This window comes from Trichosurus vulpecula, chromosome 1 (genome assembly GCF_011100635.1).
Source record: "Trichosurus vulpecula isolate mTriVul1 chromosome 1, mTriVul1.pri, whole genome shotgun sequence".
Lineage (NCBI taxonomy): Eukaryota > Metazoa > Chordata > Mammalia > Diprotodontia > Phalangeridae > Trichosurus > Trichosurus vulpecula.
Window position 1 is genome coordinate 310,759,781 of NC_050573.1, and position 144,179 is coordinate 310,903,959.

Genomic DNA, 144,179 nt, shown 5'->3' on the forward strand with positions numbered 1-144,179 from the left:
CTTCTTAGCATATACTGAATATAATTTGAACTTTTCTTGATGACTTAGTGTCATCATTTTGAATAATAAAATGCTTCCATACTCTTATTCTTCTACTTGTAATGCAATTTTGATGGAGTAGTTTCAACCTTACCTTTTATGCCTTGTTGGTCATACCCTGTGTGATTCCCACCATCCATCTTTTCCTATCCTATTCTATGAATGCTGTATTGTGTTAGAAAAAGCTGGAAAATATTGCCAACAGGGACATTTTTACTGTTAAATCTACTGACTTATCTACATTGTTAATCCTTCTTGAATTTTCTTCAGCCTTTGACACTGCTGACCGCAGTCTCTTCTCGAATACTTTTACCTTCCTTGGCTTCTGTGGTATTGCTTTTGTCAGGTTCAGTCTACTTATTCCACTGATTCTTTTCATTCTCCTTTGCTGGTTCATCACCCATATCTCCCAAGTGTGTGAATCCTCCAAGTCTTTATCCTTAGCACTCTAGCCTCCTCTCTTTATAGCTTCTTCCTTGGTATTCTCATCTATTTCTTTTATTCCAATTGTCATCTTTATGCAGATGACTCCCAAATCTCCCTATAAAATTTTACTCTCTTCTCTGAATTCTGGTCCCACATCTCTGTGTTTTGAACATCTCCATGCATATGTGTGTGGTGAGAGACCTTCAAAATCAGCAGTTCCCCAAATGAACTCATTGCCTATTCCCTACTAAGTTGTCCCTATTCTGAACTTCCCCTTCTCTTTGGAGGAACCATTATTCTTCTAATCACCTAGAATCGTCTTTGACGCTTCTCAAATATGATTGATTTTATATAATCATATGTAATGGGAAATGTATGTGTGGTTATAAGTAGTATTAATTACCAACGTCTACTGATACTACCTCCATGACATCTCTCACATTTGTCTTCTCCTTTCAGCCACTAACGTTATTTACACCATCTACAGGGATAAATATAATAGCCTTTTCACTAGTCTCTCTGCTTTCCAATTCTCTCCCTTTTCCAACCCATTCTTCCCAAAGCTGCCAAATAACCTTCCTAAGCCAGAAGGTCTGACCACATCCTCTTGCTAAGAAACTTTTCAATGGTTGTCTGTCAATAACCACAAAATACAAACTCTTTACCTGGCATTTAGTGGCTTCCACAACTGTTACCAACCTACTCTTCTAGTCTTAAAAAAAAATTAATCCACTTCATGAACTCTGTGTCCCAGTCAACTGAACAATGAACTATTCTCCTAACTCAACATACTATCATCTAACTCTATACATTCACATATACTGTTACCAATGCATGGTATGTACTTGCTCCTCACCCTCACTTTTAAGATTCCCTCTCTTTTTGCAAGGCTCATCTCAGGTGTCACAAGCTACTCATGAAGTCTTCCTTTGTCTCAGAAGGGGTTAGTTTACTTTTCCTCTCACATTTTTCTAGAGTATTTTGACTTATGTCTTTTTTTGCCCTTATTCTGCTTTTTGAGAACTCGTGTCTGCTTTTTTCAATCATGAAAGTTCATAATCTTGATATCATCCTCTGATCTTGTCTCTTCCCTTCATCTCCTGCCCCCAGATATCTAGTTGGTTGCCACATCTTGTCATTTCCACTTTCACAGCCATCCCTTACTCTCTGTTCACAAGACCATCATCCCATGTCACTTTTCATTTATGCCAGGGATGGGGAACCTGTAGCTTTGAGGTCATGTGTGGCCTTCTAGGTCCTTGGTTGAAGCCTTTTGACTGAGTCCAAGTTTTATAGGACAAATCCTTTTATTAGGGAGACTTGTTCTGTGAAGTTTAGATTCAGTCAAAGGGCCACACTTGAGAACCTAGAGGGCCACATGTGGCCTTAAGGATGCAGGTTTCCCCACCCCTGGTCTAGACTATTGCAATGGCCTCCTAAATAGTTCTCCCTGCCAAAAGTCTCTTCCTTCTCTAATATACCATCTGTACTCCTGACAAAATGGGTTTTTCCAAGTATGGATCTGACCATGTCCTCCCTTAGTTGGTTCTCTGCCTCATTCAGAATCAAATATAAACTATTTGCTATTTGAACCTTTCCAGTCTTATTGCACAATATTCCATTCCAATGACACTTGTTGTTGGTCATTTGTTTTTGAAGAGATATGATGTTGGGGTTTGAGTGATGTCTTGACTTGTGTGTGAATTGGATTTAAATGAGGCAGAATTGCAACAGGTTGTCATCCTCACTGTCTCTTCCAGTCACCAAAATTGAGTGGCAAGACAAAAGTCAAGATGATTGACAATGGCCCAGGATGCATCAGATGACCTTGGTATCTTTGATGTCTGACCAAGCTCTAAGCTTGGTCAGCTGCCTTCATGGCTGTTTGAACAAATTGTTTTTCATCCACCCATTCCACCAGGAGAAGTCTTCACATGCTTTGGGTTAGACATACCCCTAACTCATTGATAGGTTAGGGCCTATTGGCTACCCTCAACCTGGTTTAGCCTGTCAGGATTAGGGCATGGTTCCTGCACAGGCTAAAGCTTTCTGGAGCCCCAAGTGAAACATGTATACTATGGTCCTGTCCAACTAGCCTTCTTATAGTACTGCATACATGGCACTCCATTTCACAGCTCGATATTTTCGTACTGGCTATTCTCCATGACTGAAATGCAACCACTCCCCTTTTCATCCTCAGCATCCTTAGCTTTCTTCAAGTCTCAACTCTAGGACCATTTCTTATAGAAGACCTTTATGATCCCTCTTTGTTAGTGCTTTCCCTGCTCATCCCCTTGTATCTATATTGTGTATATTTTGTATATCTATATATTTCCATGTTTTTTCCTCCAAGAATACTCCTTGAAGACATAGGGACTATTTTACTTTTTGTCTCGGTGCTCTCAGTATTGGACATGGTACCTGGCACATAGCAAGGATGTAGTAAAATGTTAGCTGACTGACAGACTATTGATTGATTCAACTACCATCCTCTCAATTTTCAGTGTCTAGTCTGTTTGGGGTCAGAAAACTAGATAATGAAGCTCTTAGAATTATGTTAAAAGGAAACATAAATAAGTTCTGAACTCAGGGGCTATCCTTTTAATAAAATACATGAGCTGGAAAGCATAGCATTTGTGATATTAATTTGGCTGTTCAGCGGCACATTTTGTTTAATTATTGGGCTCTCAGGGGAATTTCAAATAATTAAGATTGCCAGGTAGATATTCATTGGAAAAGTGAAGTGTTGATATTACCTTCTATCTCAATATTATCTTGTATGTTCCTATTTATTTACATGTCTCCCTAAGTAGAATGTAAGCTTACGTACAGCAAATGTTTTTGTCTTTCTTTGTAACCCCTGAACTTAGCATGAGGCTAGGCATATAGTAGGCACTTGATAAATGCTTATTGACCAACTAAGTTACTAAATATTTCTCCAGAAACTTTTCAATTTCAAACATCTTGTTCATTGTTGATCAGATTACAACAATGAATTGTGAGAAAGATTTGAGGATTACCATAGCAGAAAAAGAAAATAGAACTTGGGAAAGTATTTTGCACATTGCAAGGAAGATACGAGATAAAAGATACTTCATTCAGAGTATGCTTTAATTGATTGGCTACAATTTGAAGATAGATTAAAATGTTCAATATGTTTTTGTCATGTTTTTCATTGAGGTCCAACCACCACAATTCTTCCTTTTTTTCTTTTTTCTTTTCCTGGAGTGACTTTTCCATGTCACTTCCTCCAGCTCAAAAAATTCTATTCATCTTTCAAGGTCAAGCTCAGATGCCACTTCTATCAAATTTTCCCAGTACAAAAACTGTTTCCTCCCTTAGACTTTGCAGAACATTTTGCTTATACTTTCCTATATACCCATAATGTTTTATTTTGTATAATAGTTATCTATGCTCATGTTCCATCACTCTGCTAGGTTGTAAGCTTGGTGAAGCTGGAAACAGTGTTATATTTAATTTTTATATCTCAGCCCAACATCTAACACAATTTTCTACATAGTCTCCTGATAAATGCTTGTTGAATTGCTTTTAATATCTAATCTGTAGATATCTATAACTGAGAAGTTAGTTAGTATGTAAGCAGCTATTCAAGTCTTATGAAGCATTATGACATCCAATGAGTCCACAGAGGAAAATCTTAGGTAGATATTCTCTGTCATCATTGGGAACTGTGGGCAGTGAAGGATATGTCCTTGGGGAAATTCACGGCAGTAATTCTAGGCAAGTAGAATGTAATATGATTGGGAGGGTTACTTCCCACCTATTTGTTTTTTCTTCTTTAGATCCTTGTATGCCAAGGTTGTTTCATTTACTGTAGACAGTAATAACCAGAATGATGAAATGGCTCACTATCTTGCTGTAGAAGGAGGTGAAGAGGGAATACGTAATGTTCAAAAGCCTGATCATGGCTGTCTCCATATGCTGGAGAAGCACAATATTGCCCTCGGGTCCTAGGATATCCTAGGATTGTAGAAAGATGAAAGACAGCAGTTCCCCATAGTCCTACTGCTCTTTAAGACTCCGGGGATACCTTCTACGTAAACATAACACACGTGGTGAATGACTTTACAAGGATCCGTGCCACCTTTTCCCACATAGCCTGTAGTGTAATAGCCACTATTATAAAAGCAATGAAACATAGACACCCTGTAACTGTATGTTTCACAACCTCTCATTATAGTTACAAATACCTTTCTTTGTTCCTTTAAGATGATTGGCAAATTATCAGGTTCCCCTCCCCCACTTTCCTAAAAGAGCAATTTCTGTCTTAAACAAGCAAGGAAGTAGCCAGAAGACACTTTAAACCTGCTTCACTTAAATTAAACAATGGCACTGTCCACAGAGTTGTCAGACATGTTCTGAGATGAATAATAATTACATTAATAATTTTAAAGGCTAATTAGCATTTTATAGTAAACACATTGTTCATCATACCAAGGGGTGGGATGGCCAGATCTTTTTTGTATAATAATTGCTTTTCAAAATCAGAACTCATTTATCTTACTTTTAGTAAATATGCACCATTATGTGACCAGGCACTACTTCTCTTGTACAGATTATTTCTGAGTTGGAGACCTGTTAAGTATGAAAACAAAGAATCTTGAAACTTGGTTGGCACTATGAAAGTATTTTAGCTTCTATTTGCATAAGTGGAACAGAAAAAAAGGACCTTGACACAATTTTTTTTTTTATAAAATGGGCTTTTGCAAAAGTTTTATAATTTATTTGGTCTTATTACAGTGTCTATTTTCTTTTTCCTACTTTCTTTTCTTTTCTTGTTTTTCTTAAGAAATAGAAAAAATTTCCCAGATTTTGCTGCCTCAGCTAGAACAGAGTAGATTGCCATGGTTACCTCTTTGGTGCATCAGGACCTGGAAACATATCTTGACTTTACTTTGTTTTTTCCCTGCAAGCTCAAAGCTAAATTCCAGATAAATCTAAGAAGACTTTTCATCAGGATATTGACCCTTTTCCCCAAAAACCATCCTCTAGGGATTTTCCTGTGCCTCTAGCTTTCTTCCATACTTTCCTTAACCAACAGTTGCAGCAAACTCCAAATCAACCTCCTTGTCAGAATGAATGATCTAAAATTAATGTGCACTTGTCGGCATGTATTACTTTTCCTGACGAAGATTCTTTGCCTGAACAGACTACAAACGGACAGTCGTTCAGAAGCAGTTTGCTCGTTGCCAAGGTCCAATGGTTGATAGAAAACATAGATAAAGCTTGGAGTTGGATTTAAAGCGATAAGTACAATGGCTCTTGGCATAGAAGACTAAGAGAAATCATCCACGACCAGGCTGTTTGCTTCTACCCTCCACCAATTTTTAGTGTTCTCTCTGGTGATGCTTATCTTCTTAACAAAATACCCTCAGAGAAAGTGTCCAGCTCACTTAAAAACATACATCTGACTTCCAATGCTCTCCATTTTTGGGGCAAAGTCAAAACATTCATTCATTTAGCCATTCATTCTTTCAAATCTTTACTAAGGAAGGACACACTGAGTAACCCACTGTTCTAGGCTCTAAGGGAGAAAAAAAGACAAATGATCTCTGCTCAAGGAGAAGTATAGTATAGTAGAGAAGATATTTATACAAATAATCATAAATGCCTGAAGAGAGTACAAACTTAATTCCATGAATTTAGATGAGGAACTGATCGCTCAGCTGGGAAAATCAGGGATGGCTTCATCGTAATGGTAGCAATTGATCTGTGCGTCAGATGAACAAGCCAAATAGAAGTCCTCTATGCATAACTCCTTTGTTTGGCAGTTATGTCTTTTGTCTTTGTATTCCTAGTGCCTAGCTCAGGGTCTAGCATGTAGTAGGCACTTAATAAATATTTGTTGATTAATTGATATGGCGTACACACCCTGGAAATGCATAGCAATGCAATAGCCATTATAGCAATAGTCATACACAGCTATATCTTTGCTGTAGTTCTGCTGCACAGCATTAAAAAACAAACCTTATATAAAAATGTATTTTGTCCTTTTGAGAAAGCTGCATGCGTTTTCCAGTTTGTCTTTACTTATATTAAATAGCATACTGTGAACTTAGGAGAATGGGAATGAGAAAAGGTGCTGAGTATATAATTACTTTGTGTATACCATATCTAAAAGCCCAGAAAAGCAGCGGCACACCAGGAGCACAGCAGTATCTCCATAAAAGTATAATGACTAATACTAATACTACTAATACTAATATTAAAAAACCTTTCTCATTTTAAAGTGTCTATTCACAGGATACAACCATTAAAAGTTTTATGATGCATATTTACAGATGACCTAACCAAGAATTGTTAAGGATAAACTGGTACTTAGAAGCAACTAATGCTTCATGTATGCAGCCCTAGCTAAAGTTGAGATTGTGTATTATATGATTTTTCTAATCAAAGTAAACAGCCCCTTTTGATAAAGATAGATCAAATATTAATCCTCTCAAATCACCTCCTACTTACTTTGTGCATATTTTATATATTTATGCATATATATTTATACATGTGTGTGTAAACATGTAGTCCTTCCTGATAGAATATGCCCTTGTTGAGGGCAGCAACTGTTCCATTTTTGTCCTTGTATATCTTGTTGCATGCAGTGTCTGATACACAGTGGATTTTTAATAAATGCTTATTGATTAACTGATTGACTTTAGGGTCTAGGTTGTCTGGATTGGTTGCCTATGTTGTTTAGATTAATTGAGTCATGGATTTAACTACAGTTCATTTAGGGCTGCATGGATAGGCTTTAAATGACACACTAATTTGCAAGGTTTTGTCTTTAAATTAAATTAAAATTCAGCCATGATAGAGCATTTCAAAAATTAAACTTTCACATTTAATAACGTTATCAGTAGAATTTATGCCTAGGTAGGTACTTTAGGAATTCCTTAATGTAAAATAAAAATAGAGGGAGTTTTGGGGGATTCTTCAGCTCCTACCATACTTGGTAAATATTTTGGTAGACAGATTTCAGCTTTTGGCATGAGAGTAAGGTCAGTTGAATGATCTGTCTATCACAATTACTTTCCATCCAGTGGAGATGGTTATGGAGTCATAGAATTTCAGAGTTAGAGAGGTAGGAAATAAGCATTTATTAAGCACCTACTACATGTCAGGATTTGTGCTAAGCACTTTACATATACTATCTCATTTGATTCTCACAAGAAGTCTAGGAGGTAAGGTAATACTATTATCCCCATTTTACAGTTGAGGAAACTGAGACAGATATAGGTTAAGTGTCTTGCTCAGAGTCACACAACTTGTAAGTGTCTGAGGCTGGTCTGATACTGAGTCAGGTCTCTCTGACTCCTGGTAAAATGATTGATTGACTGTGTCACCACTTCTATATCTAGTCTAATTTATCCTGTAAAAAAGAATCTATTTTATAGTTTACCCAATGACAGATCATCTAGTCTTTCTTTGCTGACTTTTCATGGGTAGAGGTAGATAGAAGGCTCTTATTTGCAAGTAGAAGGGAGATTAGAACTCTCTTTCTGTCTCTCTCTCTGTCTCTCTGTCTCTCTCTCTGTCTCTCTCTCTGTCTCTCTCTCTCCCCTCCCTTTCTCTCTCTCTCTCTCTCTATCTCTCTCTCTCCCCCATCTTTGTCTCTCTCTGTCTCTGTCTGTCTGTCTCTCTGTGTCTCTCTGTCTCTCTGTCTCTCTCTCTCTCTCTCTCTCTCTGTCTCTCTCTCTCTCTCCTTTCTCACCTCTCTCCTCCTCCCCTCTCCCTCTCTGACCCTTTCGATCACCTCCTAAGAGTGGCAAGTCCATATGGCTTTATATATAGGCATCACTATTACCCAAAGTTGGCACAGTACACTTTGAAATTATTTCACTTTCATGTTCTTCCTTCTCACATCATTTGCAGTACATATTCTATTTCTGGTAAGTAGCCCTGAATTACTAATATATTAATTCAGGGAGGAATATAGTTTCCTCTATAAAATACATACCAAATCACAGCTAAACTAAATGATATGGCAAAGACTAATCAGGTTTTAGCAATACGCATACCTTCCACCCCCATCTGTTTTCTTGATCAACATATTTTTAACATTTAATTCAGAAAATTTTGTAGAAAATTATTTCAGAGAAAGTAAAAAATACAACCCATTAACTAAGAAATACTCACTTGGATTTGAAAGTTACAGCATTCCATAATCTTTCTATCTTAGGTCATGGATGCTGATATGGGTAAGAATGAATCAATGTGACTTATTAACATAGGAAATTCTCTTTTAAGACTTCTTTCTCCCCAACTGATTGTTAGAAGTCTATTTCACAGGGTACAAAAAGATAACTCTTCTACTCAGCATGTGATAAAGTAGTCTGAGAAAATACCAAACTTTGATTAAAGAAAATGAATAAGTGAGCTATAATATTTGTAAGCAAATATAAACAGCCCCTTTATATCAGGTATTGTGCAAATCCTAAAAAATATAAGAAATCTAATTCTTTTTCAATGGAATAAGATGCGTAATTTCAATTTAATAAATATTTACCAGATATTTATTGAATGTAAGGCTCTATGATAGATAGTATGAGAAATATAAAGATGCAAAAGAGCCTACCCTCATGACACTTACTATCTTGTAGAAAGATAAGATGAATACATGGAAATACTTAAAGGTAGGATGTGATAAATACTGAAAAGCAGAGGTATAAAAAAGGTACTCTGGTGGTTGGAAGAGTAGGGAAGGGAGACAACCTCTTATCAGGGGATTCAGAAAAGTTTCATAGAAGACAATAATGATCCTAAGATTTTAAATTTGGGTGAGATTTTGGTGTGGGGTGGGGGAGATTAGGTTTTCTGTTGAGGGAAGAGTGTGGTTGACCATGCAGTGCCATGGAAAGAGTATGAGACTGGAAGTCAAATGACCCATTGGAGACTAAAAAAGACCTTGGGGAAAATTAAATGTCACTTAGAGTAGCAAATTTCAGAAAACAAAAAGCTAAAAATTGAAGTGTTTATTCATTCTTCCAAGGCAACAATATGTTTTATAGGTGGGAGAACATAAGGTTTAAGATACTGATAAATTATCACAGAATCATGGATTCTTAGATTTGAAAGAGACCTCTGAAATTATCTATTCTAACTTCCTCTGAAAGCATAAATTTCCTCTATAATAACCACCAGGGGCCCCATTCTTTGGCCTCAGGTAGTTTCTGCTCCTGAAGGGATTGAAGAAGAAACATGGAGATAGGGAGACCAGTTCAGAATTATTATAATGGTCCATAGGAGAGAAGTTGAATTAAGGTGGTAGCCTTGTGACTGTAGATGAGGGGACAGATGTAAGTAAGGACAGATGTGAAAGAACTATGCATTGCTGAGAAACCTGATTTCTAGGTATTTGGCGTCTAGGAGGGAATGGGAAATGAGAGATCCTCAAAATGCTTAAAGCGGTATGTAATTCTATATGTAATTATAATGGCTGGCTGAGCAACAACAAAAAAGGAAAAAATGTATTCATACACAAAGCTCTACGTATATCTATAGTTTTGCAAACGTTCTCAAAATAAAATGTTTAAATTTGCTTTCATTTATTTTGATAGACATAACTCACCTAAACAAATAAACTGGGTAGATAGCAAAACACATATTAACATGAATGTGAATTCAGGTTAAGGACATGTCAACTTGGAATGGAATGAAAAGAAAACCTAAGAATTTCTAAGGTAGGTGACTTGGGTGATTCTGAGCAGGATAGGATGGCTGAAAGGACTTTAAGATTTGGATGAGAATGAAGGAATAAAACAATATCAGAAAGACCAGAACAGTTCATTCTGGAAAAAATAGTGGATTTCTGAGACCTCAAACGAGTAAGACAGACTTAGGTAGAAGTTTGGACACCATATCTGCAGGTGGTAGGAGAGAGGTTGAGGAGACAAGGTGGGAAGTGATTATAAGGCTTAGAATGGATATAATTGAACAGTGAAAAAAACTAGAGGAAAGGGCAGCTTATAACTTATTCTAAATTCCTGAATTCAACTAGCCCCATGTAGTCAATGTTCCTATAATAGGATAATACCCCAAAGAAAATTGAGGTGATTCACTACACAGCACTTATTACCAGAACCAATTCAACACATTCACCATTTCATTATTTCTGGTTAATTATTTTTTTTTCCAATAGGAAACAAAAAACAAAAACATGTCAACCAGAACTAATGAAGAAATATTGTGCTGCTGCTTCTCATGTTGGTTGTAATGAAAAGTGTTCTGATTAATCAGAAGTGCATAAACACAGTAGGTTAATTGCAGGTTAGTGATTTCTATTTTTTTTCAAACCTGGAAACACTACTGAAAGAAGATGATCTCTCTTTCCCACACGCTGTGTATTCTGTGTTCTTAGAATTCATTCTTAATTCAGAAGATGAAGACAGATATCATTGCCCTGTCGGTGAATGGATATAAAAAGGGCCTGTTTGACTTTTTTTGGATTAATCTGAGGCCCTCAGTTGTCCAGTTAACAACTAAACATCTGCCTATCCAAATATATCTTGCCCACATGAGAAAATTCTACTTATCATTCAAAAAGTTGCCTATTCAATGGAGAATTGCATTTCCTCATTATTTTTCCCAAACTGGAAAAGATTTCATTACTGAAGAGCCATAGTTTCAATTCTTGGTCCTTGACTACTGGTTATTCTAGGACCATCATCCAAAGTATTTTTCAAATAGAGAACTTTAAGTCAATAGACTTAATTGACTTAGTTGTACCCTAAAGAAGCAGTAGAGTCCACTATTAAGAAATCCAAGTTTACTAAACTTATGAATCTGGGAATTCAGTCTTTGAACAAAGCATGATAACCAAGTCATTAAAAGGATGTGCCAGGAAGTAATTACCAGTGACCTCCAAAGGCGGTCACATGGAAGAAGTCTATTCTACCCTGCCCCCTACTTATCATAAACAGATACCAAAGAATACAAATGAAGCATTCAGCAGAGCAAACATCCTTTAAAACAAAAACACCAATAGTCGGATCAGAAGTCCTTAGCTATGTGAACTCACAAATTAGAGGGAATTGTTGAGGAAGAAAGATAAAATGTAAGCTATGGCTTTTAAAGCAGAACAAACTTAAAGCTAAGTATAAAGGATATAATAACTTGGGAGACAAACTATCCCCAGTTAATATATCCTTTGAAAATCCTCACTTTAAACAATCACTGGGCGTATGATTGGACTCTTTTCACACATATATCCTATAACTTTAAGGCCCTCCTGAAACCTCAGTATTTTCACTTCTTGCTACTGTTCCCCATACAAACACTAGCTTAAACTGTCAAGCATTTCAGGCAGCATATAGACTTAGACTTCCCCACAAGCCCGTGGATGTCAAAAGGGGAACAGAAAGATGCCACAGGGTGAATTAAATTTATCTGAAGCCTGAAGATTAATTTCTCCTGTGATCCTGTATGATTTGTTTCTCCTGTTTTCATCTCCTTGGGGCTCAAAGCTGGTAGACAAAGACTCATTTTTACATGTATTCTCTAGAGTACATGGAAGACATTAATTTTGAGGAACGTTTTTTCAATATAGTTTCAAAAATATCTAAGACTTGAAGTTCTTTTCTTCTCTAAGAAGCAATGTTTCACAAGTGCATACCATTGTCCCTTTACACACATACTGCTTTCCCCTCACCTTTCCTGCCCAGCACCACTCTCCTCCTCACTCTCTCAGAAATCACTTTAAAGTCCCAGAAGAAACACTGAAGTCATATCAAAGACAGTCATTAGCATCCACATATGAAGTGCTTTGCAAACCTTAAAGCAATACATAAATGCAAGCTATTATCAATTAGGCATTGATTTTGCCCCCACCTGTTCAATTGTTATAATATGGTATTCCCAGGAGTCTCATTGCAGTTATTTCAAGTCATGTTTAGCATTACATAAAATGAAAGTTAATACATTTATTTTAGACAAAATATAACTATGCCAAGGGATTTAATTTTTACTTTGTTTCATGTAAAACAAGAAAGATGGATTATTAAAGTTAAGCTCAAAGTGGGAGAAAATACATGTCATAAGTCCTCGAATATTGTGCAAAATTTACTAGAAAGAAATATATGATAAATGTTTATTTTTTCACTATTTCATAATTAACAAAATGTTTATAATCTAAGACACTGTTGTTTCACTCAGGGTTAAGTCTATCCCTTTCCTATGATATAACACTGAAGGCTAGTTAATTTTGCCCCATTAGATATTTAACATTTTTGCCTTTTTCTCCATTCGTATATACCACCATTCAGTCATCTGTCCTTATTACCTCTTGCCTGGACTATGGCAATGCTTTCCTATTGGCTTGTGCCTTTTCTGGTTACCTTCTCCAATTCATCCTTCACACAGCTAATAAAACAATTTACTTTAGCACAGGTCTAACCATGTCACTTCTTTGCTCAAGAATCTTTGGTGGTACCCTGTTGCCTACAGGATAAATTATAAATTCCTCCACTTGATATTTAAGGTCCTTTGTAATCAGACTATACCCTGCTTTTCCAACTTATAGAACATTATTCCCCTACATTAACAGTAATTTTGAGCCAAAATGGCTTGTTTGCTGTTTCCTGACTCAGTACCCTCTTTCCCATCTTCCTCAGCAAGACAAGCTAGATGGCTCAGTGAATATAGTGCTGGGCCTGAAGTCAGGAGTTCAAATCTTGCCTCAGACATTCACTAGCTGTGAATCACCCTGGGCAAGTCACTTAACCGCTATTTGTCAAATGCACCGGGAAAGGAAATAGCCAGTCGCTCCCGTATCTTTGCCAAGAAAACTCCATGTGGAATCATAAAGAGTCAGATACAAGTGAACAACAATGAAGAACTGGAAAGAAGGCAGATGTCTATTTATAAATTATGGCTCATAAATGTAATGTAATATCACTGTGTTATAAGGAGTGGTGAATACAGAATAGCATGGGAAGACAGATGAACAGATACAAAGTGAAGTAAACGGAATCTGGGAAATAATATAAACAAGAACTACAACAATGTACATGGAAAGAATAAAATAACAAAGCAATTGAAACCAAATGCTATGAAATTATAGTGAAAACGTATGACAATGTACCTCTCTTTCTTCTTTGCAGAGGTGAGGGAATATGGATGTGGAACAGTGTATAAAACGCCAGAATTAGGTCATGTATTGTTTTGGCTGAAATATTTTTTTTCTCTTTTAAATTCTTTATTATAAGAGATGGCTATCTGGAACAGGAAGTGGAGAGGGATTTATGGGAAATGTAGATGATGATGATGATGGTGATGATGATAATAACAGATAACACTTACATAATACTGCCACAGATGACATGAAAACAAAAGATAATAAGGTAACTGGTTTTTTTAAGTCAGAGTATTTTAATTAAGATATAGACCCTACAAAATCACATATTCTACCATAGCTTTATGAAATGGATTTATAATTTCAATTCAACAAACACTGACTAAATGTATATTATATCCAGCTCTTTATTACTACAAAAAGCGATCCTACAAGTGTTTTGGTATATACAAAGTCTTACTTTTTGTCATTGCCCTTCTTAGGGTGTGTATATGTCTGGCAGTGGATTCTCTGGGGCAATGGACATAGACATTTTAGTCACTTTATTTGCAAAATTCCAAATTACTTTCTGGGATGGTTTGATCAATTCACAGCTCCACCAACATCTACTGGGACTTTTGGAGGTGATATGGATGCTCTTTTAAAGGTAGCATATGATAGTAGGAATAATTCTGGACTTAGAGTGATGGAAAGCTTTGGTTATAATCTCACATCCACTGTGTGATCCTATGCAGGTGATAACTTCTCTTAGTCTCAGTTTCCTCATCTGTAAAATGGAGATACTAATTATAATGCTTACCTCATAGTGTTATTATGAGAATAAATAAAATATGTAAATTACTTTCCAATCTTTAAAACTTTAAGTGTGTACATAATGTTAGCAATAATAATAATGATGATATATGAGTATATATAATATATGAAATATACCCTAAATAGATCTGGTTTCTAAAAAGATCTGGTTTCTAAAAATATAATCTATCATTTAATATATATTTTAAAAGGAATAGTCTAATTTTTATTTCAAACATTATTTCAAACTTAGTATAATACATGGCTTTTATTAAATGCTACCTTTAAAGAGATTTAAAATGGTCAAAGACCAGCTGGCCAGTTTATAGAACTTACTGAAATTTGAGAGCTCTGATCTATATACAACTTGCTCATTAAATCCTCACAATCATTCTCAATAGCCTAGGCATATGATGTGCTGTGCTTACCATGAAGATCAAATTAGACTCCAAATATTAAAGTACTTTGAAAAGTATAAATACTATATAAATGTAAAATGGTAGCCATAGTATTGTATTAATAAAAATCTAACAAGAAAATGTATGTATTTCTCTATAGGAATTTTATTTGATGATTGTGGTACAATTTATAGACAATCCTTAACTCATAATCCTCTAATAATCTGCAATAGCAATGAGAAGTTAAGATCTATTTAACATTGAGTGAATCCAAGTTACAGATAGATTTTAGTCATTAAACATCAATGTTTAAGTTAAATGTGATCATTGCTTTTTCTGTTATTTCTAAGCTTGCTAATAGCTTCTCTCCCCAGAGTGTGACAAATATTTCATTTTCTTTTTAAAGATCACATTTCCAAGAATGTTAATGTTGGTTCTGTAAGTATGGGGATATATATTCAGGTCTGGGTGCCACATCTTTGGAAAGTCATTGATAGCCGGAATATGTCCATAGGAGGGGCTAATGACCATGCCAGGCAAATACTGGTTGAAGAAACTAGGAATTCTTAGTGTGCAGAAAGAAGATTCAGAAGCCATCTAACAACTTTTTTTTTGAATAGGTGTCATATGGAAGAGGGATTAGACTTGTGGGGCTTGGCTCCAGAGGGGAGAACTGGGAGCAATATGTGGAAGCTTCAAAGAGCCATATTTCAGCTTGATGTAAGGGAAAACTTACCACAGTTGTGGGGAGAAGGGAAAAGCACTAGCAGCTTTGGGTGGGTGGGTGAAGATCAGGAACCACTTCACTTAGAAGATGACAGGAGCTAGACCTTAAGGAGACAGAAGGGAAGAGGGATCACATCCAGGAATCCTGGATCACATCCAGGAATGAGAGACCATAGACTGTAATGGCATGGTGATAGGATATTGAATATCATATGAAGAATGAGAAGGTCAATCAGACTAGATTATGGAATGCATGAAGGAACATAATATATAAAGAAGCTGGAAAAGTAGGTTGGCGTCAAGTGGTGAAGGATTTTAAATGCCAATCAGAGGAGTATGAATTTGATCCTTAGAGGTACCAATGTGGTTTACAGACCTGGGGAATATCATGGTCAGACCAATGTTCTAGGGTAACCATTTTGGCGGCTGTGTGGAAGACAGACAAGAGATGAGAGAGATCTGAGTTAGTGAGACCGACAAAGAGTCCATTGAGATAGTTCAGGTGAAAGGTGGTGAGGGCCTGAGTTAAGGTCATACCTTCATGAGTAGAGAGAAGGGGCTGGATGCTGGAAACATTGCAGAGGTAAAATCAAAAAGTCTTTACAGCTGATTAGCTATGTGAGCTGGGGGAGACTGAGGCACTGAGGATGACTCCAAGGATGTGAACCTATGTGATTGGAAAGACCTTGCCAAAAATAAGAAAATTAGGAAGAGGGATGTGTATGGAAGGGAAGGTAAGGGAGAGAGTAGAAGAGTTTCATTTTGAGCATGTTGAATTGGAGATGCCCATAGGACTTCAATTTGAAATGCCCTATAAACAGCTGCTAACATGTAGACTAGAGTCTAGGTGGGAGAATAATAAGGGGGAGGTGATAAGATCATATAGATAAAGACTATTGTGAGAAAAAAAAGAAGACTCAGGACAAGCCTTGGGTATACACTCACAATTTGAGGGAAGGTTTTGCATGATAATCCAGGAATGGAGAATAAAGAGTGATTAAAAAGTTAGGAGGAGAGCTAAGCACAGAATGCAAGAGTGGTCCTTGGAGTCAAATACTGTAGAGCAATTGTGTTATTAATGTGATTAAAGATCTTCCCAGCCCATTAATCCCCTTAATAGGCCTCAGGTGAACTAGCTCAGAGAAGCTTGATTAGGGGAGGCTTGTTTGTAGGAAGGCCGATACCCTTTTGCTAATTAGGTTGGGAGAGGTGTGCAGCTCTTGGGCCCTAAAAAGGGTGTGTGTATATATATACTCTGAGGGTAGCCATTAAGCTCTCAGAACTTCAAGGGCTCTCAGAACTGCAGGAAGAGAGGATACAGGCAAGTAGACAACTATGATTTGTGAGTGAGTGTTTACAAGAAGGTACTAAAAAAGGGGAAGGTTATGGGATGACTTGGCTCCCTGCTATGATGTTGTGTGTTAAGTTCTTTGCTGTTATAATGAAGTGGACTAACTGATTTTGGGATATAATTACTGCTATATTGAATTGGAGTTATTGGTTTTGGGATTTGATCTTCTGGTGTCTGAATAAACATTTTACTTCTTCTACCTTCTATATGGAGAGTCTCTTATGTTCTGCGATACAGAACTATACAGGCATATTCATGGTCACCATGGTTATTGTGACACTTGCCTTACTGATACAGTAGTCCATATGGATGAGGGTTGAAAAAATGCCAACAGATTTGGGAGGTTAAAAAATCACCAATAATATTAGAAAGAGAATAAGGATAATCGTAGGGGCAACCAACCTGAGAAGAAAAGAGAGGATGGTACACATAGAGAGGTTGGCCATATTAAGGAAGACTACCTCTTCACTAGAGACTGAAGGGAAGGAAGAAAGAACTGAGGGATGATGAAAAGGGATTTTGAGATGTAGAAAGGGGGAAAAGATGGAGCTCAGAATAAAACTCAATTTTCTTAGTAAATTTTGAGACAAGGTTTTTACCTGAGAGAGTAGGAGGAGGAGCATATATAGAAGGTTTGAAAGAAAGTTTGGAACAGCTGTTAGGGGAATAAGAGAATCAATTAGAAGAAGAAAAGGATTACTGCACTGAAAACCTAGTTGGGATCAGATAATACAAATTTGTAGGAGATCTAGTCAGCAAACTGTATGACTTCCTCTAGCAGGATGTGTATAAAAGAGGAGGAGGCCAGTGGCAGGAGTAATCTAAGGTTGTGGTGACTATAAGATAAGAAGCTAAGGGATTTAAGCATAGAGAGCAATGTAATGGTCAAGCAGTTGATTATAGCATAGAAATTGAGGAGGGACTAAGAGTATTTCAGGTGTACTAAGTAAGAGTACTAGAACATGGAGCAATCAGAGGTAATGGTGAGTAAGAAGAAATGGAATGATGGAGGGTTATGGTAGGATAGAGGAATTTCTGAACTATTTATCTTGGAAGTAGAACTCTTGTGGTGATGGTGTGATCAAGGGTATAACTGGTCCTGTGTGTGCTTGTGGTAGAGTGAACATGTGGGTCATGGGAGTTAAGGAGCCTGAGGAACAAGAAGAGAACATGGGTAGGTACCCTGATGTCCCCTAGAATAAGGGCAGGAGATGAGGTAGGAAGACTGTGAGCAAGATTCTGAATTCCTTGAGAAAAAAAAAAAAGGGAAAATGACCTGGACACCAGTAGCTGACAAACTCAAAATTAACTGGCACTAAACCTGCTGTCTATATATTGATTTAGAAAACCACATTTTAACATTATTTATATTCTATTGTATTTTAATTTTTTTGTTAAATATTTTCTGAATGCATTTTATTCTGCTTTGGGTGGCACTGGGTAGTGTTTCTGGCTACATGAGGCCCACTGGCCACAAGTCTGACACCTCTGGCTTAAACTCAAAGACAGAAAGGTTGGGGAAGGATGGCAGTACAGGAAGAGTTTGGCAGGGAACATGGCTATTCTAATTTCTGCAACAAGTCCAAATTTTTTAGGGGGAGAGATAGGTAATGACAGGAGGCATGATTAGCATTGGAAATGAATGGCAAAAAGTGAGTTGTCTTTTGTGGAGAGTGAGAAGAATGAATATAAGCAGAAGTTCAGAATAAAGAGAAATTTGTTAATGATAAAATAGGGATTATAACTGGTATCATGGAAAGAGTGAGACTGGGACTTGGAAAAGATAGGGTAGATAGAAAGAAAGAACATTGATTAAGCACTCTGTTTCAGTGTGCTAAGTGCTGGGAATGCACATTGAGAGCAAACAAGACAGGCCTTGCCCTCAAGGAACTTACACTCTAATGGAGGAAGACAAAGCTCATTATATAATATTATGAATTATAGTTATCTATGTATATGTCTTATCTCCCTGCTAGACTTAGATTCCTCCAGGGCAGGGATAGGGATAGTTTTTGTATAAACTTTGTATCTCTCTCAGCAGCTAGCAACAGTCATTTAAAGACATTTGGTGCTTAATAAATGTCTTGGACTCAGCAAACCAGAAACCTAACCAATCCGGAATACAATCTTGTGCAAACAAACAAAATTTTCCAAGCAGCCAGAATAGATGGCACAGTCAGCATAGGAGAGCTCATGCAGTTCAGTCTCTCACACTATTTAATCTTATTTGGCACACAATTCCAACAAGCAGGAACAGGAATGCTGGCATCTGACAGCCTATAGCAGGGATGGGGAACCTGTAGCCTTGAGGCTACATGTGGCCTTCTAGGTCCTTGGGTGTGGCCTTTTGACTGAATTTAAGTCTTACAGAACAAATCCTTTTATTAAGGGGATTTGTTCTGTGAAGTTTGGATTCAGTCAAAGGGCCAGAGGGCCACATATGGCTTCTAGGTTCCCCACCCATAGCTGGAGAGTAAGGAGAAAGATTAACTACTAGGAGCAGATATAGCAACTTAAAAAGCACAACAGTCTGGAGCTATTTAGCATAAGGGTAAACAGTCTTGGAAATGTTAACAGGCCCTGATGGCACCACTGCATTGCCACCAAGTGCAAATACCAATGTTTGTACCTTGGCACTGGATCTTACTTATGCTCTCTTATCTGCTGTTTACAGAATCAGAATCAAAGATGAATGATATCTCAGAGGTGAAATTGACCTCAGAGATCATTTGACCCAATTATACCTGAACAAAAATCCTCTCTATAATATACCCTGAAAGTATTCATCCAGCCTTTGTTTGAAGACATGCAGGGAGAAAGAACCCACTATTTTCCAAGGCAGATCATTGCAGTTTAGAATATCTCTGATCATTAGGAAATTTTTTTCCTTATTGAAAGGGGAATGAATTTAACTAAACTTGTATAACTTATGTCTTTGTAGCTTCCATCCATAGCTTTAAGAAGGACAGGGTGTGTGATTTCCTCCCTAAATGGTAAAAGAGAAAAGAAAGTAAAATTTGAGGGTTTTAAACAAGTAAGCCCTTAACTATCCAGAAAACTCACCTGTATACAATGACTTCACCCCTGAGGGTTCCAGATAGCCAAGGTTTTACTGTATCTAATTTAAAGTAATTGTAGAAATGGCCGTTTTTGAATTCTTTCATGACTTGGGGGAAAGGTACAATTTTAAACAATTCCAACCCAGTGTCACGTTAGTAGACAGTATCAATTGCTCTGCATTATAATAGATTAGCTGCACTGATACTTTTCTGTGTGTAATGTGTAGTATCACTCAAGAGGGACCATCCATCTCATTTCATTTAGGTCATGAAGTTAGACACTGTGGAAGGCCAATTCTTTACTCTGTAAGCTACCAACAACTTTTGTGTAATAAAAGGCTTTTACTACCATCCGGTGGGATGAATTCCCTGACTCTTGTTTTAAGTAAGATAGAATAAAATTTTATAGACCTTTCTCATAAATCCACAATAAGCCATTATTCTATCTGTGACATTCAGCACCAGTTCAGGAAAGAATCACAATTTCAAGTCATGTGAAGGCTCAAGTTATATATTTTTCCTTTGTCCAAAATAATAACATCACTACAACTTACATCATTTTTTTTCTATTTTCTTATTTTTGAAACCCATTTTAACTTATTCATATCTGTATTGGGGGGCAGATTGGGCTGTGTTCTGCTTGCCTTATTGCAAGTCTTAGTTCCTGTGGAGAGATAAAGATTTGTCCTTCAAGGTCACCTGGGCCAGACTATATGGAAAGTATTAATACACTAGCATTTTACTGTAACATTATTTGATGTGATGGGGTTGAAGGTGGTGGTGGCTGAAGGTTGGCCTACATCTCTTTTCTTATGTTTTCTCTTCTAGATCTTGCCCTGGACTTCCATGTTGGAGCCCAGGCTGTAACCATATGCACTCTCTCTCTTTCCCTTCAGAAGTATCTGCCAGGAAATCAATTCAGCAATTGAATTGATTTCCAACTGAAGCTTCCACTTTCTTTTATTTCTTTCTACCTTCTACCTATCTCTTCTACTTCTCTCTTCTTCCCTTTCCCCTAAGATTTATTATTCCTAAGATAGAGGTCTTTGTTTCTTCCCCCCAGATAGGTGGTACAGTGGATGGTCTCAGATATTAGCACCATGACCCTGGGCAAGCCACTTGGTGCTTGTCTCCCTCAATTTCCTCAGCTATAAAGTAGGGATAAATAGGGATTAAATAGGGATCAAGAGGACTGATGTGAAGATCAAATGAGACAATATTTGCCAAGAGTTTAGTACAATTCCTGGCACATAGTAGGTACTTAATAGATCTTTGTTTTCTTCTTCTTTCCTTCTCTTTGTTCCTTCCTTCTTTCCTTCTCCTCTCTTTGCTTCTTTCCTTAAAAAAAATCCCCTCTTATTTCCTTTTCATTTTACAGATGAATAAAGTGAAAACTAGGAAAGGAAAGTCTCTTTCTCAGGGTTATGTAGGTCTTCTGACAAAAGAGCTAGTTCTCCTAAACCACTTTGTGCTTATCTACTTTGTATATATATTTGTATCTCTCCACTTTATGTTTATGCTGAATGCATGTCTATATATGTCCATATTTATATATGTTGATACACACATATACTTCTTGTCACACATACATATATGCATACATATTTCTTGTCTACATACATGCATCTTTATACACACATATATAGACATACATACATATACATACATACGAATATGTATATTTTTTGTCTCCCCCATTGGAATGAATGTAGAACTCCTTCCAAGTGGGGATTGCTTCATTCACTGTACTTGCAACCTCGATATTTAGCACAAAGAAGGTGCTTAATGGACAGTGACTGACTGATTGAATACTGTGTTACTTGTTTGGCTGGAAATTTTTATACTTTTGTAAAACATTGAAGGGAAAAAATCTGGATGGTTCACCAGTTCATTAGAGTGTTCCAAAGCCCAGCAGCCAGAAGTGACACAAATATGCACAATGTGACTTTGCCATTTTTGTTTCAGAGTCTGTGTCCTCATCCTAAAGGTTAGTTGAGTTTCACATTCAAACACACACACACACACACACACACACACACACACACACACACATACACAGGCATATACAAACATAATCTAACCAATACTCTACTGGATTATTGATGTCGTTTATATGTACCTTCCCTCCAAGGATGCAGATCACAAACCATCCATGCTGGCCCATTTGTGTGACTTCTGGAAGTTAGGCTCAAGGAGTCCACACCTAACATGATGGCAGCCTTCCTAACTTCCTTTTGAAAGCACATTGACATTGATAGAACAGAGAGTTATATCTATTGGTTGCCCATCACAGCACATAGCTGACGCATATTCTTTTTCATACATACATTTATAAACATAGTTCTGGAACTGTAAGTGACGCAGGCCCTTGGATTTCAGAGCTAGGGCTCTTTCCAGTGTATCACTTACTTTAGTGATAGTCTTTATTCCCCCTCTCAGGTTCCTTGTTATAATATGTTGCAGCCTATTCTCACCAATCAGATACTTCTCCATTGTCCTGTGAATGTTACCCACTTTAATTTCTTTGGAGACTAGCTCTCCATATCTTAGAGTTGTGCAATGTGTGTATACATGCTATGCATACACACAATGTACATATATACATATGTTTTCAATCAAATTCAGCAAAGTACCTCCTAAGTGCCTTGTACACACACAGTACAAAGATATACATTTAAATACTTAGATACTTCAGTGGGGCTATGATCTCCTTGGCATAAGTAATCACTCATGCATATCATAACACGCTCACTCTTTTTTCTTGTACAGGTCTTTCTGCAAATTCCCCATGGAGGATGTCTACAACATAATAGGTCCTCCTCTGAATTTTGTAGATATTAATGTATTAGATAAATATAGATGTGTATATAGATATAGATACAATACATATAGTTACCAATACAAGGTAATAGAATAAAATAGGCCATAATGAATAATGTTTAGTCAATTATAATTAACATTTTAAAAGCACTCTGCAAAAATTACTTAATACAAATGTTGCTTTTATGACAAAGGTTAACTTTATAAATTACTATAATGCCATAAGCATATTAACAATTTTGCCAAAGACAGAATAATTTGAAGGAACCGATATTTAATTGGGAAGAATGCATTATAGATATAAGAACTTCCTGAAGCAAGACAGAGGGAAACAACAACAATATTAGTCTCCCCTATAAAGGGTAGGGAACTTTTTCTTGCCAGGCCAAAAAAAGTGGTTCTCTAGAACTGACCTCTTCTTTCCTTAAGACTTCCCTGAACTTGACCTTTAACCTCACTGACTTAAGGTAGCTGCCAGATCCCAATCTATATAGCCAAATATTGCTTTTATCTTCCCATCCTTGGCCTTTGTTGGTCAAGTGTCATCCATTTCCTGACATTCCAAAAGTCCCAATGATCACAACTTGGAGCTGATCCCTACCCATTTTCTTACTTAGACACACAATTCAGAGATCTAAAAGGTAGCAGCATGACTTATGTAATGAATGTTGGACAACAAATCAGAAGACCTGAGATCAAGTCCTGTACCTGCCACTACCTAGTCATGTAACTTTGGAAAAGTCACCTAATTATTCTGTACCTCAGTTTCCTCAGGTATAAAATTGAATGGGATTTGATTTGATTATCTTTCTGGCTTTTTTCTTTCTAAAGGAATTTCCCCTTTTTTGTATGTAGAAGTACATTTTTAAACACTACAAAATTACAGTTGTAGAATTGCAGATTTGAAAGAGATTTCAGAGGTCATTGAGTCCTATCCATTCCTGAATAAGTATCTCTTTTATAATAAATGCGACAAAGGGTCATCTGGTTTTTGTTGGAAGATCTCTAGTGAAAAGGAATTCATTGCTTCCTGATGTGGCCCATCCCACTTTTGGATACAGGAAATTGACTTGACCATAATCAGCCATAACTAAAAAGAGTAATAAACTACTTTCCTTCGTGACCTGGAAAATATAGGGTAAATAAACGAACTCATTACTCATTGATTACTTAGACTGAAGAATAGTAGGGAAATATCTGGGCTGGGAGTAAGAAGATCTGGATTCTACTCCACGCTCTCTTAACTCTATTTGCTGTGTGGCCTTGACCATGACAATTCCCCGGAGTCTCAGTTTCCTCATCAGTCAAACAGAAATGCCTGTTTTATCTTTCTCATAGTACTGCTTGTGAGGGGTAAATAGGACAGGAAGTGAAATATCCATCTACTCATTCATTAATTTTCAAAACTGTCATGGATTATCATGATGCTAACTGGTATCCAAGGATCATGTGTGTGAAAAATCTTTGAAAAGTGTAAACACTACAAAAACCATAAAATAGATTGCTATTATTATTATTATTAATTAATTATTACAGCTCTGTAGGGAACCAGGGGACTAGCCTGTATGACCTCAAGAGGTACCTTCAGGCCCTAGAATTCTATAATAAATAAATGGTAGAGCAAATGGGAAATATAGGAATTTCCTGTTATCTGCTCTCTGGCTTCCAATAGCTACATTTTCTCTTGTAAGGACTTTTCAAGAGGCTGAATGATGCAGCGAGTTGGGCAAAGGAGCATTATTGAACATTTAATAATGGAATGACAAAGGCCAGCAAAAATTATAGAAAAACAACGTCCTTTGAAGTAAAAACTTTCATTCAAGGGTACTTTGTCTGCCAAAGCTAAATACGGACGCAGAGGATATCTTCAAATACATGCATTTACCACCTTCCCCTCCCCTTCCCTCGCCCTGACATATGCATTCCGCCCCCCATCCACCACCCCACCCCTCCTTTGCTGCCCCCCCCAATTATGTTAGCTTTGCAACATTCTGTGCTATAATGCTTCCTGTGGAGAAGAAAGGTAATCAGGATACAATGGAAAAAATGTACCACAGTTTGCTTGTACCACCTAATTGAAATATTTGTAGCCACACAATACAGGATATGTTTCAGGCAGTCAGAAAACAGTCTGACTGAGTGATAATCAAATTAATTATCCACCTTAATGATACAGCAGAGAGAGCCCAGGTTGAAATTTAATAATGCATGCTTGCTTGAAGATGCTAAGAGATAAATCACAGTAGCTTGCCACTTTGAAAGCATCATTTGCTTTAACCACTGCATTATTTCTACAAACCGTATTTGAAAAAGACAGCAAGAATGTTTCTGGTATTTTCAGATATCTATTGTTTCATCAACAATAGCTAATTCAGCTGACTTTGTTAGTAATATGCTCCCAGAAATTTGATAGTATTGGCTTTGTGTCATATACATGAGCCCTCTATTTTGCTGTCTTTGCCCTGGTTTGTGCTTTCTCCCCTCCTTTCATTCTTTATTCACCCCCAATTTCCCCACATAAAGGATAGCTCTTCCTTCAGATGCTGCTAATGATGCTCTCTAACCAGCTGGAGGAGTTGCCATTGATCAAGGAATGGATACCCTGTGTCTCCTGTCATTCAGTTCGCTCAGTGCAGAGAGATGGAGCCCAGGGCTAGATGCCAAACTGAGGTCATCTACATGGGAGGACAGCAGTTACCACTGAGTCAGCCTTGCCAGTGAAAAAAGCTATAATGATAGATTGTCCATAATTAGAACTGACTGGAGAGGATTCCAAGGACCAGAAAGGTTAATTGTGCTACCACCTGTAAGAAACACCTTTTGTTTTTCTCAGATGTTTAACTTCTGCTTTTCCAATATGTTCCCATATGTTCTCTTCTCCTTAGCGTGAAACTGCAGGGAAGGGATGATTAGACTTTGCCTTCTTACATTCATTCTCTGTTTCTTTTCGTTTTTAATATATTCTACCTCCCACAGAAGTTTCCACGCTTCTTAGAGAAAACATGTCCTAGTTTAGCATTCTGTATACTTCAACTTTCTCCAGATAGCCTTCCTGCCCAGCCTCATGCAGCAATTTTTGAGGAGAATTTATAGTGATAAGAAAAATGAATTCTTTGAAGACCTGTCATGAAAATGTTCTCATTTATGCCTATGAGGGAGAAAAAAAAAAGATAGATATCCAAGCTTAATGCCCTTTGCAGCTCTTTTGGTTTTGTGTGTATGCTGCAGGACAAATGTGCACAAAACGACACCAGGAGAAATCTTTAGAGAATTTGAACATAATACATGGAAATCTTTGGGGGGTGAGAAAAATTGAGTACCCACGTGATGCTTTACAAAATGCATTCAGAGTGATGCAAATAATAGATGAAATGAAGGAAAGTCACGAGAAGGTCATTCTTTGTTCCTATTAATTTTGATCAAGAGTAATAAATCAAGCAGGAGAAACGTTTGTACTCAAGGGTTCACAGATATCTCTGTTGACAGAAGAATGTGGAAATCTGTTGTGATCATTATAGGGGAATTGTTGCGTTTTGGTTTTGCTGAAGATTTCTGGAAATGCTCTTGATAAACAGTAAGATGTTCATTCTTTGAAAAAGAAAGCATCTGCTTTGAACAACAGCCATTTGCCCTTAGAAACAATTGTTCAGAAAAATCACATTAATTGTTCCCAGGCACAAATGATGACGATGGTGTGGAGCATACATTGGTCAATGACAGGGAATCTTTCATAAAACCCATATTCCACGCAATTGGAGCCAGGTCACGATAGAAATTTTCTGACCAAGCCAACCCAGAAAACCAAGCAAAGCATACAGAATTTCAAAAGAAAACACAAAGAGATGAAATGCAATTAACAATACACATGGAATTACTGGGGGGAGGTGAGTTAATATAGTGACACATTTCTGAATTTAAAAATGGGTGAGAATGTAGGAAAGAATGGACTTTGAAAAATGGCTATTGCCAACAAATTATTTTAAAGATGGACTTGGTTTAATTCTGTATAGGCCAGATTTCTACTATTATGTACATCTGATTCATTCTATTTTTCCTTAATCACAATTTGAGGACCAATTTTGTAATTGTAAATTAGATTGATTGTTGGAAAGTATCTGTAAAACTGGAATAATGCTAATTATTGGTAGTAGATATCAGTCTGCCGTCTAAAATGATTTGCTCTTTGTTACAAGAGTCCAAGGGTCTGATACTTTTCTATCCCCTTTCAGTCTTGAGTTTTATTTTTTAATGAGTACAAGAGTTAATTAGTGATTGTGTACTCTGTCTGCTTGTTCTAGCTTAGCCTTACCATTGTAAATTTCTCTACACCTCCCTCCTCCTTCCTTCCTTAGGATCATTAAAACATCAGCTAGAGCTGTCAACAAAACTAATTGAAGGCCGCTTGCCTTAAGGATCATCCTAATGAAATACAGGGGACTTAAGAAACAAAACTCAATCAATTTTCTAACTTCCTGTGAATTACTCTTAGCTTAGGTAGAATAAAAATAAAGACCAAAGGCAGTTCACATAACACATTATCCAAGCAAATTATGTATTAAAACGGTTTTATCCTACCTATATTTCAATATTCTAAAGAAGAATGTGTCTCCCTTTAAAACTTAAAGTAACCCATACTTTTTAAAGCAAAATGACAGCATAGTAACAGTATTAAGTTTGTGAGAAAAATGTGATTAAAAATTCCAAAAGGCAAAGGTCTGAAGAAAAAAGGCACACGTAAAAAAACACAAGAAGTTAACAAGGAATACAATGCATCACATTGTGAACAGTGCTGTTTGCAACACTCCTAAAACTATAAGATGTGTATCGTGTGCTCAGCTATAAAAATGAAGAATCTAAGAAATAAAAGACTTCTCCAAGTGAGTATACAAACTCTCAAACACATGAAGACAGTGAAAGATTTATTCCTTCTAAGCCTTCAGTGACAACATTACCAGGTCCTTCAACTGATATTTGTACAGCATCAATCTGAGATCCCTCACCATCTTGGACATCATTCTCTAGATGTGCTTGTCAATGTCATTCCTAAAACGTGATAATTAGGATGGAACAGAAATGATATCACCAAGATAGATTTCAATGGGACTAAATTATAGCAACAGCAACAATTACAATCACACATAGCATTTATATGGTACCTACTGTGTACCAGGCGCTGCGCTAAGTGCTTGATCCTCACAACAGCCCTGGAAGGCAGGTGTTATTACGATCCACATTTTCCTCTTGAGAAAACTGAGGCAAGCAGAGGTTAAATTACTTGCCCAGGGTGACATAGCTAATAAGGGTCTGAGGACAGATTTAAACTCAGGTCTTTCTGACTCCTGATCCAGTGCTCTAATCACTGCGCCACCTAGTGGCCTGGTATTTAGACATTCTGCTTCTCTTAGTGTAGTCTAAGATGACATTAGATTTAAATGTTTATTTGTTTATTTGTTTTTGGCAAACCCATTGCTTTGTTGACATGTAAGCTTTGTCAAGGCTTTTTTTTTCACATGAACCATTAGATGTATTTTCCCCAAAGCGAACCTCAGTTCCCTCATTTTTAAAATTTGGAAGTAGAACTGGGTGATGTTGGCAGTCTCTCCAGCTCTAACATGTTAGAGTACTATGACTTTGTACAGTACATTTTTTGACCTCCAGTTTAAGACTTCAAATTTCTCCCTTTTAAATTTCACCATATTAGTTTGATTCCCTTGTTACTTTCTATCAGAACCTTTGTGGATTTGGAGTCATCATTTGGGTGTTAAATATCCCTCCCATCTTTATATTAGCAACAAGTAGGATAAGCATGACAGCCATACTTTCTTTGGGTCAAGTATAAACACAAATCAAAAGGAAAACGGATAAGAACGGGTCCCTGGAGCACTCCACCAGAGACTTTTCCTCCAGGCTGACTAGGTTGTTTTCATTATTATTTAATGATCCCATTGAACTCTATACTGATCACATCCCATTTGTTCCATCCTAACCATCACGTTTTAGGGATGATATTGACAAACACTTCCAGAGAACGATGAACAGGATGGTGAGGGAACTCAAACAAACATTTGGACCAGTTATTCAAACAATTCTAAAACCATGTAATTATATGTTATGGTAATTAGGTAGGACTTTTTTGCTGTCTTCTCTTTTGGGATGGTAAGGCTATCAAGTGACTTTAATGAATCCTACCTTTGTTGGAATGGGGCAGGTAAAGCGGGACCCTTTTGTCACTTGTTTTGGAGTGCTGCTCAGCACTCAGGTAATCAAGTACCTTTGATGAGACTTGCCTTCCAAATGTAATAGCAAGCAACCAACTTTGTTGTCTTTGTTTTGGAATGCTTCTCAGCATTAAGGAATCTTTGATTGAATTGGGAGTCTTTGATGACCTGCTTACCTCAAGGGAAGTCCTAGTTCTCATGGGTTTGAGTTGCATGGTTGTGACACCCTTTGACCCTGAAGAAGTGCGTATTAGCGTTTCAACTTTCAGGGCATACTCATTGTAGGAGTGTTGGTGATTTGGCCAGGTGAGATTCTGGGTAGCCGTTGGAGCCCTCCCCGGCTTTGAAAAACCCAGATATTGTTGCTCCTCTCTCTGGTAACTAAGTATGTAGTGCCATGGATAGAATGTATTGTTTGCTCTGTTTATATAATGTATGCTTGTAATTTCTGTTTGTATACTCTCCGAAGTTCAGGGTGCTGGCTTTTCCTCCTGAACTAAGTGAATGATATATGTGCGTTTAATTAAAGAGAGATTGTTAACCCCTTTAAGTTGTTTTCCTTAGAAAAGCAGATCAAGGAACCCATGCTAGTAGCCCTCCTGTGTGCTGGTGTTATTGGCCTTGCGTAGCCATAGTAGCTGCAAGCAGCATTGTTGTTACATTATACAACCAACCAACTCATGTCATTGTATCTTGTTGAAAAGGCAGCTAGGTAGTACAGTAGGTAGAGTGCTAATCAGGTCAAGAAGACCTGAATTCAAATCCTGCTTCTGAGATTTATTGACTATGTGACCCCAGGCAAGTCACTTAACCTCTCCTGACCTCAATTTCTTCATCTGTAAAATAGGATTTATAATAGCACCTATCTCCTAGGGTTGTTGTGAGGATCAAATGAGAAAATATACATAAAGTGCTACATAAATGCTAGTTACTATTAAGGATATCATTTGTCAAATGTCCTGCTGAACTACAAGTATATTCTTATGGATTTCCTCTGATCTGCTATTCTAGTAATCCTGTTTAAAAAAATTAATCTAAGCATGACATATTGATGGACCCATGCTGATTTTTAGTGATCACCACTTCTCTTTCTAAGTACTGACAAATTATCCTTTGAATAACGACTTCTAAAATTTTGCTGGGATTAAAGTGAGGCTATGGTTTGGTGATTCTAATAATTTCCTTTTATTAAAAAATTGGGTAACATGCTCATCTCTTGTTCTTTGAAAATTTTCCCATTCATCAAAATTTTTCAAAGATCACTCAATAGTCATATACATTCAGTACTGTGGTTTTGGGAACTGAGATTTATTAAGGGTAGATCTTGTACTTATCCTGAGTGTCCCTTCTCTGTTAGTCATTGTATTTTATATTTCCTCATCTGAATATCATTCTCTTAGGTAGAGAAAAATAGAAGCCAATTGAGAATCAAATGTTTCTATCCTTTATCATTTTTTTTCACCCACTCACCTTAGAAAATAGTCCTACCCCTTATTGGAGCCTTTTTCTGTTGTTCATAAGCTTCAGTTTATTCTTTGCTTTAGGATTCCTGACAACCTCAGAATCTATCTGCATCTAGGCAAATACCTTTGGAATAATGAATATTTTCGAGTTTCTCAGAATGGACAGAACACTGTCAATGACTAAAGAGGTCATAATCAGGAAATTTCTGAGTAGACATGAAACAGAATAATCAAGCTCACATGCCAAAATGCATAGCCAGGGATGCAGAATGTCCTCACAGGAGCATAGCTTATTAACATTCAAGGTTACCTTATTGTCTTTTCTCCTTTTATTTGTGTTTTAATTTTTTTCATATCTTTTGTTTTTATATCACTTTCATTTTCCTAGATATTCATTCTCCTTCCCTCATCTTCTTGGATCCTTTTGAACAAGGCATAGTTTTCCACTCATTGAAAAATTGTAGACCTGAATCCCATTTCACTGTATCTTAGCCAATGAAGCTGAACCTGTCTCATCGCATTAAGACTTCTAGTTCATTTTGGTTGTTTCTTGGATCTATGCTACCCACATCATTGTATAGAGCATTATTGCTGCTCTACTTCTTGTATGTTGGGTCCTGTGAATTTCTGGGCTTTTCCATTAATAGGCTTCTTCCATCATTGTGCTTGCTATTTGGTACATAAGAAATTGTCTTTGTCTTCCTCAATTTTCAATTAAAATCTTTTTTGATTTGATTTGCAAGTTTTCAGTCAAATATTTTTTTCTCATTCTTTCCTTTCTAAACTTCTTTTAAAATTTTATTTAATTCATTTTACTTAACAAAAATCTATTTTCTTTCCTCATCACTCCCTCCCATTGGGGAAAAAAACACAAAACTTCTAACAAATATGAGTGATAAAGCAAAAAAAAAAAAAACTTCTGGATTTACCATGTCAAGAAAATATACGTCTCAACCTACACTGTCAATTTGTCACCGTTATGTCAGGTAGCATGTTTATCATGGGACCTCTAAAAATGTGGTCGGTCACTGCATTGTTAAGAGTTCTGAAATCTTTCAAAGTTCTTTATCTTTATAACATTGTTACTGTATAAATTGTTTACCTAGTTCTGCTCACGGTGCTCTGCATTATTTCACACATTTTTTCCAGTTTTCTTTTCAACTGGGTTTTTCCTCACTTCTTATGATACAAAAATATTTCATTACATCCATATAGTATAACTTGTTCAACCATTTTCCCATTTATGGGCACCCTGTTATTTTCAAGTTCATTTCTATGACAAAAAGTTGCTAGAAATATTTTTTGCCCATATGGTTAATTTTCTTCTTTCTTTAACCTTTTTGGGGTAAAGGCTTAGTAGTGGCTCTGTTCTATCAAAGGGTATACACACTTTAGTACCTTTTGGGACTCTTTTCATTCTTTCTTAGATGGAGGTATATCTTGGGCCAAAATCCTGTTATTCTTGTGTATGAAGCCCTGCACAGAAATCCAAATTCAATTTTCTGACAGTATCTTCTAAGACAGCTCTTCACTTTCCATATTCATTTTTATCTTTTGAATCCCTTACCTTCAAAAGGCATCAGTGATGAAAAAAAGTCTTCTAAAACTTCGTATTCTCTAACAATGCAATATAGATTTCTTATGATGCCACCCTTTTCCCCCCATATGAACGAACAGAAATAGATAATTGTTGTCAGGTTTGCTAAGTTCCAGTGGTATCTCTGTCATGAACTGGATACATGTTCCAGGAAGTTGGCATGCAACCCAGTTTTTCATGCCTGATTGACAAACAGACACCTTGGCTTCCATCATCAGGAAGTAAAAAACCGGGACTCTATTCCTCCTTCAGCCACTTGATGTCTTCTGGTCTGATCTTCAGCATCATTAGCATCCTATAAATACCAGACAGTACTATGTTTGCAATCCCTTATTCTCTGTACATGGCCCATCCACCTGTTTGTCCAGTCATATGTTTCCTGAATAATATCTTTCGTGTAACTTCTTGAGTAGATGTCATCTCTTGATAAGTAATAGAGGAATAGCTGATAACTTATTGAACATCTGTACCTAAATTGCTGATTAATGATTTCATGGTAACCTGGATTAAAGTCTCTAGTCATATGATGATGAGTTCTGTATTTGACCTTCTTCTACTTGACATTTTAATCAATGACTTGGATGTAGTTATGAGTCATGTCAGCTTGAAAGGATTACTCACACGGAGTATTCTGGGGATCTCACCTTAGTGCTGGGATGTTTAACATTTTCATCAATGAGGCATCCTAGTGTAGGAAAGCATCCTAGTGTAGGAAAGACAGAGGTCTCCTAGACTCAGGGAGGCCTGGCTTCAAGTCTCCCTTCTGCCATGCACTGGCTTTGTGATGCAGAACAAGTCATGCAACCTCTCAGGGCTCCTGGAAACTCTCTGGGACTATGCATTGCAAAAGAGTTAGTGATCTGCATTTGTCCATATTTTCCAATTTTTCCCAAACCAATGCAATCCTTCTTCTACACCAAAAAAATAAAAATAAACATGAATAATTTCTGTAGACTCATAGATGGTGTGTTTATGAACTTTGTAGATGATGGAAACTTCATCTGAAATTGTTCTACCTTTTATTTTTTTAAATCTATATACAAACACATATGCATACATGTACACATACATTCATTTCTAGGATCATAGATTTATAGCTGGAAAGGGACTCAGAGGTTATATAGTCCAACCCATCATTATATCAGTGAGGAAAAAGACCCATATTGAAAAAATTATTTGCTCCTGGTCAATGGGTAAGAAAATATCTGAACTCGAATTCAAACCCGGTTGCTCCAGACCCCAAATTAGTGCCCTTTCAATTATGCCTGTCCAGATCACAAAAGATCTCAGCCATAGAGGCAGCAAACTCAAATACAAAGGAATCTCTGTATGCCTTGTTGACTTATAAAACCGCAAATAACATAATTTATGTCATATTGTATTATATTTATTTTGCTAAATATTTCCCAATTACATTTTAATCTGGTTCTGGCTGCTTGCAGTAGGTAGGCTTCAAGTCTGACATCTCTGAGAATACTGGACCAAATCTCACAAGACAGAATTTAATAGGGATAAATATGAAGTTTTACACTTGAGTATACTTAAAAAAAGTCTTACAAATACAAGAAGGTGAAGGTCTTTCTAAAAAGAAGTTTATCTAAAAAAGATCTCATGACATTAGTGAAGTGCAAGATCAGTATGCATCTGTAGCATTGTATGGCAGCCAAAAAATCTGATGCTAGCCTAGTTATGGAACTATGTTAAGAGAGGCCCAGTAGCCAGTCAGAGAGAAGCGATAGTTCTACTGTACTCTGTTCTTGTACATGGCATCCAGAGTATTTCGTTCAGTTTTAGTTGCCAAATTTTAAGAATGACATTAATAAGCTGTAGAGTGATCAAGATAGTAAAGGGCCTAGAGAACATAACACAGTGACTGGCTGAGTAGTCTAGAGGTATTTAGTATGGAGAAGAGATGATATGGCAGAGATAGGATTTGGAGAGATATCACATACAATAGGGATTAGATGACTTATGATTGGCCACAGAGGCCAGAAACAATGGGCAGAAGTTATGGAGACTTATTTAGGCTCAGTATAATGCCAGAACTTCTGAACAATTAGAACTATTCAAAGGTGGAATGGGGCTGCTAGGGGAGGTAGTGGGTCCCCCCTCACTAGAGGTTTTGAAGCACAGGTTGGTTGATTACCTGTTGATAATCTTGCAAAGGGATTCTTATTTAAGTATGATAGCTAGCATTTATGTAGTACTTTGGGCTTTACAAAATTCTTGCATACATTATCTCATCCAGTCCTCACAATAGTCTCTTGAGGTGCTATCATTAACCCCTTATTACAGATGAGCAAACAGCCTGATAGAGTACCCAGAGTCACAAAGCTAGTAAGTGTTTGAGGTAGGATTTGAATTTTGGTTTACTTGAGGCCAAGGGACACTCTATCTTCTAAATGAATAAGATAACTTCTGAGGTCCCTTCTAGCTCTGAGATCTTGTTTGAACAAGGGCTGGATGACCGTCTGTCAAATTATTGTATCATGAAAAGTGCACTGGGCATAGAGTCAAGAGATCCAACTTTGAATCCTAGGTTTGTCACTTTCTGTGTGATCTTGAGTCAGTCACCTACCTCTCTGAGCTTCAGTTTCTTCGTCTCTAAAATGGGGATAATGCCATGGTTTAAGAGTTCCTTAAGTGCAGAACTTTCATTTTTTGATATCTCAGTACCACCTTGCAACTTAATAATTTCAAAGTCCTTTTAAACCTGAAATCATTTCTTAAATGTGAGTTATAATCATGATGTTCAGAGAAATATATGTATGAGTGAGGTCAAATTAGATGGGCTTTAATGCCTCTTCTACTTATTCCATTATTCTATAAATTACCATTTGACTTGGGAACAAGGGAAAAGAATATACTCTCCAATTCTTCCCTAAAATCAGAGTATTTGCATATAATGGAATGAAGTAAAAAATATGTATTTATCCTACCTTGATAAAAGATATCAGGCAACTAGATCAAATTCAAAGTAAGACTTCCTAGTCAAACCAGGTGTAGGAAGTCAGTGAGCTCTATGCTGTAAGAATATCAAAGATGCTTTATTTTCACTCTGCCTGTGACTGCCTGTGTGGCCCAGCATCAACATAATTGTAACTCCTTCAGCTAAGGAGGGGAAAATCTTCATTAAGACAGTCTTGACTTAATCATTCAGCAATTTTGACAGGGTAGTTAGATAAACCAGATTGTAGCCCATGTATAGAATGACATAATAATTAGCATAACAAGCTGAATTTTTTTAAAGGTTCTAGTTATAGTAAAAAGAAAGAAAAAATATCAGTCACGAATAATTATCATAGTGTATAAAACTTTCTATTCCTTTATTATCATAAATTGTGAAGTTTTATTGATGCATATTTTATCACAGTACTCTAGCCATATGTGATCTGAAGATTCAGAGCTTTTCCCCAGGGACCATAGTACTGATATAGATAATCAAAAATTCCTTTTATGCTCCTTTCAACCCAGCCACAGCTCAGATTGAAATTAACATCTTTTACAATGAAATACTAGTTGATGGCTATGACTAGATTTGACAGTTGGAGAGGCAGAGGATTGTTTGTAGTCATTTCTTTAGGTCTAGATTTATTATAGCTCGTTAAGTTAGGTACTGTAACTACTATGAGATGGCCAGTTATAGAATGTAAGAGAAGTTGCCTGAGTACATATTGCCTACTATTTTAACAGAGAAACCAGGAATTTGATCTTTCTATAAAATTTTTGAGGTCAAAGATCAAAAGTGTCTCCTACTCAGGAGCATCAAGACAGACCTCAGACACTTTGAACGTCTATACTCTCAAGTTATTCTTTTACCAGATAATGTTTTCATTTTCTTTCTAAAGTCTGAAACATAGCTTTCCTGATTTTTTTAGCTCACTATGAAAATAACTCAACTTTTAAAAGAGTGTGTATTTTTCCTAAGATTAATGAGCTTCTACTATTAAAAAAAACAACAAACTGGTGAAGAAAATGAATAGTGATAGAAATTAATCATTCAATACACTTTATAGGGCAGTGCGGCATAATGGAGAAAAGAGTGAATTGGAGTCCAATAACCTGAGCTCTAGTCCTTCCCTCCCAGATTGATTCTTTTGACAGGGCAAACTAGGTCACTTTTTGCCTCAATTCTTACCTAGCTTTTATTCACTGAATGAGTGTTCTCTCAGACAAACTGAGACTTGGGAAAAACCTTAGTTTAAAAAGGCCAAGGTCCCAGACTGCATCTCAGGCCATCTCCAGTCATCCTGACCTACATCTTTCCACTGGACTCTGATTACTCTAGAAGAGAGAGTGAAGCTGGTGACTGCCCAGCCCTGCCTCATTAAATCCAATTCACTTGCTAGTCAAGACATCACCTTTCTGATGTTATTGGTCCTCTTTGAGAATGAAGGATGAGCAACAACAAACAATCCCAATTCTATGTGTAGATATCAGTGTGACTGTAATCAAGTCATGTCACCTCTCCAGACCTGTTTATTCATCTATAAAATGAGGAGGTTGGCCTCAATGATACTCAAGGTAATTTGTAGCTCAAAAATTTTAGTACTCAAGCTTTGAAAATGAAACTGTATAGGCAAACAATTATTTCAAATATGTAATATTATTAGTTGATATGCCATTTTATCCAATTTCAATAAATTGCTCTTATGGCAGGTTACATCCTGGGGAGATCAAAACTTTGAATTTAGATGCCATTTCCCATCTTTGATTAGTTTTTTTTTCCCCTCTGGTAGGTATTTGAGACAGGGGATGTGTGTACCTACACTGTACTTATAGCTATTTCAGGATGTTGTTGTCACTAATTTCTAAGGCTGTTTAAAGCAATATGATTTGAATAAGGATGCTCCCAATTCTGAGGGGAGAACACCTACCTAGATGCTGGATCTTTAACTATCAAGAGAAAAATAATTGTTACTATACTTGTAGGAACTGATCTTTTAAAAACACAAGCTAAGAACAACAAAAGGAGCATACCCCTTTATGCTGCAGAGACAGAATGGAGTCATTACAAAAGCTGTGGGAAACTTTCATTAAAAACTCAGAACCCTTCAAAATTAGCCTGTTTCCAGGATCTCTCACAGAAACACATCTCAGCTCAGGGGGATTCATTCTAAGAATGGCTTGGCATCAAGAGCAAATTGTAAATGAATGTTTTAAATGAGAAACTTTTAACAAAATCCTTCCACATTCCCTATAGTAGTGAGAATCTCCAGGATCCCAATACCACTGTGCACTTTGGATGTCAGTTGGATCTGTCATGAAGCTTAGGGGATGAAAGTCAAACAACTTTTTAGTTAGTAGGTATAAGCACTATATTAGGTAGAATATGATGTCTCCTAATGCTGGATAGAGGTAGCTACGTGGCATTGTGGATAGAGTGCTAGATCTGGAGTCAGGAAGACCTGAGTTCAAATCTAGCTTTTTATGCCTGGAACAGAGTAGGTGCTATATAAATGCTAATTGCCTTCCTTTCCTTTCCCCAGAGCACCCATGACGAAAATTGCTACCCACCTCCTAAGAAGTGATGAACTGAGCATGTGGAATATGTGTGTGTGTGTGTGTGTGTGTGTGTGTGTGTGTGTGTGTATACACACATACGCATGTACACACACAAATATATACATACATACATATATATTTGTGTGTGTATACACATACAGAGAGAGAGAGAGAGAGAGAGAGAGAGAGAGGGATATGCATGTTCATTACAAAGATTTTGTTTCTATCTTTTTCTCAATGCTGATGGTGGCAAGTGGGAGGGAGAGAAAACAGATTTTTCTTAATTGGAAAAAATAAAATTAAACTAAAGAAAAAAAGGTAAATTATCTTACTCCAAAGCCAGTGTTTTTTTTTCCTCTGTAGCCCTTTGCAAGTCACTGCAGGTGCTCAATAAATGCTGATCAAATTGCATCTTTACTTATTTTAATACTTACTCCAAAGATCAATTATTTTATTGTTGTGGGTTATGCTGGCACACTCTTGATTCCTCTGCAACTTAGTTGACAATTTAATGAGTTTCTGTAGTCCCCCAAATTTTTCACCTGGTTGGTTAGCCCTTGGTGATGAATCTCTTTAGACTTAAAAAATAAAATATAAATTTTGTGCGTGCCTAAACTACGTAGAATTATATCACCCGTGTGGAAGACTCTTGGGATCTGCTCCTTGGGAGACAGGAGAACTGGTGCATGCCTGAGAAAAAACATTTTCACCTACCATGTGGTTGGAAAAAGCATTTTTTCCTTTGACTGCATAGCCAAAAGTGTGTCTCTACATGTATCTGACTAAGCACAGTCACACTCTTTCCAGAATTCCCGTCTAATGGTAAAGGACTCATTCATTAGCAAATGAAACAATACAGTAAAGGGAGGAGGACCTGAGCATCACATTCCTTCTCTTAAGCAATGTGGCCCAGAGAAGTATACTTTGTGTTTTGGTCTGTTTCATTTGTCCATTTCCATTCTAGGTGCATGTGTGGAATCCTTAACCTAAGAGCTCAAGCCATGAGGACTTTGGAGACCAGGAATCTAGCCTGGATGCAGCCAGTCCTGCAGAGAGCCTTGAGGAACAATGGTCCTGGATACCGGGGAGGGGGCCTCAGGGGAGGGCACTTTGTAATTTAACTTGGTGAGACTAATGCTATCTTCGGAATTTAGCTGAGTTAGACTGAGAGCTTAAAATCCACTCCCCTTCTGAAGTGGTATAGGAAGGAATTATGCCCCTAGGTGCTGGGGAAATGCTTGTATACTTGCTCTTGTTAGTAAGTTTTGAAATAAATATTACTTTATCAAGGCTAATCTGATGCGAAGTGGTTAAAAAAAATACTGGGGGTGGGTGGGTGGATGAAGTGAGTGGATGAGTCACTGAAATCCCTAAAAGGTAGGAGGGGCATAGTTAATGGAGCCTTGAGCCAATGGAAGAGAATAGAAACCTCTAACCCCCTTCAAGGTACTAGAGAACTGAAAGGGGAGTGGTAACATAATTGGCCCTCATAAGCTTCTAGAGGAAAGTGACTTTTTTTCCTTAGTGTCTCTAGTGCTTCTCACAAAGTAGTAGCTTAAGCCATGTTTATTGAATTGGCATAAATTAACTAGATATCTAAAATGCAGACATAGAGTTCAACCTTGAACCCATAATCAAAGTCTTTATACTGTGTTAGGATCTGCCAAAGCTTGTGTTCTGCTGGCATGGACTTCAAGGATCCAAGGTGACCCTCCATACCACAATAAGAAAGATTTAAATGGAGGAGTCCTTTTATAGTTTGCATAAAACATGTGTATGAATAGAACTTAGGCAGTAGGAACAAGTGTCCCATTCGCAACACAGTAACACCACCATCAGAACATAGTAGGTCCATGAGGCCACAATAAGACTAAAAAGCAGAATCTATCACTGTTATTTCCCTCTCCTTTCCTAGGAAAGGGATAGGTGAGAAAGTTTTCAAGCAAAAATGAATGGAATAAAGCCACAGCTAAGAAAGAGAGATGGGAAGACAAGATTGTAGAGCAAATGCAGCAGAACTCAGCAGAAGCATGTTTTCATTTCAAAGGAAATGTGGGGAAACAAAATTTTCTTTTCTTTATCAGTTCAACAAACACTTAAAAAGTGCCATCTATTTTACAAAGCACTACATACATGCTAAATAACATTGCAAGGAGGTAGCTTTCTTTTACTTTTAAAATATACATACTTTTTTTTTTTTCAAATTACAAAAACCCATTTTCTCTTCCTCACAATTCTCTGTCTCCATTAGAAAAAATGGAAGGAAAAACAAAACCCTTGTAATGAATATACATAGTCAAACAAAAAAATAGCTATCCTGTACACCTCCCACCCCCCCCAAGATTTAGCTTCTTCAGGCTAACCATTCTTAGGTTCTTCAACCTATCCTTAAGTTACATGAACTCAAGGCCCTTTTTATCATCTTGATTGCCCTCCTACAGAAGTTACAACTTACCAATGTCCTTTTTAAACTGTGAATACCAGAAATGAACACAATATTCCAGACGGAGTTTGACCAGGGCAGAATACAAAGGGATTATCAGCTCCTTATTTCTAGAAGCCCATTGCCACCAAATCCATTGACTAAGAATGAGTTTACAATTCACTAAATATAGAGGAAGCTGGTTTGGCTAGATTGCAGAGTGTGGCAGGAGGAGTAATATTTAATGGGGCTTGAAAGATAGTTTGGGGTCACAGTTTGTAGGGCTTTACAAGCTAACAACTTAGTGTACTCTTGATTTTAGAGGCAATGGGGAGCCACTGGAATTGGTCAGATCTTGATTTCAGGAAAATTACTTTGGGAGCAATCTGTTCATGTGTGTGTGTGTGTGTGTGTGTGTGTGTGTACTTTGTGTTTTACATCTCTCCATCTTTTCCACTTTGCTAAAATCTATACTTACCACCTTTCTTGATCTACCAGTTTAGTTGTCCCAACCAAAAAAAGAAAAAGAAATAAATTTGTTTGCATATGATGTACTCTTGCTAAAGACATACTGGATCTTTGTAACTTTCTCTTTTTTATTAGATATTCATTCATTAACCATACCTCTAAAGGGCCAGTCTAAAAATTTCCTAGCAATTCAAGTCAAGCTCATTGGCATGTAGTTTGAAAAATCTTCCCATGCCCCCCTCCTTTTTTTGAAAATCAGGATGACATTTGCCCTTCCCCAGTCCCACAGTAAATCTCCCATTTTCTGTCTTTTGAGCATTAATGACAAGATTTAGCAATTATGTCCACCATTACTTTGGGTACCCAAATTCCTCAGGTTCCAATGACTTTAATCAGCAAAGATAGCTAGGTGATCTTTTACTATATGCTTACTTATCTTGGTATCGGCTTCCTATTAGTTATTATTGTTCTGTCATTTCCAAGTAAAAAGCCATTTTCCTTGGCAGTAAAAGAGGCAAAATAACAAATGAGCAGTTCTTCCTTTTGCCTGTCATTTGTTATCATCATGCCAATGATTGCAAATAACAATCCCAAACCTTCCTACATTGTCCTCTTTCTCTTTAGGTAACTGAAACCCTCTCTGAATTTTGTCAGTCTTGGTTTTCCTCCACTGCCTTCTGAGCTCCAGTACTTTTAGTACTGATAGCATTAGCACATAACAATCCCATGCAGTATGGAGTACAAGCATTTTTATCTTCATTTGACATATGGGAAATTGAGGATCAGTGAGGTTGAAGTCATTCTGGTTGTTCTGCCAGAAAGTATCAGAGCTGGGACTTTAACCCAGATATTCTACTATTCGAAGATTTAAAAAAAATCCTGCTCTCTATAAAAGTAAACATCTTGTGTGTGTTTGTATACTCTATAATGGTTATGTTTCCTTTTGTATATACTTACGTATATAATGTATGTGTATATCAATAGACAATAAACATTTATTAAGCACATACTTTGTTCTAGCACTGTGCTAAGCACTGGGGAAACAAAGAAAAGCAAAAACAAAGGGCAGTCCTTGTCCTCAAAGAGCTCACAATCTAATGGAAGAAGACAACACATAAAAAGAAGCTCAAAGAGAGGGGGTGCCTGGCCTGAGAACATGCTGAACAGTAGCTGCTGGGTGCAAAAGATGAGTTGGCTTCACTGGGTCTCTTCCTTAAATGGAAGGCATAGGAAAAGCATTCTGGTGTCCACCCTCTACCCTCTCCAATCAGAGGGAGAGAGGAGCCTGGGGGACAGGGGATACTGAGGTGGGTGTGTGTTTCAGAGATAATGCAATCCTACAGGAAGGTAAGTTCCTAGAGACAATGATGAAGGCCAGCCACTGAAAGGGAAATGGTAAAGTGGCTCAATGGAGAATCTGGGAGGACACTATACATACATACATATATATATATGTATGTATGTATGTATGTATATGTATACATACATATATATATGTATGTATGTATATGTATACATACATATACATATATGTATGTATGTATGTATATGTATACATACATATATATGTGTGTGTATATATGTATATGTATATATATGTATGTATATATATGTATGTATGTATATTTTATTTATTTATCTCGAACCTGCTTATAAACACATGCATACATGCAGACATATATACATACATGTATATGTATATATTCGTGGATATACACATATGTATACATGTTTATATATAGATATAGATATAGATATATATGCTTCATGCAAAAGGGAGAGCTTGAACTGCATCTTGAAATAAGGAAAGTTTTCTAGGGGTGAGGGGCTATGTGTGTGCTAGGCATAGGGGTAGGGGTGAGGAATGGCCAGTACAGAGCCAGAGAGGAAATATGGAGTGTTTGTGTGTGCGGAAGAGAGGGACATCTAGTTTGCCTAGAAAGTATGGTGCAGGAAGTTTAGTATGTTTAATTAGGCTAGAAAGACAGCCTGGGGCTAGGTTGGGAATATCGTGGTCCTCAGTTCACTTTCCTAAGTCTGCTCTTCAGGTTCCCATGTAAGTTGTGACCATCAGGCTTCTCCACATATGTGAAGAATAAAAAGAGCACTTTGACATTTCTTAGGAAATGTCTACTGTTAGCATTCTTAAGGAATCACTGGGAGGACCCTAGATGGCAGGAGGGAAAATTTAAAGATGAGGAATCCAAAGCCTGGAAAAGTTAAGTGACTTGTCCAACATGACAGAGCAGTAAAAAGCAGCATTTGTAATCTCACCCATGTTTTCTGATTCCAAACCCAATACTTTTAAAATTATGACACACTACTTCTCAAGTACCCCTCTCCCTTTGGATCCCTTTGCTGAACTGTCAAATAGAGATTATAATAATTACAAGAATTATTGTGGGCAAAAAAACATACTACCTACCAAAATGCCTTGAAAAGTCAGTGTCCTGCATCTATAATTATTTAATCAAACTCTGACAAGATTTTGCAGCTGTTTAGGATTTTAGCGAGTCCTAGTGATTTGGGTAAGAAAAAAAGACAACGAATCACCATGGACAGAGGCATTTTGCAAAATTTCCAGGGTAGGAGTATTTTTTTTTCAAAAATTCTCAAGATTAAGAATAAAATCCTTTTAGTTAACTCTTCCTTATCCTTGGGGTGAATTAGCTTGAGGCATAGGAGTAGTTGATGGAAGCTAAAGAAATACGAAATCACTTAATGACTTATCTGAGGCAGATCTTGAATTGAGGTTTATTGACAGGCCTAATCTGCTTAATTATAGATTTGAAGACATCTGGGCTAGTTTCTTTGCATGCACAGACTGTCTTAGAAACCATACACATTCTGGTTTTCAGTAAATTAGGAAAATTGACCAACAAGTTGATCCCTAAAGTAGTCTGTCTATTAACAACTGGGAGAGCCATTTAGCTTTAATGTCCTAAACGTAGTTACACTTATACCTACAGTACTCTGGGGTGACTATTAACCTGGGCCCTTCCCCTCAGGAAAAAGGTTCTTAAGCGGTCTTTGTTCCTAAGTCAGTTCCTTCACCCCCTGGGGCTTGATTATTTTATTTGAATCAAATTCCCAGAACATCAAGTACACCTGTATCCAAGAGGAAGCATACAGACTTACTACTGAGCCAAACATGAATCATTGTTGAAGATCCCTGGTATTGGCAAATTCGCCGCTTGTTCCTTTCCTTGTTCCCTTCCTCTCCCCCACCCCCCTCAGTATGAATCATCCTGAGTCAACCGCAACAATGTAACTAGATTTCACTCCAAGTGCTAAATTCCTTCCCCTTTTGCCTAACTCCAAAAGAGAAATGTGCATGTCTAACTTGCATTACATTTTACTATTTAAGCATTCCATGAAATATGCTACTTATAAATAAAGAATACTTGTCAGAAGCTCTGTTCTTCAATTAAAAAAAAAAAACAATTTTCTGGGTTCCTTTTTATAAATTGTTTATCATTCAATATGGTTGTAGCTTTTGGAAGCACTCTCTTATTTTTAATGTAGTCAGTGTGGTTTAGATGTTTTCTGTACCCTTATTTCAAAGATACATGACTTTATTTTGGTAACAGCTAAAAATGTAATGGTTTGGGGCAGTGGTATCAAACTCAAATAGAAACGGGGTCCGTTAAGTTGTATATAAGGATCCCTGTGGGCTGCATATTGTCTTCGAAAACCATGTACTACTATAATCTGTGTTCTATTGTATTTTCATTAATTTTGCTAACTATTTCTCAATTACATTTAATCTGGTTCCCGTGGAAAGTTTTATGGGTCACATGCCACCTGTTGACCAACCCTTTGACACTTTTAGTTTGGAGGACAGGAGTTGGCGCCTCTCTTTAATTTAAGGCTGATATGTCATGGGATAACAGACTCAGAACTCCATCTCGAGGGCAAGGAGGAAACATGAAAATGAGACCATGCTTTCTATTCGTCTTCTGTTGTATATCACATCCTCTTGCTCCAGTTGTTGAGGCTGTGCTTGTTAATGGCTTCATGAGGAAACAATTTCTGGTTCTGTTACAGCTCACGGAGCCATAGACAGAGGTAGAGACAGACACTAGTGGCTTTGATTTTCATTTGCTCAAGCAGCTTGAAAAGTGTAGCAATCAAATGGCAGCAGTAGTATTCCTCACTTATTTATTGCATTCTTGAAAGCTAATAAAATCTCTTTACCCCTTAATTTCTCCCCTGTGCTGGTGAATCCTGAATAGGTGGAACTCTTCTACGTTACTGCAACATTTTCCAAACTCTTTTTGTACCACATCCTTAAAAAAATTGCCATAGTTGACATCCTGGGGAGATTCTTCACCATTTAAAATTTACCTTCATTACTTTCCACACCTTCTTTCATGTATCTTAGCTTGATAGAGGCATTTACTCTGGGACATCTCCACTAAAAGGATAGCTTGGTTCACAGTGGGGAGTAATTCTCACTTCAAGGGTACTTTAAGGGAAAAAAAAATGAAGGTTGCCCCTAAGAAATAAAGTAAAAATCTAGAGTAAAACCTGTGAATAAAACATTAGTGTTCTAATCTGGATTCCACTTCACGAAGTCATATGAACGTTCTTCAAGTAACAATTTGACATCGTGAAACGGTGCCCTGATGAGTAAATGTTATGGTAAGAAGCTCAGCAAGCCAGTTATTTTCGACATGTGCCTGGACTAGCTGAGAACATGAGGCACACAACTACTTCATTAAGAGCAGAAGACACCAATCATTGACAGATGAGGAAACAGACTTTCCTCTCAGCTCTGCAAGCGTGGATCTTTGCAATGCCTCCTGCCTTTTGGCAAAACAACTACCCCGCAGTGAGCTGCCTAAGATGCTGTTTTAAGTCAGATGATAAGCGGCTTGACCCCTTCCAGCTCTAATCCTGATGGTTCCCAGGAATTTAACACTATGGACTTCAGCAAAGTGTAAAATGTTCTTGGAAACGCAAAGGCTACTAAAAGCTCTTCTCCCCTCACATGCTTAAACGGTGTGAACAAAGCACGATTACCTATGGTTGATCAAAGTCATTAGATTTAATTTTAAGATATAAAGTATTTCTCAACTAAGTGTTAGCAAAGAGGATGTCTCCAGTGTTTTCTTATACAGCCATTTCTAGCACTCCTTTTTTGACAGTGGTTTGAAGTCAAGTTTATCTTATGAAGGTAATCTGAAAAGCAAAGTAACCACTCTATGTACTATTCTGTAGTCCTTAATAACATCTGTTATGAGAGGCATGTCTATTTTCTAAACAAGTGTGACCATGAGAAACTTCCTGCATCCATTCATAAAAATAAAAACAATTGGGGGGGTGGGGCAGAGCCAAGATGGCAGCTGGAAAGCAGGGACTTGTGTGAGCTCCCCACCCAGGTCCCTCCAAACACCTATAAAAATGGCTCTAAACAAATTCTAGAACTGCAGAACCCATGAAATAGCAGGGCGAAGCAGGGCTCCAGCCCAGGACAGCCTGCATGGTTGTGGGGTAAGGTCTATCTCATGGAACTGGGAGTGGAGCCAAGCAGAGCCCAGCATAAGCCGCGCCTGGACCAACCAGACCGGGGGCCGGGCAGAACAGGCCCCAGCGTCCTGAATCAGTGAGCTGTGGCAGTTACCAGACTTCTCAACTCACAAACACCAAAGACAACAGAGAAGGTTAGTGGGAAAGGCTGCCGCAGACAGAGTGATAGGAGTTCGTGGTTTGGCCACCCCACTGGGGGCAGCGGAGGTGATGCAGCTCTGAGACTGCTTAAAGAGCTACAGCTGCAGTTGCTTCTGGCTCCAGGCCCATCTGGTGGGAGGAATTAAGTGGTGGATCTGAAAGCGGGACTGCAGAGCCAGCTTAGATCTGAGTCCGGTCCTGGTTGGTGGTTCTTGAGGGAGGAGTTGCGCTCCTGTGGCAGAGCTTGCTGTGTAGAAATAGCTCTGCAAACAACAGTGCAGCTCCTCAAGCTTGAAAAAAAGTACTCTCTGCTCTACAAGCAGTCATACCCTGACGAAAAACTCAAGGGTCAAGTAAGTTGGCTGGGAACATGACCAGGCAGCGAAAACGGGAATCAAACTTTGGAATCTTTCTTTGGTGACAAAGAAGACCAAAACATACAGCCAGAAGAAGTCAACAAAGTCAAAGAGCCTACATCAAAAGCCTCCAAGAGAAACATGAAATGGTCTCAGGCCATGGAAGAGCTCCAAAAGGATTTGGAAAAGCAAGTTAGAGAAGTAGAGGAGAAATTGGGAAGAGAAATGAGAGTGATGTGAGAAAACCATGAAAAACAAGTCAATGACTTGCTGAAGGAGACCCAAAAAAATATGAAAAAAATACTGAAGAAAACAACAACTTAAAAAATAGACTAACACAAATGACAAAAGAGCTCCAAAAAGCCAATGAGGCAAAGAATGCCTTGAAAGGCAGAATTAGCCAAATAGAAAAGTAGGTCCAAAAGACCACTGAAGAAAATACTACCTTAAAAATTAGATTGGAGCAAGTGGAAGCTAGTGACTTTATGAGAAACCAAGATATTATAAAACAGAACCAAAGGAATGAAAAAATAGAAGACAATGTGAAATATCTCATTGGAAAAACCACTGACCTGGAAAATATATCCAAGATAGATAATTTTAAAATTATTGGACTATCTGAAAGCCATGATCAAAAAAAGAGCCTAGATACCATCTTTCAAGAAATTATCAAGGAGAACTGCCTTGATATTCTAGAGCCAGAGGGTAAAATAGAAATTGAAAGAACCCACCGCTTGCCTCCTCAAAAAGATCCCAAAAATAAAACTCCTAGGAATATTGTTGCCAAAATCCAGAGCTCCCAGATCAAGGAGAAAATACTGCAAGCAGCCAGAATGAAACAATTTGAGTATTGTGGAAATATAATCAGGATAATACAAGATCTAGCAGCTTCCACATTAAGGGATCGCAGGGCTTGGAATATGATTTTCTGGAGATCAATGGAGCTAGGATTAAAACCAAGAATCACTTACCCAGCAAAACTGAGTATCATGCTCCAAGGCAAAATAAAGACTTTCAATAAAACAAAGGACTTTCAAGCTTTCTCAGTGAAAAGACCAGAGCTGAATGGAAAATTTGACTTTCAAACATAAGAATCAAGAGAAACATGAAAAGGTAAACAAGAAAGAGAAATCATAAGGGACTTACTAAAGTTGAACTGTTTTGTTTACATTCCTACATGGAAAGAAGATGTATGTAATTCATGAGACCTCATGTTTCAACAATCCGGCTAGCAGCTTCTGTGGGGGTGCAACATCCACCAACAACCAGCACCCAGAAAGCTGCCAATATGCTGCAAAAGCCCAGATTCTTTTGATCTGCTTAACTAAGGAAAGCTACATGAAGGGGTTGACAAGCTTATTTTAATTCGGCATACAAATATCATTTACTTAGTTCAAGGGAAAAAGCCAGTACCCTGAACTTCAGAATAAATACAAAGTACAAACATCGACAGACAGACCTTGTCTGATTCAAATCCCAATACATAGTTACCAGAGTTTAACAAAGTCTCAGCACCCAGGTTACAAGCTGGAGGGCCCTTAGCTACAGCTGCCTGGAGTCTCTGCATCAACACCATCTTGAGTGAGAGCCCTGCACAAATGGCTCTGTCCTCTCTTCTTATAGAGCTTCAGATGTCATCAAACATTATCTGAATGACCAGAACTTAGGCTGCTATGATTGACTCTTGAGTTAGTCCCTCCCCTTAGGACCCTGGGAGGTTCACATCCACATAGGTTAGGTTAACACCTAATAGGGGTTAGAGCCTGGGGCTTAGCACTTAGTAAGACTCAATGAAATACACTGAATTACTCAAAGGGAATGAAAGCCAAACTCTTCAAGGGCACTTATTGAACTAAGTGCTAAGAGCCCTTTTGCTTGCCAACACACCTCAGTATTAGGGTAGATGAAGGGAATACACACGCACACACACACGCACACACACACACACATATACATGTATATGTATGTATGTATATATATATATACATATATATATGTATATATATATATATAGACAGAGGGCACAGGGTGAGTTTTATATGAAAGGATGATATCTAAAAAAAAATCAAAATAAGGGATGAAAGAGGAATATATTGAGAGAGGGAGAAAGGGAGAGATAGAATGGGGTAAATTATATTGCATAAAAGTGGCAAGAAAAAGTAGTTCTGTAAGAAGGGAAGAAGGGCCAGGTGAGGGGGAATGAGTGAATCTCTCATCGGATTTAACCGGAGGACAGAATAACAAACACAGTCAACTGGGTATCTTACCCGACAGGAAAGATGGAGGAAGGAGATAAAAAAGGAGGTACAATAGAAGGGAGGGCAGATAGAGGGAGGAGGTAATCAAAAACAAACACTTTCAAAAAGGGACAGGGTCAAGGGAGAAAATTGAATAAAGGAGAATAGGATAGGAAGGAGCAAAATATAGTTAGTCTTTCACAACCTGAGTATTGTGGAAGGGTTTTACATAATGATACACATGTGGCCTATGTCAAATTGCTTGCCCTCTTAGGGAGGGTAGGTGGGGAGGGAAGAGTGGAGAGAATTTGGAACTCAAAGTTTTAAAAACAGATGTTCAAAAAAAAGTTTTTGCATGCAACTAGGAAATAAGATATACAGGCAATGGGGCATAGAAATTTATCTTGCCCTACAAGAAAGGAAGGGAAAAGGGGATGGGGGGGTGTGGGGTGACAGAAGGGAGGGCTGACTGGGGAGTGGGGCAACCAGAATATATGCCATCTTGGAGGGGGGGAGGGTAGAAATGGGGAGAAAATTTGTAATATAAACTCTTGTGAAAATCAATGCTGAAAACTAAAAATGTTAAGTAAATTTAAAAAAAATAAAAACAATTACATTATTTTGTCACCTGTCTTTTGTAGCCTAAAGACCTAGGTTCTAATTCTACAGAACATCTTTTATAATGCTAAAGCCAATCATTCTTATCACATCCAATATATATTTATTAAACACGTATTCTGCACAAGGCACTGTGCTACATGAGGGAGATAAAAGGCATGGGAAATTAGCGAAAAATACATTTTGGTCACTTGGCGATACATTTACCTCTATTTGTTCTAGTAGAATGTTCTATACCATGCATCTAATCCAAAATGGCAAATCCACCAAAACATCTTTGAAGGGGGTTCAGGTATTTATTCCTAAATGAGCCGCTCTCACGTCCCAGAAATTCATAATATTTCAAGAAAAGTAATGATTACCTGTGGATACTCCCAACTAAGTCATCATTAACAAGGGTGGATACAGTGTTAGTCTTGTAAAACTATCTAAAACTCAATTTTTGATAGTTTTTTTAAAAGCCATTTTAGTTTTGGGAAAGTAATGTGAAAATTAAGAAATTGTTAGATGAACTGTTTCATAGGCCTTAATCATAAATGTTATTAAAGGTTTGTTTGTTTTTTAATTAAATCTGGCCATGATAAACTTTCATTCCTCACTTCTTGCCCTTTGTTCTACCCTCTGAAGCCAAGCAAAACAAGTCTAATCCTTTTTTAACATCAGAGGTGTTAAACACGTGGCCCATAGGGCCATAACACTCCTGAGTCCTCAGGAACAAGATTAAAACATAATTAGGAAACATTTAACAAAATAACTAAAAGTATATTTAAACATAGATAATGTTACATTTAAAAAGTAAGTCAATATGCAGCTGAAGGGAAGGAACCTTATGTACATATTATTGGCCCCCTTTTCAATTTGAGTTTGTTGCTATTATTCTACAGGACAGTCCCTCAAGTACTTGAAGACACATTTCTCCTTCAGTTTTTTCTTCTCAACTCCTTCAATGGATCTCCAAATGTCATGAACTCAAAGCACTTCCTCATTATGGTTCCACTCTTCTGGGAACTTTCTAGTGTGTCAGCATTCTTTCAAAAAGTGCGGTGCTTTAGAATTGTTGCACACAAGTTTTGATTTGGAGGAGACAAATAGGACAATGGTAGATTTGTCACCTCCCTAGTCCTGTATATCAAACTGGGTCTGGATCCAGCCCTAAGTTACATAATCTTTCTTGGCTACTATATCACAGGCTACTCAAACCGAGCCTGAAGTTTACTATCTGCCTTGATCTTTTTTCTGATGAAATGCTATTCAGTAATGCTCCCCCATCTCATACTTACGAAGTTTATTTGTAACACAAGACTTTCATGCTTATCTGTATTAAATGTCTTCTTTCTAGATTCTGTCCAATGTCCTAACTTTGCAACAATTTTTTTTGGATCCCAAACCTTTCATCCAGCTTAATGTTATCTGCAAATTTGATAAGCTTGCTTTCTATGCCTTTATTCAAGTCATTGATAAAAAAATATTAAAAAGCACAAGTATGGGACACCCTACTATAGACTTCTACCCAAAGTGATATCAAACTATTGGTAACTATATTTTGGACCTTACCATTTTCCAAATTCATCTAATTTTACTATTGTCCAGACCAAAAGTCTCCATCTTTTCCACAAGAATATCAGGAACAATTTTATCAAAGTGTAGCACCAGTGGGTATTGCTGTGACAGGCAGAGTTGGTCAGAAATAAATCTTTTATGATTTTCCCCCCATGCTGGGTAGGAGCAGAGTTGAATCTTTCCCAGGTCTTTCCTATTTTCTCCATGGGGAGTAGTTTGGGGTCTTTTCTCTGACCACTGACCTGTTCTCCCTACCCTTTTTCTCTCTGGAGATTTCATCAGTCACACCCTTTTGCAATAACTAGCTCATTTTTAAGGCTAGAGCAATATAATGGCCTTCAGGTTCATGTGGCATCTTTCTCTATTTTACAAAGTTTATATTAGAAGGGAAAAAATGTTAATATGGTTACAGAGCTTCCAATTAGGAAAATCCAAGGCCATCTCCACAACATGCAGTTGCAGGCTACAAGGAAAAGAAAGAAACAAACATTTATTAAATGCCTATGATGTACCAACCACCTTACAAATATTGTCTCATTTCATCTTCTCAACCACCCTATTAAGTAGGTGCTATTATTATGTCATAGTTGAAGAAATTGAGGGGGACTTTAAGTGATTTATCCATTATCACAGAGTTAGTAAGGGTCCGAGGCTCGGTTGAACTATTTGACTCTAGGCCCAGTGCTCATCCACTGTACCACCTAGCTTTCTACAGGGGCACCCCCCTTACATCTGAGCTCCCATTTATGCACTGCCTTGCTCCATTAGAATGGAACCTATTTAAGGGCAAAGACTGTCTGGGTTATATTTGTATCCCTAGTGTTTGACACAGTGCTCAGAATATTAAGTAAACAAATGAATAAATACACAATATGTATATATATGCATATATAGACATATACATATATGTACACATTTATGTATATGTATGTGTATATATGTTTACTTACATACATACACATACATACATACATACATATATCCTATCTATTCCTAACATATAACAAGAGGTTTGTCTCTCTAGCCTAATTTAAATATTTATTCATCTCTAGTTAGCGTCAATCCTGTTTGTCTTTGAGGTAAAATTCTTGACATGAGAAATACTTGTGTTTAGGAAGAAACCAGAGTATGTTAATGTCCATTACTAGAAAAGGACAGGAAGGGGGAATGAGGGATAAAATAATCAGACTTCTTTGGTTATTTCTCTCATTTCTTGAAGAGATCGGTATAATCTTTAGCTTCAGTTCGAGTCTTATGTTCTGAGATGTCCATAGAGGCCCAAATATCCTTCAGAATCTCTCCCTTCTTTGCCAAAGTTCAGCTTTTCTTTCACATTCTCCTTTCAGGCTCTTTCTAGCTCAGTTCTTTTAATCCCCAAGTAGTAACCGGGGACGCTCTGTCCTGCTGCAGATCAAATTTTACAGTTCCCATTCCTTCTTCTGAGACCACAGACTTTGTGTGTCCCCTTAAGGACTCCCAGGCATGATTTAAGATGGTGAAAGTCCCAGATCTCTGAACTACAAAAACTCAGGATGCCATGAAGTTCTCAAGCCTTTATTACAAAAGCTTTACTGAAATCGAGATAAACTTTTACAACTTTCCCGTAGTCTATGTTGTACTGTCTATGTATATAAAAAAGGAAATAAGCTTACCCTGGCAAACCCTTTCCTAGATAAAATCGTGCTCACCCTTTGTGATTACTGCTTCCTTTTCTAGGTATTCACTATCTCATTAGAATTAAATACATCCTGGATTTTGCTAGGAGTTGAAGTCAAGTTCACTGGCACAGAGTTTAAAAGAGAAAAACTCTTGCTTTATTAAAAAAAAATCTTCTACTACCTCTTCCATCCTCTATTACCTTTCAAATATATCTGTGTCTCATTTTCCAGTTTTTTCAACATCCTTCCCAAAACATGAATTCCAGAACTGAACACAGTTGAACTGAACACAACTGAACACATAGATGGATTCTGACCATGACAATTCACAACAGAACAATCTATGTATTTCACTTTAGGTCTTGTGTCTGTCTTAATGTGGTCTAGTCAGCTAGGTGGTACAGTAAATAGCAGACCTAGAGTAAAAAAAAATATAAAAATCTGAGTTCATATCTGGCCTCAGACACTTAGTAGATGTGTGACTTTGGACAAGTGACTTAACCTCTGTTTATCTCAGTTTCCTCAACTGTTAAAAGGGGATAAGAATAGTTTCTGCCTTATTGGGTTATTATGATGATCAAATGAGATAATATTTGAAAGTGTTAACACAGTGTCTGGCACACACTAGGTGCTTAAGAATTACTTGTTTCTTCCTCTGCAATGTTGTTTTAGATATGTAGACTGCTATATTACCTTAACTCTTATTGAATTTGGGTTCCACTACACTCTCCAGATCTTATTCATATGAATTGTTGCATATTATTGTATATAATTGTGGTATAGTAACCTTTACTTCATATTTCACTTTTGAAGTTGAATTTTCAGAGATTTGTTGATTTTTGTAAGACTTTACAGTTATTCCTATTAAATTCACTTTTATTAGATTTGGTCCGTTGTTCCATCCTGTTAGGGATTTTTTTTTCAGATTTTGGATCCTTACCTCTTTCTTCTAATTTCTTGCCTATCCCAACTTTGTGAAATCTGTAAATGTGATAAGCATCCCATATATGCCCCCAGATCCTGCCACTGGGAAATCTTATTATCCTGAAAGACTCAATTAGCTTTAGTAATCACACCTTATCACTGCCTTCTGCTCCTCTCATTCGAGGGCATAACTATGAATTCCCAAACCTCCATATAAGAAAGGTATCCAAGCTAGCAATTTCCTCATTTCCCACCTATCTGCACTCTTTTCAACTTCTCTGTCAGCCCTTTGCTCATACTTTCTTCCTCTTCTTCCCCAAACCTTATTTTCCGGCTTCTTTTTAATGTGTAGTTTTCTCCATTCGATTTTAAGCTCCTTGAGGGCAGGGAGTATCGTTCTTTTTTATTTTTTGTAACTCAAGGGCTTAGCATAGTGCTTGGCACATAGTAGGCACTTAGTAAATATTTATTGGTTGACTGATTGATCTATGCTTTTTCACAAGTCATTGGTAAATGATTGAACAGCATAAACTAACAATAGACCTGAGGGGGCATTCGAAAGGAAATCTCCAGTCAAATTGACATCAGTTCATTTGTGACTATTCTTTCTGTCCAATTTTTCAATGAGTTTCATAAGGACTTACCTCTATACCTACATGATCATCCATTCAACGTTTTTCCATCTTGTCTACAAGGATAGCATGAGAGGCTTTATCGAATTCCTTTCTAAAAACTAGGTAAATTGTGTTTACAATATTCTTTTGATCCATCAGTCCCTGTTAAATAAGGAAGTGTTTAGTCTGCCATGATGTGTTCCTGATGGAATTATGTTAGTTCTTCTTGAGAATTCCTTCACTCTCTAGATTTTTATTAATCATTTCTTTAATAACACTTTTGAGTACACTTCTAGGAAGCCAAGCTCCTTACAATCTCTTCCCCCTTGAAAATAAGGTTATATGCCCTTCTTTAATCCTGCTGTGCCACTCCCATTCTCCACAGTCTTTCAAAGATCAATGTGAGCACTTCAGCAATCATATCTGAAAGTTTTTTTTAGAGCTCTAGGATGTTGATCATGTGAACCTGCTAATTTGAAATCATCAAGGTAAGTTACAAGCTCTTCTTATTTATCTTGATTTTCAACTTCTTGTAGACATTTCAAATCTTGACTCTGACACTATTTTTGTGACTACTGACAAGTCACTACCTTTCTTGGGGCCTCAGTTTCCTCATTGTAAAACAGAGGAGTTGGATTACATTAACCTTGAGATCCTTTCCTATTCTAAGTTCTAGTATCCATAAGTGTAGTTAACCTGTGACCATTCACCATAAAAGGATTTTAAAGGGTATTACATTCAAACTTTTTAAAAGATATGCCAAAGTAATATACTTCCAAAAGCAATGAAAGTTTTTAAAAAAGGCTTTTTACTGCTCTTACAATATCTGTTTTGCTTTTGAATGCAAGATAGCTTAAGTGTCACACCTACAACATTCATTTATTCATTCAATGAGATCCAACTGTGTGCGAGGCATAGCATGGGTTGTTGGAAAAAGCAATGAGCTCTATTTGTGGTTTCACCACAAATGCCTTTTGTGACATTGGACAAGTCAGCTAATTTTTTGGAGCTTCCATTTTTTCACTTGCAAAATGGAGATGATAATAGCTGTACTTGCCTACCTGCCAGGATTGCTATGAAAACCAAAGGAGATAATGTAGGTGGTGGTACAATGACTATTAAGTGTATGTAAGGATAAAGCACAAATTAATGGCATATAATTTTGAATCTTCTTGATTATAAATAATTTGATTAGCAATTGCTTAGCACTATGACGTATTCCATTGACATGATGAGCAGACAAATAGATTATTTTGTAATGACTCCTCAATGATTATTAGTCCAAATATAACCATTTGTTATATTTCTATTTTAGCTAGAGGCCTCTGATAATGTTTGGTAATGGGAGAGTAACCTTAATGCTAAAGCTAATTTTAATTAAGACATTTTGATGGTAAAAAAAATTGTCATTTAAGAATACCAGTACTAAGATACTATCATTTTATTGTTAGAAAATTTTGTTTATATGTCTAAAATCTTTATTCATAGGGATGTCCTTAAGAGATCTTGCTCATTAATGGACAGCATAATTGTGAAGAAAATATTTATTTCTAGCTATTCCATAGAGTTGTGGAATCCCAGAAGGGAGAACTTTAGAGTTCACCTTATCTAATCTCCCAATTCATGCAGGATAAGTGATCATCAGACCTGTAACTGAGCACTTCCAGGGATGAGGGGGTCACTACTTTAGAAGAAAGGCTGTTGCTTAACTGGATAGTTCCAGTTGTATAAATTTTCATTGCATTGAGCTACAATTTGCCTTCTTGTAAACCATTGGTTTTAGTCTTGCATTCTCTTAATCTTGCGCAGATTAGGTAAATTACTTAGCCACATGACAACCCTTCAAAAATTAAAGGCAGCATTTATGGGATCCCCATATCACCACAAACCTCCTCTATATAGCTCCAATTTTTTCAACCACTCCTCATATGACATGGCTTTAAGATTCCTTACTATACTGTCATTGTTCTCTGAAAACACTCCAGTTTCTCAACATCCTTAACATAGAGCAACCACATTGAACATAATAATCCAAGTATGGTTTAAGTGAGGCACATCCTTTGGTGGACCTAGCACTTACTTGCTCAGGGAATTATGTGCCAATGGAATATAAAAATTGTGGACTATTTTTGAAGAGGAAGTCATTACACCTTGTTGATTCACCTGTACTCAATCCCCTCAGTCTAATGTCATTGAAAGAAGGAAATAAAAATTCAAATACCGTACAGGATTTATGATATAGAAAGTGATATCAAATATTTTCCAGGTGTTAACAAGCTGTACTTAAATTTTAAAAATTAGATAAAATGAATCACGTTCCCTTGTATTTTAACAAGGAAGATAGGGAATATATATATATATATATATATATATATATATATATATATATATATATATATACATATACATATATGAATCTATCCATCTATCTATCTATCTATCTATCTATCTATCTATCTATCTATCTATCTATCTATCTATATGTAATAGCCCTCCCTACAATCTAGGAATAGTAAGATATATGAGTATAACAAGCATTAGACAGATACCACAGAAATAGACAATAATTTGTGCTTGTCAAGCCCAGCTCAGTATATGACCTTATGTGATGATCAGAATTCTCACTACTCCAAATGTTTGTTCAAAATGTTTGCATGGAAGATGTTCAAGTTTCATACAAAGACAAGAGTGTTCATTCCCACATGCTCCTTGATGCCTTCATTATGATGTTTCTGTAATTATTCATATTAAGCATTTGTTTTTGTTGAATTTAGAAGAACTTAAGTGATTTATTTTTGGTCTCTGGTAAAAATTACATACAGCAGCTGCAAAATAATTCTAAGGGATGATCCACTGAAGAATTCAAAGGAAGAAACTGTTATTTTGTGTGTTAAAAGTGAATTATGCAGTTGTAATGAAATATAACTTGCATATACTTCAAAATTTCAATACATACATTTAAAATCCATGTAAAATACATGTATGTACCACAACATAAATAAAGGTATTTAAAAGGGCCTTTAAAATCTTTTTCAGGCTCTTAATTTATCAGTCTGAAATGGGAGCTTTGAAAACTAGACTTTGGTCATAATCAAAGATGTTGGCTACAGGGCAAGAAGGCTGAAATGCAGATTTCTCCATGCTGCTTTGGCCACAACTTAACTCTAATCCTTGAAAACAACTCTCTCTGGGAATAAGGGATAATTGAATCTCCATGCTAATTCTATCCTGGTTTTTTCTTGATTAGAAACTTCCAATTATGCCAACACACTACACCACATACCATCTATCCACTAGGAAATATGCAAAGGCCACCTTATCCTTTGAACTTAGGTCAAACCTAAACAAGGGGGAAAAAACCCTAAAAGGCCAATGATTTACTCATTTTATTCTTCAGGTCTTTATGAGTTGTTTTCAAATTTTAAATGTGTAATTAATATGGATTGTTTTATTTATAGGATAAGGTAAATAGGAAGATTAAACTACTAATAGCAAACATACTGTAATTGATATTAAAGTTACCTAAGGGTTGAATTCCTGTTGTCCTGACAGGTGTTCTGCACAAAATGTTGTAGTCACATATTGTAGGGTCTGACCATTTAACCACATGACAAACAAACTCCTCTGTGACAACCAGATGTAGGCATTGCCATGGAATGAAATTATCATTTTATTAATTACCCTTTAATTAGTTGATACAGCAGAGAACATGAAGTAATTTAGTCATAATTGGCTTGACTAAGACTCAGTACTTAAAAGGATGGAATCTGTTTCTACGATTACTTGTTATGAATAACAATTGTATCTGTGACAATGCAATTTTATTATGGAGATGTAGTGTGCATTTCAAACAACGTCTCTGTACAACAGCACATTCAGCATTTAAGTAAAACTCAATGAAAAAAAATCAAACAGGGGTTTGTAACTGAAGCAATCATTTCCTACTGTCCCCTGAGACTCTACAAATGATTATGATTTTCACTGTCAGTCAGGGCCACATGTCTCTTGCTTTTCATCATTTAAAAGAACAACAATCTCCCATGAATGTAGTTAGTAATGATGTGCAGTACTAATAATGGTGTAAAATCTTTTAAATTTGCCAGTTTAATTAGATTCAGTTTTACTTTACAACAGAATATTTAGGACTCTCTTCTGGTCTTATTAGTGGATTCCAAAAAGTAGAGGACTTTTGTCTTTGCCCTCAAAGAGTGACTAAGGTTGTCAAGAATCTTGATAAAAGGCAAGATTCTATTGTGTCTTAGAGATGTCTTACCATCCTTTCTTTTTTCACATACTAAGGACGTGGGATGAAACTAATGACACCTCTCACTTTTGGGTTTAATTTTTCTTGCACAATTCTGCCCTCTCTGGACAGTGTTGCCATCACTTTCCCTGCATTCTTCCCAGTACCTATATTGCCAGCATAGGGATATCCATGTACCAAGTGCTTCTTTTGTAATTCTTTTAGAATTTTTTGATTAAAAAATACTTTGAGGTTGGTTAGAGTATTGATGTATCACAAAGAACTTTGGGCAAGCCTCTTATTTTAATGTTTTCAGGTTTCTAAAATTGAATCAATCCATCTACAATCAAGAATGTTTTTAACTAGACCACATTTATACTAGTGTATGAGAGTGACAGTTTGTTCTCAAAGACTATTTAGTAAAACATGAGTAGCAATTAAATAAGGATATACTAACTTTCCCATTAGAGTAGTGGATGACTAGAATTCAGCACGGCAATATGTTTTAGCATTTTTTAATTACAAACATCACTGTGTACAACTTGGTTTCTGGAGACTGTTATTTTGCCAATTGTTATATGTGTGCATTTACCCTTCAACAAACTTCTCTGCCTTCTTGCTTATTCCCTTTGGGTGTCAGATGAAAGAATATGAAGGTTTGGCAAGACAGTTTTGCACCTTTCATACAAAGATAGGAAATATGCTTCAAGAATCAGATATGTGACAAATCTCTCTCATCCTTCCCTCACTATCAATTTATTGGTATGAGTATTGACAGTCAATTCATCTCTCCCAATATCATAGGGATTCCTTCTCAGAAGAATTAAGATTTAGCAGTGACACTTAAAGGTGTTATTTTTGTTGTTTTAAAGTTGAGCACTTTGCACCAAGAAGTCCATATCCAAACCAAAATTCAATGTGTATCAAGATTCAATGGTTGTAGAATTCTTCATTTCTCTTCTCTCTGCCTCTGCCTTGGGATACTTATGTTTTGGAAGCTCTCTATTTCTCCTTACGTCCATTGTGCACTTCTAATTCTTCAGTCTATGTACAAACAACCTTTGGCAATAGCATCTTAGCTATCTTAGTTAATATCAGTGTCACAATTTATTGCTGATAATGGGACTATGCTGAACTATTTTTACCATTTAAAGCACCTCCTTTTTTGTCACCAAAGCAGCTATAAGGATATAGGGAAGGTTATTTCTCCAATTTACCATAGAAGAGTAACTGCTACAAGCAATTTCTTCTGGAGGAAAAAAAAAACACAGAAAAGAAAGGATTTATTGCTAAGAAAAAATCTTGTATAATTCTTTGAAAAGTGTTCAAGCAGCATTAGAAAAGGTACTGTTTGCTTTTATTCCTGCTGAGCTGAACTAAAGTACAACTATAACTAAAATTCATTAATTGAAGTTGAAATTTTCCATCTTATGGAAATAGAAGGAAAAAAAAGACAGGAAGTCCAAAATTCTTAAACAGAGCCACTCTCACTTAACTATGTCCAGACTGAAACTTGGAGGGAAAAATGGCAGAGAAATAGCTCAATTCCATGTGACCATTTTGCATGGATACTGCCTTTTAAAACAGACCAGAACTCATTTGAGCTTTTCTAAAGTACTTGTAGAGTAAAACAAGTGAAGATAAAAGTGATAAATGTTACTTTTCTATTTTTCTCTCACTCTCATTTTTTTTACTGTGCACTAGTGATTATAGCACTGCCAGATCAGAATGAACAATTAACTGTCTAATTATTCTAGTCACACCAACCCACAATGAAATCTTTATTCAGTGTTTACAGCGATCTTTGGCAGAGGCTGTCTTGCTGTTTCTAAACTAAGAAAAACTGCACCCTTTGGCTCGTCTCAGTATCAGCTGCCTTGGTTTCAGCATTGGATGCCAATAATCAGCCTTCTTTTTCTTCCAAAGTGGGCATTTTTTAGGGTGAAAAGACCTATTCTCATCATCCCCCCATATATTGTGACTGATTTATGTTCTATCCACTGGGCCTCTTCCTTCCGTATCTTTTTACATTTTTCCTCACTGCATAGAGCAACACCGGGCAAAACCCATTTTAGGTCCAACATTGTAAAAATACTTAACCAAACGTTGCCCACAGCTATCAGGGAAAGAAAAATACCACCATTGGTTTATGTGTAGAGAAAACTCAAGGGAATCACTTCAACTCTGCCAAACTACTCATTTTCTAGCTCAAAGGTGTTCAATAACTGCTCCACCAGGGCATAATATATCTACTTTTCCTCAGCACATTTTTCAGAGGCTTATTTTATTATTTAAAACTATTTATTTAAATCCATAGACAGTTGCAGATCTTCACAAAGCTTGACTATTGAAAAAATTCACAGGTAAATCATGGGATGTGTGAAAAGTTTTTTTTTTTTTGGTTCTTGTTAGGATGAAAAAACAGGGGGGAGGGGCTCTATTTCACCCAAGGCAGACATGTATAAATAATAACTTGTCTGACTTTGGTGAAAATTACTTGCCAAAGCTTGCTCTTGATAGGCTGACAGATAAGCAGAGATAAAAAGAAAACAGAAAGAAAAAACTTTAGGTGGCCTCCCTTTGGTGAGATGTTGGGATGACTTTTTTTGGATTGGGGGGTTTGGAGAGAGCAAATGATGATACCCCTCTTTGCACCTTGTGCATACATGGTGCAATCCTTCTCCAACCCCGTTTAGGATGAGTTTTCTGCTGTCTTAAGATGCTACTATCCTCTCTATATGTGGCCATACCCCCAACCCTTGCACTTTCTATACTTTGAATGATCATTGGTTACTATATTCACTCAGCTTTCCAGGGAAGAACTGGGTCATAAAATTTTACAGGGGAGAAAGCTGGAGAGGGCGTTTCAGTAGTATAAACACTGATTAAATCCCCCAGAAAATCTCCCCAAATGAAAGTTAATATTTCTCCAAGTATGCACGAAAATGTCAAGAATGCTAAGTCATTTTTATGTTTGTAATTTCCTTTTCCATTTTAATTTTATACTGTCACATGGCATGCATACTAAAAATGAATGTCTTTAACCCCCAGCAAACTTGTCTGGAAGTTCTTGGTGGACTAGGAAGGATGGATTAAGCCATTTTTAAGGATGCTCAAAACATTTTTGATACAAAAGTCTCCTCATTTTATTTCAGCATTTCTCACAATAGTCCTATTAGAAAGGCAGGGATTACTGACTGTATTTTTCAAATAGGGGAAAATTGAAACCCTTACAGGGAAAATTACTTGCCAAAGGTCACTCTCAAAGTCAGTGACATAAGTACAAAGTAAAACCTAGTGTTCCAGCTCTGGTTCACAGTCTATAATACTTTATACCCACTGTGCTTTTTGATTCCTTTTTTTTTTCCTTTTTCTTTCTTTTCCTCTCTCCCACCCTCCACCCATCTCTGGAAGAGCAGTATAAACTCACTGGTAAAGATAGGAAACCTGACCTCAGCTCTGGCCACCTTACTTAACTTTAATGCTTTGCTCTCAGTACCACCACTATCCTGACCCCATTCCCCTTGACATATATTTCTGCCATATATATTCTGGGTCCTTAAGGAGCAGTGAGGATTCTCTAGAGACAGGAAGCTGTAGGTGCAATTCACAGGCTTCCTTCAGTATTTTAAAGCAAAGCTCACTGTGCCTAGTGAGCATGCCCAGTTGGACTGCAAGAGTCACAGTGACCCTTTGGTAAAAATTCCACTTCTCTGAGGTTGAACTGAGAGGTGAAAGGAGAAAAGAAAAGGGAGCAATGTTATGGGTCAACTATCAGTAATGGAAAGGATTTAGGAAACTAATGAGGGATAGCCGGAGGGGGGAAGGGGGTGGAACAGTTTTGGAAAAGTCTCAGTATAATAGTTTTAACTTTACCTTTGTTAAATGGATATGAACTCTGGGTGAATATCCATATACTCAGGGGCAATTTTCACTAGTGGTAGATTTACTAGAACCTTGAGGACAAATGGACAGGAGTGGGGGTGGGGAGAGACTCTAGATGGTTCCTTCAGAATATTGTGTGCATGTGTGTTTATCTGGTTAAGTAAAATAACAGCCTATTTGGTGCTGTTCTCCCCACTTTCCCCATCCCTGATATTCTGGGTCTCGCCTGGGATTCAGTTCACCTCCTGAACAAGAAGCGTTCTCGTCTTCCCAGGTTTCCTCTCTTTATTCGCCTCTCAGTACTTGAGATAACCTGGAAAACGCTCAAGCTTCTGGGCGGGTGGAATATAATCAGCACTGGGCATGCTTGGTACCCACGGCAGGTTTGCTTTTGTAAGCCTGAAAGTTTCCCATGTACACCCTCCAACCCAACCACCAACTGGGAGACTTCTTTTCGAGGAGCAAGGTACAATGGTAGGGGAGTTTGCTGATGGTCCTGCAGGTGACAGGGAAGCAGAGAGTGCATGACAAACCCACCTCGTCCCTCCTCATCCAGTCCAGCCCAGCTCAGTAAAGGGATATGGGGGTGGCATCGCAGCCACCCCCCCACCCCCAACTCAAGGAACTTGATTTATCAGGTAGTCCAAAAGAGAGATAGCTTTCTGACTTGGACCTTCCACCTATTTCCACGGCCAAAGTCTCACTCCCTCTGCCTCTTCTCAGGTAGGGCAACCCTAAATGTGGCTCTGCCAAGCTGCCGCCCATTGCTCCTCAAGTGAGCAGAGTGGAGACGCTGCCGCCAGATGGGAAAGTTGAGGCCAGAGCCCAGATGCCTCCCTTCTGCCAGCTCTCAGTACGGCGGGAGCTCAAGGTCCCTAATCTACCCCAGATCGACCCTGACCCTGCTTTCCCTTCCCCCCTCCACTCCTGCAGCTATGGGATAGCGCAGATCGCGGTCTCCTTCTCCCCAGGTCACAAAGCCCTTTAAATACTTTTTAAAAAAATCTTTAAAATCGAAGTCACCACAAAGCATCTACCCCTGTATCCCCACCTGTCACCTCACCACATTTGGGGCAGTTGCGGCAGCCGCAGCGCAGAGTAGCAGGCGACGAGAGCAGCTTCATTCCCCCCACCCCGACGCGACCTCCTCAATCCCCAGCCCAGATAGGGCAGCAATGTTAGCTGACCATTCCTGTGCCCCGAACCCTGGAGAAGCGGAGACCCGAGAAGCCGCGACGTTACCTCTCCCAGCTAGTGACTCCCCGGAAACCTTCAGTCCCCGCGGCTCGAAGGCTCCCTCCCCGGGCGCCTAGCTCTCTTCACATCACTGCACCGGCCCCGGAGAGCTGTTTTTGGGAAGTCCGTTCCCCTGTTTCTTTCTTCCTCTCCGTCTCTGTCTCTTGCTTTCCTTTTCCCTCTCTTTCACTGGCTTCACTTCTCCCCGCCCCCACCTTCCCACTCCGCCAAAAGTGTCACCGCCTCTCTCCCTTCTGTATCTTTTCCAAAGTATCTGCTGAGGTCCCTCAAGAGTTAGGTCGAAATCCCCAAATTGTCCCCTAAGCCCACCAGCGCCCCAGTCGCTCCCTTCTCCAGTCTCCAGGTGCTCAGCAGGGGGATGGTGATGTAGAGTGGTCCAGGTCAGATCTTCCCGAGCTGAGTGCAGCGACCACTTCTTCTCCCTTGCTCTTTCCCTAGTCTAAGTGGCTGCTGCTTGCCGCTGCCACTGGTACTCATTCTCCTGCTCATGAATATTCTGACAGAGCCTAATGCTGTTGAAGTAAATTGAATTAGCCAATTGGTGCCAGGAATGTGCGCTCCTTCCTTCTGAGGAGCTGTCTGGAACACCACCAGATGAAAGCAATTAGTGTCCAGTTGGCACCCTGCAGTTTAGACACACTAGTGAGTGGCAAAAATGGGTTAATTCTTTAGTATTTAGATATTGAAAGTAAGTGCATTTCAATGTGTAAACCTCTCTATGGTCTGGAAGAATAAGAGGATTTGGAAGTGGGGAGAGGAGCTGGGGATGGGAGTGGAAAGTATTTGTTATCCAGACCTTCCCAAACCATTCACTGTACCAAGGTCTGTAGCTAGAGCAACATAGAAGTTTCACTGTTCTAAACCATAGTTCTGGAGGAGGCAGCTGAGAGGGAAGGATAGAAAAGGACAGGCAGAGATGATGAGTTCAACCCAGGAATTGAATATAGAAGGGACTCGAGTGATTTAGAGAACGGAAGGGGAAGACAGGAGAGTGGGAGAGATACTAAGAAAAAAGTCTCACAGAATACTTTTAAGTGTTTCCCCAAACATTCAAGTTTTCTTTCACTGTTAGCTAACAGTCTCCCTGACTTTACAGCAAGTTTTATGCGTGGGAGCAGGCAGCTTTAAAATAAATACCTATCAACTTTCTTTTAGAACATCCATTTCTAAAATAATGATGAATATGATGGTGATAACAACGAGGACCAGTATGAGGAAGATAAAATTATCCCTCTCCCTAAAAAAGGAAACAAAACATTGTCTTCTTCTCAGTAAAATAAGGTGAGATCACAAATTTTCAAGTTCTCCTTTTACTTCTTTCCTTAACCAGTTTTTGTTTTACCCCTATCAGCTTTCCATCCCTCTTAGAATGAATTCAGACTGATCTTGTATCTTTTTGGCTATCTTCTCCCTTTACCTACTTCACTTTACTTAATGTGGTTTTAGCACTGGTTATCAATATGTGAACTATGTAGTTTACTAACAGGTTAATATAGTTTATCAAAACTAGAGGTCATATGACCATAGATGTAGAGCTGGAAAGGACACCAGAGGCCATTTGCTTCAAGCCTTTCCTTTTACAGATGAGGAAACTGAAGGTTAGGGAGGTTGAATAATTTACCTGAGGTCATAAAAGTAGAAAGATAGAGAGGCAGCATTCGAGCCTGTCCTTTAAATGCAGAGCCATTACTCTTTCCCTTTCATTTGGTTTAATCATTCAGTTCATTTCTGGAAGATTAGTCAAAATTATCTAAATAGTGTGAGTCTGTTGGCAGTTGTTGAAACTTCAAAATGAAAATAAAATTGTCTCTTTTTTGGTGGTGGTGGGGGACTAATGTGTCTAAATTGTGTAGACAGAGAATATCTTGAATTCTGATTTTCTGAAGATTAAAGTATTACCATAATGGGACACTATTTGCCCAAAGGATGTTTCAACTTTAGACATTTGTGTATTTATTAGTTTTTTTTTTTGCTTATTTTTGTCCCAAGCCCTTATGGTGGGTGTTCCTCAAAACTCTTTCTTTGACAATCTCATTGACTCTCATGGACATTAAGCAAGTCTCTCCCCCCAAGTTCCACAACAACATTTCTAAGTGTTTATAGAACATTTCAAAGTAGAACTGAGCTCACTATAGCCCCAAAACAGAGCCTTTTATCTTTTTGCTCAAAGCCTTTTCTTCCTTCTGATTTCGTGAGTTCTGACCATCATTACCTTATCTTCCTTGTTGAAATCATTGGTGTTATCTTTGACTTCTTACCTCTAATACCATTACCATGTTCTATTGATTCCACTGCTACACTTTCTCATATCCCTCTCTCCTATCCATTCTTACTTCCACCATCCTAGTAGATTCTCTCATTATCAGCCACCTAGACAATTCATTTCGACCTAAAATAGACATACAGGGGCAGTGAAGCTCTTCACTATATAACTAGTCCCCAGAAGCCAGTGGACAGACTAGAGTAAGAAACAGAAGATGAATACAGAAGAGTAATATAACCCTATCAAACAGGATCCCATGTACTAAACTCAGAAAGAGCTATGGTTGAGTAAGAATGTCAAAGGCAATAAAAATATCTTTTTTAGCAATGTTGGGGGAAAAACAGGTCAAGAAGGACTAGAAGAGTTTTTGGGGTGGAGTGAACAATAATAAAAGCTGATAGAAGGTAGAACTACTTAACTCTTATTCTGCTCCTATTTTCTCTTTAGAGAATTATTGTTCCTTGATTGCCCCCAAATTAAAAAAAAGTAAGAACAATTATTGTTATGCTAGAAAAGACAAAACAAAAAACAGCAAAATCAATTCAAAATCCATGATAAGTCAGAGAACATCTCATTGCCTTTGATGAGTTCAATTGACTTGGCCAAGATAAACTGTATCCTTCGTGCTCCAGGGAAACAACAACAACAAACCAACATATGTGATCACAGAACCATTGTCAGTAATCTTGAAATATTATGTAAGATGGTTCTGGTATTATAATCAGTCAGTCAATTAGCTTTGATTAAGCCCCCGTGCCAGGCACTGTGTTAAGTGGCAGGGATACAAAGAAGAAAAAAAAAACAAAAACAAGAACAAACCAGTCCCTGCTCTCAAGGAGCTAAAAGTCCCTGTGGGGGCTACAACATGAAAACAACTATGTATATGCAAGATATATATTGAATATAATCAGAAGAGGGAGGGCAACAGAATTTAGGGAGACCAGGAAAGTATTCTCACAGAAGGCAGGATTTAAGTTATGACTGCAGGACGCAGAGATGGGGAAGGAGAGTGTCCCAGAAATGGGGAATAGCCAGTGAAAATTTCCCAAGTCTGAAAATGGAGTACCTGGTAGGAAGAAGGCTAGTATCACTGGATCACAGAGTTTATGATGGGTTTGGGAGAGAGAAACTTGAAAGAAGATTGGAAAGGTAGGAGGAGAGCAGTTTATGCAGAGCTTTGAATGCAAGAGGATTTGATATTTGATCCTACTCATAATAGGGAACGCCTAGATTTTGTTGAGAAGGGTGTGTGTGTGTGTGTGTGTGTGTGTGTGTGTGCGTGTGTGCGCGCGCGTGTGACATAGAACAGCATTTTAAGGAAATGGATGGCCAGAAGAGGATTGAGGTAAAAAGACCAATCATTGGACTCTTAGTGTAGTTCAGGTGTGAGATAATGAGGGCCTCCACCAGGGTAGTACTATTGTCAGAGTAGAGAAGGGAGATTACAGGAGAGGTATTACCAAGGTAGAAATGGCAGTGCTTGACCACTGATTGGTTGTGGGGTGTGAGAATGAATGAGGAATAGAGGATGACAATTAGGTACTGAGCCTGTGGAGCTGGAAAGGTAGTGTACCCTCAGCAGTAATATGGAAGCTCACAGGGGCCAAGGGTTTTTCAGGGGAAAGATACAAGGTTTAGTTTTGGACATGTTGAGTTTAAGATGTCTTCAGGACATCCTGGTAGAGATGTCTAACAGGGATTTGGAGATGTGAATCTGGAGATCAGGAGAGAACTTAGGGCTGGAAAAGGAGCTCTAAGAATAACCATAATAGAGATGATGATTGAAAGTATGTGGCTGATGAAATCAGTAAGCAAAGTAGTATAGAGGGAGAAGAATAAAAGGCCCAGGACAGAGCTCTGGGAGGACACACAGCTTTAATGAGTATGACCTAGATGAATATCCAGCAAGGAGACTGAAAAGAATCAAGTAGACAGATAGAAGGAGAACTAGGATAGAGCAGTATCAGAAAACTAGAGAGAAGAGATTGTCAAAGAAAAGAGAGCAATTGACAGTGTCAAAGGCTTTGGAAACGTAAAAAAAAATATGATTGAAATGTCTCATTTTTTAAAAGTGGAAGATAATATGTTGAACTGACTTCAATTCTAGAATATTTTATTATAGATAGTTATAGAATAACTACAAAAGGAAGAGGTAATCACCAAGAACTAGCATGACTTTTTAAGGAACACATCATGGCCAACTAGTCTATTCCCTTTTTGGCAAGCACTGGTAGATCTGAAGAACATTGTTAGTATTTTTAGGAAGATGTCAGAAAACATTTTGGAAAAAAAAGCATTTCATTCCATAATTGTAAACAAAATGGAAAAATTGTAGAGTAAAAAGATAGGTAGAATGCTCTTTGTTAACTTATAGGCCAGCTCTATCTATTATGCTTCACGGTCTTCCTATCTTGCATTATAGTTATTTATGTATGTCATATCCCATAACTAGATGCTTGGCTACCAAGGACAGGTGCTGTCATCTGAATTTCATATTTCACACAAGCCTCACATATTGTTCTACGCAAAGCACATGATCAGTAAATATTGGTTGACTTGACTTAAGGAAACATGTGTATGTTGAAGTAGCCAATGATATAGACTATCAGAAGTGTCTGTAGTACTTGAATTAGGTCCTTACAAAATATGGCTTACTTCCAAACAATCCCAAATTGGAGACAATTCAAGATTAAGATGATGATGATGCTAATAATAACATGTGTGTGTGTGGGGGGGCACTTGAAAGACTACAAAACACTTTATCACAACAAATCTGTTAGACAAGAAGTGAAAATATTATCCTTCACACTTAAAAACAAAAACACAAAAACCCATGTGCCCATAGTTGCAAAGTTATTAAGTATCAAATTCAGTATTCAAGCCCACCTTCTGACTCCAAGGTAAGGCTCTTTTCAATATGCCATATTATATCCTCACTTAAGATCCTTTATACCTTGGTATTAAAAATGACAAGTACATTTTCTTTTACTTTGTTTTTTGTTGATGTCAATCAACAACAGCAATGCTTTGTCTTAGAAGTCTTGAAATGCATTGTAATTTATTCAGACTGAGGTAGAATTTATAGAAATCTTATGAAGAAAGTTATATCAGAACAAGAGTTTTAGGTCTGAGAGGCTCCTTTAGAGGTCACCTAGTCTATTTTACTATCTTCAGAGAAATGAGGATTTACTCTGAATATTTGTAAATTCTTACTTCTCTCAATCAATTATTACATTCTGTCAACTCTCCATTAAAACTTCATATTTCCAGGATCAGGTATAACATGACAAAATTCACATTAATGTAGTACATTTAGTTTGTGAAAGCATTTTTCTCACAGCACTCTCTTGGGGTAGGTACTATTAGTTAGTACTATTCATCTCTTCTTTATGTTTTTATCCCATACCTATGATTTCACCTAGGAGGGGAATTCTTGGTGCAGAAACTCTCTGTATGAGTGCAGATTAGGAACATGTTTTAGAGCCTTATCTTAGTCATTGTGTGGTTTGATGACTTGCCCATGGTTTCACAGTTAGTAAGTATCTGAAGCAGGGCTTAAAGCCAGTCTTTCTGGCTATGAGATAAGTTCCTTTTCTACTATTTAATTCTGCCCCTTTCTCTAACTTTACAGAGGAAGAAATCGAGGCCTTTGAAAATTAAGTGGCTTGTCCATGATAATACAACTAGTAAGTGTCAGAATAAGGATCTGAATCAAGGCCTCAAGACCAAAGATTCAACAGTCAAGCCACTCATTACACCCCTCTCTGTCTCTGTCTCTGTCTCTCTGTCTGTCTGTCTCTTCTTTTTCTCTCTTGTTACTTCACTTTTAGGCACTGGAAGCACAATGTATCTAAAATAATAACAAAACTTAAAATAACAATCTTTGATCTTGAAATTATGACTTTAAAAATCTTGAGTGCAAAATTAGAATTTATGAAAGGTGTAATATCACCAGTCATAGAATCCTTAGCTGGCAGTATACTATATTAGAAGAGATAGTCCCTTCAGAACCAGGGACAGCACTAACCTAGTTACAGCTGGCAGATTCTGTGGAAAGTAGTGAAGCCCGAGCAGAGCTTCAGCGATAAAAGGGCCTGAAAGGTGTTGTCAAAATTGGAACCATGGATATATCCATAATAGCTATCCAGATTTCCTTCTGGATTATTAACTCTTCATTATCACCAAACCTAGTATCTCTAAGAGCTTTACTTACAGAACCTGAGACTGAGGACTATCTCATAAGTGCACAAGTTAGCAGCAGAGAAGTAAAGGAACTAATAGAGTCCTCCTCCCCCTATCACAGAGACAACATCTGGCTCCATCATAAAGGAAGAAAGTGAAGAGGAGGAAGAAGACAGAGTTGGAGGTGTGTGATATTAAGTTGGTGATGGATCAGGACAATATGTCTCAGGCTCTGAGACATGACAATAAGGACACCCTCACCTCATAGTGAGGATGCAGTCAGGAGAGGTAGGGTACAGATCTTTCCTTCCTCTATTACCTATACCAGACATCTCAAATCCTGTTAGCTCAAACTTCAAGTAGTTTACAGAGGCAAGAATAAGTTTCTCTTTATTCCATTCTAGTTAATTACTTTATTCTCCTTGTACCAACAAGTATGGCTCTTCTTAGCCTTGTCTGCTCAGCAGAGTTAAAATTTAAAATAATAATAATAATAACAATGGTAAAAAATAAAAATAAATGAAAATGTATTTTAAAGGTTTCCTAAAGAGTCAGAGGTCTTAGTTTTATTGTAAGTGACAATAATTTCAATAATCTTGGACAAACTCATTAACATTTCTCTGCTTCATTTTGATGGGCTGCAAAAACTGAATAGCTAAACTGCTCTTGCCTGCATTATTGGATCACTATTGATGGCTGAATGAAATAGGAAAACTCTTTGAAAAGTTAGAGGTATTATTAAAATGTAAAGTGTTATTCTTTAAAGAACTACTTTAGAAGCAAATATGTCTTATGACTTTAATCTCTTGCTGATAAACTTTATTGGCAAAAGGTGTCTTGACGATCATGACCCTGTTCTTTTCACTGCTTGAAAAGACTTTTTTTCTTTGTTTTTGAAATGAGTACTTTAAAAAAAAAACATTGGTGACTGTTATTTAGGAAATAGGTTGATGATGCTCTTATATCATTAGTGTAATATTATGCATGGAGTTATTAGTGTAAGAAGTCTTACGAGAGTGACAGTAATGGAAGTAATGGTGGCAATGGATTATCTTTCAGTTATATAAATATCTGTGAATATAAAAGTGTGTCTACAGGAATGGATATGTCTATATTTCTTCCTGGAAGGACTCAATTTTTTCTCTGCAGCTTAACCCTGACTATCAAAGAATTCCCATGTAGTGTAGTTTATGGTTTGACCATTGAATTGCAAGATAACAGGCTTCATACCTCATTATTATTGGCCTCCTGAGTCAGCTAATATTCTTGTAATGCAATTTGGTGATCTAGATTCAGTATTATCCATTCAAGATATTTTTGGATTTGCAATGATAATTATTTAGCAGAACTCATGACAGTCACACACTAAAAAACACTTTAGTGGTTTCACGAGCATGTATTTTCCATAAATATTCATTATAGAGCAGTTGTTTCAGTATAAAAAAACGTCATGAAGAATTCCAGTTATTCACTAGGCCTTATATTTTCCATGGGAGTAATATCTAACAGAGATAATAGAAGATCTATATAGATTTTGATAAGGTCATTTGCACTGATTTTTTTGTCCTCCTCTCTTCCACCTATGTCCCTATGGTATAAATTCATCCTATCTTTTGAAACTGTGGGCTAATCAGTGAGTTTTAGTTATTCTGGGAAGGCAAAATTGGTTCTCTCCCTGTTGTTACCTGTCAATGCCTGTCTACGTCTCAGTGTGTTCCTGAATACAACATAAAAAAATGCACCCCACCATCACCACCACCACCATCACCACAACAAGTAGTGCTTGTGACAATAATCCAGAACGTTGCCACCAATTCAACTAAAATAAAAATTCTAACCTGGGATCTTAGACAATTTTAGATATTTCCTTGCAAATGTATATATATATATTTTTAAAATACAATAGAATATAAGAACTTTCAAAAAGTGTATGCTGCTTTGGGTGAATACAGTATTTGTCAGGAACATGTATGCCCTCAGTCATATCAGCTGTAGGAGCACCATGTCCCCAAACCTAAATATTAAACCATATTGTTTTTATGAAATTTCAAGTCTCAGTCAGTTCTTTTTAAAATTAGATTGCAGCCTGAGAAAAGACCAAATGAAATATATATGACAGCTTTAATGATATGAAGGCAGAAGAGTATGTCCTTTGGTTATGTCATACTCAGTGGCACAAATCAGAATGCAGATACTATCTAGAGTCATAATTTTGGCTTAATATATAGCCCCTAACCCAGAGATTTGTGTAATATTCTGTATGAATCCAAGAAAATAACAATACATGAGCTCAATTTTAAGCTTGATTTGTAGTCTCACAATTTGTTTTTTGTTGAAGCAAAACTGCTCTGTGCACATTGTCATTTTTTACTGTTTAGTTTTTGTCTAACACAACTTCTTTCATAGGGCCATGTTGAAGTAGTCTCTCTTGGACCTTGATTAAAAGTAGTTATTTGGAATACATCTGTCATATAGAACCAAAAATTAAGATGACAGAAATTCCAGAAAGTAAAGTTCATAATAATGCAACACATTCTACCTTCAGATTGTCAAGATCAGCAGTCAAAGTCTTGAATGGGGTTTCAGTCTCAAAACAATGGGTAGGATTTAACCTATTGTTTAATAAATGAAATTAATTAATTTAAAGTAATTAAATATTTGAATATTCTTAATATTTAAGTAATTAAGTATTCCTAAAGTAACTCAAAATAAAGAAGAAAGAATAGCTTGAAATCTTTCCATGCTAGTACATTCACATGTGGACACAAATCAGTATAATATATATAAATAGTAACCATTATCCTTATACATACAAAAAAGTTCTTTGGAATTCAAAATAGTTGTTTTCCATTGAACCAAATTATTAAAGTAATAAGTATAAGAGTCAGAGAATTAATTTTTTAAAATAAGCTTTTAAAAAATAATCAAACATATTGAATTGGAGTGTTTTTTTGAGATTCAACTATACAAGATATTGAAACAATACAAAGCTGACTAAAAATAGATGCCTAATTTTATATGGGGAGTTTTTGAGGAAGAAGGGAACATAATTTATATTTCCCTTTGCAAGTAAGAACGATTTGTTATACTTGACACGATATTCATATGTGATAAGTAATTGCAAGCAATGGCTCTGAATATGCTGATTGCTGCCCTATTCTTCTTTCCCAGTTGAAATTCCTGAGTTAAGGGAAAAATCATATATTGTCTAAATGATGGAACCAATGTGATATGAAACTAGAAATTCATAAATCACTACTTAAAATGGATGTTAATGTATAGTATCATTCAGGATGGATATGAGTAGGCTCCATAATTTTTACAGTGATGACTAGTTCATGAAAAATGGCATAAAAGAAACCATCAGAGATATGTATAAGGAGAGAGAGAGAGAGAGAGAGAGAGAGAGAGAGAGAGAGAGAGACAGAGGGGGGTACAGAGAATAGTTGTTTAACAGAGTGAGGGACAATATATGGAAATCATGAGACTGATATCTTTCAGATATTGAAACAACCTGGTCACTTTTTTTAGTACATTGAAGCAGCTTTTTTCACAGAAGATTTATGGGAGGGCATGGACGAAAGCTCATAAGAAAAGGCTTGGATGACTAGAAATCTATACCAGTGTAGAAGGAAGTAGCCACACCTCATGGATCCATATGGTATCACAGAGGGGAGACACACAAATATGCACATACACAGTACATATATGGATACATATGTATATATCCCTATCTCTATCTCTATCCATACCACCACCATGGTTCATTTTAAGTAAATAAGAAATTGTAGAATCATGAAGGGGATGTGTATTTGTGTAGTGTCACTTAGTAAAATATAAGATCCTTTGAAAGCAGACACTGTTTTACTTTTGTCTTTGTATTCCCAGGGCTTAGCACATAGCGACAGCAGCTAAGTGGTCCAATGGAGACCGATCTGACTTGGATAAACTTGTCTCATTCAGCCACTGACACTTGTTAGCTTTGTGACCCTCAGTAAGACAATTAAACCTCTGTATTACTTAGTTTCCTCATCTGTAAAATGGGGATAATAGTAACACCTAACTCCCAGAGTTGTTATGAGGATAAAATGAGATATTTATAAGTGATTTATAAAAAAATTAAAGTAACATATAAGTGCAAGCTATTTTTAGCAAGCACTTACAGGTATTATTGCAATGTTTGCTTATTGCTTAAATGCTTGTATATACAATATTATTCTGGTATCACAAAAGGAGAACAAGAACAAAAAAAAAGAAAATTATCTTGTGGTGTGATGGAAAGGATGCTGAACTGAAGGTCTTAAGATTTGGGTTCAAATCATAGCTCTGTCAATTGCTACCTAAGCAACTTTGGGCAAATCACTTTGTATCTCTGAGCCTTAGTTACCTCTTGGGTAAAATGAGGTAGTTGGACTGGATGGCCTTGCACATCCTTTACAATTCTAAATCTATGATCCTATATTTCTGTGTTAATACCTGCCAAAAATCAATACAAGGCTGTAAGAGGAAGGGAAGTCAGTAAGACAGGGCTTCAGGAAGGGAAGATGGATTTCAGTTGAATAGCTAAGAATGGAAAAAGAGTTGTAGCAAGAAAACATTAAGTAAAAAAATAACTTGCTCGGGAGAAGAGACAGTGAACACTTGCTTCAGAACACACTGCTTTATTTGAACTTCACAGTGGAAGAAAAGAAAGTGGAAGAAAGCATTTAGAGAAATTAGGGAAAAAAGTCCACTATAGAAAGAACCAAAATCCTGGAAGAGATAGGAAAGGAGGAGAATGAGCCCAAAATAATTGGATGTTTTTGAAAGCAGTGGCAAGAGGAAAGAAAAGAGGGAGCTTGATGGAAACATTTAAAAAGAAGTGAAATATTTAATACATGGGCAGCAAATAATACTGAGATGGTACAAACACAGGATACTAGACAGAGAAACACAAGAGCATACATCAATTCAGAGCTGGAAGGTACTTTGAAGTCCATTTAGTCCAATCTCCTCATTAACAAATAAGGAAACTGAGGCCCTAAGAGGTTTGATCACTTGCCTATGGTTATGTAGGTAGTACATATCAGAGGCAGGATCTGAAGCTAAATCTTCCTGATTACAGGTTCACTTCTCCATCCACTACATGTCATCTGGTCAAGAGAAGGACAATGTAACACTCAGAACAAGGATACAAGACTGACTATAAAATGGGGAATTTATTGCATAAAAAAGAACTGAGATTGGGGGGTCTTCACTGGTAAACTGGAACTGTAAAAATGTGAATTGGAATGATATGAAATGTATAATTTTGTCTTAGACAATTTCTAGTCATGGATGTGAGCTGGGGTGGAGAACAGATCTGTTTTGTTAATGTATATGCCTTCCATGATATATAAAAGGATAAATTGAGAAAAATGATTTTATATAAAGCACAAAGATGGAATGGGGGGATTTCAATTGTTTTGGAAATCAAGTAGATTAACAGAAGTAAATTTTAGATAATTTCTGGGAATATAGCTTTGAAAGATACTTATTTAGAAGCACACATGAACAGTCCCAAATATGTTTGTAGAAAAGATAGGTAGGTACACAAATATAATTGACAAGATGTATGTGCAAGAAAGAATGGATAAAACTTTTGTTCGAGATTCAAAGGTGAAGAATGGTACAGGGAGAATTATTAGAGGAGATGTCAAAAGAAACTAGTAAACAAAAATAAAGGACATAGAAATGAAAGTAAACATGGTAAATTTGGAAATTATTAAGGCACAGAATAGTTCTTACCAAACAGCTTCTAGTGCCATTTTTTTCCAATATATTAGTCAGGTGAAAACAGAAAGGTGTATAGCCCAGTTGATAGGAACTTTTCTGTCTTTGTGAAACAGCAAAAGAAGCTTAGACGGTAGTATATTTACCTGTCACTGGAGGAAAGATATCTGAACATGATCAGTGTAGATATTTAATAATTTTATATTGCAGTATTAATTTAATTAATGGATTGATGAACTAACTATGCAAGTAAAAACGAGCAGGCCAACATGTAAGAATAAAAGAGGAATTCTTGAATGTTAGTAGAGATATAGATAAACCTGAAATCAAAATGACCATAGAACTATGACTAATTTAAAACTGTTTCTTTGAAAAGATTAATAGCATCAATAAACTTTTGGTTGAAATGATTAAAAAAAAGAAGAGGGAGGAACACTAAATTAACAAAATTGAAATAAAATAAGGGATGCCTATTAATCAGGGAATGACTGAACAAGTTGTAGTATATGATTGTAATGGAATATTACTGTGCTATAAAAAATGACAAGAAGGATGGTTTCAGAAAAACCTGGAAAGACTTACATGAAGTAATATAAAATAAAGTGAGAAGAACCAGGAAAATGTACATTGCACAGGAATATTATACGATGAAAAACTGTGAATGACTTAGCTATTCTTAGCAATACAATGATCCAAGACAATTGCAAAGGACTCGTGATGAAAACTGCTATCTGACTTCAAAGAAAGAACTGATATCATCTAAATACAGACAAAAGCATAGTATTTTTCACTTTTTCTCTTCCTTCCTTCCTTCCTTCCTTCCTTCCTTCCTTCCTTCCTTCCTTCCTTCCTTCCTTCCTTCCTTTTGCACAAAATAACTATTGTGGAGATGTTTTACATGATTGTACACATATAACCTATATCAGATTGTTTACTGTTGCAAGGTGGGAGGAAGGGAGGGATAGAAATTTGGAACTAAAACATCAATTGTTAACAAATATTTTTACATGTAATTTGGGAAAAATACAATATTATTTTTTTGAAAAAGAAAAAGACAAAGTAAGACACAAAACCAAGGAAGAAATAAAGAGAATATTCTGGGCTAGCTATACATAGATATAAAACAATAAACCTGAGAATTCAAAAAAAACTTCAATTATTCATAAAAATAAAATACGCCAATAACATCAGAGCACCTGGTATGGCTCTTGGGTAATACGATATCAGAACAGGAAAATGAATTAATTATAAAAGACGTCCTAAGGAAAAAATCCCTGAGTCCAGATGGATTTGTGGGAAAATTCTATTAAACCTTTAAAGGATAATTAATACTTACATTAGACAAATTATTCTCAACAATTGAGAAAGAAAACATGCCAATAAAATTCTGGTCATTATACCTAAACCAGTGAAGGTAAAAGAAAAGAAAGAGATCTATAGGCCAATGTCATTAATGAATTTCACCATATTTTTAAAAATCTTAGATGAAGGATTACAACTATTTATTGGAACAAATCATTCCTTATACTTATTTTTAATTTATTTTTCAATTACATGTAAAACAATTTTTAACATTAAAAAATTTAATTTCAAATTTTCTCTATCCCTCTCTCTTCTCACCTCTCCTTGAGAAGGCAAGTGATTTGATATAGATTGTACATCTGTAGTCATGCAAAATATATTCCATATTAACTATGCTACAAAAGAAAGCACAGACCCTGCCCCCCCCCCCCCTGCAAAAAACCCTTAAGAAAATTAAAGAAAGTTTTTTAAAGTATGCTTTGATCTGTATTCAGACTCCATCAGTTCTTTCTTTGGAGGTGGCTATTTTTTCCATGTACTTTAGAATTGTCTTGGATCATTGTACTACTGAGAAAGTTAAGTCATTCACAGTTGTTCATCATACAATATTGCTGTTACTGTGTAGAATATTCTCCTCGTTCTGATTAGTTTACTTTGGATCAGTTCATATAAGTCTTTCCAGGTTTTTCTGAAAATGCTCTACTTATCATTTCTTATAGCCCAACAATATTCTATTACAATCACATACTACAACTTGTTCAGCCATTCCCTAATTCATGAGCATCCCCTCAATTTCCAATTTTTTACCACCACAAAAAGCTACTATAAATATTTTTGTAATACAGGTAATTTCCCTTTTTCTTTGATCTTGTTGGGACACCAACCAGGCAGTGGTATTACTGAGTCAAATGGCATGTACAGCTTTATAGCCCTCTGAGTAAAGTTCTAAGTTGTTCTTCAGAATGCTTGGATCAGTTCACAACTCCACCAACAATGAATTAGTGTCCCTATTTTTCCACATCCCCTCCAAAAATTGTCATTTTCTTTTTCTGTCATATTAACCAATCTCATCAGGGTAAGATGGTGCCTCGGAGTCGTTTTAATTTCATTTCTCTAACCAATAGCATTCACTATCTTTAAACTAGATTTTTATTAGGGATATATAGAGGATTCAAAATTAGAAAACAATGAATATAATTAAATTTATTTTTTTAAATGTCAAAACTATAAATTTAGAATGATAGATCCAGAAGCTATTAAAAAGTACAATACTAATTTATGCTAAAAATTCCTACAAAACATTGACACAGAGGCATCTTTTTAATAGGATAAAAGTATGTAAAACCAAAGCTAGCATTACAAGATATATGGAAACATGAGAATCTTCCCCCCAAAGTATAGTAGTAAAGCAAGGATGAACACTTTCCCTATTTTTATTTGATATAGTTCTAGAAGTGCTACTAATAACAATGAGACAAAAGAAATAAATTAAAGGCATAATAAATATAGGGAAAGAGGAGGTAAACCTATCCATTTTCTGATTATGTGATACGTTATTTTTTAAAATCATAGAATATCAGCAAAGAAGCTAATTGAGACAATTTTTTTCAGCAAAGTTCCAGGGTACACGATCAATACCATTTCTACATAGAAATAATAAATCATAGAGATAATAATAAAAAAGGAAGTACCACTCAAAAATATTTACAAACTACACATTATACCTGGGAGTTGATCTAACAAAGCATGTCATACCTCTATGAATACAATTACAAAATTCCACTTAAAAAAGGAAAGAAGAACTCAAATAATAGTAGATATATTCTAGGCTGGTGGTTGGACTATGCTAAGAAAGTGAAAATATTGTGAAGACTATGGATTTACTCTCTCATTCTCCACTATAAAGGCAATTTGAAGCAATAGAGTGAGTCTGCTCCTTCTTGCCCCAAGGTTCTAGATGTAGTCCTCAGGGAGTATGGGGTGTCCATCTCATGCTATAGTTCATAAGTACCTAATGCTGTTCTCTCTTGATAATTATCAGTTGATCGCACTTAGCTAGGAAGACTGAATTCTTATTTACAAATGAGTATTTACCATAGTTATATAGTTGATTCAGTTGGTACAAAACATTCCCCCCCAAATATTTGGCATACTCTTCCATCACTATATACAGAGTCCAGAGGAAAGCAGGGTCAACCTTAGAGGATATGTGGCAAACAAGGTAACTCTCAGATCTTAGAAATCCTTTTGATGGAGCTCTCAAGAAACTCCCCTTAGGTCTGGTGTGGTTTTTCTGTTGGACACCTTGGATCTGCTTTTCCTCATTATGTATACTTTGTACTGGAGTACACCTCTTACCCCCTATAGACTCTTCTAGGAATGTGACTACGATGCTCATGGGAGGTTAAAAATTCTCTGGGCCGTTTGAAACTCGCAATCTTCCTCTGGTAAAGAAAAAGTTGGGAGGCATCAAAACAAATATTGAGGACAGTTTCAGAGTTCTTCTCTTCCCTCTTAAATAATTATTTCTCAAAGACTTGGCTGGAATGCTTCCACCCTAAGGTGACAGATACTGAGATCCCTGACTTGCTATAATATACAAAATTCACAGTGTGACCATGTCTCCTCAACCAATCCAAAGATACTTTTTGTGCAATGTCACTTGTTTATTGAATACCTTTCAAAGACATCTAATTTGACTAAAGATTTTCACACTTAGTATTAATGTTTTGATTGGTTGATTGGAGTAGTAGAGCTGCTTAGACATTGTTTATAACTAGTTCACAACACCAATCGATTCATTCAGTTGAGATGTATTCTCATGTCATAGAGATATAAAGGAATAACATCTTCTCAGTTACTTTTATTTGAGTGGTGTAATTTGATCGATTAACTTAATTGATTACTTTCATTAAAATTATTATATTAATGAAGTTAATTTGTATATTTAATGCCATAACAATGAGACTACCAAAGTAATATTTTATAGAGATAGACAAAATTACAACAAACTTAATTTAGTCAAATTAAGTCAAGTCAACAAGTATTTATTAAGTGGTTACTATGGGCCAGCCACTAACGATACAAAGAAAGGTGAAAAGAATTCCTCCATCAAGGAAGATACAATTGAATGGGAGAGACAACATGTAAGCAACTATTAACATATGAGATAGAAACTGGAGCCAATTTCAGAGGAAAGGCACTAGAATTAAGGAGCACAGGGAAAGGCTTATTGTAGAAGGTGGAACTGAGCCAGCACTTGAAGGAAATAAGGGAAACCAAGAGGCAGAAACAAAGAGATAGAGCACTCCAGGCATGGGAGACAGTCGTTAAAAGTGCACAGAGCTGGGGAATGCAGTGTATTGTGGGAGGAATAGTATCAATTTTGAAAAACAAAAGAAGTAGAAAATCAAGGGATATGATTTAAAAAAATTAAAATGAAGGAGAAATGGAAAGGGCTCTACCTCAAACTAGGTAGTAAAGCAGAAATTATCAAAATGATTGAGGCCAGTTAAAAATGCAAACGTTATCCACTGGAACAAACTAGACAAGGAAGAATCAGAAATAATTGAACTCAATAATTCAGTTTCTGATAAAACTGAAAGCATAAAGCTGCTAGGAAACAGTTCCTTATATGACATGCATTTGTGAGAAAACTGGAAGGCAGTCTGGCAGAAATCTGGCACCAACATCAGACCCCATCAACAATAAATTTGAAATGGCTGTGTGAATATTAAAGGTCATATCATGAAACAATTAGAAGAAAAAAGATTTTGTACCTCTCACAGTCATGATGAGAAGTGATTACTCTGACTAAAAATAAAAGCCAATTATAAAAGATAAAATAAATAATTTCAATGAAATGAAATTGAAAAAAAAATTACACAAACAATTAATACAACTAGAGTAAGAAAGGCAGGAAGGGAAATGAAAAACCTCTGCATCAAATGTGTCTGGTAAGAGTCTGAAATCCAAAATATGTAGACATCTGACAGAAATACATAAGACCAAAAAACATTCCTCAATGGATATGTGGCAAAAGTATATGAACAATTTGCAGAAGAAAGTTGCAAACTACTAACATATATATGAAAGAATCCATGAAATCTTTAAGAAAAAAGTTTGTCAAAACAACTCTGAGATTTAATCTTACCCAGCAAATTGCCAAATACAGGAATGATAAATGTTGGAGAGGTGGTTAAATTAAAAACATACACATTCATCGTTGATAGAGCTAATAATTAATACAATTATTCTGAAAAGTGTGAGTAAAACGTTTATGTCCTTTGATTGAGAGATTCTACTGCTAGAGATCAACTTCAAGTCATATACCTATACCCATACCTATACCTATGCTTATACCTATACCTTTACCTATACCTATACCTATGCCTATACCTATACCTATACATACATATATGTGTATGTGTATATGTATATGTATGTATGTATTTTAAAGGTCACATTAAAGATACACCAAAAATAGTTACAACAGTACTTTCTTTTGGCTACAAAGAACTGGAAATAAATTATATGACCATATATTAGTTAATGGATAAAGAAATCATGATATATAAATATGATGGAATATTACTGTGCTTTTAGAAATGAGGAATAGGATGAATACAGAGAAGCATGGAAAGACATGAAATGATGCAATGTGAAGTGAGCAGAAAATATGTAAGATTGGGGATAAATTGATTTTTCCATCCAATTAAAAGTAATTACGTTTCTTAGGTAAGATAACTTCTTGATTGAATCAATCAATCAAAACCTAGTGTGAACAGGTAAGGGAGGGAAAGGGAACAAGCATTCATTTGAGTGACTACTATGTGCCAGACATTGTGCTAAGCCTTTACAACATTATCTTATTTGATCCACACAATAACCATCTAAGGTTGGGACTTGTACACTTTAAAAAATCAATTAAAGCCATTGTATGAGGGATGTGTTCTTGCTCCAAAGAATTTGAATAAAAGAAGGAACTATTCCATCACCAGAGATGCTTAGAGTCTGAATTCAAGAGGTTGGATTGGTTGGTTGCTTGTAGTTCTTTGTTCTTGAAGAGGACCAAAATGACATCACTATGCTAGAGTCAAGTTTCAGTGTGTCCTACTGTGGCTGATCAGACCAATACAAGCTTGGAATGTTCTACCACAGGTCAGGCTCAAATAGTCTGTGTGAACATTTGGGGTAGATTCTCTAAATTTGCATTTCTTGCACTTCTTTTGAGCTATTTCAATTCTGCTTTGGACATCATTTTGATATGAGCACACCATGCTGAATGGTCCTGTGCCAGTGTCTCCCATGTCACACAATCAATTCCAAAGTTCTTTTTTTAATGAAATTTTTATTTATTTATTTTTTAAAATTTAATTTTATATTAGACTCAAGGGCCAGAACACAAATATAGAATAGAGAAAAGAAACCAAGCATATCATAAACTTAAATATTGAAACTTAAATACAAAGAAAGAAAAAAAAACATGTCTTGTGCATAGCAGAATGTAAGAGAGGATTCAAAATATATGACAATAGAGTTTCATTTCAAGAAAACTTATATAACAAATATATGTTGTTTTGGGAATTGTCCATCTTTGCTTCCTTATGAGTTTTCCTTTGTTCTCTGCTGTGCACATTTTTACTCTGTTCTTTTTCCCCCTCCCCTCACCTCACCCCAAAGGCTACAATAAAGTTTAGATATGTTTCTTTATAGCTATAGAAATATACACATACATATATACACACATATATAGACAATTACTTTCCCAAACATACTATACTCCTAATCTTTGTTTTTATATTTGTGCATATCTCATTTCCTATCCCTCCTGATTCCTCTACTTTACTTGACTGACTACCTTGCCCTCCTATCACTTGCCTACCCACCTCCAAGGATCCCTCCCCTATCCTCCCATTCATCTAAACACCCTTCTATGCCCCTCTTTTACCCATTTCCTCGTTCTCCCCTCTAAAAATCCCTCCTTTGTCCTCTGCTCCTCACTATACCCCTACCATTTTATTTCTTCTAAATTTAGAAGATTTTATACTCTTCTAAATATATATGTATTGTTCCCTCTTAAACCCATTCCCAATGAAAGTAGGTTACCAGAACTACCAGCTCTCCTCCCCCATCTAAATCTTCTGTATCCTTTCTTCCTCTTGCACCAATTTTGTATAAAATAATTGCTCTTTTTAGCTGCTTCTAAATGGTTTTACTTTTTAAATTCATATCATAATCAGGTTTATCCCCCTCTTACCTTATGAGCTCACAATTATTAATAAGAATCTTTTGTCCTTATGACTACCTTATAGTCAGTCTTTGGTATGTATCTTATGTTTCTCTTGGTTCTTGTATGTGGAATCTTCTATTAAGGTGAGGATATTTTTTAACAAAGGCTTGAAAGTTGGAGGGTTTGTCAAATGTCCGTTTTTTTCATTCAAGATAATACTTAAATTTTCAGGGTGCGATATTTTTGGACAGAGCCCCAGGTCTTTTGCTCTTCAATACATTGTGTTCCAGGACCTGTGCTCCTTTAATGTCTCTGCTGCTAGGTCTTGTGTAATTCTACTTGTGACATGATCATATTTAAATTGTTTTAATCTTGATGCTTTTAATATTTTATCCTTGAGCTGGGGGTTTCAAAACTTGACTATGATATTCCTACGAGTTTTCCTCATAGGATCTCTTTTAAATGGTGTTTGATGGATTTTTTCTATTTCTAGTTCCCTGCATTGTTCTAATGCTTCAGGACAATTTTCTTTAACTATTTGTTGTATTATTGTATCAAGATTCTTTTTCTGATCATAGTTTTCAGTTACTCTAATTATTTTTATGTTTTTTCTTCTTGATCTATTCTCCAAATCTGTTATTTTTCTTATAAGATACTTCACTTTCTCTTCTATTTTTTCATTATTCATGTTTTGTTTAATTATTTCTTGATCTCTTATAATTTCACTGGCTTCACTTTGCCCAATTCCAATTTTCCAGATGTCATTTTCCTCCTTAAGGTTCTGGATCTCCTTTTCTAATTGGTTGACTTTCCTTTCATAACCTTCTTGTTTTTCTTGGATTATTTTTTAGTTTTTTCTCCATCTATGTCATTTGATTTTTAAAGTCTTTTTTTAAGATCTTCTATAAATTCTTTTTGGGCAAGTGACCATTTGACTTTACTCTTTAGGGGCTTCATTACTTCAATATAATCCTCTCAAGATGAACCCCGGTCATCTCTATTCCTGTAATAGGTTTCTATGGTTGGATTCTTTCTCCTTTGCCTGTGCATTTTTTGTGGTAATGACTTGATTTTTGTAATCACTTCTAGCCCTGGGTACGGGAAATGGTGCCTCTTGTCCCAGATCTTCAGTTCTCTCCTCTAGCCTGGAATCAAAACCAAACCTCCAACCTTGTGTAAATGCCCCTAGCCAGGGGTTTTGTGCCGCACTGCTTCTGCACTCACCAGTTGTGTGCTGGTTCCTTCTCACTCCCACCGCTCTTCCCAGCACAACTGGGTCTGGCGTTCCTCATTAGCAGAGGTTCCCTCAATCTTTCTGGGCTCAGATGCACGACTCCCCTCACTATCCCAGGGTGCAAAGTTCCAGTGGCTGGGGCTGAGGCAGCCTCTCAAACCAACTAACTCCAGGGCTTGGCACTAGTTGTTTAAGCGGCTTGCCCACTAAAACGCAATCTAGCCTGGAGGCGTTTACTCCTTGCAGAGACAAAACCTGGTCCTGGGATTTTTCTTCAGATCTTCTCAAACTGTCCGAGGAAGATCCTGGTTGTGCCCCTATTCTTCTTTGTCTCCACCCATACTTTGTTCTCCCTGAGGTGCTATTTTAACTCTTTTGTGGGGGAAAATCTTGAGAGCTTGGAATTTTCTGACCTACTCCGCCATCTTCCCAGAATCCTCTCAATTACGAAGTTCTTAAGAGACCTTGAGAATGTCCTTGCATTGCTTCTTCTGATCACCCAGTGAACGCTTGCTCTGTGTGAGTTCTCCATAAAAATAGTCTTTTTGGTAAGTATAGGTTTTGCATTCAGACAACATGGCCAGCCCATTGGAGTTGTGCTCTCTGAAGTAGAGTGTGAATGCTTGGCAGTTTAGTTTAAGAATAGACCTCAGTGTCTGGTATGTTATCTTGCCAAGTGATCTTCAGAACCTTCTTAAGACAATTCAAATGGAAGTGATTCAGTTTGCTTGCATGGTGCTGGTAGACTGTCTAGGTTTCACAGGCATACAACAATGAGGTCAGCACAATGTCTTTGTAGACTTTCAGTTTGGTAGTCAGTCTAATACCTCTCCTCTCTCATACTTTCCTTTGGAGCCCCCCAAACACTGAGCTAGCTCTGGCAGTGCATGTGTCATCCTTATTATCAATGTGTACATCCCTGGAAAGTACACTACCAAAGTAAGTGAACTTATCCACAGTATTCAAACTTCTTCCTTTGCTGTAACTGATGGTTCCATGGATGGATGGTGTTGGGGTGGCTCATGGAACACCTGTGTTTTCTTGGTGTTAATTGTTAGGCCAAAATTAGCACAGGCAGCAGGGAATCGATCCATACTTTGTCACACTTCAGCTTCAGAGACTGTATTGAGTGCAAGATCATCTGCAAACAGAAAATCATGCACCAACACTCCCTCCACTTTGGTCTTGGCTTGTAGCCTTTTCAAGATGAAGAATCATCTTGAACCATCAGTGTGGTAGCTAACCTTTCTGTTATGTTCATCCTCATTGAAAGCATTTGACAACATGGCTGAAAACATCATGCTAAAAAGCATGGGAGCAACCACACAGCCTTATTTCACTCCATTGGTGACTGGGAAAGCACAAGAGCATTGTCCATTATCCAGAAACTGGGAAAGTTCACCATCACGAAATTGATGTACAATGCTGATCAACTTCTCCAGGCAACCAAATTTTGATAAGCCCTCATGATTGAAAGTATCAAAGGATTTGGTCAAATCTACAAATCTACGAATGTTCTCCTGGAGTTGTTGGGCAGCAAACACCATATCAACGATTTCTTGGCCCTTTCTGGAGCCACACTGGCTTTCAGGTAAAAGACTATTTTCCGGGAGAATAATCAGCCTATTAAGGAGGATGCTGGCAAGAATCTTGCCAGCAATGACTAAGAGAGAGACCCCTTGTGATTGTCACAGGAAAATTTACCTTTACCTTTATAGAGACAGACAATGGAGGCATCCTTGAGGTCCTAGAGGATAACCTCCTCTTGCCATATAATCTGGAAAATTTCAGTCAGCTTTTGTATGTGCAATGGACCAGCCTCCCTCCCCCCACATTGTAAATCTCAGCAGGAATAGAATCAGCACCAGGTACTTTGCCTCAGGAAAGGATCCTAATGGCATTCAAAACCTCTTCTTCAGTTGGAACTTCACCTAAGGAAGGACTGAGTTCAACCTGAGGTAAATGGTCAATGGCCTCAGCATTACTTGATGATGGTCTCTTGAGAACACTGTGGATGTATTCAGTCCATCTCTCTAGGATCATGTCTTTATCACTAATCAATGTGACTCCAACAGCACTGAGTAGTTGAGATGCACCATGGGTCTTTGGCCCATAAATAGCCTTCAGGGCATCATAAAATTGCTTTGGATTGTTACTATTAGCATAAAACTGAATTTCATCTGCCTTCTTACTGAGTCAAGAATCCTGCATCTCTCTAAGCTTTGCTTGCACTTTATTTTTGATGGAATTAAATATTGCCTCCTTAGAGATGGATGAACTATCTTGCTGGTAAACCCTGTGGGGTTCTCATTTTTCATTTAGCAGCTTCTGAATTTCTTCATAATTTTCATCAAACCAGTCTTGATATTTGCAAGTGTTCTGACTCAGATGAGCAAATGCAGTGCTATACACAAAATTTCAGAAAACTGCTCAATCCTTTTCTGCTCCACTGTTGCCAACTGTGTGTTGGCTCAACTTTCTCTTCAAGTTAGCAACAAACTGTTCCCCTCTCAGAGAAGAACTCTACTCTGTTGACATTAATTCTTCTGGTAGTCATTTTGCCTTGGGGACAATGCTTTTGTTGAACATGAATATTTAGCTTGGAGAGGATAAGTCTATGATCAGTCCTTCATCACTCTGATATCCTGTCTGTCCCTACTCCTTACAATCACATAGTCTATTAAGTGTCAATGTTTGCTGTGAGGGTACATCCGTGAAGTTTTATGGTGTTTAGATGAACGGAAGACAGTGTTGGTGATGAGAAAGTCATGGGATGCATGAATCTTCAGTAGTAAGTGACTATTAAGGTTGCTGTTTCCAACTCCATTCCTCCCTAGGATTCCCTCCCAAGTTTGGTAGTCTGAGTCTAATCTAGCATTACAATCCCCAGAATTATAAGCTTGTCCTCTTTTGGTGTATTGCTGATAAGGGTCTCCAGGTCTTCATAAAATTTTTCTTTGACTTCATCAGGGTTCATCATGGTAGAGGCATAGGCACTGATGATGGTGGCATTATGTTTTCCTGAAGTGGCAATCACATTGTTATGAGCCTGTTGTTCACTCCTTTTGGTAGACATACAAGCTTGTTGACTAGATTAGTTTTGATTGCAAAATCTACAACAGCTTCACAGCCCTCCCCTTCACTGCAGTCACTCCAGAAAAAATACGTGTATCCAGCTCCAACTTCAGTAAGCTGGCCTTCATTTGCCAGGCTTGTTTCACTCAGGGCTACTCTTTGGATGTGATACCTGCTGAGTTCTCTTGCAACAAGAGCTATTCATCTTTCAGGTCTACTGGATTTTGTGTTGTCCATTAGTGTGCGCACATTCATTGTGCTCCTGGTGAGTAGAATTGTCTTTGTAGACATTTTTGTACTTTTTTGGTGTTTTGACCACAGAACGGGATTCCCTACCTGCCATGGTAATCAGGCCAACATTGGGAAAGCATACAATTTTTAGGGAACCTTTTCTAGTACTTTCCTCTCACCAGGAGGTGAGCCATGCAATCCTTAAAAGGCTGCTCAAACACTCGGGGGCTACCAAATCCTACTACTACTTCCATTGAGAAAATGACCCTATGGACTGGGCCACCTTTGTGCAGAATTGAGACTACAGCTACCAGTGTATCTGCACCTGTTGCTTCGTCACTTGCCTGTTGCCACAGGACTTTGAGATAGGTAATATGGTAAAATGGTAAAATGGTATGGGTGATTCTTTTGATATGTGTGTAAATGGAATTTAAGTGAGGCAGAATTGCATGGACTCATAGTCCTTACTCTTTCCTCCTGAGTCATCACAGTCCAGTGGCAGAACAGAATCAAAATGACTATTGATGGCTCAAGATGCAGTGGATGACCTTGGCATCTTTGATGTCTTACCAAGCTCTAAATGCTCCACAGAACCTGCTTCAGCTGCCTTCAAGGCCATTAGAACAAATTGTTCTCATCTGTTCATTCCACCATGGGAAGACTTCACATGATTGGGGTAGACAGCTCCCTAATTCATTAATGGGTTTGAGACCCCTTGGTTACCCTCAACCTGATTTAGCCCATCTGCTGAAACAGTTTACTGGCATATGGCCACTGCACATGCTACAAATTCTTAGAGCCACAGGTGAGAATTAGGTGGAACAGGTAGACACCATGGTGGAAAGCAGTCCTGAAAAGGGCTTGGCAGCCCTCACACCAGGTGTACTAGTCTCCCCTGAATACACCCTACATCCTATAAATCCTCTGCCAAAATATTAGGGATTTTCCTAAATGAATGCTCAGAACAATTTTGATTTAACTTATATATTTTTTTCATTTAAAACAGAGCTTCTTAAGCTAGGATCTTTGGACTCAATAAGTGTCTGTGGACAAATCTCATGGGATTTATGAACTAGGATGGGAAAAAATACATCTGTATTTTTACTAAACTCTGATCAAAATGAAACACTTCCTTCCACTTTAATTGTAGACAACAAATGATTATTCTGATGAGTCTATCAACTTCAGCAGATAACCAAAGGGGTTCTTGACACAAAAAGGTTAAGAATCTAGGGTCTAAAATAAACTACTTAAAATTGAAGCATGACAAAACTTATGTATCTTGGGGGCCATTATATTATCTCTAGTTTTAAAATAAGCTAATTACTGTAGCAGGACATTAAAATTTGTTGTGTTTGTGTTAATTATAATATGCTAGTAATTATATGTATGTATATATGTATATATATATATACATACATACACATATGTATGGAATCACACATATAAATGCATATATATGTATGTAGTTACTTCCCTGCTATAAACAAACAGAACAAAACAATTGAAATTGAATGTTATGAAGTGATAAGGACCAAGTGTAGTCTCAAAACTATATATAAAACTTTTCTCTGCTTCTTTGCAGAGGTGAGGGGATGGAGAGAGAAGAGCATCAAATATAATGTCAGATTCTTTAAACATTTATTTTTAGTTATTCTGAATTTTTTTTCTTTCTCTCTTTATATAATAGCTCTCAGAGAGGGGTCTGAGGGATAGATATGATGGGAAATGTACACGACGTAAAAACCAAAAAAAATCAATGCAAATTTTATTTTTTAAAAAGACTTCAAAAGATATCATTTGGAAGGCAAGCATATATTACCCCTACCAATGGTAAAATTCTTTTGGGAAACAAGTGTTCTGCTAAAAAGAAGATTTTTTTTCAAAAAAAGTGTTTTCATATTTGCAAAGGGCATAGTGAAGCACGTACTAGTGTGGGGTACAGGTCAATGCTCACAAACGTAAAATAAGGAAAAAAATAAGGAAATTCTTATAAAGAGAAATATCAAAGAGTAATTTTGCTCATAAAACATGAGTTGTTTGTCTTGAAAATAAGGACATTAAAGTATTCGAGTCTTAAGAACCAGAAGAATTAGGATTTCACATGGAATGTTTAACATGCTGTTGGTTCGAACAGCATTTATTAAATGTTGACTATGTGATAAATGATGGTGAGATAGACTCAAAAGCAAGACACTATATATCTTTAGGGAGTTACATTCTACTGGGTGTATTAATGTCCACAGATAAATATAGCATATATACAAAATAAGAGTGAAGTAATTTTGGTGTGGGGGTCACTAATGTTTGGATAATTTGGGACTGGACTCATGAAGGAGGTGGCACTTTATGTGAGCCTTGAAGGGAGTCAAGGGTCCCAAGAGTTAAAGGTAAGGAGATAGAGCATGTGAGACATCCATCCAATTGCACAGGAGCAGGACATGCAACATCATATATGGGGGAAGAAGTCATCCAACTTGGCAGAAATAAGAACACGTAAAGGGGAACAGTGAAAGATTTTACAAATACTAACTCACTGGCCTTTAAAACAGGGAAAAATAAGCTGGAGTTATATTATCAAGGGCCTTAAATTCCTTTAAAAACTTTTGTATTTTATCCTAGGAAGAATCCAGAGCCACCAAAGCTCTCTGACATAGTTAGACCTCCACTTCAGGAAAATCAATTTAGTGGAGGGGAGGGGAGGGGGGGATGGGGGCGGGGGGGGTGGAGATCAGTTTGGAAGCTTTTGTAATAATCCAGGCTTGAACTTGTATTGCAGACAATAAAAAAAATTCTGGGAAAGAATTTTTCCCAGGACTGGGAGGTGGCCACATAGGAGAGGAACTGAGATATAGGGTTATTGGGGGCATGGGCTTTGAGATACTGTCGTTGGCTCTAAAGAGCCAACATACAGGACCAATGGAGGCTGCTTCAAGGATCTTGTGATGCTGTTCTGTGGCCACAGTTAGTTACTGGCCTTCCTGTTAATTGCCTTGAGTTCCATTGCTCTAAGAAGGCCACCAGAGAAAGGAAGACCATGTAGACTCTGGAGAAGCTGATGAGGACTTTGTTGAAGCTTTAGACTTTAGTAGAATCATAAGAGACAGTCCTTGAGCACCATCCTTGCAATGAAGTCCACTGTCCAGGGCATCAGGAGTGTCCAAATCTGCCCTTTGCCCAAGAGAGTGAGAATATTTTTAATACATATCCTGATTCATTCCCAGAGTCATAATTCATACCCTGTAGAAGGTGAAGCTCAAGGCTTCCATCCTCCCAACAATAGACTGAATCGTCCAAGGTCCTTGGGTGGGATGGAGAAGGTTCTGGGGTCCTTAGTGCCTCTTCCTTGACCTTCATTTTGCATTGCTTGGACAACTGGCCTGGGATATTCAGGTCCATGTGGTATCTTCTTCACTTAAGACAACCCAGGATGGAAGAAAGCCTCAAATCGGACTTTCTGCCGAGCAAGCTTTGGCACTCGTGCCACGTGCTCAGATCTTTTATTTTTCTTAATTGTTGCTTTTTTGGACAATAATAAAGTTATTTTCCTAACTCCTTAAAAGAAAGCTCTGGAGCAAAAATATCATCCTTACTCAAAAAAAAAAAAAAACGGTCCAGGAGAGAAGGAGCCATAACAAAAATAGAACTCATAGGTTCATATACCTTAGGCAGCATTTAGTTCAGCCATGTCATTTTTAGAGAAGAAACTAAGACTCAGAGACTTAAAGTAACAATCTGCCCAAGGATTGAATATAGATACTAGTCTTTGAATGGCTTATTAGGGAATAGTTGGGGAACCAGTTGGCCAATTTGACAAACATTTATTGTGTCAACTTTCAATATGACATTGTACTAGGCATCGGTTTGAAAAGATAAAAAGGATGTAGTACATTCTAATAGAAAATAATAAATAATAGGGGTAAAGGGAATCTGGACAAATTGTTCTAATAGTATTTGAGGCTAACAAATGAGACTTAAGTTGAGAGAACAATTTACACTAAAGGAATCAAAGAAGACTCCATAAAGGAAGAAGAGGTGGACAAAGATATGGGCAAAGGAGCAGAATACTTAAGTTTCCCATAAACAAGAGATTTTATTGACATCTATAATAGTAAAAGGAAATGAGTAAGAATAATGTGGTAAAGTGGAAAGAACATTTGGCATGGAGTCAGAAGGTGTGGGTTGGTGTCATGATTCTGCCAATGACTAAGAATAGGATTCATGTAATTCCTTTTAATTTCCTCAGTTCCTTAGAGCCTCAGTTTCCTCATTTGTAAGATAGAGGTATCAATACTTACACTGCTTGCCCAACAGGATTGTTATGAAGTACAAGATAACACTTGTGAAAGCCATTTGGAGCCATAAAACCTTATATAAATGCAAATCGTTATAACAAAAAATCCTATCTTGGGGATAAAAACTCAGGGATAGCAGAAATATGGAAATCTATAAATGGTTACGTCAGGAGAAGAAGTGATTAGAGGGGTAAAACCCATTGTAGAAAAGAGGTAGATAAAAAAGATGAGGGCAAAACAATTCAAACCAGAATTAATTTTAACCTGGAACAAGAAAAACATTACTTAAATTTAAAGTATACATACACATGTTATAGAGGTTCTTCAGTAGTTTCAGTCATGTCTTATTCTTCATAACCCCATTTGGGGTTTTCTTGCCAAAAATGCTGGAGTGGTTTGCCAATTCCTTCTCCAGCATATTTTACAAACACGAAAACTGAGGCAAACAGGGCTAAGTGACTTGACCAACTTCACGCAGCTGGTAAAATTCAGAGGTCAAATTTGAATTCAGGAAGATGAGTGCTCTGGTGCTCTAATCACTGCATCAACCTCACTGCCTCTCTCTCTCTCTCTCTCTCACACACACACACACACACACACACACACACACACACACACACACACACACACGTGTGTGTGTGCATGTAACGTACGGATTACCTATACCACCATATCAATGGACTGTTTTGTGACCTTAGGACCAGCATAGTTAGCTCTTTCCTCAGAGAGGTCAGGTCATAGAGCTTACAGAGATGGAGAGTTTAAGTGACTGATACACACCTATTTTCAAGATACAGTGCCCCAAGTACTTTAAATATTTTTCAAAAAAATTAGTTTAAAACTGCACTGAGACATTTTGGGACACCCTATATTTGCTACAGCGACTCTTGAAAGGAAGAGTTTGGGTCAGTGGATAGAGAAGGTGCCTTGAAATCAGAAACACCTGGAGTTAAATTCTGCTTTTGACCTAGACCTTCTATGCATCCTGGTCAAATTATCTAATCTGTTGTGGCTCCAGGTGGATCCCATAGGGCTGGAAGTTGCAGATCTTCATAGGTAGAGTGTTTCTTTCCTGGCAGTTCTATAAGCTAATGAAATCATAGGTCTTCTGAATAAAAAAGATAGGGGATGTATCCATGAGACTAATGGGACTGTTAAGGCAGGGAAGTTGGTGATACTGTGACTAGAGCACTGGACTTGGAGATCAGCAAGATCTTAATTCAAATTCACCTCAAGTACTTGTTAGCTGTGTGTTTCCGGGCAACTCATTTAAGCCCTGTCTACCTCAATTTCCTCATTATAATAATATCTTCCAAGGTTGTTGTGAGGATAAAATGAAATAATATTTGTTAAGCTCTTTGCAAACCTTAAAGCAGTGGTATTAAACTCAAAAAGAGAGTGCAATACATAAGGATCCTTGCCTTTGCATATTGACTTAGAAAACCACAATTTATGTTGTGTTGTATTTTTATTTATTTTTTAAACTATTTCTCAATTATATTACAATCTGATCCTGGCCACCCTTGGGAGTAATGTGGGCCATAGCTCATGGAGGAGTGTTTGACATCTCTGTTTTAAAGCACTATATAAATGCTAGTTATTATTATTTCAATGACTTAGTGCCTTGGATATAGTAAGTGCTTAATAAATATTTGCTAAATTAATTATTTGAGACAAACACCTCTAGCAATTTTTGTCTTACTATTCTCTAGTTTTCTACTGTTTCTTGTTGGTAATATTTCTACTCATAATCAGGATTTTCTAGGCATGTTACTAGTTGGTGTTGTCATTTGATGGTCCTCTAGGGTAGATGGGTATAGATTAAGCTACTCCAGAGAAGCCATCAGAAGTGTCAAGGTCCAAACATAAATGGGAGAATCAAACACCTATTTGTAAACCCAGTTGTCTGTTCAAAGCCCTTGACCATCTCCTTCAAAGATGGCACAGTGGATAGAACACCTGGCCTGGAGTCAGGAAGACCTGAATTCAAATTCCAGCCTCAGACACTTACTAGCTGTGTGACCCTGGGCAAGTCACTTAACCCTATTTTCCCCAGTTTCCTTATCTGTAAAATGAGCTGGAGAAGGAAATGGCAAACCACTGTAGTATCTTTGCCAAGAAAACCCCAAATGGGGTCATGATGAATTAGACACAATTGAAACGACTGGACAACAAAAACAAATCTCCTCTAAAGGCTGAAAATTGATCAATTGAATCAGCCACTTGGTTTGCATAATAACCACAACAGGTGAGAATAGTTTCCCACAAAACGTATATACACACAAGCAGAGTGAACTCACTAGTTGTTTTGTCATCATATAAAAATACCTTCTGTTTCTCTTTCATATCCACACAAAAGATTATGACAAAAAAATACTGCGCCTTCTAAAAAAAGGTTTTTTTCCTTAACTTGATCAAGGTAAGCAAAAAAAAAAGAAAGAAAAAAGAAAGAGAAAGAAAAAAATCATATTAATAAACAAATTAAATGTGTTTGGGTTATATTTGTAAGTCTGTGGGTGAGGGAGGATGACAATCAATGAATAATTTGTGAAGAACTAGGACCTCTCCATCTCTGCAATAGGATCCTGTTATCCAGAGAGCTTGTTGCAGTGGGTAAAATGAATGTTACCCTTCCCTTCTATTTGACTCTTCATAAGCAGAGGGCACCAGGCTAGATAGCATTCATAGTCAGTGGGTGGTCAGGCATATGTACCTGCCAGCTGTTCCTCTGTTATCTGGCTTTTCTCTTTGTGTCTTTTTAGATCTGTTTCAGCAGGATGCAGAGAGAAAGGCAAGCTGGAATCATTCTGTGTGTTGTTTCTCTTCTGGCTATTGTTGGCTGAACTGTGCAAATGCTATTTCCAGGGCAACTCAGAGATGGGGTGGCTGCTCTCATGGCACCAGGTGGTAGGAACTCCAACTTGGACTTTGGTTCACAGTTTTATGTACCATGTGACCATTTATTACATACAAAGTATAAATATTCATCAGATTTTTTTTGAGGACCTACTATGTGCTGAATATTTACTTGACATTATGGGTGATATGAAGCCAAATAAGTAATTGATTATATCATGAAGAAACTTAGAATATCCTAGAAGAGATCAGATATGAACACAATTGTGATATCAATTGGTGTGGCGAGGGCCTAAAGAGATGTAAATATTTAAACAAAGACGTTTGGGGGCTAAAGGTGGGGAGAAGTAACATCTACTTGGAGGAATTAGGAAAGATTTCATGAAGCTTGTGACGTATGAGCTAGGTGCTGAACAGGTAGAAATGATGAGGAAGGCTGTGGCAATTAGAGAAGAGTACAAGGAAAAGCACAAAGGCAGAAAAGCCTAGAATTGTGTTCAAATAATAGTAAATAATGCAGTTTGGCAGCTAGGTGGTGTGGCGGATGAGGGGGAAGAAAGAAGTGGCTAAGCACTCCAGTATCTTTGCAAAGAAAATCCCTCAAACCACAAAGAGTCAGACACAACTTAAAAATTAAAAAAATGAAATAAAGATAAGAGGTAGGCGATTTATTTCGATTTTGGAGGATTTTGAGTGCTGGACTAGGGAGCTTTGACTATTGTGTTGGTGATGGGGAGCCCACTGACCATTTTTTTTAGCAGGCACATCATATAATTAGAGCCATATTTATTGTGGAAGATTTATTTTACAGTAGCATATAGAATGGAACAGAGGGGGAGAATTGGACAGCAAGCAGGAAAAGGGTTAAAATCTTGTTGGCATAGCTAATGTGAGGGCAAATGAAGGTTGTGGCAATGGAAATGGAAAGGAAGGAATAGGTAGGAGAGATTTTGTGGAAATGGAATCAATAGCGTTTGACAGATATGAGGAGAGAGGAGTTGGAAAATAACTATACCTTGTCTGAGAGGACAGTGATACCATTAGCAGAAATAGGCATGTTCGAAGTAGATTTAGAGGAAAAAGATAAATTAATATCATAATGAATAATAAATGTCTACTTGGAAGAGACAAGTATGTGTGTATGTGTGTGTGTGTGTTTGTGTGTTCTTGGGGGGTGGAATTTGGATTCCTTCCTGTCTTATCCTCCCCGCTTCTTTAGTCAGTAACTATTTAACATAATCATAGAAAATGGCAGATTATAGAGCTAATGAGGTATTAATATGCTAATGAAGTAACCTTGTAATCACACTAAAAAGTAGGAAAAAATTTTATGATTGAATTGTCAATCAGTCAATAAACATTTATTAAGTGCCTATGTAGTAGGCTACATAGTAGACTATGTGCTAGTCACTGCCTTAATCACAAAGAGCACAAAGGGTACAAAAAGAGGCAGAAGACAATCCTTGTCCTCAAGGAGTTCACAATGTTATAGGGATGACAAGCAAACAGATATGTGCAAACAAGCTGCAAACAGGATAGACAGGATAAACTTGCTGCTGCTGTTTGTCCTTCTTTCTTGAAGAGGACCATGACATCAGGAAGGCGATGCTATGACATGCAAGTGAATTGGATTTAAGTGAGGGAGGGCTGAGCAAAATCACCAGCCTCATTTTCATCTCCAGAACCATCTCAGGATAAACACAAAATAATTAAAAGAAAGGAAGCAGTAGGACTAAGAGGGGTTGAGAAAGGCTTCCTGAATAGGGTAGGCTTTTCATTAGGACTTACAGGGAACCAGGAGTTTGAAGGGGAGGTGGTCATTGGCTAGTCTAAGATTGGATAAGCCCTATGGCTGCTCTTAAATGATGAACTTTCCAACTCTGTTGTTGTTCAAGAGTCAGAGGGATTCGTGCCTGGAAATGACTTTCTCACATACCCCTAGGAGAAGGCATGAGCAGGGAGAAGGGAATATTGTCTTCTTCCTCTCCTTCCCTGGCTATGACATCTGGCAGTAAAGCTTCTTGCCCAGTAGGAGAAAATTCATTAAGAATAAAGCAGCACAGAGAGTCAGTAAGTTCAAGGCAGGAATCAGAGATAACACTTTCTGAATACCTAGAAAGATTCTATTAAGGGCAGAAAGCAGTTTCAAGGAGAGAGATCTCTGGTAGGAAAATAGGGATTTGATTATGAATTCAAGAAAGAACTAACCCTGGAACTTGAGCATCTACTACACTGCCATTGTACTCAAAGTTTGCTTCTAGTCTTCCCACTGATGCTCTACGGATTTGTGGAAGAGTGTGTCCCAAGTTTAAGTGGGGCTGTATTTTGTAACTTTTGTCCTTACTAGGACAACTTAGTAAATGACTTTGCTTTGAGCTAATTTTGCTTCCAGACTGATTTTGAAAGGTAACTCTATTAATAAGGGCTCCAGTTTTATGAGGGGTCAAAGTGCTCCTTCAAACTGTGAGTCAACTTCCTGGGAACCCAACCTGCTGACATATGATTTCTAAGTTAGAGAAATAGCTCCTGTAAGGGAAACCAATTCCCAGACAACGTAAGCTATTTGGCCAAGGTCACAGAGATCAGAATTCAGTTTTGGACATGTATTTATGATATTGACAGTTTAGCAATCTATCCGGGTTTTACACTGGCGAATTGTATCTCAAAAGGGGCAATTGCTATCTTGGGGTCTAGAGGCAACCCTGTGGGTAAGTATTTCTGACACTGTAGCTCATGACACCCACCAGGGTGCTTGCCCTTAATAATCAGCCTATAGACTCATTTAAGTTTTTAAAAAGGTAATTACTTAAATGCCATAGCAAGAAGAGCTGTAGTGAATTATCTCCCCCAGAAACATGGCACACTCTCTCTGCAAAAGAATCTGGGGGGAAAAAAAGAAAGTGGGTACAAGCTTAGAGTACGATGATTAAATACTTATACATATGAAGAACACTAGTGGCCAAAAATAAAATCGACTCTGAAATAGTCTTCGTGAAGTTTATTGTGGGGTAGAGAGTGAGTGATGGAAAAGGAAGAGAATAAGCATTTATATAGTACCTACTATGTGCCAGGCACTGTGTTAAGTGCTTTATAAATATTGCCTCATTTGCTCTCATTGAATCTGATGGAGGAGTTGATGTTCTATCACTCTGGTTTGGCTCTTCTCTGTGCACCGTGTCTCTCTTGAGGGAATGTCTCAGTGCACTTGCTCCTCCTGGGTCACTGCTTGACTGGATACATTAATCTGCTGCTCAGCTGGGTTGAGCAGGTTGATTTGCTACTGGGCAAGGCTGTTGCTGGTCTAGGCCAGATTAATACACTTGGCTTCTGGGCTGCTACAGACTGAGCCAGGAAATTCACTCAGTCATTGGTCTATTGCTGTGAGAATGGGCCAAGGATGTCACTCGTCCACCTGGCAAATTCTGACAGACTGGGCTGGGCAATTTGTTTTCCTGCTGGGCAGCTACTACAGGATTAGACCATTCAGACCACTGCCACTTCTGGATGGGTCAACATATTGGATTCCCTGAGCTCACTCTTTACTTCTCACCTTGGTTAGGTGTTACAGCTCTTTTCATCTAGAATGCTACAGTGCTCTTTTCATCAAGGACAAGAATAGTTGGATCATCCTTCAGGGTGTCCAGCTCTGAGGTTTCTCACTTTCAGGCAGGAGGTGAAAGAGGAGTAATCACTCCCATTCCACAAGATTTCATGGTTGAGAGAAGGTTATCTCTGGACACCATCTTTATCCACAGCAGTCAACTAGTTAGACTTCCAAGGTATTCCAGTAAATAGAAAACTGGGCCTTGAGTCAGGAAGACTTGAGTTCAAATGTGACCTCAGAGACTTACTAGATGTATGACCTTGGACAGTAACTTAATGTCTATTTGTCTCAGTTTCCTCAACTATAAAATTGGGATAATAACAGCGCCTACCTCCCAGGGTTGTTGTGAGGATCAAATGAGACATTTGCAAAAGTGTGCACCATGTTTGGCCCATAGTAGGTGTTATAAAATGTTTCTTCCCTTCTCTTCCTCCCTTCCAACTTCCAGTTGAGAGGGTCTCATGCAGATGAGTAGCTGGGGCAAAGGGTGGAGTCAGCCTGTGCCCTGAGACAAATTCATTGTCATTTTTGCCAACTGATTTTCTTATTCCATTGTTTTGAGCCTTTGGCTCCTTCCAAAGTAGGGAATGCTTATTTTATACTTGCAAGGGCTTCTGCTTTACACTTCTGTTTCTTTGTTTTTGCTCCTTCAGACTTTCAATTTTGCTAAAAAATTGCATCAGCTTATATCAGCTCATTCAGTCTGAGGTGTCTGACAGGTAGTTGGAAAGGTAAGTCTGGGGCTCCAGGGACAGGTTGGGGAAATAATTGAAGCCCTAGGCATAGATGAGGTTGCCAAAAACTTTTGTAGGACAAGAAAAGATGGTATAAGACAAAGCTTTGGAGAATATTTTCTTTTTATTTTATGGGGATCGAAAGAAGAGGAGAAAACAGGAAAGGGTGAAGAGGAATGGTCAGAGACATAATCCAGGCACTAGGAAAGTGCAATATCATGGGAGTTAAAAAGGAGTTAAAAAAATACCAAGAAGGAGGGATTAGTCGTCAATGTTAAATACTTCAAAAAGTTCATTGATGCTGAGAACTTGATTTGGCAATTAGGACATCACTGGGCATCTTAGAGAGTTTTTGAGATTAAGGAGTGAGTGGAGGCATTTTAATATAGACTAAACCAGGGTTGGGGAAACCTGTGGCTTCAAGGCCACATGTAGCCCTTTAGGTCCTCAACTATAGCCCTTTTACTGAATCCAGACTTCATAGAACAAATCCTTTCATTAAGGGCATTTGTCACTAATCTTTCTGAATATTTGTCATTAAAGGGAAAGTGGAGAGAAAAAGAAAACACTAACTGGAGTGGGACTTAACTTTCTAGAGAAGATTTCTTTTAGGATAATAGGAAGCCATGCAAAGGGAGAGATTGAATATGCAAGACAGAAAAGGGAATATTTGATGGAATGAAGTTTTGAAGGAATGAAATCAAGAGCAAAGTTTCATATGTGGTCATTTGTAGAATACATCTTGTTTCCCCCACCATGCCCCATTCCCTCCTTAGAGAAGGTAAACTCTCTGGGGACAAGCACAATTTCATTTCTGTCTTTGCCTCTTTAATGCTTAGCACAGTGCCCGGAACATAACAGAGGCTTAAGCAACGTTCGCTGATTACATTATGAAATTGAATTCTAGAACTTGTCTTTATCATTTAATGTAAGAGAATAAGCTTAGGAAGTGGCATGAGTTCTTTCACAACCACTTCCAGATTCATTCAAAGGCCCATTGCCATTTGGTTTCTTATCATCCACAAGAAAGTTTAATTTGGACTTTCTCTTCAATTGTGCTTTGTGACATTCTTGGAAGAGTCCAGATTATGTGTCAGGCAAAGAAAAAAAAAACTTAATATAACACAAAGCTAAATAATAAAAAAAAATAACAATGTTAGCAATGAATGGAAAGCCTTGCAAAAAATCAGAAGTTTGTAAAATATTTTCATCATAAAAGATGCAGCCATTCAAAAGCACAATGTCCTGCACTTAGTAGGCACTGCAAAAATGTTTGCCATGTTAAATTGAAAACCCTTCTGAGTATCTTTTCAAGAAATATGACTTTAAAGTTGAGCAAAGAGAAATCTTTCATTTAATTTCTAGGCTTCTGGCTATGGGGCACAGGAGAAGAGAAGAAAGGATTAGTAGAATGTGTAAGTATCTCTTTGGGTCTACTATTGGAAATCTTCAGGTTGGCTTTTCTTTTCTTTTTTTTCTTACAAGAAAGACAAACATTACATTACCACACATATCACAGCGTAACGTCACATTGTTTGTTTGTGCTCCCTCTGCGAACATGGGGCAAAGACTTTTCATTAACTGCATCATTTACAGCTCTCTGCAGTGGTTCCCAAAGTCAATACATATCCTTAACAGAAAGCAAAGAATGAAGCATTCGAAAGGAAAAGAGACAGAGTATGGTGCCAGCAACTGTCAGGAGAGCTGGGCACGCATTCCGTCACACAGTCTCACTACAGGCTCCATTGATTGCAAGAAAGACACTTTGAAAAGGAAAGGAAAATGGGAAGTGTGTGCTGTCTGCATATCTTGTCTTGCTACATACATACCTACACCGTTGCACCTTTTACACTTTTCTTTCCCGGTGTCTGAGAGCATTAGTTCAAATACTTAAGAGATTAAATCTGAGTAAAATTTAACCAATTATTTAGGACACTTCTTGTAGAACTTTAATGCCAATCGTAAGAGCAATTCACATTGAAGTAAAGATGGTGCTTAACAACTCTGTTTCAGATAATCAAAAAGGTCTTGTGGGGCTAGATTACTGAAGCTTACTTCTCAGTGTTATTTTGAGCACTGGTCAATGAAATTCCTTTCAAGGGGGTTCTTCAACCCAGGCTCCAAGCACTTAAAAAATGATAACTATATTTTAATGCAGTTGCTTTCCTTTGTAATCCCATGCATTTCATGTGTTATTCTAAAAAGTGGTCCATAGGCTTCTTTAGATTGCCATAATGTTCCAGGACATGCAAAAAGTAAAGACCATGCTTTAAAGTCCAATGAGCTAATATTTGTAAATCTTAAAGACCTCTATAAATGTGAGCTATTCTTATTTTTTCATAAGTATCATCGCTCCTTCACTGCATTTTCTCTCTAAGAAGATACTAAAAACTTGACAATTTACATAGAATTTCTTTTATTTTTTTCTGAGCTACTATGATAAACAATTGTAATATTTATGAAACAGTTCTGAGAAATAAGTGCCAATTGAAGGAAATGAAGTCTAATTAAAGGAATTCAATTACATTAGCAGCATGGTAAATTTAACTGGTTTTAAAAATGCACTTAATTGCAGAAACTAGTGTATAAGTCCAGCTTTACTTTTTAGTTGAGTATGGTGTGTAGTCATGGTTTAGGTTCTGGGCCTAAAGAGATGTGGGTGTTGAAGGAGTAATAGCTAATAATAATAATAGGTAACATTTACATAGTGCGTACTATATGCCAGGCACTGTGCTAAGCACCTTACAATCATTCACTCATTTGATCCTCATAACAACTCTTGGAGGCAGGTGCTATTTTTATGTCCATTTTTACACATGAGAAAACTGAGGCAAGAAGAGGTTAAGCGACTTGCTGAAGGTCAGGCAGCTAGTGTCTGTGATTAGATTTGTATTCAGGTCTTTCCTGACTCCAGGCCCAGCTTACTATTCACTGAACTTTCCTTATTTGTTTGAGAAATATTAACTTTAGCTCTAAAAATAGGAATTTTTTTTCTGAAAAGATCCCTCAGACTAGAAAGCCTAAAACTAAAATCAGAAGAAAGCAAAGCCAAAAGCCGACACTCCTTACTCCTCTCCCTACTCCCATTCACACCATGCCCCCCTCCCAGCAAAAAAGGGGAGGAATGAAACCTTGATGTCATTTCTGTGACTGATACAGGATTCAGTTAGGGCTTTTGTATTCCCTGCGACAGTGCCTTGTCAGTCACAGGAGAAAGCAGGGCCCCTAAGGGGCATCCGTCAGAATTAGGGACTAGTATAGTGACAAGTTATCTTGAGCCTTCTTTCAGCAACCATTCATTGCATAGCTATTTTGTGGCCTTCTTAGGTCCTTCTGCTTGGGAGGTGATGGAGGCAGATAGTAAGATAATTGGAAGTAGGACCCTTGGCTTTAAGATGGGAGATCTCCCTGGGGTGCCGTAAGGAAGTCAATTTCCCCCAATGGTAGGAATCAGTAGGAGTTCAGAGTTTGCAAGAAGCTTCCAGGGATCTGTTGTTGTTGTTGTTTGTCTTTTGTTCTCAAAGACCACCATGACATCAGGGAGTTGATGCCATGACATACAGGTGAATTGGATTTAAGTGAGGGAGGGCTGTGCAAAGTTATCAGTCTCACTTTCTCCTCCGGAGACATCTGGGTCTAGTGGCAAGATATAGATCAGGACTGGAGATGGCCTCGAATGCAGTGGGAAACCTTGGCCTTTATAAACTAAGGTCTGGAACTAGTTTAAAGAGGAAAAGAAGGTAGCCCTAGCAATTTCTTTGAAAGACAAAATGGGGATTGATTTTAAATTTAACATTCCTCATAATAATAACAACTCATTCATAGATCACTCTCTACTTTTCTTCCAATAACTCTACAAGGCAGCTAGGTCGTAGAATGGATAAAGTGTTAGATCTGGAGTTGAGACCTGCATTCAAATCCCTTCTCAGATAATTCCTAGCTGTGTGACCTTGACAAGTTATTTGCCCTTTGGATGCCTTAGTTTCCTTAGCTGTAAAATTGGAATAATAATAGCATCTACCTCCTATGGTGGTTGTGGGGATAAAATAAGATAATGTTTATAATGCACTTTTTAAATCTTTGTTGTTACTCAGTCATTTTAGTCATGTCTAACTCTTTGTGGCCCCATGTGGGGTTTTCTTGGCAAAGATAATGGAATGGTTTGTTATTTCCTTCTCTAGCTCATTTTACAGATGAGGAAACTGAGGTGAAGATGGTTAAATGACTCAACCAGGGTCACAAAGCTAGTAAGTGTCTGGGGCTAGAATTTGAACTCAGGTCTTCCTGACACGGGGCCTAGTGCTCTGCGAACCTTAAGATGCCTATATTCATGCCACTTAGTAAGTAGCACAAGTATTATCTCCATTTTGGAGATCAGGAACTTGAGGTGCAGAGAAGGTAAGTGATTGCTCATGGTCACGCAGCTCCTCTAGGGAGTTACAAGGCCCTGATTCCAACCTAGATTCTTACTCTGAGAGGAGGGATCTTAGCAGTGATCTAAGCTATATCATTATCATTCTCTCTTACACACATCCCTGAAGCTAACCTTTGGTGAATTTCCACTGTAGGGCTTTGCCTTGATGTTCATATTAACCTGATCTTACCCCAATAAAACTGTTGGAAGTGGGGAGAGAAGCATACTGTCTGATTTCCTCCAGCACTGCCCTTTACTCCTCTGGGGACCCTTCTGAACACACTATGCAAGCATAAAATAACAAATGAACAATACAGAAAGACCATACAAGCTCTATAGTTATTCTGAGTAGGGAAAAAAATAACAAGAAAAAAACCCCAAATGAACAACAAAAAAACCCAACCCATTATTTGGCTAAGAGCCTTTTAGGTTTAGGACAATCTGCTTAAGGAGCTGTGGGAGGCAGCTAATGAAGGCAACCTCCTTCCCTCCTGTTCCAATTCTTTTAAGACAAACATAAAGGCAGCTAGCTAGGTGGCAGAGTGCTGGACTGGGAGTTAGGAGGACTTGAGGTCCAGGTCTGCCTCAGATGCTTATTCTCTTTGTGGTTCTGAATATGTCACTTAACCTCTCCCAAAGGCAATGTCCTCATCTTTACATGAAGAGAATAGCACCCATTTTACATGGATGTTGTGAGAAACAAATGAGGTATATCTGTTATGAATCTACACACATATATATGCTTTATATTTATGTATATATTCTGTTTATATGTGTATATGTTCATACATGTATATGTGTGTATGTGTATGTGTGCACACACATACATACACATGTTCCTTGAGTTCCAAAGCCCACTGGTATGGAACTCTTTCCTCATTGATAGAAATCAATCCCTATACCTACAATGAGGCCGGGTAGCTCCTAGAATAGTGAGCCTGAAGTCAGGAGGACTCATTTTCCTGAGTTTAAATCTGGCCTCAGATACTTACTAGCTCACTTAATCCTGTTTGCCTCAGTTTCCTCATCTGTAAAATGAGCTGGAGAGGGAAACAACAAACCACTCTAATATCTTTGCCAAGAAAACCCCAAATGGGGCTTAGAAAGAGTCAGACACAACTGAAAATGACTGAACAACAACCTGCTTAAGGGGCAGGGAGGAGCTGGTAAGAGCAGGAGAGAAGAGAAATCAGTCTCTTTAGTTTTCATTTTCTTCAGTCCCTTCCATCTCCTTGGGTTCTACAGTAGCTTCAGGCACTTCTGACTTCCAACTTGAGGATATAGAACCATTCTTCAGGTTGCCGAAGGAACAAAACATGAGTAGAGCTGGCAGTCTTCTTCATGTCCCTGTCACTAGCTCCAAGTGGAGAGCTCCTTCACTCTGTATTATCTCATATATTTGTATATATGTATATGTGTATATATGTATGTATGTGTATATATATTATACCCACTATATATGTGTATACACATATATACACACTATATATACATATATACATACTATATATGTATATATGCATATGTTTGTATGTGTGTATATATATATATGTTATATAGACATAGATATATACACACATATTCTCCTATGTATACTTTCTCTAATTTCTATTTGGTTGTAATTTGGACAAATGGGTTCCTTTGCTAATTGTTATGCACATTCTTTTTTTTGAGGGGGGAAGGTGGGGCAATTGGGGTTAAGTGACTTTCCCAAGGTCATACAGCTAGTAAGTGTATCAAGTGTCTGAGGCTGGATTTAAACTCAGGTCCTCCTGACTCCGGAGCTGGTGCTCTACTCACTGCGCCACCTACCTGTCTAATTAAGCACATTCTTAGTGGAACTGGGGTTTGTTGGGGAGGAAGTCAAGTCTTGGATATATAGAGCTTGCGGTCTTGCTTCTTCTTAACTAATGGAACAGTAATCTGAAGTTAGATTGAACCCGAAAACCGCATTCCCTAGACAAACAATATCTAAGGGAGCAAATAGATATAATTCTAATTTTGTACCCTTTGTTTCTGAAGAGAGAAGAGTGGCCAAGCTTTTGGCCCTGACCTCATCCTTCATGAATTAAAATCTCTCTTGGAGAAAGGCAGGAGAAAGAGGCTAGAGTCTATTCTGCCTCCCTTCAAGTCACAAGACACCTCCATGCTACATGTGGTGGGATAGCTCTCAGTATATATGTAGATAGGACTTTGAAAATGTAAAAGGGATATATAAATATTATTAATATGTGTTTCAGCTAGCATTGCAATAGTCTTAAGGGCCTTCCTTCTTGTGTGCTTCAGGATACATTATCTATTGTCATGATCTAATGGACCATCCCTTTAGCTGCAGCATTAGTAGGTGAGGAAGGTACAGCTGTCATCAAGATTTACAAATGTAGTCAGCTCTTGACATTAACCTCCTTACAAGTGTTGGTCAGTTAAGCCTATATTGGGTTCTGGAATCTCAACCAAGAAAGTACTGTTTATCTGGCTGTCAGATTATTCATGACTCTCACTTTTTTTTCCTCCTATTTTCTTCTGTTCACCATTTCATCATTTTGCTGAGCATTAGCAATTCCACCAGAGGATAGGTGCTAATTTAAATTTAGACTTTGTTACTTTTGTCAGGTCTAGGAAAAATAAAAGGAAATAAAAGTTGAATGTAGTATTGCTTGAACTTAGTGAAGATTTTAGATTATTTGTGAATTTTCTCTTCCCATGCTATCTCTATCTTCTATTACCATGAATAATTGGGAATTGGCTGTACTGCTGATGCACATTCTGAATGGACTTCATTTGTGTTTTACTTTAATATCACTGACAGGAAAGAATTGGGAAATCTCCTTAATATATAAATAGAGAAGGGATATATTGTGTAGTTCTTTTCTTCAGAAGTATGATCTTGATAAATTTGTACATATTTTATTCCAACCCATCACAACACAGAACAACACAAACCACTTCAATTACCTCAGCAACAAGCTCGCAATGCAACTTTATCATTTCAATTTTTCATCTTTTTTTTTCTTTGACTTGATGTGTGTTCTATGCAGTATATCAGCAAAATCTCATCAGCTTCAGCCCCCTTTAGGCTAATAAATCTCAGTCACAAATTAATCTCACACAAAATGAAAAAAGGAAGATCACAACAGGCAAAGCTAATGGTCACAGTCACTACCCTGCTTCCCAAAATAACTACTCTCAGTCTTTGTGTCTCAGTTTTTCAGATTCATCAACCAAAGTCAAAGCAAGTGATGTGATTTTTAAATTTCTTTTGCCATTATGATCCTATGGGTCAATGTGACTTGTTTTCCAAGGTTTCCAACTGCTGAATGAGTCAGCGTCCTTAGCTATTGCACACACCAGTGAGAATTGCTCCCACAGCAGCAAAAATGCATATGGTTCTCATTGACCCTGAATTTTTGACCATAATACAATAGCCTTCTTAGTGGGGGAAAAACGAGTAGGAGACCATATAAATGTATATCACTGTGAAGACAGAAATGTGCCCTGGGATGACCAGCAAGACACTGAGAGTCCACTGGGCTGAGCAAACTTCTTTTGGTAGTTCTCCCTATTCTGTCTTAAGTGGGCGAAGCATTGATGTGAAAAGCAGTATTTAGGTCAAAGCTAGTTCTGGGCCTTTCATTTCCCAACATGTACATTCGGAAAGAAGTAATGGTAACTTGCCTATTATGGTTGGGCCAAATTCCTAAGCATCTCTTCACAAAAAGAAAAAAAAATAGAACTTAGCATTTCCCTCCCTTGGAATCCAGAGCTGAAGCCAAAGAGATAAAACAATGCTGCAAATGAACACACTTAAATGTTTTTTTTTTTAATTGTGACAAATGCATTCAGTTAATCATAATTTGTTATCTTTTGAGCATTTTCCCAAGTAAGCAGAGTAAAAATGTCAGCATAACCAGCTCATGGTTACCTTTTCATAAGATTTTTGCCTATAGAGTATCAGCAACTGTAATGACTATTCATTTTGATAAAAGTTTGCAAATTGGTTTGGTGGCTGTAAACCAAATTCTGTCAATCCAAAGAAAATAAGCTTATGGGATCATTTTAAAAAGGTAAAGAATTTTGAAAACTAAAGTTATATGTTAGTTTTATTTTGAGTGTGAGGAGGGAGCAGTTACTTAGCTTGATTGTTGAAATATTTAAAGGAGCTAATTATGATACAAGTACAGAAATCATCCCTTTGGATTTTTTTTCTTTCAAATGTGAAATCATTGTGCTCATTTTTCCCCCTGTGTATTGTGTTAGAGGTTATTACTACAATTAGGTCTGTTGCCATTTATCTCTCAGATTCCATTAACTGCATAAAATAATTCACAGGTGGCCCAAATAAGCTATAGGTCATGTGCTGCTATTGCATTTTCACTTTTTGCATTATTTTATCTTTCATTTTTTTGCATCCTTATTTTGTCTCAATGTGAAGGTGATGTGCCCAAATGAGAGTCAGAGTCACTTCTCTTTTTTCTGCTGTGAGCCCTTTGGGTTACTCCCTTAAATTTTCTATTGTTATTATTATAATTTCTATCTTATCTCATGAGTCTTTTCAACACATTCAAAGGGATAAGGTGCAATGAATACTTATTCACAACAAATGGCTACAGAGGGAAATAATGGAAGAACCAGAGATAGAAGGTGAGGAAAACACCTTTCCAAAGAGCAGACAGCTCCAAAAGGGAGAAGTGGAGAGCCATAGCTAATGTGGCCACCTGATGGATCTTCAAGTGGAAAATCAAGTACTTGATAGATTTAGGTGTCCCACATTGCCATCTACAAAGTTGAAGGAGATGCTCAACTGTGATTTGTGTTTTAAATGTTTGTTAAATATATGTTGTTGGTTATTTCTTTTTGAATGATCTTAGGATTTTTGGTTTCATTCAAGACTCAGCTCAAAGCCCATTTTCAGGGAGCCTTTCCTGGTCGCCTTAGCTATCAATGCCTTTTCTTCTATAGTTACTTTATATCTACTATGTATGCATCTTATATCTATATACTTATGCAGACAATGTCTACTTCATTAAAATGTAAGTTTCTTGAGGCTAGGGCTGTTTGTATTTTGCTTTTATCTCTAGAACTTAGCACAGTAATATGTATAAGTCTTTAATAAATGGTTATTAATTGATTAAAATCTTGATTGGTTTAATGACCTGGCTTTGAGCAGGCTTTCTATAGCAGAGGACGCTTGTATTGAAAAGTAATTCTTACAAGCAAAGTAAAATCTGGATCATCCTGAACCTTATCCAATTAGGAGGAAGCACTGGTGATTCTTCTAAAGAGTGGATTGTTTAACATTGACCCATATAAAATGAAGCAGACAAAGAAAGCATTTCAGAGGTATTAAGCGAATAGTCTTTCCCTGCCAGAAGAGGATGGAGAGCATGAGCTAAGCAAAGAGAGGAGAGACAGCATTTACTTACAAAAATTAATATGTAGTTATATAGCTATAGAGCCTGAGTCCCAGGTCTTGGAAGTTAAAACTACTTCCCTAATTGTAACCACTTCCTCAAAGCCTATTCGCATGAGAATCCCCTCATTGGTGGATACTGATTGTTCAATGATCTCTGCCTGCTTCAGGGGAGGAGGTCCCAAGAGCTTGGAGAGAGGAGATATTCTAATCTTTTGACATATCTTTGAAAAAAAGGGAAAAAGGACAATTGGTTCCAGTCCCTCTTCAGGTCCTTGAAGGGAGAGACCCTTATAAGAAGACTATATGTAGAGGATTTCCTACCTCAATCATGACCTTATCTATAGCTACACTAGAGACTTTGGGAAATTTCCCCTTGGGTGGGAAATAGGACTCTCTCTTTTGGTTGAGCTAAGATTTCTTGCTCCCAGTGGGAAAGCTCATTCACTCTGTGTATTGTCTGGTATATGTATATGTATTTTTATATACATATATCCTCTGACTTCCATTTGTTATCAGTGTGGATTAATGGGTTTATTAGCTATTTACTATGTGTATTCATTATGGAATTACCATTTGGTGGGAAGGAAGTTAAGCCTTAAATGCACAACTCAGGGCACTTCTTCATTGTTAAGGGATAGCAATCAGGAGTTCAGTGGACCTTAAAAAAATATTTCTTCTAGACTCTTTTAATGGAAGCAGAAAGATATAATTCTAGCCCAGTATTTCCTATATCTGAGGTGAGCAGAATGGCTAGCCTCTAACCCCAGACATTTCTGCCTCACCTCATGGCAGAAGTCAGTGCCCCTTGGAGAATGGTTGGGGAAAGGAGAATCTAGAGATATTTATGCATGCTTCCCTACATGCCACTGTCAGGCAAGAGTCACAGAAGCTTTTGGATTCTAGCCTCTAGTAGGTTCACTCTTGATCTGGGTAGCCAGAAGGATAGCATAGGAGACATGATAGGGGTTAATTGATTTATTCTTCTCAAGGGAGTTGCTCGTAATGGGAGCTCCAACTTCTAGCATCTTCTAAGTCTCAATGGGGGCCAGTGGAGACACCGACGCATATTCACAAGTCCCCTTAAGTCTTGATGGGGGCCAGTAAAGGCACAAGCAGAATTCTAGCTTGTGTATTCCCCACTTAGTGACTAGTGCTCACTTGATTTATAGAGGAGCACACAAAGAAGGCAACTTGCCATCAATAGCCTCACAAGTTTATATCAACTTGAGCAATATCATGGTGATTCAGCATAGTTCACATGCAGTGGGTGTTTACAACTTAACTTCAAATGTTGCCATTATTTTAAGGTTATATCTCACTGCATAAGCTCAGTGGGATTGTTTATGATGTGAAATCCTGGGAAATAGTAGATTGTTTATGGCCATGAATCCCGGGAACTAGTTTCTTAAAAAGAAAACAAATCCACCTTACATACACCACATACAGACAGACTCATCTAGACACATGAAACTTATATGGGATAACATACACCGCAGCACACTCCCTACATAATAATATGACTATGTTTTAATTTCTAACATTGTACACATTGGTAGATATAAGTAACATAACTAAAAACTTTTGGAGGCTCCTCAATAATTTTTAAGTAATATACATTGGGAAATGTCACTGTAACAATTCACCTTTCTTGTTTATCTTCTCCTCCAGGCTCCTCCTTCAAGCTACACTCTCTTATAATACAAGACAATAAGAATTGGATGAGGAATCAGAAGACCTGAATTTGAATCCTGTTTTTTGACACTTACTAGTTCTGTGACATTGGGTAAGTAATTTCACTTCTCTGACCTTAGTTTCACCAATTGTAAAATGGGCACAAAAATTCCTATACTACTTGCTTCATAGGGTTGTGATGAGGAAAACATACTGCAAAATTTCAAGAGCTATATAAATATGTTGTTATTGTTACTCTCCTCCTCCTCCTCTTCCTCTTCTTCTCCTCCCCCTTCTCCTTCTTCCTCTCTTCCTTCTTCTCCTTCTCCTCCTCATCTTCCTCTTCTTCCTTCTCTTCCTCCTCTTTCTCCTCATCAGAAAGGCTACAAACAACAATTTTTTCCTCCATGTTCCCTGAAGCCAGTTTTCAATTGACCTGTCTTCCAGGTTAACAAAGCAGCAAATCAATCAAACGACCATTTACCGTTCTCTAATTTATGGCCTCTAGGGACTTTCTGTTATTTTGCAAAAGATTAGTATTTTATTCTCATAAATACACTTTAAGACATCTTGAATCTTACCAATAGTATCTTAGTGATCTTTCATTAGATAAACACATACCATGAAAGCCAATTAGAATCTCTCAGCATCAGGAAGTAGAAACTTTTCTTTCACCAGAAGTGTTCAAGCAGAGGCTGGATGACCTTTTGTTAAGTATGTTGTAGAGGAGATACTTTTTTAGGTAAGAGTTGGATTGGATGACCTCTAAGGTCCCTGCAAATTCTGGGATTCTGAAAAGCATAACAGAGAGGTCATAATTAAAGTTAAAATTCTGAATAATGAGTATTCTGAATAACTACTCTTACAGTCATGGTAAGGAACATCAAGAGAGAGAAATGTACCCTTTTTGTTATTGTAATATGAAAACTATAGCAACCAAAGGCTTAAAAAAACCCACCCTGTACTTTTTCCTACAGTTTTTCAACAATTCCCCACAGAAACTATTTTTCATTTTCATTTTGATTTATTTTTCATGTTCCTTCCCCCACCCACTCTGATTCCTGAGGGTACCCTTTAGGGTCTCTTACTCCAGAAGTGGTTTTTGATCTAGATGGAACAGGTTTCCCTGTGCAGATGAAACTCTTAGTAAAAAGTTAAAAAAGTAATTTTTAGAAGCAAGTTAAAATGTGGGTCTTCCTGCTTTAGACCATTTATTTAGAAGGAATTAGTGACCCTTTTCTCTTGGAAAGAGGAAGACAAATTTATTTCTGTAAAAGGATCTAGGACTAAATGAGAAAACTTTTACTGTCTTCTCTCCCTACTAAACTAGCTCCTTCTCTGAGTTTCCTTATTTATGTTAATGGCAACACTGCCTCTTTGTCACCAAGGCTTAAAGCCATGGAAGTATCTCTGACTCTTTTCTTTCTAATCTGTCAGCATCATGTTGATTTGTCCTTTGCAATGACTTGCATCCAACTCCTTTTTTTCTCCTCATTGTTACCAGTATAGCTTAGGTACTATTAACCACAAACCTAGACTACAGTAATATTTCCTGACTAGTCTCCCCATTTCCAAGTTTTTTCTTCCTGCAACTCATTCAGCTCCCCACTGCCACATTAATCCTCTTAACACACTACTTTGATCAGGTTACTCACTCATTTCAAAGCATTTAGTGGTTCCCCACTGTCTCCAGGATAAATTTTCCTTTCTGCAGCCTGAGAAACATAGAATAGGGGACATACAAGGTCAATTCAAGGTCTAAGAATCTATGATTCTAAATTATTTATCTTTTGTATTGGTTTTGGAACTTTGTAAGGTATTTGAGTCTAATATTCCCAAACTGATAACTGTTCTTTCTTCCTTCCCTCCTTCCCTCCCTCCTTCCTTCCTTCCTTCCTTCCTTCCTCCACTATTCATTGGGATCAATTAACTTAGGTATGGTCTTTTTAACATCCTTCATTTAAAAATGATTCTAAGATTCCCTACTGCCTAAAAATAGGTAGCATTTCTTTAGTATTTTAAGGTTTGAAAAATGTTTTACAAATGTTATTTTATTTTATTGACACAATAATTCTGGGAGGCAGGTACTGTTATTAATCCCTTGTTACATAAGAGGATAATTAGGCAGATTGCATTCAAGTGACTTGCCCAGGGACACATAGCCAATAATCAGTAAACCAGGCAGGATTTGAACCCAGATCTACATTCCAAACCCAGAATATCTAAATATCTAATATCTAAATATCTAAGAATATCTAAATATCTAAAGCTCTACCTAATTGTACTGTAACATGAAGAGATTTCTTTTTCTTTCTATTTCACAGGGTGGGTTGAACCGGACCCAAGATTTCACTGGCAGAGAGAACTCCTGGCAAAGAAACTCCCTCTAAAAATGTAAAGCAGGGACTGCTCTGCAACTTCTATTCTTTGAAAATCACCTGTGGTACTGATGGACATTATAGAGCCATTATAGAGTTATAGAGCCAGTATGTTTCAGAAGCAGTCTTGGACAAAAGTCTTCCTGACTCCAGACCTAACTTTTCACACTAGTCCATACTGCCCCTCATAGGTTGAGCAATGAACACACACACACATACACAGACACACAGATACACACACACGCACACACACACACACACACACACACATACATGGGTGACATCTGGTTATTCTTAGGCTCATGTATATGGAGAAAATTTATAAATAGGACCCGTATTTGTAGCAATTCTGCGCTTGGCTTATGCTTGTGTTTTCCATTACAGAGTACAACTTTCTAACAAGGTGCATCTTTCCTATATGACACTTTTTGTTGTAAGTAAAGGTGCACCAAGAAACATAAAGGCAGAATAAGCTACAGGTATATATGAAAAATAATATTAAATATGGCAAATGGATTCTTTAATAGATTTTTTAAAAAGTTGTTGAGGTAAGACAGAGGAAGGTACTTTGCCTTCTGTCTGTTTTGTCTCTTTCAAATCTCATGCTGCTAGAGTGAGCACCCAGCATAAAACATACCTCTCCAGTTGTCTGTTTAGAAGTTATTCTCATGGTCTTGAAGAAAGGAACTACAGATATGTCAGAGGCCAGGTGCTATACTCATGCTGTTCCCATGGGATAATTGCTACCTCTCCATTCTCTTCTTCCCATTCTCTCTTCTGTGGTCCTCCCAAAACTCCTGCCACAGCCATTATGTGAAAACCTCTCTTCTGGTATCTGACAGCTGATATTACATGTTTCCTTTCTTTATATACCGGGAAGTACAAATCTCATCATTTTTGTAGCTAGTGAGCCCTTTGCTAGAGATTCTTACATTTCTCGCCCGGGGTTTGGAATTTTGTAGTCCCTTGCAAAAGTAAGAAGTGGCCTAGAATCTGTACTTATACAATATAGTATGAAATAACAAAGTAAAGTTTATTAACTAACATCCCAGAAAGTTACTACGCACATATCACAATGCAGAACAATATTTGACAGGTTGCTTCAGGGACTGCCAGTCTAAATTTTACTCAGGACACATTGTATGTCTACTTAATAGGGACACACACATGTCAATAAAATAAAAGCACATAAGCATGCAAATAACAATAGTATACCTACTAATCAGCACAGTAGGCCAAATAGAAAGAACCAAGCAAGCCTAACTAACAAAAGGAGCTACAAAACAGGCAACTTCTGTTGGCAAACGTAACTGTTTTCCTATGACTATCACTCTTGGTACAGGACTTTCCCCCAGCCCTGATGGACTTGTATCCTGGGGCTTCTTAGGGCTTCTATGACACATCTGGCCTTGGATCCTGGGCTCCTAGGTTCCACTGCCAGGAGAGCGGACACTGGAGAACTCTTCCCAGATCCATCATTTAAGGAGGGGGCCCAGGGCAATCATCTATTTCCACCTGTCTGCCCTCCTGGACTTCACTCCGAGACATCACAGGAAGTCTCATAATCTGGCTCAGTCACATCAGCCTTGAAACTAACATCTCCTTGGTATCTCTCGACCCTAGGCCTCCTCCCTCTGATTGTAGAAGGAGAACAATGGAGAACTCCCTCCAGATCCATCATTTAGGTGGGGACCTAAGGACAGTCACTTCATCATTTCCCACCTGCAGATCTGTTATATTCAGCTTCTTTATATGTGGTCTTCCCCCATTAGATTATGAGTGCCTAGAGGGCAGGGTCTGTCTTTTGCCTTTCTTTGTATCCTCAGACCTTAGCACAGTACCTGGCACAACTAAAAGTCTATTGACTAACTGATTTGCTGATTTGCCATAGCCCCGAACTCTCAGGTCCAGCACTCCACCTCCTGCTCCTAGAATTGAAAAGGACAACAAAACAGATTGAAATCCTAAGCTCATTCTGGGAACATGTCTTGGGGGGAAGGGAAGGTAGCCCTTAGGCCATTCTTTTTTTACAGTATGGTGTCTTTTCCTGGAGCAAACCAATTCTTTGCCCCTGGCTGATAAAAGAAAAGGAAAAACACTTTTTTTGTTTTCAGCCAGTAGATGCTTCAAGTAGCCAAATGCAAAGAGGTTACTCTGGCCAGAACAGAATGTCCAAGATTGTACCCTTTCTGTCTCTCAGATGTAGGTCATTGGAATCTCCCATGTGTGTACCTCTTTCTTAGGTTTTCTGGACATGCGCTAATACTTATTATGTACACAGACAGACACACATTTTGATGGTAAGAGCGGTCGTTGAATTAAAAAAAACTGCTTCAGATTAGTTTCTGCCTTCCCCCTTTCCCCACAATCATTTGACTTCTTAGGTAAACCAAACAATTTCTTCCTTTCTCTCAAAGCAGGATTGCTTTTATATACTGTATGTGAGTGATTCTTATCCTTTATGGAAACCTGTGGCTCTGCTGTTGTATAGGTCTTAAGAGAAATTGCTAGGTGGACTCTACCCAAGAACCTTTTGGAGACGATTAGAGGGTCATTAGCTCTGTCCAGACATGGGGACTGGAGTTGCTTGTGGTTTCAGAGCAACCACTAACCAACCATGTGAATTTGAACAAGTGACTTTTCTACTCTCTAAAACAGGGGAATTGGAGTACATTATGCTAAGGTCCCTGCCTGTTCTAATATTCAATGTTTTTCACCGTGAATCAAAATCACACAATTAGGCAAAATCCTAAATAAATAGCCCTTCAGTTCAACAAACTTTTGTGAGTCAATTTTATCTTTTCAGTTATTTATAGCTGAATTATAGAATTCAGGTAGTATCCATTCCAAGACACCAAATGAGGTCTTCCTATCTTGTGAGATTGAAATAAAGCATTGAGACCTTGTGTAAATCACTTCATTTATCTGGGTCTCAGTTTCCTCATGTGCAAAACAAGGGGTTTGCACTAGACAGTCTCTAAGGCTCCTTTAAGCTCTAAGGCATGTGGTTGACTATTTTCTAGTAGTGTGCTTGAGCTAGCTTATACCAGCTCATGGGAGCTGACTATAAAATTTTCGGTGTGAACACCTACAACTCAGAAATCACCTTGACTTATCATTTTGTTGATTGTCTAGACTTAAGAAAGTGATGGAGAAAAATGTTAATAATGAAGATTAAACTTTAAAATGTGCTATGTAATTTTTTTTTGGTGGGGGAGATGAGAAAGAGCTAATTGTTAAATGTTTACCGGGACAACTTTGACTCTTTCTATCATTTCAGTGAAACTGAACACCCATCTCAGTTTTCTGGGTCCTGCAAATGCAGAAAAGTGAACAGTTGTAATGGCCTAGGCCATAGGGAAATTTCAGAAGCACTAGGTTTTTACACAGTGTATTATGGTTTCTTAGCATTAGTCTAACTTTCCATACCCAAAGAACTCTTTGAAATCACCTTTATTAGTCATTCTTCAGAGCAATTCACAGAGATGTGGAGGATCACTCACCCTTTTTCACAGATGAGGAAACAGAAGCAGAAGGAGGTCATATGACTTGCACCAGGTTACAGCATTTTAGTACCAGAATTAGAAATAATAGCTCTGGAGTTTCCAGTCTGTTGCTTAACCTCCTGAGCCATGAGGCTTCAAGTATCATTATTTGTATGAGATCAAGGTAGGCACATTTAAAGAGGTGACTGATCAGAAGAACCATTTGTGTTTAGGGCTCTCTCCTAAGAGATGCTCTTCAACTGATTAACCAGAATAGAGAAGCTTTGCCCCATCACCCCTGCTTAATGTTTCCCCATATATAATGTAAAAGAAAAATCAATCTTCTGTGGGGAAAACCACATGATCAGTACGTTTTATTATATTTTAAAAAGAAACTTTAAAAGTGTCTATGAATATACTTCATTTTTATAACTCAAAGGTTTTGATTTTGGAGCTGGAGAGGGAAGAAAAGGTTTCATCAAACTGGAAGGCAGGAAAGAACTGGCTAACAGTCGAGGTTGTAATAAATACCCAACAGAATTATCTAGCACAACAGAGAGCTTTGGATTTTAGAGTCAGAGAACGTGGGGCTTGAATCCTATGCTTATGCTGCTTCCTACCTATTTGACCTTTGGCATCGTCTCTTCAGTCCTCATTTTCCATATCTTTAAAGTGAGGGAGCCAGCCTCCTTGATCCATTACTCCTATTTAAAACCTAGCCATCTATCACTAGTCAAATGAAATCTCTCCAGCCTCATGAAGTGTTATATTGAACTGTTATTTATCTCTTATGTTGAACTATTATTTATCTCTTGTATTGCTTAACTTTTGGTGGATGATAGGTTTTTTTTTTCCTCCTGATCATAACTCATTGAGAGTGGGAATCCTCTTGTGCATACTGGGGCTCCCCAGAGTACCTTGTACTCAGTAAGCCCTTGATAAATATTTTGTTAATGAATATTTGATTATTTGGTGCTCACCTTTAGGTAAGGCCCCTGGAAAACAGTCCTCACATTGTCTACTTTAGAATGTCCTTGGCTCTTAGAAATGGAAATGAACCATTAGATCCAGAGTAGGTTAGATTTCCCTGGTTGGTTTTTAGCACATTAATTTATCTATTTCACTTAAAAATTCAACTCACAATTGTGATTGATTTTCATAGGTGATGTTTCTCACCAGTTTTGATTCATGTATTTTGTTAAATATTTTATGCCAAGTTTCTTTTAAAAGGAAGGAGTTTTGTTTCTATTTGTTTAAAGGATTTCCTGATTTTCAGCAAGCTTTAAAATATTGATAGGAAAAGCAGAATGGGTTGATAAAGGATTCTACTTTTATACGTTTGTGAATGACACAATTACACAAAGATGGTGAAAATGTTGGACAGTGTCAGTGGCTAAATTGATAATCATTGAGGAAATGCTTTTAATTGAAGAAAACAGATTTTTACCTTAATGTTACCATTGCCAACGTATTAGATTTCTGTTGCTAATAAATGCTTTCGAATTGCATTGAAAAGAAGAGTAAGGGTGCTGGCCAATAATCTCTAGGATTCTTTCTGTCTCATGCCCCTTTGGGAACACTAGCCTATGAGGTGGCCTGGGATTAACAAAGAAGATAGCATGCCTATTGATAGGGATTTTGGGAACATTATTGAGAAAACAACTGTCCATGATATAATATTTTAGATCCTTGGCATAAAGCTTTGACCAGATTAAAAAAAATTAGATGTTTTCAGTGACAGTTGAAGTGGAATAACTATTTATAATACATGTTCTATCATGATACTCAATTTGTGTATCCTCCAAAAAAAATGTGACAGTCAACAGAGGCTTGTCTTCATAATTTATTTGCAATAAAAGAACTAGGTTTCATGACTATCCCTCCAACCTAAAACATCCCACAAGCGAATCAGTGTTGAAAATGCAAACATGCATCATTCCTTTATGCCTGCTTTCTTTTGGAGGATGAATGAATTGGAATTCTATTAATAATGAGCTTATAATTTTCTTATGGAACATAATTTAGGAATAAAATGAATTCTAAAGATAAAAATTTTTAAATTTCTACCAATTTCTCTTCTAGATTCTCCTTTTTGTACTGATAAATACCACAGAGCTATAGATGAAAGATAATCATCTCTTTGTTTCACCCTTTCTTTCACCTATCCTGTTTTAGAAAGGAAAACATGATTCACCCACTTTGCAGCCTTGGCTCATGAGATTTTCCTGCCTCACATACCTTTCCTTCCTCTGTCTGCTGGCCTGAAGCCTACCCAACTCAAATCACACATTGTATGTGAATCATCAAGCAGATATGAATGGTATAGTAGACTGACATCCAATTTCTATAGTCATTATACATTGTGAGAGTACCTATTATCTGTACGACTGACTACATTTGATGTTTATCATAAGCATTGAGGTGCTATCCTCTTATGATATTCTTATTTTTATATATTTGTATCTTTTCTCTGAGAGGGCCTCCACAGAGCCAGGAAGACCTGGTTACAAGTCTGACCAGTGACACATACGCAAAAGAGAGGTGTCAACGTGATGTGGTACAGGGAGTTTCCTCACTTGAGATTTCTTTGTGTCAACAAAATCATTGATCTAGTTCCCATCTTTATATGACTTGTCTCTAAAATGAAATTTTAAGAGCCTTGAAGGCAGACACTATACATTCATTACATAGATGTAAATTTACTTACATATGCACAAAAATATAGAAATAGATGTATGTATACACACCTATATGTGTATTCATATGCGTGTATATATTTATAAATGTGTGTATATATATGTGTGTATATATGTGTGTGTGTGTATGTGTGTGTATGTGTGTGTATGTGCATGCATTTCCCACAGTCTAGTCTAGCATTTGGCATGTTCCTATGCAAACAAATGATTTTTGGTTCATTAAGATTTGGAAAATATTCCTTTTTACCTGGCAACCAGCCCTATTATATTTTTGATACTTTCAATCCACTAGATAGTCTAAAATGTACTGTTTCTAGTGTGTTTCTAGTGCGGAAGAGCACTGGGCTCTTCCACATTCAAAAATGTCTGAGAGGGTAAGTATAATGTTTTGCAATGCTACTGAGAGAATTCCTGTATGCACAGAGATTTGTCCTTCCTTCTGCATCATTCAGTCTTCTCCCCAGCCCAGAGTAGAATGGTTGGATGCAATTCTACTTCCTGTTGTCATCCATGCATTAGGGTTCATCTTACAGCCTTTGTATAAACTATGAATGAGTTAAATCTCAGCAGAGGAGAAGCCAATAAGGGAATTATTAATTAAAAAAACTTTTACATTTACAGCCTTCCTTAAAAGCTAGATTGTAGCTTAGATAGTGACATAATTCAAGAAAAAAATGAAAAAAGAAACCCATGCTTAATCGTCTAGATGTTTTGTAATATCCGGATGTTTGGGGTTATGTGGTATTGTTTAATTTTTGCATTTGCACCTTGATATTTGATGTTATATAGGTACAACACTTTCTAATGTTTATTGCTAGTTTGAATTGTCTAGATAGTATTCTCTTTGAGAAAAAAAATATAAAATTGCTGGATTTTTGAGTAGTTTCTCTATAAATTTCAATAATGTTGCTTTGATTCAACTCCAATTCCTGGCATGCTTTAGTACAGCAACCATGAAGTAATCTGTAAAAATCAATCCCTGGATAAGTGGATTTCAGTAATTTACATTTTTATCATTTCAACTTGCTTTTTTTCTGAGAATTACTAGATTCAGAGGTTTCAGTCACATCATAATTGCCTATTAAAGTTTACAGTAATGATCTCTAAAGTTATGTTAATCAAAAATTTGAATCTAAATCAGGAAATTTCCAGTGCTAAGGTGAGATTTCCAAGTTGACTTCAGTGGACAGGTTCTGGGACAATTTATCTTTATTTTTGTTATGCCTGTACAAGTTAAGGTGGAAGATACATGATACAATTCCATCTTCTATTAGTCTCATTGGCACAACAAGATCACCTTGTGGGAAGCATGGCCATCTATACCAAAGGAACTCTTTTATCACATGGAAAGGGAAGTAAGGATGTGATGCACTTACCTGTATGATTCAGGCAAAAGCATGCTTTGACTTAGCGGTGTGGAAATTAAGTAACTGAGAAGCAGATTATTTTGAAAAAAGATATTTTTGTTCATGAAGATTTGGAGAAAAAAACAAATGGTCCAGTCATTTGAACACCTTTTCAAATCTTATTTAAAATCTATGTCTTACAGAACATTTGTGGTGTTTATGCCATATTGTTTCCATTGTAATAAAATATTCTCATACATTTGATATATGGTTTCTTGGCCTAATAGTCATGGGTCATGTCTGTAGTATTTTAGGCCTTTGGTTAACTCTCCAGCTCCATTACTCTGAACTGCCACTAGATGATGTGGTGAGTAGCTTTCAGCCTGAGGGTTACTTTTAAAGGTAAATTTGTTAAAAGTCAATGAATGTGCCACTTAACAAGAAACTGTATTTTACTGTTAATGTTTTTTTGTGTGTGTGGAAATTTCTTACCAAATGGTTGGATCTGTGGATCTGTGTTCTCATCAGTGTGGATACTTTCTCCACCAGTGTAAAATGCAGATTTTTATGCCTTTTTAACCTATGGGATTCATCTGCATGTCCATAACTTCTTTCCTAGAAGATTTGCCAAAAATACTGCAAGATATGTTTGGTCCTTTTACTTATTCAAATGCTTGTTTAAAAAATTAAAGAATAATAGAGACTGTAGAATTTTATTTTATTTTCATGTCTTAGTCATGTGGCATGCTATAGAAAATGATCTACTAAAGTTAACCTGTTCCTGTTTCCTTCAAAGACATATTTGGTGCATAGAGAAATAATGTGGGGCAGCTAGGTGGTACAGTGGATAGAGTGGACCTAGAGTCAGGGAGACCTGAGTTCAAATACTGGCCTCAGATACTTACTAGTTGTGTGATGCTGAACAAGTCACTTAACTCTGTTTACCTCAGTTTACCCATGTATAAAATGAGCTGGAGAAAGAAACAGCAAACCACTCTAGTACCTTTGCCAAGAAAACTCCAAATGGGTTAATGAAGTGTTGGACACAATTGAAATAACTAAACAACAGCAAAGAAACAATTCTTATAAAGAAATTGCAGACAATACAGGAGCATCATGTGTTTAAGGGGAGAGTAAGGCCCCAATTTGGTGGTGGTGGGGAATTATTTCTATAACAATAGTTTTTCCTACACTTACATAGTAAATATCCTTTCTAAAAGTTCTCTCTGGGGACCATAACTGCCAGCACAAACGAGGGTTGAGAAAGCAGACAGGAAGTGGTGCTACTCTGCTCGTAAAGGCAACATGGTGCAGTAGACTGACACCCAATATCTGAGTGAGGAAGAACTGGATTCAACTAGGACCTCTGACACATACTGGCTGTGGGACACTGGGTAAGTTATTTAACTTTGTACTATCTCCAGACAAGTCTTTAAGACTACAATTTGAAAAACAATTGCTGATCTTCATTAGGAGAATTTATATTCTTTCACTTGATTAACTTATCAGTCCCTATTGGTTCAGTTATCATCTCTAAATACATATACATATACATATATGCCAAATATGTACCACACACAATATATTTATACCATATAGTATATGTCATATCCATGTATAATATAGGGGTATATACATATGTGTGTATATATAATGTACATGTGTATATATACATACATACATACACACTTACATACAAATACAGAGAGAGAAACTTGGCAGCCCGTATAAGTATATGTCCACACATATATACACATATATGGCATGTACATGTATGGTATTAATGTATGTGTGTCCATCCCTAGTCTCTCTCTCTCTTGAGTTATAATACCAAATCACCATCTGTCTACTGGACTTCTGGAACTGGATCTCCCACAGGAAATTCAAAGTCAAAACAGAATTTATTATGTTTTTTCTCCAACTATTTCAAAGTTCCGTATTATTGTCCAGGGTACTACTATTCTTACAATTACCCAGACTCACAGCCTTCATTATAAAGTGAGTTTTGATTTCAACTCCTAATTCTCCCTAACCCACATATCAAATCACTTGCCAAATTTGTCATTTCTGTCTCTACTTTATTTTTCCATATTTCCCCATGTCTCTACTCCCCTATATAGCCAGCAGGCTAGTTCAGTTGGCCCTCATCTACTGCTATAAACCTTCTAATTGTTTTTTCTGCCTCAATTCTCTTCCTACTCCAATCAATTCTCAACACAGCTGCCAGCAATTTTCCTAAAGCAGAGGTCTGATCATGTCACATCCTACTCAATAAATTCTAATGAATCCATATTACCTCAAAGATCAAACATAAACTCCTCTGTTTGCCACTTAAAGCTCTTTACAATGTAGTACAATCAATTTTTCCAGTATTCTTATACATCATTCCCTTCCCTGTAGAATCTATGGCTAGATGCTACAGTCTAGCCTTGCTGGCCTACTTGATGTTTCTCATATATTTTGCTTCATCTACCCTCTCTTTGCCTTTTTAATGGCTATCCTGCATTCCTATAATATCCTTCCTCCACACCTCTGTCATTTAGAATACCTGGCTTCCTTTAAGACTTAGCATGTCCTAATATAAGAGGCCTTTCCTGGTCCAAGTCAAAGTTAGTTGATTGATTTAATGAAAATTATTTCCTTATTAGAGGTTTCATATAACAACCAAATCATGAATAATGAAACAAAAAAGTATATAGTAAATTTCAATTTTTAAAAAAGATGCCATTTGATTTCGATCATGTCTTAGTGCCTTCTGTACTTCTTACAAAATGTTCACATGGTACAGGTATGTTTCTACTTATTAATCTACAAACATTTGCTCTCTTTTCAATATAGTTTTTGCTGTCTTCCTCAAAGTCTGCTTTTTATTTTTGTCACCTACTACCAAGGTGTATAGCGACTTAATTGTTTTATAGTGTTTGTTAAGTTGTTCATTTTTTTCTTATTTTTCACTCTCTGAAAACATAAACTATAGTGATCTTAATTACAGTGGTTTTCTTTACTTTTTATTTATTTTTTTGCACATGTGAGCATTTGAAGTATAGGGCAACCCATGATCAAATGAAATGATGCCTTTTGTTGCCTTTGGGAAGATGATACAACCACACTGGAAAATCCTTTATTTTGCTTCTCTTAGAAAAAACTATAAACCATCTATTTAGCTGTAACTTCTTTATGTCTACTGGTCTCATTGATATTCAAGAGGATGTGGTTTGATTCTTTGAGTAATTCTTGAGGGCAGCATTTGTCTCACTTTTAAAATTTGGGTCTCCAGTGACTAGGACGGAGTTGTGACTTAATACATGCTTGTCAATAGATTGCATATTTCTGCTTGGCAGTGCCATTAAGGATAATGTAAGAACATTTTTCTGGGACATTTTTTTAACCAAATTAATAAACATCATTTCCTCAAATTAAGCTCGCTTCCCTAACTTTGGAGGGCCTTTAGTCTTTTTGATATAGATAATTCAAACAACTAATAAATTCAGCCAGGTGGCAGGATATAAAATAAATCTGCATAAATCACCCACATATATGCATGTTACCAAGAAAATTCATCAGGAAGAGTTAGAAAGAAAAATTCTTTAAAAACACACATATATACATACATATGTGTGTATAGTCATGAAGTATGTAGAAGTGTATCTTCCAAGATGCACCCAGAAACCATTTGAATCCAACTCTAAAACACTCATTGCAGAAATGAAGATAGATCTAAAAAACTGGGGAAATATAGATAGGTCACAGCAATGTATTAAAAATGACAATGCTAATTAAATTAATTTAATCATCCTATGCTGCACTGATCAAATTACCAAAGGAATGTTTTATTGGAACAGAAAAGTTATAATGAAACTTATATAGAGGGAAAACCTCATGAATCTCAGGATGAGTAGAAAAAAAGTATTTCTTAGAAGGGGTTTATGAGTACCATATTTCAAATATATTACAAAAGAGTAATTATTAAAACAACTTGATATTGATTTTAAAAATTGAAATTTTGATCACTAGAAGAGATTAGGTATATAACATATTTAAGTAAACAAATAGAGTAGTGTAATTTTTGAGAAATCCAAAGACACCAGTTACTGGGAGAGGAATTCATCACTTCGCAAAAGTACTGAGGCAACTGGATACAGTCTGGTAGAAATAAGGTTTAGACCAACACTTTATACCATGGAAGAAGATAAGCTTAAAATGCATACATGACCTAGATATGAAAAGTCACATAACAAACCAACTAAAAGAGTAAGGAAGGCACCATAAATCTATGAATAAGAAAAAAGTTATTGATGAAATAAGGAATAGAGAGCATCACAGAAGACAAAAATGGATGATTTTTACTACATAAAAATAAAAAAATTCAAACAAGTATAATGTAGTTAAAATTAGAAGACAAACAGGTAAATGGTAGAAAATTTGTGTAGTAAGTTTCTCTGATAAAGGAAGGAAATAAGCATTTATTAATCACCTATATGTATCAGACCCTGCACTAAATGCCTTACAAATATCTCATTTAAACCTCATAACAAGTCTAGGAGGTAAGTGCTATAATAGCTCTCAAGGAAACTGAGGCAGAGAGAGGTGGTCATTTGCCCAGGGTCACATAACTAGTAAATGTCTGAGGCTAATTTTGAACTCAGATCTTTATGCCTACAGGTCCAGCACTCTACTGTCTAGCTGTTGTAGTCTCATTTCCAAGATGTACAAGCAACCGATTCAAATTTTCAACACTAAAAGCCATTCCCCAATAGATAAATGGCCAATGGCTACAAATAAGCAATTTTTAATTTTTAAAATTAAAATTTTAGGTAATTTGGGGGGGCAGAGCCAAGATGGCGGCTGGAAAGCAGGCACTAGCGTGAACTTCCCGCCAAGTCCCTCCAGAAACCTATAAAAAATGTCTCTGAACCAATTCTAGAACTGCAGAACCCACAAAATAGCAGAGGGAAGCAGGGCTCCAGCCCAGGACAGCCTGGATGGTTGCTGGGTGAGGGCTTTCATGCACTGAGCTGGGAGCGGAGCAGAGCCCAGTGTGGGCACAGACCAACCAGACCAGGAGCTAGGAGGAGTGGGCCCTAGCACCCTGAATCAGTGAGCTGTGGCAGTTGCCAGACTTCTCAATCCACAAACACCAAAGACAACAGAGAAGAAATGCAAAACCCACAAAATAGCGGAGGGAAGCAGGGCTCTAGCCCAGGACAGCCTGGATGGTCTCTGGGTAAGGTCTATCCCACAAGGGGCTGGGAGCTGAGCAGAGTGAGCAGAGTCCAGCATAGGCGGCGCAGACCAACCAGACCAGGAGCCGGGCAGAGCATGCCCTAGCGCCCTGAATCAGTGAGCTGCAGCAGTTACCAGACTTCTCAACCCACAAACACCAAAGACAACAGAGAAGGTTAGTGGGAAAGGCTACTGGGGACAGAGTGAAAGAAGGAGTTCATGGTTTCGCCACTGCCCCAGGGGCAGCGGAGGTGGGGCAGCTACAGAACTATAGCTGCAGTTGCTTCAGGCCCCAGGCCCACCTGGTGGGAGGAATTAAGTGGTGGATGAGAACAGGAGTGCAGAGCCTGCTGAAGATCTAAGTCCAGTACGGGTTGGGGGTTCTTGGGGAAGGAGGAGTGCTGGTGTGACAGAGCTGGCTGTAATAGCTCTCAAATCAACAGCGCATCCCCCCAAGCTTGGAACATAGTACTCCTTACTCTACAAGCAGTAGAGTACCCCGCTGAAAAACTCAAGGGTCAAGTAAGTTGGCTGGGAACATGAACAGGCAGCGAAAACACACCCAGATTCAGTCTCAGACTTTGGAATCTTTCTTTGATGACAAAGAAGACGAAAACATACAGCCAGAAGAAGTCAACAAAGTCAAAGAGCCTACAACAAAAGCCTCCAAGAAAAACATGAACAGGTCTCAGGCCATGGAAGAGCTCAAGAAGGATTTGGAAAAGCAAGTTAGAGAAGTAGAGGAAAAATTGGGAAGAGAAATGAGAATGATGTGAGAAAACCATGACAAATAAGTCAATGACTTGCTAAAGGAGACCCAAAAAAATACTGAAAAATATACTGAAGAAAACAGCACCTTAAAAAACAGACTAACTCAAATGGCAAAAGAGCTCCAAAAAGCCAATGAGGAGAAGAATGCCTTGAAAGGCAGAATTAGCCAAATGGAAAAGGAGGTCCAAAAGATCACTGAAGAAAATACTACCTTAAAAATGAGATTGGAGCAAGTGGAAGCTAGTGACTTGATGAGAAATCAAGATATTATAAAAGAGAACCAAGGGAATGAAAAAATGGAAGACAATGTGAAATATCTCATTGGAAAAACCACTGACCTGGAAAATAGATCCAGGAGAGATAATTTAAAAATTCTTGGACTACTTGAAAGCCATGATCAAAAAAAGAGCCTAGATATCATCTTTCAAGAAATTATCAAGGAAAACTGCCCTGATATTCTAGAGCCACAGGGCAAAATAGAAATTGAAAGAATCCATCAATCGCCTCCTCAAGTAGATCCCAAAAAGAAATCTCCTAGGAATATTGTTGCCAAATTCCAGAGCTCCCAGATCAAGGAGAAAATACTGCCAGCAGCCAGAAAGAAACAATTTGAGTGTTGTGGAAACATAATCAGAATAATCAAAGATCTGGCAGCTTCTACATTAAGAGATCAAAGGGCTTGGAATACGATATTCCAGAGGTCAATGGAGCTAGGATTAAAACCAAGAATCACCTACCCAGCAAAACTGAGTATCATGCGCCAAGGCAAAATATGGATTTTCAATAAAATAGAGGACTTTCAAGCTTTCTCAGTGAAAAGACCAGAACTGAATAGAAAATTTGACTTTCAAACACAAGCATCAAGAGAAGCATGAAAAGGTAATCAAGAAACAGAAACTGCAAGGGACTTACTAAAGTTGAACTGTTTTGTTTATATTCCTACAGGGAAAGATGACATGTATGATTCATGAGACCTCAGTATTAGCGTAGCTGAAGGGAATATGCATGTATATATATGTTTATGTATATATATATATATATATAAGTGAATGTGTATGTATGTATATATGTATGTATATATATATGTGTGTATATATATATATGTGTGTGTGTGTATATATATATATATATATATATATATATATATATATAAAAGAGAGAGAGAGAGCAGACACAGGATGAGTTGAAGATGAAGGGAAGATATCTAAAAGAAATAAAATCAAATTAAGGGATGAGAGAGGAACATACTGAGAGAGGGAGATAGGGAGAGATAGAATGGGGTGGATTATCTCGCATAAAGGTGGCAAGAGGAAGCAGTTCTGTGGGAGCAGGGGAGAGAGCAGGTGAAGGGGGAATGAGTGAACTTTGCTCTCATCCGATTTGGCCTGAGGAGGGAATACCATACATACTCAATTGGGTATCTTACCCCACATGGAAGAAGAGGGAGGAAGATAAAAAAAAGGGTGGGGATGACGAAGGGGAGGGCAGATGGGGGTGAAGGTAATCAAAAACAAACACTTTGGAAAGGGGACAGGGTCAAGGGAGAAAATTCAATAAAGTGGGATTGGTTGGGAAGGAGCAAAATATAGTTAGTCTTCCACAACATGAGTATTGTGGAAGAGTTATACATAAGGATATACATGTGGACTATGTTGAATTGCTTGACTTCTTAGGGAGGGTGGGTGGGAAGGGAAGAGGGGAGAGAATTTGGAACTCAAAGTTTTAAAAACAGATGTTCAAAAACAAAACAAAAAAAAATAGCTTTTGCATGCAACAAGAAAATAAGATACACAGGCAATGGGACATAGAAATTTATCTTGCCCTACAAGAAAGGAAGGGAAAAGGGGATGGGAGGGGAGTGGGTGACAGAGGGGACGGCTGACTGGGGAACAGGGCAACCAGAATATATGCCATCTTGGAGTGGGGGGAGGGTAGAAATGGGGTGAAAATTTGTAATTCAAAATCTTGTGAAAATTAATGCTGAAAACTAAATATGTTAAATAAATAAATTTAAATAAAAAAAAGAACATAATTGAGAAATCATTAACAAAATAAAAGTACAATAAAAATAGATACTATTACATTTTAAATTATGTAAAAATGGGATCCATGGGGATTGTTCTGGGTGGTTTAGTGTCTCCTGTTTCTATTGTGTTGACACCACTAATTTAGAACACTAAAAGTTTAAATTACTTGCCCAGGGTCACCCACCCTGTATGTGCCCAAGGCAAGGAGTGAACATATGTCCTCATCTCACTGTATCAAGCTACCATTCTTCTACAATATTTTATTATTATTGTTTATTATTATTTTTAAACAAAAGCCAAATACTTTTATTTTCTGCAGCCACACTTAAAATCATTTCTCCCACGCTACTCAAAAATTCAGTGAAAATAAATCTGTGACCTCGTCGATGTGGCTTTCCCTTTAACCTATCTGTTCCTGTTCCTCCCTTTCAACTCTTGTTAATGTTTCCCCATGAGTTTGACACAGGAGTTCCACCTGACAAGGTCTTCTTGCATTACTCTCAATATTGTGAGGATAGCAGGGGAGCAAACACTTGGGTGGCCCACTTGTCATTTTGTCTCTTCTTGGGTAACCAATAAGCCCAGTTTTTCATCCTATCACACATTTCCCTGCTTACACCTTTTGCTCTTTTTTTTTTCACATTTCACAATTACTTGTATGTTGTACTCACACTGACACATGCCTCTGTGTCACATTCATTTTCAAAATTTTGAAGACTGTTGTTTTCCATGACTTATAGTCATGTGATGACACTGATAAAGGATGTGTGTGAAAAAGGTGGGTCTTTGCTTCAGGAAAAGCTTGGCTTCCTTAAAGGAAAGCTGCAATTTCCTAGAGGCAATCCAGCCTTCTTACTTCCTCCTCTTTAATTGTGGATCCAATTTGCTAGCTCACTACCCCTGCTGTTTTGAAGATATGACTTGGTTAAAGACCACTTGCATTTACATAGTCATTTAACGTTTGCAAAGTGCTTTAATTATAATGACCTTGGGAGCTGAATAACGTTAGTATTGCTGCTCCCATATGACAGATGATGGAGCTGAGGTTCAGAGACATGAAAAGAGTGTTCTAGGATCACCTAGCTATTAAACATCTAGAACCAAAAGAGACTTCAGTCTTGTGAAAACCTTCTACCACTTGAAAACTGCCCTTTGCATAATTGAAATCTAGTTTTCAATTAGCTAGGGGGTACAGTGGATAGAGTACCAGGTCTGAAGTTAGGAAGACTCTTTTTCCTGAGTTCAGATGTGAACTCAGACACTTACTAGCTATGTGACCCTGGACAAGTAACCTAACCCTGGTTGCCTTAGTTTCCTCATCTGTAATATGAGCCGGGGAAGGAAATGGCAAGCCACCCTAGTATCTTTGTCAAGAAAACTCCACATGAGGTCACAAAGAAGAGTACATGACTGAAAACCAGCTGAACAACAACAAACTTTCAATCACAGTATTTAAGGACAAAATTGTGCCTTCTGGAGATAGTTCCCACGATAGATTTTTTTCAGCTAATGTTTTCAAAACTGTTCTTTAGTATTATGGATACCACAGAACAGAGTTTTGAAAACATTAGATGAAAAAATAATTACCATGGAGCTTATATATATATATATATGAACTCCATGGAAAAAATGTCCATATTAGGGATATTAAATATGAAATTATGAATGCAGTAAGTGTATTTATTATATATTTAGCAATTTCTAATAAGAACACAGTCTTTTCACTTCCCTGGGTTTTCATTTTCTCATTTGTAAAATGAGGGGGTTGTATGAGATAACCTCTAAGGTCCTTTCCAGCTCTAAATCTTGTTGCTCTATTATTAATTCCCTCTATTTTGCTCCAAAAAATTTTCTCACTTCTCTCCTCCCTTTAAAAAATTATTATTCTATACTTTCTAGGCTCATAGAGCAACATGCATGAAATCCATCAATACATTTTAATCTCAAAAGTGTCCATGCCCAGATGGGTTTGGAAAAAGTTGCTCTAAGCAAACGTTTTTTCATTTTAAAATTTGTTTTCTTTTAAAAATGCTCTTTAAATATAGCTTTTCAGACATGTTATGCTTCTGACCTATCTCTAATTTTTTTTAAAAATCCAGACATGGGTCAAGGAGAACTGAAGAAAGATTCAAAGAGAATAATCATTTTTCCCTATAAAGACATATATAGTCCTACCCAGTGTTTATCTACTTTGCTTGTACTGTTTATATTATAGTCCTCTGTTAGAAAGCCATATTATCCCAGTTATAGGCATCAAGGAACCAGAAATACTTTGCTCCGTGCTTAGAAGAGCAAGTCTTAGCATTAAAAAAAAATTAAAATATAAAGCATGATAACAAAGTAAATAAGATTATTATGAAAAAAAGCCAAGACACACTGGCTTGAGATTGTAAACAGAAAGTTATCTGCCCAGCCACCAAAGAGGTTGTTTGGCTGTGGAAATATCTAGCTCAGGTGCTCACATTGCCTATGGGAACTGTGTTCCCAAGTGCCTCAGTTTAGTCACAATATCACATAAGATATCAGACGTAAACATTACTTGTGTTTGACCTTGCTACCACGGATACTTAAAGAAGACATGGTTTCTGTTGACTGAATATTCCAGAGATTAGATATGGTCAGAAAAGCCATTTTAAAAATAATGCTTAAAGGCAGGTTGTGGTGTCACGGGCTATTGTATTCATGCTGGGTAGACATAACTGTGTTCATCAACTGTACCTTTATTTTACACTTTAAGGTTTTTAACCTCTTTCCTCCTCCCTACTTCTCAGTCTTCACTTCTTGGTCCTAGCTCTTTACAGCTGAATTGATTTTTTTCACATGCCAGATAATTTCTCTCTGATAGATTTTTCTGAATCATTCATTCATCTGTCAGCAGTGAGATGGAAACGGCCGTTTTAGAATTGTCCATTTTTTTCCAATAAATGTTAACATAGTTGATTGATAATAGTTGGTAAGGGAACAAGTCAGTTGGTCTCTAGGGTCCTGGGATAGGGAATATTTTGATTAACTTTTACTCTTGAAATCTTTCATATGTTTCTATGTAGAGTGTTGGCAATTTTACTCCCATTTAATTATAAGATGACCGTATGTAGGTAGTTCTTCGGGAATACCCCCAAAGGACCATAGACACTCCATTACAAATCCTGGATGTGCATTTATGCCTTCCGCATATCAGTCACCATAAAGTTACCATTGGCTCTAGCTGCTGAAACAACTTACAGAGAATAGAAATAGGACAAAGTATGAGAATAGAGCATTCATCAACCAAAAGGAACATAAGAAATAAAGTATAATAGATCAGGCAATCAAAGCATGAGTAGGTACCACGCTGGTTAGAAAGTAATCACAATGGGACACAATGAGGACAGAGAAATTCAGTTTGTAATAATTATGTATCCTGACTTACAGGAAAGTTTAATCCCTTCCCTCTGTGTTAGTGTTACACAAAGAGATGATTTTTATATTTTTCCATAGGGTCACAGTCTTATTCTCATTAATTCAACTTAGGGTCCCAAGAGTTGCTGAATAGTGTGAGAATCAAACCTTTAATTCAGAGACTTAGAACTTCACTGATAACTTTCTTGCTGCTCCTTAATATGAGGCTTTGATGTGATACTCTCCATTTCTGTATTAGTGGTTAGTTCTTTTAAAAATCCATTAAAAAAAGCAAACTGCACAGCCATTAAATGGAAGAACTAGGTTTCTTATTTTTAGTTTTTGTCACAAATGACCTTGAGATGTTAGTAGGCCTTGTCAAAACTGGTAAATATTTTAAATGTTTGGACTTTCTGAAATATCTTTTTATTCTTTGGAGGACTTGATCTTTATCCTTCCTCATTTATGAATTTCTGTGCCTGGTCTTACTCAACAAAATAGTCAATCTCTCTGATTTCTTGTAAACTACCATTATCATGAACATCTGATGGGCATGTAATTGTTCATTGTATTCTTGGAGCACCCAGAGGAACAGAGGTTATGCAATTTGGGAATATAATTTACTGTTTCATGATTTTTCATTTCTGCCCAGATGCTGGCCCTTTTCTAAATTCAGATCTTGTCTAAATGCAGATCAATGGACATTGTGGAGCTTGTTTAAATAAGGACAAAATCTAATATGCTGATAATTCTATTCTTCATATTCTAAGTGCAAACTGAAGTTCTCTGTGGAATAATGTAAGAGTGTGGTTAGCAAACACTGATTTTTGTTTTAATCTTTGTCATTAGCCATCAGCTTTTTCCTTCAATTAACTTTTGCTTCATAACACATGAGAAAGTTAAAATTAATACATAAGAATAAATATTTAACCCAATATCTATCTTTCAGGAAAATGTTTCAATTCAAAGGGGAATAACTAAGGAAAAATTCAAAACATACGTGCCATATTAGCAAGCATGTTCTTTTATCAGTCTATCATTCAATCAACAAAGGCCGACTATGAGGTAGTCACTGGAGACACAATGCAAAAAATGAAACAGTTCCTGCATCCTTAAATTCTATTGTAGAGGTTCTTAAGCCTGGGGTCTATGTCCTTTTTAAAAATTATTTTCATAACTGTATTTCAATATAATTGGTTTCCTTTATAATCCTATGTATTTTATGGGTCCATAAAATTAGTCGATAGGCTTCACCAGAATGTGAACTGGGTCTATGACACAGAAAGGATTAACAACACTTGTTCTATGGAAATGAAATTACATTTTGTTAGCCAATCATGTGAAATGAGTTAATTCTTTTGTCAAGTTTCAGCAGAATAGAACTACATCCTCAACTTCAACCTTCTGCCTAAAGCACAGGGAGCAGGAGAATATAGAAAATGGAGGAGTCACTTTACCGGTATAAACAGACCATCTTTGCTGAGGCAGTGTTAATAAACAATTTCTTGCCATTCTTGAGGAACAGGTTAGAAGATATGGATAAGGATGAGGGATGTCACAGGTCCATTAGTCCATGGAATACTTTAAGAGATTTCATTTGGATGTCTGAATTGTCTTTTATCCTACCAAGGAGATGCTGGGAGGAAATATGGGAGGGGCAAGAGAAGGCATAATTCAGACCCACTTGTACTTATATCTTGTACCCCTTGTTCTACAGTGGGTATATCTATTTCCTTCCTTTTTAGGTTAGGGACTATGAAAGAACTGATCTCTTTGTATACAAAGTTACTTTATATTAGTATTGGATATTACAGACTAGCTGGTAGTGGGACAGTGAAATACAGATTAGATAGATATAGGACAACTGTATGTATTATATTTACTTCTATCAATATATCTCTATTTAAACCAGCAGCCTAGAGCAGGGTCAAAATACATACATACATATAGTTGTGTATATGGATATGGATATAGATGTGCATATAATCATTAGGGAGTGAGAAAGAGATTTGTTTTATCTTGCCTTTTTTTAAAACCCTATATCAGAAGCAGCATTCAAAGCTAAGTTTGAGAGTCTTGATTCCTAGTCAGTTTATTATGAAGGGGCCAATCAAAATATGTATGGTCGTTTGGTCATTCTTATAAATTTATACTTTTATATATTCTTTTTATTAAAGCAACTACTCTGAAATATGGACTGTGCTAGCACGTTTATTTCTCAGATATTAAAATGGTGCTCTCTGCTTGGGGCGTGATAAGGTATATTATAAGGACAGGGAAATGAAGGAGGGAGGGTTTCAATATGTCAAGTAGACTACAGTCAAGGGGCAGTGTAAACGTAGCATACTTTTAAAGCCAGAAGCCACAGCTGATAGCCTTTTCTGCATTGTAAGGTGAAAATCCAACAAACTAATTTCAACTTTTGTTAAACGCCAGTTATAATAGCACAACGGTACTGTACTAGTTACTAGGGATAAGGGATATAAAATCAAAACTGACACAATTCCTGCTTTCAAGTAGATTACAATATTGTTGGGGAAGGGGAATATGGCATGTACATAAATATAATATGATGTGTATACCTCATACTTTTTTCTGTTCAAAATATTTAATTTTAGAGATATGACCTATGTTAGGAATCAGTTCATATTTTCAACCAATACAGTAACAATCACAACTGTGTAGCACTTTAGGGTAAAAAGCATTTCACATGCATTCTTTCACTTAGTCCAAATAAGAACCTCATGAGGAAGTGTTATTATCACAGCTTTATAGATAAAGGCATTAAAGTTCAGAGAAGTAAGTTATTTGATCAGGGTTTCACAGTGTCTGGGCAAAGCCAGAATTAAAACCAGCTCATCTGACACCAAATCCATTGCTGTTTTCACTTACATGTTATGAGATGAGTCTCTAGAATCCATTCCATATTTCATGTCAGGTGCTCTTGCATAACAAAGATAGCCACTTGTCAGTTTCTGAAAAAGTGTAATAAAGAACTAAGGCCTATTTAATGACACACTCCCATGTGATAATTTTTTTTCCGAATTTAACTCAATCTCAAAAATATATTTTTTTAATTAGCTAACATTTTGGTGAATTAAACAAGGGGAATTTTAATTTTAAAGAGAAAAAAAAACTAGCCACAGGTGAATTCTATGTCCAGACACGCTTACCTGCATTTCCATAGAACTTAGAGTGAGTAGGGGAGGGTGTTGTTACAACCTGTCACAAGCTCAAAGCAAGCCTGTGCACACAGGCTACCAAATTTCACTGGATGAAAGAAAGGTCAATTTTGAATGAAGATAAGAATCTGAGGTAGATTGATTTTCCTTGAAGGTGATGGTAGGATGTAAGTCCCTTTCACCAAGTGGTAAAAAAATACTTAAGGTCTTAATTGCCATTGGTGATTTTTTTTTTCAGTTGCCTGTCACTTCACATTTTTCCAAGAATATTCCACTCAGCTTACAGGAAAGCCAGAAAGAAGGCTGTGGTTGTATGTATTCATCTGTGGGACCAGATAAAATCAATCGTGTAACTAAGGTGGTCTTTAAAGGTCAAACTAAATTGTCCTAGAAACCCCAGAGAGAAATAATATTAATAGTCCCATGTTGACACAAAATAGTATTTTTAGAAAACTCAATGTAAGAACAGTATAAAATTTATCAATTTTTTTCAAATCTGGGTCAGCATTCAGTACTGTTTTTGTTTCAATTAACATATATTTTAGTTATCTGTACATTAAAATAGAATAGATTTTCCATCACAGACACATCTGATTAGCTGCCTACTTTGTAGTTGAGTATTGTAGGAGAAAGAGTTCTGGACTTGGAAGATTTGAGTTTGAATTCAGCTTGAAATGATGAAATGGTCACTGTGTGACCCAGAACAAGTGACTTAACCTTTCTAGTCTCAGCTTCCTCATCTGCATGAAAAGGGGGGGGGGTTGAATTTTAAGACCTCTAAGGTCCCTGTTAGCTTTAGATTTATAAGCACTTTATTCCATGAGTACTTCAAATCAATTTTCATCACACGGCATAGGTTTGAAGAATCCAGCTGTACTGTTTTCCTTCGCTTAATGGCACAGAACCACTCCCCACCACTCATTTCTACTTGTTGAAATTCTAACCATCCTGCCAGATACAGGTCAAAGGTAACCTCCATGATTCCCACATTGAGAAATAATCTTTCTTTTCTTGAACCTTTCATTGACGGCACAACTTGGATCTCTTTGATGCACTTACCGTGTTTATTTTGTATTGCAGTTATTGCACCTGTATCCCACGTTCATCTCCCCTACAAGGCTATAAGTTCCAAGAGAGCAGGGACTTGTCTCATTTATGTTTGAATTCCCTCAGAGACTTGCAGTGTGCCTTTCATGTGATACATAGCTAATGAGCAGTTTGTAGAATGAGTAGCCTTTCCCCTCTTTCCTGTCTCTTTCCCCCTCTGGCTACTGGCACCTCTGTTGAAACATCTTCCTCATGGGCCACTTTGCCTACACTTCTTTTGAGTTAAGATATGGTTGATCTCTATTAAAATGCAATTATGTTCATTGGAAGGGTCAAAAGTAGGACAACACAAACAACACAACCAACTGCCACCTTAGATAAGTGTATTAGATTTTTGAGGAGACTAAGAATCTGCCTGAGAGTAGTCAGTAAGCCTAGCTGTAATGGACTGAAAATCACTATTTTGGCATCCTAATGGAAGGAAGGTGATGTTGCTGGAAATATAAAGCTGAAGGAGCGAATCACTGAATTGATACAGAAAATCCTCTTGTAAAATATTCAGCAGCATCCATAGAGATACTGCAAATAGGCTTAAATGTCATAATGCAGGAGATGGACACAGAATTCTCAGTGACTAGAGTGAAAAACCAAAACAGCCCTAAGGGGGCAGCTGGGTGGCACAGCGGATAGAGCTCCAGGCTCAGAGTCAGGAAGATTCCTCTTCCTGAGTTCAAAACTGGCCTCCAACCCTTTCTAGCTGTGTGACGCTGGACAAGTCATTTAGCCCTGTTTCCTTCAGTTTCCTCATCTGTAAAATGACCTGGAGAAGGAAATGGCGAACTATTTTAGTATCTTTGCCAAAAAACTACCAAACAGGGTCACAAAGAGTCGGACATGACTGATATGCCTGAACCACCACAGCAAAACCTAGGACCAAAGGAAAGAAGATTTACTTACTAAGGGCAGTATGATAAATATGGAGGAATCAAATTTAGAATATAGATCAGGGCTATAGGGAAGATAACAATGGGCTAACAGGAGATATTTCAGTGTATCTCTCTAGCTGCTACATCCAGTTCAATGTGAATTCATTTAACAATATTATTCATGCAGTCATTCATCCATTCATTAAGTCATTCATCCAATCAGTCCTTCCTCTACAACTTCATTGTGATATGCAGTTAGAGTTCCCTGAACAAAAATACTAAGAAAAACAAACCATCCGTATCACAACAGATCAGTTGAGAAAAGGTGACTAGATTAAATAAAAATCAATGTCATATGGAAAGGGATTAGATGTCTTGTTTGGTCCCACACGTAACTAGAAGCAATATTCGGAATTGCAGAGGCAGATTTATAGACTAAAGATAGGGAAAGCTTTGCTAACAAATCCATCCAAAAGTAGAGAGGAGTACTTTGAGGATTAGTGACCATCATCGTTGGTCTTCAAATGGATGCCCTGGTCTTGGATATTGTAAAGAAAATTCTTACTCAGGTACTAGGCTAGATGACTTCTAAGTTCCTTTCCATCTTTGAGTTTCTATGATTCTTTATGACCCTGGAAGTTGTTAACCTTTTTATCTTTTACTTTAACTCTGTTTCCTCAATTGTATTGAACAGTGGGGTCAAGAAAACCCCTAGGATCTCCCCTGGCAAAAGGTTTGATGTTTATCAAACTCAGAAACTTGGGAGAGGTGGTGACAGCTTGAAACCACTAGGAGGCACCAATAAGACCTGGACTTAATGGTAGAGAAAAAAAAAGACATTTACGTGATAACTGTATTATGTATTTAAAAGGAATATCAAGTTGTACATAATAGATTTATAGTTTTATGTGTAATCATCCTTTTAATTTACTATATTATGGAAATGCTTGTTTTATTTGACAAATTAAAAATAAAATAAATTTGAAAAAACAAACAAAAAGATGTAAAATAAATGAAAAATGGTGTGATTTGGGAGTGCAAGAGACCTGCACTTCCCTGTGGGGTTATTGTACCCCATTTTGGACTGCTCCTGAAATTAGAAAATTCTACCTTATAGAGAGAAAATCTGACTTAGTGTGACTTCAAAGTATTTACCCTAGTTTTTTCCTTTAAAGGTTCAGAAAATAATCCTATTCCCCAGTCACACATATGACTTCAAGAATCTGAAAAGATGATGTTTCCTTAGTCTACCAGTTTAGTAACCTGGTGAAGAAAGGAAACAAGGATATTCTGGTATGATTTCTTCTTAGTGAACTCAAGGTTACTCATGGACTCCCTTTCTTAATGCTCAAAAACAATCTGTTTCACAATTTGTTTTATAATTTTACTTGTAAGAGACTTTAAGGTCATCAGTTTCCAGTTTATAAAATTCCACTTAACTTCCTGAAAATCAGGAGATGATTTGCCTTACCTATAGTCTTATTGCACCTCTCTCAATATCTATAAACCCTCAGTGATAATAGGCAACATTACAATAGTCTTATCTTTTAGTTGGTTCCCTTGTATGCCCTCCAAAGACTTTATGTGATACTAGAGGATATTCTCCATGAGAGGCAGTTTGGTGTATTTGATAGTCTTGAAATGAGGAGTAGAAATAGAACCAGAGTCAAAAAACATTTATTTGACTGGCTATTGTGTACCTTGTACTGTGCCAACTTCTGGGGACACAGAGAAAGGCATTAAAATAGTTCCTGCCCTCTAGGAGTTTACAATCTAATGAAGGAACACAGCACAGAAGAAGAAGGTAGAAAGGGAGAGAGTAGGGGAAAGATGCCCAGCAAGTGGGCATGATGAATCCATGTGGCTGGGGTGGGAAAGTTGGAAGGCCTAACTTTGAATCTACTTTTGACACTTACACACTGAACAAACAAGTCACTTAACACCTCCAAGCCTCAGTATCTACATCTCTAAAATAGAAACAGTAATCTCTGTAGTGTCTCCTTCATGGATTTCTGCTGAGGTGCAAGTGACAATAAAGAAAATAAAATAAAGAGCTTTAAAGCTCTGTGTAGTTTTAGGTTATTATTACTGTGGGGCTTGGGCAGAGGTGTGTTGATGAATATTTAACAACCAGCTCTTTGAAGAAAAAACATGTGCTCAAAATATACTTTAATACATTATTAACATTTTCTCCATCATCTCCCTAAGTCTAGAAATCAGCAAAACAGTCAATCAAACAATGATTTGGAGCTTGCTGATTTCTGAGGTGCTAATGCCCACACTGAAAATTTAAAAATCAGTTTTCAAGTTCTCAAGAGCTGAAAGCCAGTTTGAGCTGGCTCTAGCACAATCCTGGATATGTGATTGCCATACTGTGATTTGAGTTATGCTAAACACCTAATTGTTTTCTGTCTCCTTTCTTTTAATACAATTTCTTTCAATACATTTTGGCCAACAGGTTTGGGCCCTGGGAAAGTCAGGACTAGTCGCTCTAGATGGACAGTGAAAAAACTACCAGAAATAAAACCATTCAACATCTTTATTACTAAATTAGTTTCAAGGCTAACTGGTCAGCTCTGTTTTCTGGCATTTAATGTGTTCAATGAACAGACCTATTTCTGTTGTTTCTCAGAAATGAAGAGTGGGGCCACTACAGATTTCACTGACATTAGTATGTGCAGATTCTTCAGAGTCACTGGAGGGAACTTGTTTCTTCTGACTGGACTAAGGTCTCTACTGGCCTCAAGGTACATGTGGATAATGATAAGTGACTTTGGACACAAGTGATACTTCCAATTGAATATACTTGCATTTGGTTGGAATCTCCCTTTTCTAATGGATTCTGGTGATGACTGTGTGAGAGTGGAATCTTGGGCCTTAGTTCTGAAGAAGTAATAAAAGTGGAGATAAGATCATATCGACTGTTCTGGAAGCTGAAATTCCCTATTTTTGTAAAGGTAAGTTATAGGGTATACTCTAACCAGAGTTGTAAGTGGGAATTTTTGTACCTGGAACAAGAATGCAGGAAGAGTCTCTTCCTTCCAACTCCTTCACGCCCATTTTGGGGTTAAAGCCATGGAGGGAGAACAAAGGAGGAGCTCACTCCTGTTAACTATATGGAAGGTTCCTATTTTAACTCATTATTCTTGTGAATTAAATTCTGCTCAAGCCAGCCATGATTGCTCAAGAGCCCCCAGAAAGTGTATGTGGGAGGTGATCTGACACCCTTCCTCAATCATTTGCTTCTCTCCTTCACTACCTTTATTCCTATCCTCATACAGTCTTGCCTACAAGTAACTATCACTCATTCTGATAATGGTTGGGATCTAGTCCTAGAGTAGGGGTGTGGATGTTTGTGTGTGGGAAAGTTGGGCCTTCCACGAAGGCACTGAGGCAATGGGAGTGGAATCTTGTGTTGGGGGCAAAATTTACTTGCCTCAGGCTAAGAAAATGTATATCTGTTGGTCTTCCTTACATATTATGAGTTATTAAATGGTGGCAGAAGGCAGTATCTTATTAACAATCTGTTAGATCTTGGAGGACATGAATTTTCACACACCCCCTCTTCCAAACTATCTTGTCTTTCTCTACTCTCTTTCTTCATAAAGAACCCATGGGTGTGAAAGGGATAGGGATATGAGGATGTGAGAGGGGATGAAAGTTTCTAGTACTAAATTCCCTAATGCCAGTTGGATGCCCCCCATGTCACTCTACATTGATCAATTTCTGAGATACCACTACTCCAAAAATTCTTTGACACTTCCTCAAGCACCCTTTCTTAGTCCAAGTTTCCATTCTACCATGAGGAAGGTGTCTGACTAGACCAGGCTTTGTGATGTGTGATTGATGGCCCACTTGCCAGATTGCTACATTTTGCTGATTCCCAATCTCTGGTACATGGAGATTTAGCATTAGCTCTGTCAGGGTCATGACAGCCAATTGGGAAGAGGAGCTACCTGGTTTATTGGGTGAATTGAATTTAGTGAAACTGCCAGTAGTATTGAAAGAAAGGTTACTGTTGCCATCAGTCTCCTTTATATGGGCCCTGTACTAATTTCCCTATGTGTGAGTATAGAGGAATGGAATTTGGTTAGATTCTTCAAAATTATAGACCCTTAAATTTCGCAAAGTCTCCATTCGTCCAATTACAGCACGCTTTAGTATTTTTTCACTTTCTTTATGTTTAGTATTTTGATATAATAATTTTCTCTTTAGGAGACACAAATTTGCAGATATGATATGTGGTCTATATTAAGAAGACCTAAGTACAAAAGAAATAGCTTCCTAATTTGATTTTGGAGATTGTTTCCTTATTTTACTGTGAAGAAACCATTCATAAGATCATAGACTTGAAAACTGGAAGACATATTAGAGATTATTTGGTTCAAATTCATTTTATAGAGGAGAAATTAAACGATGACTAAAATCACACAGTTCAATAGCAGAACTGATATTTGAACCTAGGTTCTCAGAGTCCAAATTGAGTGTACTTTTCACAGCATCAGGCTGAAGTAATATTCAAAAGGAATAAAGGAAAAAAAAGATATATTTTAATTATGAAATCCAGAGCTACATTTAGACTACACTCCCCCCCCCCAAAAAAAAAACCTCTAGGCCTAATTATAACCTTTGACCCACATCAAACCTGAAGGTGCTAATTGTGATGGTTATTTTTTTATGTAACACCTACTGTGAGATCTATTGAAGCTACCAATACATTTCCTATATTGAAAAGCCATCAGGTAAAAATCTATATTGATCCTGGGGTGTACTTGATCTGGTAATGAGGGTATTCCATAACCTATTCACTAATCCCCTGAGTTATTCAATACCTACCAAGAAGAGCTTTTAAAAAGCAAAACAAAGTTACCTAATTTTACTTTTTTAATGAAGTATTGAACATTGAAACTCCACTTTGACTAGATCCATTTCTTCTTTTTTCAAAAGTCCTACGAGGGGGAAAAAAGAGTCCAGAATTCAGGGGTGGGGAACCTGTAGCCTTGAGGCCACATGTGGCCCTCTAGGTCCTCAAGTGTGGCCCTTTGCTTGAATCTACACTTCATAGAATAAATCCAAAGGCCACAGGTTCCCCACCCCTTGTCCAGATGATCAAAACACAAATAAGTTGGTATTATTTACACCTGTATTTTGTTACCTTGTATGGCAGCACCCTTCTGCTGCATAGGGAAACTATAAATGCTGGTAACATCAGTTTCAGATTAGAACACCTGGGGGCCATGCATTTTTATATATGAATCACAAATAATACATTTTAAAACAATAATTTTTATTACACCAGAAAAATGCAGTAACATTACAACCAGTAGCACCTGCTCTAAATCTGAATGTTTTGATTTATGTACCTATTTTTTCTATACCTAAACTATTGTAATTCCCCTTTAACTGCTCTCCCCAATGGGCAAATTTAACCTCCAAACTGTATGAAACTCTGCAGCTCTTCTTCCCATTTGGAAGTGAGCTCAATCTGCATATTTTGTCTTCATGGAAAAATTTACATCGCCTCCCAGGAAAGCCCTATAGTAATTTCAAAATGTTATCACTCACTTTTTAAAGCTCTCTGTGGTCTGGCTTCTAGCTACCTCCAGGACCTGTTGATAGCCTTCCCCACTCCCCCAGCTGCTACACCACGGCCCTGTTAAGCCCTCTTAGAATACATCAGAAGGTCTTTCTGTCAAAGCTTTCTCATTTGATGTTCAGACACTTAGGATATTTATTTTTTTTAGCCAGGGAATATTTGACAGTCTGTTTCTTAGATTCCAAGCCAAGATGAAAGGCAGTTTTTATTATTTTTATTTAGCCTTGAGCGTTATACTTAACACTGCTCTTAGTGTTTTCAAAATTTTGAGAATATGTGGGATGAAATCTGCTCTAGGGCTGAGAACTTGAATACCAAGCTTGAGCCCAGGTTAATTCTATGAGGCTTGTTGAGACTGATAAGTTAGAGAGGTAGCATGGGATCGAGAGTCAAAGTGGGGTAGTCAGTCTAAAGTGCTGCTGGATATGGCAGTCAGGAGACTCATGTTGGAATCTCAGTTCTTCCATTTCCTAGCTCTCTGATCATTAGTTAGTGACTTATTTAACCTCATCTAAGCTTTGTTTTACTTCCCATAAAGTGGGGTCATAAATATGACAATATGCAGAGTTGTTGTAGAACAGCTGATTGGTGCAGTGGAGAGAGTACCAGGCCTAGAGTCAGGAAGACTCATCTTTCTGAATTCAAATCTGGCCTCAAACACTTACTAGCTGTGTGACCCTGGGCAAGTCATTTAGCCCTGTCTGCTTCCATTTCCTCATCCATAAAATGAGCTAGAGAAGGAAATGGCAAACCATTCCAGTATCTTTGCCAAAAAAACCCAAATAGTACTAAAGTAAATTCAAATAATATATTGCTGCTTATCAGGATCAACTTTTCTGTGTTTCTTTTTAGCTTTTGGAAGGAAGGAAACAAGCATTTATTTAGCATACTGTGTTAGAAGCTATGTAAATATAATCTCATTTGATCACCTCAACCACTGTAGGAGGTAGATGCTATTATTATCCCTGTTTTAAAAATGAGGAAACTGAGGCAGAAGTTAAATGACTCTCTCAGATAGAAGTTAATTGACTCACTAATAAGTTTTTGAGGTTAGATTTGAACTCAATTCTTCCTCACTACAAGTCTAGCACTCTATCCACCACTCCCCCTTCTTCTTTTGGCATCCTCAAGTCCTTCCCTCTTGTTATGCATCTCTTGGTTGAACATGGAAAGAGACAAATTGGTTAGAAGGTGAATAGGGAGTGTGAAACAGAGAAATCATATATTCTCTAGTTTATAATGCATGCTCTGACTTTGCTATACAACTACTATACACTGTTTTACTAATAGGACTGACTCCATCAGTGATGATTTCTTCTTCTGTCTCTGATGTTTTGTATGCCAAGGAGGTGAACCATTAATATTTGAATTTTTTATGAAGTTCTTTTACTACTTTGTTCCTTTGGTAGCGTACTTTCTAGCAGGAAGCTTTACTTAGACTACTCATGTGGTAATGAATGGACAGATCTTTGAA